The sequence below is a fragment of the Haemorhous mexicanus genome, chromosome 5, assembly GCF_027477595.1.
Source record: "Haemorhous mexicanus isolate bHaeMex1 chromosome 5, bHaeMex1.pri, whole genome shotgun sequence".
Lineage (NCBI taxonomy): Eukaryota > Metazoa > Chordata > Aves > Passeriformes > Fringillidae > Haemorhous > Haemorhous mexicanus.
The window spans coordinates 12008626-12121792 of record NC_082345.1 but is presented as its reverse complement, the minus strand read 5'-3'; the positions used below and the strand labels follow the sequence as shown (position 1 = coordinate 12121792).

General features: G+C 40.2%; 1 protein-coding gene across 3 annotated transcripts; it reads right to left on the bottom strand.

Annotated features, from left to right (window-relative positions):
* Positions 1-7003: 7003 nt before the first annotated feature.
* FGD4 (FYVE, RhoGEF and PH domain containing 4) lies at positions 7004-111825 on the bottom strand. 3 transcript variants are annotated; one of them, XM_059845912.1, is made up of 17 exons: positions 111572-111825; positions 48715-48879; positions 40402-40573; positions 36466-36958; positions 30956-31045; positions 28774-28919; positions 24919-25075; positions 23797-23935; positions 22799-22857; positions 22028-22174; positions 20616-20788; positions 19160-19190; positions 18892-18987; positions 18368-18493; positions 15090-15230; positions 13790-13930; positions 7004-13609 (listed from the first exon to the last, which is right to left on the bottom strand). In XM_059845912.1, the coding sequence occupies exons 1-17, from the start codon at positions 111798-111800 to the stop codon at positions 13352-13354; spliced, it is 2763 nt and encodes a 920-aa protein (XP_059701895.1). In that variant the 5' UTR covers positions 111801-111825; the 3' UTR covers positions 7004-13351. The 3 variants fall into 3 exon arrangements, with proteins under 3 accessions (XP_059701895.1, XP_059701897.1, XP_059701896.1); XM_059845914.1 differs by lacking the exon at positions 111572-111825 and adding an exon at positions 75320-75644; XM_059845913.1 differs by lacking the exon at positions 111572-111825 and adding an exon at positions 62805-63056.
* Positions 111826-113167: the final 1342 nt, after the last annotated feature.

Sequence of the window (113167 nt, the reverse complement as noted above, 5' to 3'; positions counted from 1 at the left end):
TATTTTGCCCAGAAAAAGGTACCCGGACCATTTGTAACTCTTTGTTTTTATTGTCTCATATTGTCCTAATCCAAATTGTTCAAATTATTATTATTATAGTTATATTGCTATTTTTATAACCATTTTATTACTATTAAACTTTTAAAATTTTAAAAACAAGTGATTGGCGTTTTTCACAAGGCAAAATGGAGTTCATTTCTGGGGAAGAACAGAACTGGAGGTCTGCTCCTACAAACTGCACAGTGAAAGGAACATTCTTCCATTTCTGTTCACATATTGAGGATTGCAATGGACACACGTTTAACAGCTATATTTATTTTGTTTGCTTTCTTGGGAATGTGTTTTGTTTTGCTGTGAGGCTCTTGGATAGTCATCTGAAATTCTGTAACTTAGATGTGTAATAATAATAGGTTAGGTTGAGGTGTCTTAGGAAGTGGGAAACTGTGAGATCTAATACTCAGCTGTGTTATAGAAAGAGATAGAATGAAACCAGAGGATGACTTGTGATGTGAGATCACAACAAATAAGCCATCTCGTCTTCAAATGTCTTTCCTTTGAGTGCATTTTCTGAAAGATAAATTATGAATATGCTGGCACTGAGTTAATTTGGACTTTGTTGTTTCTTGTAAGCAACAGAGTAAAAAGGCTTCTGAAAGTTTCAAGTTTTGGATGGCATTAGAATTCTTATTCTTGTTCTATACAAATTAGTCCTTTGCAGTCTTCACATCTTGAAACACTCAAACGTCAATGGAAAGAACAAGGACATGTGTTCTTATTTGTACATCTTTTCAACAAAGTTTCTCATTCTTGGTCGAGGAATTTCACACTGTCAGAGGGATAAAATTTTGTGATAAAAGCATAAAGATGGCTAAGCCAATTTAAACACTCCAAAATTCAGTGTATTCAGCACAGAGAGAAGCAGTTAATGCATGTAAAATTTTGGGAAGAAGATCCTGAATGACTGGTGAGGGCTTCCTGTCACACAAACATTATCCAGTGATTTCACTCATTAGCTCTCAGCATCCCACAGCCAATGGTTCCCAGAGATCATTAATACCAAAAAGTCATTTGGCATCCACCTCTCCAGCTTCCAGGACAAAAGGAAGTGTTTCTCTGACACAGCAAATAATCTTTTTAAAAGATTAGCTGTTCCCTGTCAAGGCTGATCTCCTCTCCTTCCTTGAGTCTCTGGAAGGAAAAGAAGGAAGGAAAGGAAGAGAAAAGAAAAGAAGAAAGGAAAGAAAAGTAAAAAAGCATCCCATTTGCATGGGACAAGAAGCTGCTGGCTCATAATGAAGTGGTTAACACCAGCTTATTTCTCCATGCAAATCACTTTTCTCCTGCCACTTTTATTTTGCCATATGACCTCATGGACACCCCTGTGAAATGGAGAAAGTGAAGCCTGGTTTATGTCTTAATTTAGACCAGAAGTGGGACATCTCAGCAAGAGTGTAAAACTGGAAGAGAGTCATAGGGAAACAACAAGGATGATGAAAGGTGTGGAACAGCTTCTATATCAAGACCAGCTAAGAAAGCCAGGAGCCTTCACTCTATGAAAAAATGGCACAAGGTAGCAAGGCCCAGAGGTCTGTGTAATCATTAGCAACCTGGAGAGGGTGAAAGAGAGTCAGATTTCTTTACTCTCCCTTCCAGCAGAGAGATTTTGGGAACATCTAATGAAAATAAGAGCCAGCTCAAAACAAAACACAGCAGCCCCATACAGGTGATTTGGAGACCTTTTGAGCCCCTTGCCAAAGGATGCTGTAGACAGTAAAACTTTAAATTGGTTCAGATGTTGCATGGATTAGTTTAAGAAGGAGAAATGCATTGCATGTATAAAAGTAGCCCTGTAGGGATCAGATCTAGCTGGGGCTGTTTCTGAGCTGGCAGTGTTTGGGAGCTGGGGGAGCAGCATGCAGAAGCAGTGTTTGCTCACCCATTGGCCTGTCCCACTATGGCTATTCTTAGAATTTTATCAGTGTAATATTTCAAGGAGCACACAAAGAAAATATCAGTTGCTGAACCAAGCTGAGACAAGCCAGCTTGCCCAGCAGAGATGTTGAAAGGCCTGTCAAGGGCTGGATGCACCAATGCAGAAGCACAGTGAAGATGGAGGAAGTGAATTAAGGAAGGAATGCAAGAAGAAAGTACTAAAGAAGATATAAAGCTAAGAATCATCAGAATGCTACATTTAACACATTGTACATTTCTGGATAAAAAGTGAGAGCCAGAAATACCTCTCCTGTGAACTTTCATGGCCTGCACCAACAATTACCTCAGCCCTGTTGAGGACTGTGTCAAAGCATAAATATTTTAACAAGCAATGGTCATGTGTTGCTGTAACTCTAAATTTCCATGGCTGACTTACTGAGCAAGAAACTCAGGGATTAGATAAAGAAAATAGTAGTCAGACTGGTTATTTAAGTTAATTGACATGAGGACACAGGAACTGCCACACCAAATGTGACCTGATATCAATCTACTTCAGGACCTCATCTAAGACCTTCCAGCATTAGCCGTCTGGGGAAAATATAAAAATGCAATAATAAGATCATTCCAAAACTGTATGTTAAATTATTTTGATATTGCTGTAAGATCTGAAGTAGACAATTCAATATTTCATCCTTGTTACTGCAAACTAGATTGTTTTATTTAACATATAATAAGGTTTGGTCCCATCACACTAAATTCTTGGCTCCAATGACAACCTCTGGTGGTAAATTTCATTATCTAATTATATATAATGCAAAAATTCAATTTTATATGAGTTTTGTATTTGTCATCTTCTAATTTCCATATAAGCCTCCTTGGTTTTATTTTTGACATTAGGAGACCATTTCCAGACTTTCTTCTCCATGATATGAATTTCTTTTTAGTTTTGCATCATCATTTGCTTCAGTTTTTCTTAGACAGCTGAGTCTTTTTTATTGGCATAGTGACAGTAATGGACAAGTCATTTGCCATTTAGTTCATTTTTGCCAGACAAGGAAACCACAAACTAGCACCTCAGCAAAGCATTTTTCCTGACATCCTCTTTTGTCTAGAGAATTATTACTGAAATATATCAAGTATGTAACATAGCATTTATGCCTCATACATTCATACTGCTTTATGCTGCAAAAACACCATGAACAAAATACTTCTATAAATTATTCCTTACTAATGTCACCTTTTGGAACCATGCAGTACAGCAATTATGTGGGTCTGGCAGAGATCAGATTTTATGTGAAGCCAAATTGAATGGTGTTTCTGTATTCTCCAGAGCAACCTTGTCACAGATGTAACTGTAACAGTTTCTTATAGCAGACACCATTAGAAGATGAGAAAAATAAATTCCTGAAATCCCTTGACAGAATGACCCTTTGTTTGGCTGCTCTACACAGATTTCTCAGGCTGGGAGATTCTAAATCTTGCTCTTTTATTTTTTTTTCCCCAAAGCAACAGAAGTCAGAGGTTTGAAATCCATATTTCAGGAATTCTGCTGAGTTGGCAAAGCAAGCTCTCCTACATGCTTTGGCTGGCTATAAGAAATCACAGTGCTGATAGGAATTCCTAAGTGTGAGGAACACATTTACCTGTGCTGACACCCAGTCTCTGGCAAAACAAAGTTATCCTGCGTCAGGGATGCCACTTTGCTGGACAATATGAACTAAAAAATTGACAGCTCCTTATCTTTTCTTAATCTGAACACTGGGAAGTTATTTATGAAAATTCACTGGCTATTTGGGGTGTCAGACAACTGCTGGTAAAACTGCTTGTGAAACTGAAAGCAGGTTACAAGTTAAGGGAGGGGAGAGCAGAGATCAAGAGCCACAAGGCAAGCACAGCAGTCAAACCTCATAAATCAGTAACAAAGCCCAAGCACTTTGGTGTTTGGAAGACATCAGCTTTTCTCATGGGGCCAATAGACATAAAAACTTAGGTTGGAGATGAAAGTAAAATCTGTATCCTTGTGGATTCCTGTACAGCAGTGCTCCCTCCTTGCTGCAACCGGGGTGGTCACATGAAATAACAAACACAATTCTGAAACAGTTGCTTCAGTAAAAGATTTTCACCATGCCAATGGTTTGCAGTTCAGTTTTCATGTGAAGACTCTTTATGTTAAGGACCAAGGTTTTGGGAAAAAAAGCAATAATCTCCTGTCTGCTATCAAGTGAGTAACTTTTATTGGTAAACAAAATGCACACTTAGCATTCAACTGAGGCAACATAAACAGAAAAGTAAAAATCTTATCCCGACCAAACCTTACCTCAACCAAAACTTGCTGGTATTCAGGAGGAATTGAGCTTTTATATTCTACTTCTGAATCTAGTAGTTTAAGAAGACATCTCCTGTAGTCTTTTTAAGATAAAATAGTATGCCAAGAGGAGCATTTTTTATTCCTGTGATACACATTTTCTTGTGTGCGCTGCTTATGATTGGGACAATTTTAAGTAGGCAAGGTATCAATGGAGCATATGGGATTTAAAACATCCCACCCTGCTTATAGCAGACACTTCATGTCTCACATGCCATGCTTTGCTTTGCACTGCAGATTCATCTTGAGGCAGAGGGATGCAGATCTTTCCATGTGAAACACAACTGCAGGATGCACTTCTGCAGCTAAAGGGCATCCAGTTCAAAGGACCAACTTAGTGCTAGTCTGAGATCAACTTCCAAAACACAACACAGATAAGGTGGCAGGCCTTTTGCAAATGCTGTGTCCCAGAACCTTGGGCTGTGATATTAGGATTTTCTTTGCAAGAAATATTCAAGACAAAAGAGGTAATGCAGGTGGTTCTCCATGCTAGGCAGTACATGGAGAGAGAACTACAATGAAATCCTGTCTTCTTCCATCACAGGGTCATTAATTTAATTTCACACTGAGAGAAGGCTCTCCTGTTCAGTAACAGTCAGAGCCTAAAACCCAATTCCCAAAGCAGGAATTTCCCCTTACCTAGAGTTTGGAAAAGTGAGTCGTGCATACAATGTTAAAAGGTCCAAAAGAGAGTACAAACCTCCAGCCTTGTTTCCAGAGACAAGCTCACAGAATCAGAGGTACAAGTTCATTGTCCAGTGAACCCAAGAAAAAGTTCATTTCCACACTCTCCACGCAGGAGTGCTGGGACTGCCTGGCTCCCAGACAGGAGTAGGAAGGGGCAGAAGAGAACAGGAGGCTACTAGAGGCCAAAAGAGAGTAATCCCAGATTCTGTTTCCAGAACAATCTCCATTTCTTCAGCCATGTGCTATTTTAATGTTACAAATGCATAAATCAAATCTAGAAACCTTTGGAATCTGTAAGTTAAATAAGGTAGTATTCAGTAAAATTAGTATGAAGATGTTTTGGGGTCCGGAAATTCATCTTACCCTAGATTCCCAGTTAAGGATCTATTGCATAAGGAAATGCTTCTGACAGTAGTAATTTCCTTCATTTAGCAAACAAAAAAAATTTCAAATTTGGCAGTTAAAAAGTATTAATGAATTTTCTTGGTAAGATCCTGATGGTTGGAGGCTATGTCAACTCTGACTAGGGCAGGCAGCCCATCCTGCTCATGACACCAGAGCTTTGTGCTTTTGAGACAGAAACAGCACAATATAACACAGATGTGGTGTTCCTCAAGGAACCAAACAGAAGAACTGGTTCTGGTGAGGATAAATATTGCCATGGCTGCCTGGTGCACAGGGCCAAGAAGGCAGGGGGTGAGCAGGTCCCAAGCAAAATGATCACAATCATAAGGCTCCCTCTGCTTGTCCATTAGAGACACCACAGGACCCTCCAGAGCAATTTATTTAGAGCAAACCAGCTCCAAATACTGTGTTTACCAAAGGCTGGTCTGCCACTTCTCTCGTGTCAGGAAGTTCATGCAATGCCAAGAACAATTCTGTGGTAATGAGGCAGTGTTAGTCAGGCTCTTCAGGAAAGCCAGAAGAGGCAACACCTACCACTTCCTCACCAACTTGATGGGCTCTGGACAATTTGCTGCCACATAGAAATATCAGTGCTTATTAACTCTGCTGATTTAAAGGAATTAAGTAGGAGCTGTGGTGCTCCATTTCCTGTAGTTTGAGTTCTATAATTGTGTTCTCTTATTAGAGTACATTTTTGGGGTAAATGCTATTATTTTTGTCTCCATGCAGAAGGCATTGCATTGTGCCTAAGGGGGAAAATGAGGTTTGGACCAGAGTACAGTACAAAAAAAATCAGAAAAATCAGTAAGTTAGATAAACAGAAAGTGAAGCATTAGTGTCTGTGGTTAATCAGTGCTTATTTCAAATACAGATTTGTTTATGGTGATGGAAAGAGAAGAAGATGTAGAAATGAAACAAAAATTCTTGTATGCAATTCTTTCCAATCAGGAACTACCAAGTACTACGGTAACTTTTCCTCTGTTTTGTGTTTCTGTGTTTTCTGCAACACTGTGCCCACCTGCAGAAGAATACCAAGAATAAGAATAAGAATAAATCAGATACAATCAAAAGACACTTAGTGTGTGCAGATGATGGAAATCAGAGGCAACTGCAACCAGTTTTGGACTGTTAAAGGGCACGTCCAGCTAATTACCTGATCTTTTTTTTTTTTGCTTTGCAGCACCACTTTAGTTCAGTGCATGAGATCATGCTGATCATTTAGTATTGAAGAGTACTGAGAAAGATCTGGGGCTCTGCTGAACAATTTCCTTTATTTTTGCACTTTTCTGTGGAGATGGTGGTACAGATACCTACAAAGCACTCATATAACATCCTGGTCACATGCCCATTACAGAAATCTGGACCAAACTGTGCAGATGTCGTTTATCTTTTCCACCTAGGATATCATAGCATTAAATACACCCTTTATAAACTCAGAATACATCTTTCACCAACTCAGCAGTACTTGTGAGTAACCAGCACTTCAGCAAATGAGATACCAGTGTTCCAAAACTGGTCCTCACCATCACACACAACAAGAAATACAGCTTAAAGATTTTATCAGCAAAATGGGTAGGTTGACAAAAAAAAAAAAAAAAAAGAGTCAACCAGCAATACTTATTTAATGATGCTTTTATTTTACAGGATACAAATTTCTGTTCTTTTTAAGTACTCAACATGAATTAAAGTGCTTAATTTTTACAATTCTCCACCCACCTTAGGATCAAATATACATATATTACAGAAAATATGTACAATATCTTCAACATTTTTACATTCATATATTTCTTAACCATAAAAATGACGACTTACATTTGCACAACTTACAATGGCATTTGTATTTCACCTTTTTAATATTATTCACTTTATTGCAAAACCAAAACAAATTTACAATTCTTCCAATTTATTTTTTTTAGAAAGCCTTTTTGCAATTAAAATCAGAAATGCTTCCATGATGAAGGGAAATGAACATGTATAACCTGTAATTCTGATGTCAAACATTACAGCTGATACAGCTCACACTAAAATTACTATATTAATCTGCCTTAACAGCTGCAGAATAGGAAAAACAATGATAGAAAAAATAATATTTCTATTGCAAACTGTTCTCTACATGCAACAAATTTGGCTTAAAAATACCAGGTCACAAAGATGCAAAAATGCTTTGATATAGTTCCCTCTTTTCTGAATGTTTTCACCATAAATACTTAATGAATCTACGAGGATGAACTATAAACAGAAGTAGGCTGGTGTTATGCAGTGGCTGGAAACATGTTTTATTCAAAGAAATCTGCTTGAGGATTTTGAGAAAAAAAACCATTCTACATTCACTTGTGTTAGGAAGAGGAAGGGGTGAAACAAAATGCCATAGTTCATTCTGGGAAGAAATTTAATCACGAGGTTTCAAAGGAAGCTGATTGAAATGCCTCACTGGAATTAGCATGTTTGTGAGGGCTTCTCTGTTTGTTTTTATAGGCTGAAATAGTAAACATGCCACAATAGCAGATCTACCTCCATCTTTTTCTGGAAAGCATACTCAACACAATCATTATACATTCTATTTTGAATGCAGCACAGTGTAATTTTTTTGATTGTAAAATACTGCTTGAAAACAAGTAATCTGAATAATAGTCTCAAATACATAAATACACATATATACATATACACACATATGCATATGTGTATATACACACACATATGTAATCATTAAATTAATGTTATCATCTGTTAAAGGAAAAGGATTTAGGAAACAATCTGACTAGCAGATTAAAACTCCTATCTGAGGAACATACTACAGTCCCATGGGTCAGAACCAGCTGGATAAATTCCTCACACCAACAGGGCCACAGACTAGAGCAAAAAGCATTAACCCCATGTATTTAATTTCAGATTTCAAACAACAGCACACCACAGAGACTAAGAATGATGCCCATTTCACCAATGGATTTACCTTAAGGGTAGTCAGTTCTGCCACAAAATTCCTTCTCTCCAGTCATTTATTTTGGATATATATTTCCAGTTGTTTACATTCACCCCTACATCCATTACCTCCATCTGAAGTTCACCTGAGCTCTGTGAGTCCAGGTGAGACGTGGTATCTCAGCAGCTCCCTAACTGGTGGAAGTGTCATCTTCCACAAGTGTCCTTATGTAATGTAAGGCAGATTCTATGTGAATTTCAATCACTGAAGGTATAATAGCTCCAGCAGGCCCATGCTAGTTTATACCAGCTATATGGAGAAAGAGCTTTTGTTATTGCTTAGGATTATTTCCACATGGAATGTTTATTTCTTTCCAGAAAGTCTTTCCTTCAGTATAAGAAACAACTACCCTCTCTTAATTTTATTTAATCTTTCCTTGACATGAAAAGCTGATGATTTTTTATACTAGCTATGTGGTGAGGAATCCAAACAACCTGTCAAGTGTTTCCACATCTTTCCCACTTGTTTTAATATACGTATTCTTTTTCCTTCTGACTCCACTTGGAAGTCTGTGGAGCATACTTCTATAACCTCACCCAAATTTTACTTAGGTGGTAGTGTATTTACTCTATATTTAATCAGTGCCTTGCCTTCATCCATAACTTAAAAACATGAGCAATAAAAATCTTCTTTTCTATGAAAAAGAGTTAGAATCTTTGAGGAGATTTATAAAGCACTTTGAGATGGTTTTGCATAAAAAGGTGCGACTATATATACATGCAATTAAAGTGGTTTAATGTTCTATTCCAAATAGAAGAGAATGTTTTGTACTCTCAATATCTATTTTGCACATATAAGTTAAATACACTTAGAAATAAACAGAACTACTTGGCATAAAGGGATTTGAAAGTACTACATAATACAGGTTTTATAGCAGCTCTTCAACCAAGCAGGAGTACCTGATACCAAAAAAGAATTTTTAGAGTGTCTGGAAGAATGGTGCAGACATGCAGATATCGTGATACACTATTTTTCTATGGTAGGGGGAAAAATAAGTAATTTCAAAAAATATATTGCTATGATTCAAAAATATGAATGATAAATTTAAGTCTTGTTCTGGTTGAACACAGATAAAACCACCAAAATAACTTTTGATCTGCTTTAAAACGCACAGAAGAGTGATCACTTTTAAACTGAGAAACAAGCATTACTTGAACACAAGAGTCACAAAACTTAAATAATTCAGCAGAGCCATTCACATGCATGCATGTATTATGAATGAATGCTTAGTTACAGTTTATTCCTTACACACAGAGCTTTATGCTCCCAAATGTAATGCCTTTTTTCTTTTCCTTGAAGAATTTAAGAATTTATTTCAAATGGGAACAGCTTCTACCTTGTTAGAATGATGGTTTTAATTTCACTGTTTTTCTCATAATTCTTAAGTCACAGCAGCTACAACTTTGTGTTTGCTCCTCTGCAGTCATAATTTACAATTTAAAGCAAAAGTTTGGGATGCTGTTAGGAGGGTTTGTCTGTGGAGAATGAAGACAGCAGGGTGGTTAACCTTAGAATTTCTCCATTTTTTGATGTCCTTTAATATTGGTAATACATACTTTTCCCACAAAACACACACAGAACCATGTATTTGAGTGCCAAGGCATTCTGACTCAAGAGAACAATTCTGACCAACTGATTATGAGAACATGAAATGGGTTTCACTAGGGTAAATAAAATATCCTCTGCTGTATAAAATTTAATGGCTGAGAGCAAACGTGAGGCTAACATCCAAACAAACTACTCCCATTTCAAACTGCTTGTGCCCAAATGCTGGGCTTCATCTGGGAGATGCTGCCATTCAAGGAGCTTCAACTGCTCAGTGCCACTATAACAATAAGGCAGCACAGCAACTGCTACTTCTAATCACTTCACTGGAATGGGGCTTCCTGCCTGGCTTAGAAGGAGATTTGCAGGAGGAAACAGAATGTACTACACAGCACCAAGCTGGGTAAAATGCTGACCTGCTGGAGGGCAGGAAGGCTCTGCAGTGAGATCTAGGCAGGCTGGATCAATGGGACAAGCCAGCTCCAAGAGGTTCAACAAGGCCCAGAGCCAGGTCCTGCACCTGGGTCACAACAGCCCCTGCAGCACTAGAGGCTTGGGGAAGAAAGGCTGGAAAGCTGCCTGGTGGAAAAGGACCTGGGAGTGCTGGTTTGAGAGCAGCTGAACAAGAGCCAGCAGTGTGCCCATGTGGGCAAGAAGGCCAAGGGTGTCCTGGCCTGTACCACCAACAGTGTGGCCAGCAGGACCAGGGCAGTGGTTGTCCCCTGTACTTGGCACGGGCAAGGCTGTGTCTCACATGCTATGTCCAGTTGTGGGACATGAAAGAGAGGATAAGAAGGACATGGAAGTGCTGCAGTGGGCCCAGAGAAAGGCAACAGAGCTGGTGAAGGGTCTGGAGCACAAATCCTGTGGGAGCTGGCTGAGTGGCACTTAGGGACATGGTTTAGTGGTGGACTTGGCAGTCCTGGCAATGGTTGGCTCAGTGATCTTAGAGGGCTTTTCCAACCAAATTGACTCTACAGTCATATCATCATATTTTCACTGTAGCTCAGTCCTTCCTATCTGAGAACTCCTTTAAAGCAACTTCTTCCTTTACACGCCACACCTTGACCATGGGAAACTGTTTTCATACACTGGGATGTGGGAAGACAAGTCCCCATGTCCCACAATTGCACTTGAGGCACTTGTCGAAGATACCCACTCTTGGGAGACAGCCATGAAGGAAAGATAGCCACCAAGAGTTCTGCTTGCTTACCTGAATGTTCCCCCATCCCTTGGCAAGGCATATGTAAGATTACATATATTAGCTAGGGAGATCTTATATTACCTTGGCAAAAATCTGATGGTATTCACCAACATGAATCAAACCAGGCTTGAGCTGCCCATTGCTAAAGGTAAACACAGCTGCCAGTAGAAGTAACTTAAAATCTCAAAGAGAATTACAGAAGAGCTTGCACATCAGATAAAGGCAATACTAGGGTTATATCCAGAACAATCTGGACCCAGGGAGCACCCAAGGAAAAGAATTCAGAATGGACATGCACCAAGCCAGCTGGAGAGTTAGTACCATACTGTGTCCTGATCATTATTAACACTGGTGTAAAGCTGTGGAATCTAAAGGATATGGTAGATCCTGGATCTTTGCAGGTGAGAGCAAAATCCATCCAACTAACATTAACTCACATGACATTCTTATGAAGGAATGATGACACTGCATGCTCATGTGTGCTTAACACTACAAACAGATATGAATCCCTTGCTAAATGCAAAATGAGTTGGGGTTTTTTTTCCCCTATAATGTTGCAGAAAGAGTAAAGCAGGAGTAGGGGTTCAGTGGATAGTTTGCTTGGCAAACTCATTATAAAAACCCAACAATTTAAATCTGTCATGTAACTAAAAAAATTGAACCTGAGCTCTTCAGCTTGACATGATTTAAAATACAGATTGCAGATTTATTGAAAAGTAAGACTTCTGAATATTCACACGACAAGCTGATTGTAGAAGTTACGTATTTTCCTTCCTTAAAGGGCTTCAAAAAGAAAAGACAGCAATGATTTTAATTGATAGTCAATCACTACCTCTGAGTTGTCCATATTTCACTCAAGGATATTACAGTAAAAATTTTATGGAAGTCATTTGTCTCTATGTATAAAAACTCTAACAGGAATGGAAGTTCATAAGGAACTTAATAAGGAACTTAAAGCCAGAGAGTCCTTGTACCCAGGAACAAAAACCAAATAATGTTAGTTCATAAAATTTCAGATTTGCAAGCTCAGATTTCATACTAAAGTTTTATAAATGATGCTCCACTTTAAAACAAGAATCCTTGAAGATTGTTGCCATAAATAAGCATTAAAATACCTAATCTTCTACAAAAATTAAAAAACTTAAGTTCAAATTGTTCTTTTGCTCCAATAACCATTATAGCAAAAATACACATTCCCAGAAGATTACTACAATCTGTTGCTTTTCTCAAACCACATACTGCATTGAGCAACAAACTACTGCACTCTTAGAAGCTAACAGTGATAGGACACTGAAGAAAAGAGACTACTTGTTTAAACACAACTGGAACTCATTTGTCCATTGCATGCCACTTACATTACTGCTAATTTTTTGATGCATAAAAATATCAAGATCATTAGGTGTCAGCTATTAAAACAAATCACTGAACAGTATTTTTCAATTTAGGACTGTGTTTAATTTCAAATAGAAAACATGCTTTTTTAAAAATAAATTATTCACTAATAAGAACCCAGTATCATGAAATCAAAGCAATAATCAAGTATTGTACATTTTTAATACTGTACATATATTATATATAGTTGTCTCATATTTTAGGTATTTATTTCTACACTGAAAATCATTAGATTATTTCCTTGATAAATTGAAACCTTGAAAGCCAATATACCTGTGAAAGCAATTTGCATTACTTTAATTAAAAAGATACAAGTGAATACAACATATGTACAGAACTGTGGAAATCAATCTATAAACTACATACATTGAACCAAACTGTCCCTGCATATTTAAGTACAGATCTATTTTGGCAATGTGGAGGTATATCTTTTATCCTGTTGCAAGTCCTAACATGTAAGTAGGAAGCTTCAAATATTTGCATTCTTAATGAAAGTAGCAAATGTTAACTGAAGAGCAACTGGATTTAAAAAAATTGCATTACAACGAACAAGTAGTACAGTAAAGTTAGTAAGTATTTTTAATAGCATTCACATTTTTTAAAAAAGTCTCTGAAATGGACCTGTACATCACTTTTATTGACAGAACATAAATATAAGAAAAAGATCCCTAAAAAGACCAGAATTTTTCCCAAACATAAAGTGCCAAGATGTGTATGGTAGTAAGAAGTTTCTTTTTTTTTTTTTCTTTTTTTTTTCCTTGATTGAGCAAAGAAAGGTTAACACAAAGGTTAACCACAAATTCAACTAAAATTTTTTTAAAATGCCATGTGTTCCTGTGCTTCAGCATTCAGACTTTTTAGAAGATTCAGGCTGCTCTTCTAAATTCACTTGCAGCTCATTTTGACATTCTGGTGTCTCACCTTTGACAGCGAAATGGATAACTTTTAGCCACTTCTGTTTCAGTTCCTCATTGTCTGCAGCAAAGCTGTGCACAGACTTGGACTGGGTCAGTTTGAAGCTGTGGGGGAGGTCAGCACTTTTTGGAGTGTCATCCACTGTGTAGCCCAGAAGAGGAATTGTAGCCAGAGCTTTCACATCCTAAGAAGAAAAAGTTCTTTATTAAAAACAGACAACTAATCTACCCTTTACTTCTCATTTGCTGTACAGTTCGGTGAAAAAACTTAGATCTTTCCTCCATTTCCAAGCTATTTGCCGTCTCTTCCTCAAATACCAGCGCCAATAATTATCTAAAATCTTTCCCATTTTCCCTGTACATACCTGTGGAGCACCATACATGTAGAGCACAAGAGCCTCCTGTTTGGGTATGACACACCATGCCTTCTGCCAGGGCTTGGACTTCTCCATGTACTGAAGAAAGCTACATATGACACTGTTTCCAGAGACTTCTGCAGATTCAATCTAGAAGACAGTAGAAAGCATAAAAAGGAAACTAAACTTTCCTTCAATAAAGACGAAAAACGGAATGAACAGAAAAGCAGGAAATATATCGCCATTCACATCAGCTCTTGGATAGTAGCTGCAAAAAGGCTTCAGGAAATACCCAAGAAAGATCATGAAGGACTGGATTTATGGGAAAAAAAAAAAAAAAATATATTAAACATCAATCACATTAAACAGCAATCACAACACACATTCCCTCAACATGTGTAACCCGTTCCTTTTTCCATTAGTAACTTTGGATTATAGACTCCTATGCCACTCCAATTTTCATTTTACCACCACAGCCAGCCTTTCTCTGTATCTGAGCATCTACAACAATGTCTGATTTCCAAAACAGCACCATGTTAGGCACCAAAGTTCCACTAACTATCCCACATGACAACTTATCTACTCTGGCAGTCAAAATATTACGACAGAATCAACTTCAAACACACTTTTAAGAATAACATAAGCATTCAAGCACTAATCCTAGAGAAAAGATTAGACTAATTGCTTAAAATCTGTAGACGGAGTAAAATGCTACTCAAATTAAATAGTGAACTTGAGATGATAAGAAAGAACACAAAATGATTATGTGTTAAAATTTCCACTGACCTTGGCTTTTCAGATGCCGAAAGCCGAGGACAAGCTGACAACTTAAAGGCCCATTTTATACACTGATCAAAACAGTATCTCACTACTCAGACTCTGAAGGAAGAGCAAAATTCTCCCCCATTCTCCTAATTTCCACCCCCAGTTCTTTCAGTCTGGGTATATATTTTTAAAAACCAACTGGTGGCAATGGCGTTTGGTGCAATGAAAGCTTAAGTGCAGCAGAAGAAAACTGAAAATTTATAAGGGAAGGCTATATTTTGTCACAGGAGCTGATGTAACTGAGAGAAGCAAACAAGTTCTAAGGTTTATAATTCCCTTAAAAAAATGTAAAGTTGCAAGAAACAAAAAAATTTTGCAAAGGTGAGTACTGGAAACCAAAATCTATGGAATGATATTAAATTGATCCACATACTTTTTATTTCTCAAAGAGAAAATAAACTCTGCAATAATGCTACCAATTTTCACCTACTGATGAACCAAAAGGATTGCAGCTACACATATACAGTATTTTGGAATGACATACCTCCAAGATGCCTTTCCTCTTCTTTTCTTCACTGTCTGTACAACCAATTATAACATGATAGCAATCCTTACAGACTTTGTTCAACTTGTTGCCATCATATTCGAGATGCGCTTTGTAATCAGAACATTTCCAGCAAACCACCTTAGAAAAAAAACAACATATAATATTTAAGTACTTATAGAAGTTTATTAAAATATAAATAAAAATTAGTATTAAGCTTTTTGTAGTATATTTTTAATTATACAGAACAAGAAAGATGTCTTTATAATATGTCAGCAATAACTTATTTGAAATTAATGATTTCCCAAATTTGTGCCACTACTTCTTAACTAGAAGTGCTTTTTCCTATTTACCTTGCAGAAATTTTGTACTTTGCATAAAATCACATTCAGCTTTTAATTATATCTGTAGTTTCAAGTTAAAAAAAGAATCAGACTGTAGTCCAAGCCATGCTGGCAGTTTCTTTATATGCCAATCTGAAAAGGTACATTTACCACCTGCTTTTGTATGCGACCAGAATGAGGTTATGAGATGAAAAAACAATACAATTGAGATGACCTTTTAATGATATAAGTTTGATAAAAATGGCTACTTTTTTAACTTGTCAAGAAATATTAGCTGTTTTAAATTTATATATATATATATATATATATATATATATATATATACACCCATACACATAAAATTTACAATTTTAAAATCAAATAATAAATACATAGAATAAATAAGTCAATATCCACTGATTTTTCTTTTCAGTATATATGTAAGTGAAATGCAAGAGAGATATCAAGGTTGTTTCATTAGAAGTGTTTTTCCATAGAATTTTTCTCTCATGTGAAAAAAAGGTGCCCTGAATGAAAAATATGCCTTTTTCAAGAAAGAAAGGTAGATAAATGGACTTGAACCATTAACACATCTGAACAAAACCTTACTGTGGACCAAGGCTTTGCAGTGCTAATCTAGATCACCACCTCCATCTTGTAGCCCTAGACAATCCTAGTTAAGTATTCCAAATTAGTCACTTCTGGAAAGCCATCATTGCTAGCCCAAATTAACTCCCATGAAAAAAGTCTTTTGAAATTAAAGCACAAGGAGATGTGCTAGAACTATAATAGAGGGAAGTAGTTAGGAGTCAAAACAAAAAGGGAAATAAAAAGGGAAGGTGTGTTTTTAACATTACCAGAATTGTAAGACAAAAAGATCTGGGGGAAAAACCCTCTATGGCCACTATAAAACCAATAATTTAGAGCTTCTGAAAAAGTCTCTAGTGTCCTGCAAAGCACAAAAGCAGCGTTATTAATGCAGCAAACCCTCATACCACATTAGAAAGGAATCAGACAAGACACCCTGTAGCACAAATATTAATCCTGAGCTTGTACTACCATCTGGTGGAGACAGGCAGAGCTGCTAGGTGGCAAGAGAAGAAAGCACAGTCTGTTTCCTGTTCTTGTGTTACCTTCTGAAAGCTCACAAGTCATACTGCCGTGGCCTGATGGTTGCTTTCAAGCTGGATATGTTACTGTAGCATCCCACACGGAAAACAGCAGCAATACTCTCTCCCCACCCTCACATTCCTTCCTTCCCTGATGCTTTGCACATATTCACACTTACACACTGAACCCAGCTGGGAGCAGCTCCAAGTTAACCTAAGGAAAAACTGCAGGGTTTTATGGTCTTTTGGTGGAGCCAGCCAGTGCTGCCTGAAATAATGCTGGGTTATGCCATCTTAATATGGTCTTGAGATTATTCATGTTAGTAGAGGTCTCTCAAAACTAACAATGTACTGAAATACTGCTGCATTATGCAGCATTATATAAGAAACTCTTCATATTAGTAGAGTTCTCTCAAAAGCAACAATATACTGTGTGCAGGGCCTTGGGACATTATACACAAGTGTACGTGCTTCTAGTGACTAGAGCAGGCAGAGGGTCCTTGGTAGTGTACAGTGCTGCTTCTTTCGGCTACCAGCGCAGCAGCAGACTCCACAGCACTGGCACAGGCTGCCCAGGGAAGCTGTGGATGGATGCCCTATCCCTGGAGGGGTTCAAAGCCAGGCTGGATGTGACTCTGAGCAGCCTGGTCTGCTGGAAGGCATCCCTGCCCACAGCAGTGGGGTTGGGACTTGTCACTGTGGTATTTTATGAAAAATCTCTTTGCCAAGATTTCTTCTCCTGGCAAGATAAGAAGCCTCAGCTTCTCCATGTTTTGCTCCTTTGGAATGTGATTTGGAGAATTGTTCACCCAGCATGTGAACTTAATGGCCAATCCCAGTCCAGCTGTGTCAGGACTCTGGTCAGTCAGGAGTTTTTATTATTCATTCTTGTCTAGCCTTCTGATGTCTCCTTTCTCTTTCTTTAGTATAGTTTTAGTATATAATTTTCATATCATATCATATCATAATATAATAAATCAGCCTTCTGAGAACATGGAGTCAATTCTCATCTCTCACCTCGTCCTGGGGACCCCCACAACACCGCAACAATTGGTGACCACAGGGACTGGGTGATGTTTAAAGTCCTTTCCTGTTGTAGTGCATTTTCTTTATTTGGCATGTTCACTGATCTGTGGTTTTGCAACCCCTCTGTATTGTCCTCCCCCTGTTATTCCGTTTAGTTAAGGTTATTTTGTTTGTTACCTAGCTACTCCCTGCCAAGTTTTAAACCCACCCCTTCTCAGCTGGTAACCCCTCCTGTCCCTACCCCTTTCCCCAGAACCTTCCTTACTCCTCCTTCCATTAAATGTCTATCCCTCCCTGAACCCGCCCTTCCCTTTAAAAACTTCCCTGTCAGCTTTGTATCCTTTGAAACCCCATCATGTAGTTAAGCTGTTCTCCTCCCTTGAAAGCCTTCACTGGTTTTCACACTGCATTCCCTGCCTTGTGTTCCACCCCCAGCTCTCCCGATCAGCTAAAGATTGTACCCTCCCCTGAGACCTCCCCCATTTATAAGCTATTGTCTGCCCTCAGTTCAGAGTCCTGGACTAGGGGAGTTTTACCACCAAATAAAGTTACCCCAGTACCACCCCAGGCCCCAGCCTTTTGTTTCTGCTCTGAACCTCCACTGGTAGCTGGGATTCTGCGGCGCTCCAAAGGGGGAATCTGTCGCGCCCGTTATCACCCAGCCGGGACTTGGCGCGCACCGCAACAGACTCGCGGCACCTTCCAACCCCAGGCATTCTAAGATTCTGTGATGACAATAAGGAGCCATGAGAAGCCAGGCAGGTGCCTGGAGACCCTGGCAGGCCTGCTGAGCAGCTGCAGCAGGGGGGTGTGCACTCACGTGTCCGCACGCTCGGCAGTGGTGCCTCCTCCTCGTCAGCGCGTTGAAGGGCTCCTTGCATTTCATGCACATGGTGACCTCGTTGTCCCGGATCCACCTTGGCGCTCTCTTCCCAAGCTCAGCATTCTAAAGGAGGGCCAGGAGGAGGAGAAAAGAATTTAAAAAGCCAGTAAAAAACTAGTACTTGAAATAGGGAAAAGAGTTATTCTCATCCTCTGGAAAGGAAATTACAAAACATAGCTCAAGATGCTTTTTGAAATCTATAAAGGAAATAACAAAGAACCCAGTCAAAAATCATGATGCATCACTGGAAGGGTGCTCTGTTACGAGTCTCGAGAAAGGAAAAGGCTTGTTTACAAGATTTGGCATTTTGAAGAAAAACAATTACCAACAAGATGACTGCTTTGTGATTACTCTGCCTTAACAATGATGAGCTTGAAAACAAAGTTTCTGCCAAACTTTCTCCACTTATTGAAGAACACAATGGGTGTTAAGAAGGTTACAAAGGAGTAAGAGCAGCTTACAGAGACTTCAACAGGCATGTCTTCATATTCTTTAGCAATAGCATTTCTGAAAGTTTCATTCCTCTGCTGAAAAGCTTCAATAGTACTCTGAAGTGCCTAAGGAAACAGCAGAGAAATTCCTCAGACATGGTAAAATTTAAAACAGACTCTGCATTCTGACCAGTTATTGATCAGCAGAGAGAAGGCAGAGACAGAAAACATGAATATTACTTTTCTGATTGCTTCAGTGACAAAATGTTTAGAAAATAAAGAATGTAGATGAATTTACCTTTATCCATTCTTCTTTATCCTGTTCAGAACTAAAAGAAATATTTGACACATTAGTTTGAGACTAGTTTAGGAGACATTATCCCACTATAAACAACTTCTTGCAAAAGCCAAGTAACTCTTCAGTAATTCTCAAGAATTTAAACAATACTAATTGTTAACTGTCCAACTGAAAAAAAATAAACTAATGCAATAAACTTTCTCCTACAGGTAATGTAGAAAAGCTAACAATAAACTTACTTTGCTGTATCAATTTTCTTCCAATGAAAACATGCTTCAGAAATGGTATAGCAAGATGTCATGCTTCACCATTGAAATAGGTGTATGGCATAACAATTTACAAAATATTTAGCAAGATATCAGACAGCAATTTAGAGCAGATATGACTGATGGCTAAAAATCTGTCCCAGAAATCTTGCACACCTTAGTGGAAAGGGTTTTTTTTGTGTCATTTTTTGAAGTATATATTTAATTTGAAATTGAATGAAAGTGTAGGTAAATACCTATATGCTGTTATCTTTGCACATTCTCTGCTGTAAATCTCATTAAATATTACAGGTTTTCCATAAAGGAAAGTAGCTTGCAAGTCCATTGGCTAGCAAGCTGTGGTTTGTCCACAAATACACGGTGCCAACACAGAACTATACCCATCATGGACATTTTCCTGCTTATTTAATCCTTGCCTCTCTGCAATGAAACCCTGACTGCTAAGAACAGGATTTTTAAGCAGGCCCAAAAGGAGGGAAGGAGCACCTCACTTTATTTGAGTCTAGACAGAGGCAATTTAGCCTAGGCAATGCAGAAAGGTGAGGGGAAGGTAACTCAGCAAAAGGAGGATACAAGGACTAATAAATGGGAGAGCAGAAAAAGTGCCAGTCAGAAGAGTGCACCTGGAGGGAAAGAACTCAAGAACTAAGAGGAGAGCTCACCTTCCAGGAGGAGGCTAATATTTGGGACTGGAAGAAAACAAGTAGATGGGAAATGGGCCTGAGGAACAGAGGAAAGCAGACGCTCAACTACTGCTGCAGAAAACTCTGTTCTGTGGAGGTAAACTCACTGGGAGGGAGAGCTCTGTTTGTTGGACCTGCTCTGAGGCGAACAGACTCGTTGGTACCAAGGCAGCTCAGATCCCAGAGGCACCAGTGATTAGCACACCCAGTGTCCTAAAACACCTCAGTCAGACAGGATGCCTTGGCACTGCTCTCAAATTCCCAGCCAGCCCATTCACGGCTGTCCTGGGCATTTCTGCAAAGTTAGCCAATGTGCTATGCATCCTAGATGCATCTTCTGCTCAGAGAGATTCTTGGACTGACAATTCATGCTTTTTTGGCAGCCTAGGCTATTTTCAAAACACCAATATTAAGATGAAATCCGCTGCCTCGTTCTTCAAATCTGTTAATCCACTCTTCTGTGTGTATATATTTGATCTCAAAGAACTGGCTAAAAACACTGCTTACCTGGCCTGCAACTCCAGTGTCCTCTCTTTTCCAGACACTTGGAAAGTGTGTGGGTATTCTTCATTATGGGTTTCTATAATCTTCATGCCATCTATGCCAACTCTGGTTCGAACCGAGAACTTGGATCCTACCAGGCTGAATTTGGGGACGCAGTAGAGCAACATATTGTTAAACTGGGGGAAAAAATAAACACGTGGTTTTGCACTAAGAAAAACACAGATAAAACCACAGTTTGTCCACTGAGAGCTGGACAACATCACAAAGCTAGACTTGGTGGGTGAGAAAGCAGGTTCTTTCCTGATCAGCCGGCACATGAGAAGACCAAAGCTCTAAAGCAAGACAACTTCTCTTTCTTATTTCTTTAGGAATAGGATTCAAGGACAGCTTCAGGGAATGTAAGAAGAATTGTTCTGCACATGCAGCAGTCTTCACAGTATTTATTATCAAACTATACTCAGACCAGATATTCTATACCAATGCAAAGCTTTTCTAACCAAACCTGTTCTTATGCCCCAGTTCTGCAAAGCCTACTGTAAACTGTAGAATAAGGACTTTTCCCTTCAGTGTTTACATTTATATTTATCCTGTACCAAAATAATTTTGTTTTGCACAAGTTGTAACTAATGTTATTCGAAGACATTATTTGTCTTTTCTCCAAGACAAAAGAACATTTCCTAAAGTTTTTATTCCCTTAAACCCTCCATATCAAGGGGGAAAAAATAGTACAGAGAGCAGGACAAAGATATATTCCTTTATTAAAATAGAACTTTAAATAACGTTTAAATGTCTAAAGCTGCAGCCTAGAAGCACAGTTATTAAATCAGATATAAAGTGTTTAATTTTCTAACTTTTTTCCCCCTCTCATTTTTCTCAAAATTAATTATTAAAAAGAAAAACTCACTTCAGTTGAATCCTATTTCATGGAAATCCTGACTAGACTATTGCCTGGTCTGCATCACAGACACAGCACATTTGAGCTTGTCACCTCTCATATGAAGAGAACACCATTTAAGTCAGCTGTCTGGCCCCAGCTGAAGCCTTTCTATTCTATGATTTCTCCTTTTGCTTGAAGCACAGATAAGGAGGAGCTGTGCCTCAACGTCCTTTATTGACCAGAAGAGGGGCCATGCCAGAGACCCCTGAGCAAAAATATACCAGCAATTCTCACTGCATGGGAAGCAACAAACTCCACCAAACCTCTTCCATGGGAGTTGTAAGGGAGCATGGCTGTATTTTTCAAACTCCAGCTGAGAAGATGACCTGCCAGGATAAAAAGCTCCCACAGAACCACGAGACTGACTTACTGGGACCTCAACACACAATTCACCAGGGCAAAGATCCTAAGGTTTTACACTTCAGTTTAATGATGTTTCAAAGTTCTCAGCAGCAGCAGCAGCAGCCACCATACTCACCAGGAAAAGGTAGCGCTCTTGGGCAGACGTGTTGCGAGCAGCCAGTTTAAGGATCTGCCCTTCTTTGATCAGCTCATTGGAAGGGTTCACAATGTCTTCCTCTTCTCCCAGCATCTCATAGATCTCCAACAACTTCTTTAGATTCTCCTTTATGGTGAAAATACAGTTATAAAACTTATTAATTGAAAGCACAGGTCTTGATGCAGTTTAAATTAAATGATGGGAGCTGGCATCAATCTGGAGACTGTTAAGCTTTGGAAAACACATTTATACCCAGCATGTGTGGTCTGACTGATTAATTTAGTTGGTAAAGCTAGAAGTACTTTTAGAAATGTTATATCCTTGGTAATTTTTAAAGTGCAGTTGTTTTACAGTCTGCATTATTTCTTGCCCAAAACATCTCACATTTCAATTAAGATCCTGTCATCCCAGCCCAGTCAGGCAGAGAAACAGTAACTGCTCTCTACAAACACTGTCCTGCCCTCACAGAAACAGATGAAACATGGTTAAGAGTTCAGTGCAGTATTAGTGACTTGAGCCAGGAGAAGAACTAAGTATGTCCCATTTTCCACTTGAGAGAATTTGGTGCAATGACAGATTTTGTCTATCATTTCCAGGAGCTGTATAAATACATTAAGTAGGAACAATCACTTTGACCCAAGAAACCAATTCTTGCCATTTTAGGAAAGATTTGCAATTCAGTCTCCTAGCTTGACCAAATATTGAAATATAATATATTGAAAAGTGATCAGGAAAACAAGGATCATTTACCATCTTTCTTATTGCACTATTTGAGTGACTTGCTGCAGTGGATATAATTTCCAGGGATTCTAGACAGAAGAAAAAGAAAATAAGTAAACCCAAAAAGCTGTACTTTTACTTATTTATGTACTACGGGGGGGGGGGGTGGGGGGGGGGAAGGGGGGGCACTGTGGTAATTCTACAAAAATAATGTTTTTATGTCAATTACAAAGTACAATAAATTTCTTCAGTTAGCAATAAAAAGAAAACAAGGTAAAGTGGAAGGCATAAAAAAATCAGGTACCAAATAGAAACAATAATGTGGAAAGAAGAAGAGAATTATTGCAGTTTACTGTAGCACTTCAGCACTTAGAATAACATTTTTTTAGACCATTACAGCCATGGTTCTCTCCCTCCTTTTTCTCAAAGTAGTTCAGAAAGTCAAACTATATTTTTTCAGTTGCAACAACTCATCTTACAAGTGCTTACTGTAATGGTACTAAAAATGAAATATTTAAAAGAATTATCTGGCAAGTGAATTTGAACACTCCATGCAAATACCTTGAACTGTTTTCATGTAAATACAGAGAGGAAGAAATTTAAAAGTGGGCTGTGCTTTTTCCCTGCAGAAGCTTAAAAATACAATGAGCCTAACTTCACTTTTTTACAAATAGCAGTCAAACATTCCAAATGTGCATAAAGCAAACCAAAATGCCAACGAAAATAAATTAAAAAGCCACCACAAGCCCCGATCATCTGCAAAGCAAACAAATCAAAACCTGTGCGCTATTCCAAAACCAAAGTAAAACTTCTGTGCTCCAGGAGAATAGTAAAGGCTTTATGGCCTTAAAATTAACTACAATTCAAACAGATTTTTTTTCAAGGAATGCTATGATTGCACTGAAGAAATTCTATCATTCTTTTCATGGGTAAGTCTTCCCTTGATCTTTCCTGAAAATATCTTTAATTTACAGTATCCTCTTACTAATATCTTATCATAGCTCCTTTAATGGCCTGAAGATATTTACTTTCAGCATCTTTCCAGTCTAGGGAATCCTGAGGCAATTTCCTTAGGTAGTCCTTTAGAAGCATCTCGTAGCGTGGAATGCGTTGGACTGGTTCTAGCATGTGATGTTGCAATGTCAAATTTCCACACACTTTTTCCTTCTAAAAAATTGTAAACATATTTCAATGAAGCAGGCAAAAATGTCATTACAATACCGTAAAATAAAAGTTATGGTTGATGAAACGTAAACAATGTATTTTGAGACATGCATGATAGATCTTCTGAAAGAATACAGAACTATTTTACCAAACCAGATAATCAGAAAATCTTCACAAAAAAATAACTGTAAAATCTTTTCTAAGTATTTGATAGTCTTACCAAAAGAATCTTTTAAACTCCGGTGTATTTTAAAATAGGTTTCTAATAACACACAAGAGAGATACTTCTAAATTAATAAGAACAGTTCATGACCATATATATAAACAATCACTCTAATGGGCTACAAAGGTATGTTTTACCTGAGGAGAGAAAGCTTTCTTTGAGTTTCATTTACAATGTCAACTCCCTCAGCAGTATCCCTCCCTCATATCTTAAGGTGTATATTAGATTAGAAAAACAAAAATTACATTAAAACCTACATTGTTTTCTTTCCTGGCTTACAACCAAAAAACCCCACAAAACAATAAAATTTAAGTAGAAATATTCCATTCTATTTTTAAGTGCTCAGACTGCAGGACAATTCCCAGAGACACCCCCAGGGAGCACCAGAGGGTGTGAAAAGAGCCCTTGGAAAAGACTGGCATCCCTGGGCTCTTCAGGATCTAGGGTTGCACTGCCTTTTCACTTTATCCTAAAATGGTATTTACTTTGGTATTTACAAAAAAAATGCACTATTTTTATAGTCTTCAGATGTTTCAGCCTTTACAATTTGCTCCTCTATTTAGCAGGAGAAAAATCTGAATTTTTGTGGGTGGGTTGTGTATGCATGCAGGAAGGAGTAGGAAAAAACGCAGTGTGAAGTGGACAAAAACAACTACCTTAATTCTAAGGGATTTGGAATTTAATTTCCTCTTTAATCCATTTTTCATCCACAAACGTGTATTTTTATATATTACTTGAGGATCCCCATTGCTCTCCCCATTACCTGAATGTCTTGGATAATGAATTTGAACTGAGGTGACCGTTCAGTCCACGTTTTCACCAGTTCCATTGCGTTGTCGAAATTCTTCACGTACTCGCCGTACATCTTGAGGAAAGGAGCCAACTTCTGCAGAATATCACCAATCCTAGGGGTGGTGGTCCTGCAAAGTAAGAGGGTGGAATCTCAGAGCAAAATGGAAAGAAAAAAAGTCACTCAAGGTTATAAAAGGTTTCAAGCGTTTAAGAGAGAATCCTTCTGTATGGGATCGCCTCATATGGAGTTAAATCTGAATTCACAAGGAGAGTGTTTGTATCCCCCTTTAATGATGTGTAAGCACCACAGGTCATACAGAGGACTAAAATAAGAAAATCTAGAAGGAGTCTTTGTATCCCCTTTGATGATGTATAAGCACCACAGGTCCTGAAGAGGATTAAATAAGAAAATCTAGAGTGTTTGTATCCCCTTTAACGATGTATAAGGACCACATGTCATGTAGGGGACTAAAATAAGAAAATCTAGAAGGTGTTTGCATCCCCCTTTAATGAAGTATAAGCACCACAGGTCATGCAGAGGACTAAAATAAGAAAATCTAGAAAGAGTGTTTGTATCCCCCATAATGATGTATAAGCACCACAGGTCATGCAGAGGACTAAAATAAGAAAATCTAGAAAGAGTGTTTGTATCCCCCATAATGATGTATAGGCACCACAGGTCATGTAGAGGATTAAATAAGAAAATCTAGAAAGAGAGTTTGTATCACCCTTTGATGATGTATAAGCACCACAGGTCATGTAGAGGACTAAACTAAGTAAAGCTAGAAATTGAAGACATGAAAGATTTTATTTACAAAACATGGCCTAATTTATTTTATCTGCAGTTCCTCAAAATTACATTATCTTCTTCTGACCATAATTTAATCCTTAAAATATCTAACCTGTGGTTTGGTTTAAGGGCTAAGCCCATTCTGTACAGCTTCCACTCTGTGCCTTGTATAAATATACGTATTAACATTTGGGTTTTAATTACTAATTATCTAAGGAAACATATGAAGAAAAGATAATCCCTTGGATTCCAGTCTTTTGTGAGAACTTTCCCACGTTTTTCCCAACTCCTGATGGCGTCTTCAGATAAAACAGAAGAGTAAAGTAGCAGATGGAGAGGCTGAGAGAAGCAGCGCTCCCAGGGCACACAAAAAATGTAGAGCAGCACACAGGCACCTCCAAGAACTACAAAACGAAGCACATTTCATGTCTCATTTTCAGGGACAGACTCAGAAACTCAGTATCCCAGTATGGATTTCTAAAAGTCTGAAATCAATGTTCTCATAGCTGTCTCAAGTGAAAAATTCTACAGCCCACTCCAACATACCACTTCTCTGAGAGAAAAGCTGTGCAGAACAGAAAAGTTATACTTGAACAGTGAATATTGCAGGACTGTCAAAAACTGGTCCAGCTCCAGCTGCCTCTGCAGGACAGAGAGTTCCTGTGTGACACCTGGCAGAGGCTGGGCTGCTGCTGGGCTGGCAATGAGGGGACAAGACAGGGGGGGAAGTTGGTCTCTGAAGTCATGCAGGGTTCTTATGCTATTCCCAAGTATCTGGTCATCCTTGGGTGCAGAAGACTCAGGGTATTGTATCTAATTATCTCTTTTGATAGTCTAGTGAAAGGTCTCCCTGCCCATGGAAGGGGAGCTGGAATTAGATGATCTTTAAGGTCTGTTCCAAGACAAACCATTTGATGACTCTATGGCATGGGATCACTGTTTGCTCTGTTCCACACTTTTCATGAGGAATATATTGCAACAATGCTGGTGTTTTCAAGCCATATGTTGTAAGAGATTCAGCCCCAGCTGTTGCTCAACTCATTCAAAATGCAGCTACCAGACAATTTCACTTTCACTTGGTAAGTTTAGATTCACACTGCCTTTTCTTCCAAAAAAGAATTTGGTTTTGATCTGCTTTACATATTTTTACATATTTTTACTCTAAGTTTGCAATTTAAACCACAGCTCAAGAAAAGGTCAGAAATTTTTATCCAGCTTTTTTTGCTGGAAGATAAAGAATAATAGAAGCACATAAAGCTACCCATAGAACATACTTAATTTCTTGTGTCTAATGAGAGAAACTTCTGAGAAGACTGTACCTGGCAGGAGCTATTATTCCAGACAATTTCAGAGACCAGTGATGGAGAGAGAAAATTACCCCAGATTTTACTTTCAGCAATGATCAGAAAAAGCTGTCTTCAGGTGCACCCTTAATTCCAACTCCTCCCAAAAGCACAGTGTTTCAAGGACATTTGAACAGGCTGTCTCAGGTACAGCACAAAGGTTGTTTTCACACAATTTGGAAAAGATAATGTCCTTGTGATGCAATTTATTAGCTCTGCACCAAGAGTCAAAGCTTATCTGCAAAAGCACTTTTCAGCCTTTGGAGCTATATAATTACACACACAAGAGTAGTGAGCAGTTTAGCATGTTTCAAATATGTAAAGTAAGGCAACCCATATTCTGTGCTCCATAAAGTGTCTAGAGCAGAATTTTAAGCTTACACCGTGAATCTCATTTCAAATTACACAGCACTGCCACGACATGGTGTGAGCTGTTTTTTAAACATCTAAATTCCACTTGTCATGAACATGCACTCTTAGTGTAATCCAGGCATTCCTATTTCCTATCAGATTTTTTCAACTTCTGTTAAAAGAAATGGGTAGTTTTTACTTACTCAAGTCATTCTGAGGGGAACTTCTTATATTGCACAATGCTTACATTTTATTACTTCCTTGCATTATAGACTACACAGAGGTACCATGTGTTTGTGCATGTGAAGTATTCTATTTTAAGGAATCATCATTTAAAGGGGAATCATCTTACAGAGTCAGAAGATGTACAGCTGCTGTCTAAAGCACCACTGTATGGCCCAAGATTTTCATATATATCACAAAAGAGGTTTTTTTTTCCCTCATTTTTGGTGTGGTTTCTGACAATAAAGGAGCTATATGATAGTGTAGCTGGAAATTATGTATGGACAAACACTTGAATTCCTCATAATAAATTCTAGGTAATATAGAATATAGAAGCCAAACAAGTGCTGAGGTGAAATGACTGGATGAAACTGTATTTACAATTTCTTTTTAAATGAGGTTATCCTTTTTCCTGAAGAATGTAGGGAAGCAGCAATGGTTTGAGACCTTTTCTTTTTTTTTTTTTTTCAATTACATAGAAGAGACCAAGAATGTATGGCTGTGTTTTAATATGTCCAGAATCACACACACACACCCCAAGGCAGGATAAAGATACTACATCTGTACAAGAGTATTACACAGTAGATTTACACCTGTTCTATCCTTGCTGGCTATAAATAGAGATCAAGAATAACTGAGGGGAAAATGGCCCTGAAATATACCTGGCATGGATTTTAATTTCAAACAGAAAACTAAAACATAGAGGAAGAAGAAGATTCTGTCCCACGTTATTACAAAAGGCAGTAACAACAGAGGTTACTATACTTCAGCATTGTCATAAACCATATATGTGTGATTTACCTCACTTTGTACTCTGCACAACAAACTCACCAGGTAGCACATAATTTGAGTCTTAACCCCCAATTTAGCAAGATCATGAGGAATCTCACTGGCTTCAGTGAGATTACTCATGATCCCTGTCCTTTATTTTGAGCAAATGATGCCAGAACTCTGCTGAGTCAGATCCTGAGGAAGAGTGGAAGAGCAGATGTTCTCCTACTCACAGTGGTTCCTGGGCCTGGAGAGCTTAATTTGAAGATACTTTCCCTACCTCAACCCTGCAAGAGAGTTTCTACAGACACAGTTTTAGAAGTGTATTAACCAGGGAATTGCCTCTTACCATTCTTGCATTCTTTTTTCAAGTTCTGGAAGTAAGAATTTACTGTGGAAGGCATTTATTGATGAAATGTTGGAAAAGATTTTATTAATCACTTCAGGTGGAAATGAACCTCTGTTGGCTTCCTCAAGGAGTCTGGAATAGAATACCTGCAATACAGAAAAAGAGCCACAAACCTATCATCAGCCTATTATATTTAACCAATGGAAGACCACCTATCCACCCCTCCTGGCAAGATTAATATTTCACTAATACAGACGGGTAGTGATGAACTCATTCATTGCCTTACCCTCACTGGAAGTGAAAAGCTTCTCCTCCCCTTACACCCCACTTTTGTTCTTGTAAGCCAGGAGAGCACTGCAGGCAAGGCTGACACCAGGGGAGCCAAGCTGAAGCAGTGCCATTTGGGAGCAGCTCCAGACATTTCATCCTGTCTGTTTTAACAGCTAGATCATCTCAGCTTTCCCAGTCTTCCAGCAGTATTTTCCACTCTTCTGTCCTTTGCAATTAGCATGATGTCTGATCACCATTAGCCCCAGAACCTTCCTTGAATGTTGTATCCCCTTATCCTTTTGAAATCAAAGTAGCTGGCAGACTAAGAGTGGTCCCCATGTATCATTTAAAGTACAGAAGGGACCCAGTTCTGGGTGGACTCTTTTAAAAATAAATATATTATAGTCTCTTTTAAAAATAAATATATTCTTTCTCCTTCAGTAGGCTCAACCTGACTAGGTGCACTACAAATGCATCAGTTAATATGCACATCACAAAAAACCCCCGTGCTTTTGGAGAGTTGTTGTCCCACTGCCACCCTCTCCCATGCTTGAACAGATTGTATATCCCCAGAAAAGGCTTCAAAAGTCTGGGTAAGGACTTGCAAAAGAAGAAAAGAGTTGGAAGATAGGAACTTTGATCCCCCAACTGAGACAGCCAGAGTGTCTTAAAAGGAAAAAAGCCATTTTTCTGCCATATACACCCTAAACCATGCCCAGTTTGCTGCATTGCCAACAGGACAGATAGTTACTTTGAAGACCATAAAGATTACACAACTTTTTAACCAAGCTCAGAAATATAACAGTCCCTTCCTAGTCTTCTGCTTTTCTCTCATGAGCAGCAGCTGAGCAGCTGTGTTTGAAACTCGTTTTTCAGAATTCTCTCCAGTTAATATTTAGGAAACAGACATAGAAGTGATGCACTTATAAAGCCACCAAGGAAAATAAATGTACATTACCCATCAGAAAAATCTATGCAGGAAGTAAACATATTTTTTTACTTTTAAATTTCTCTAAATCACTTTTTTTTCCTGCAATATTTTGGCTTTTAACAGTTACCATACTTCCATCATAATGTGGGTCTGCTGTGTAAATCCACTTTCTTGAGGACAATTACATAGATCCCCAAGCAGCCTGAACAATTATTGTAGTAGTTGAGACTTTTTACAAAAGTCAACTTATCAAACTTATCAACTTATACAAAAAGTGTTTGTACAAAACTTCTGCACTGGACCTGAGAAACTTAAACTGTAGAGTCTGAGAAAAATATCCTGTAGTAAGGCAACACAAAGCTAGAGGCATCCAAGTAAAGTGTATATGTGTTATGTGGAAAGTAAACAAGACTTAGGAAGGAAAAATTCTCAAGTGCAGACTTTTAGGTTTAAGAAATATCAGCTAGATTGTGCAAAACATGAGAGTCCAGCCCTTTCCTTGCAGGAGCAGTAATTTCTGTTTCTAAATATAGAATGGGAAAATAGAGGATATTCTTTTTGGAATGGGCAATTTCTAGGTCTTTTGGGACTAAAGAAGAATTCTGATGGGGTGGCTCAAATTAGAAGGATTTAGTAATTTTCTAATGAGTGGGTGATTGCAATATTCACTCCAATTCACTGGAAGCCAAAACATGGTTATCCATCCTCTTTGTTGGCTACCAGCATGATTGCTTGCAGTGACATCCCCACACAGAGAAGATATTGCTTTAATAGCCACAAAATTCTAATACTTATTAAAAATACAGCACTCTTAAAACAGAAGCAAAGGCAAAACCATGAGGCAACAGAAAATGACTGACTGGGAAATCAGCAAATTGTGAAAAACATTCCACATCTCATGTAATTTATACCCACACTTATACATAGCCATTTGAGTGAATTTATGGCAACACAAGAAAAGCAAACTTGAGAAAAATGTACCCCATCGAGGAGGTCCAGCCGGCTAACGTAGGCCTTTTCTGTTTGCAGAAGTTCATTGGCAATTTTGTGACGTTTCTGCTCATCTGTCTCCTGGAGGAAAAGAAGAGCAACTATTAGGATACTGAAGAAAACATAATTTAATAATCATAAAAAATTTTAAAAATACTTATGACTACCTTATTGTTCAAAAACTGAAATACAAGTTTAACATTTAGTAATAAACACCAACCTTGAAAAATGCATAATTTCCCACAGTTTAACCAACACATACAACAAAAGCCAGAGAATGTTAAAAATCAGTCAAATTGTGAAGCAAAATCCAAAGCCTAAAAGGTGTAGTATTTTCCAGTTTGCATAGGGATCTTTGCCAAAGCACCACCTCCCTAGTCAACAGATCAGCTCACATCCTGGTAACTGAGTACCACTGACCTTTCAGAGCTGGAGGAGCTGATTTACAGAGTAAGAGGGAACAGATGGGAGCACTCCGTGTTCACCCCCGCCCCATTTCAGGAGTTATTTGAACTGCGTGTTCTCTGCACAGCAAAATTATTGAAAAATGTGGTACAAAATGTTTTATGTTCACCAATACACTCATTGCTGAATAATTACTGACTGCAATTACAGGACTCCTTCATTAAGTCTTTATGGAAGTAATTTTTGCATTTTAAGGGAAGTTTTCCTTTTAAAATATTTTATTCCGCAAAATATATTTCTGATTCTTCTGCTGAACAGCAACTTAAAACATTCACTCAATGTTCAATATTAAACTAAATATGTTAGAATATGCAATTGTAAGTTGCTGGGCAAAATTACTCCAAAACAAACAATGAAAGGACAGCCTTCTACAATGTCAAAACATAAGGGAAATGCCTCAGGCTTGCAAGTGTCAGGCTCAACAAACTGACACTTCCATTACAAGATTCTTTCTCCAGATCTAGTGATAGCCTGCTCACATCTAACAACATCAGAGTCTTCCTGAAATAAATGGCAGTATTATCACAGTGCTTATGGGAAACTGGTAATTTGCCAGACAAACCATAAAAATTCTTCATTAAAAAAAATAAAGAGGAGAGCTTGAGAGAGTGGTTTCTGATTTCAAGATGCACACTGCTTCCCACAAGGCTATGATAAACATTTGCAAGTACCTTTACAAAAATTGTGTGAAGAATATTGAAGTGCAGTCTTATATTTAAAGCAGTTCAGTGCGTTTTTCCCCATTTTGGTACTCAATAAGTATTCCAAATTTCAACGTATTTCAGTTCTAATCTGCAGTGTTCACAGTTGCACTGCTACATGGCAAACCTCCTCCCTAAAAACAGGCTTTCAATAGCGACTTCAAAGCTGTTCATTAAATCTGTTTAAATCAGCATAGCAACCACAGTAACCTGCAGAATAGTGTTTTAAGTGCTGTCAAGAGACATTGCAGGGAGTGGAGGATTAGCTATTACAGACACAGCTTGCTGCTTAGTGCAGCCATTTACAAAAGATCTCACATGTGGACTTGAGGCACAAAACCATGGAGGTTACTGTTTCCTCAGGAATTTTTTTTTTCTCACCCCAGAACCCCACTTTCTCCCCGAAGCAGTGCTATAGAAGCAATCCATAGTGCTTAGAAGATTACTTGAACTAATTAAGAGAGGGAAAATCATGCATAACAAACGCAAAAAAAAGTCACATAAAATGAGCTGAGCCCAGATTTCCAATCCTCTCAGTATCAACCTTAGACATCATCTTAATTCTTGAACCTGCACCTCCTTTCTACATCAATTGCACGACCTGACAGAGGGATCCTCGAAATGCATATCACAGATGAGTTATACTTTAATCACTGCAGAGTGTTCCTATTCCAGCACAAGAACACCCACCCACAGGATCAGAGCAGTGCAAAATAACAGAAAACTCTTCTACTGCTTTTCTTTCAGCACGTCCTCAGTGGGGAAGCAGGGGGTGCTGTTGAGGGGAACTTGAGGCAACAATTATTTCAAGGAACAATTTTAAACTTCTGTGACAATCCATAATACATGGCAACCCAACATATAAACTGAGTAGAAATGTGCTATATAGAGAACATTTACACTACACAGGTACGTTATTTCATCCCTGGAGCAAAATATCAGTAGTGTGAGAGACCAAGAGTTGCATCAGCAGGAACTGCAAACTTGAATCTCTACTCCAATGCTTACAGTAAATTTGTCAGCTGGATCTAGTTCTTTAGTGCAAAGCTGCTCATCATTAGAATAATTATATTACTACGCACGCTTAAGAAATTAAAATAAGTGATTTTGAACTCTGAAATTAGTAAGAGGTGTGAAAAATGCTGGTGAAAGTATGAACTTTCTTATTCTCCAAACCAAACAGGAGCCATCTCCTGTCAAGAAAACTGTACCTGCAACATGAAGTAATGTATATGATTCACTCTTACTCATGCATAGTCCTTGCCCCAGGGGCTTTGAAGGAATCTATTAAACAACACAGACAGGGTGAGAGAAGTAGAGTATGAACAAATAAAATTTAAATTACACTGTGCTCGTTTCTTGCACAGCAGCCAAGAAAGCAGGAAGATTCTGATACCCCTAAAGTAGTGACTGTTCACAAGAAGATTCATGCATTTATGTTGGCTGCTTAAGATACACAGCTTTGTTCCCTGTACTATTTCTAAAGAAGACCAAAAACTATAGAATCAAGAAGCTGGTAGAACCTCTCAAGTTCTTTCAACAGAAAAATATTTCTTGGCAGGGAATTAACTTTCCAAGACCCAAAATTTTACCCTGGTTAAACTGAAACATCACCCCACATTTAGAAATCCAGTATCTACACTGGGTTTTTGCATCTGAACCATCAGAGCCCCCAACACCATCATTAAAAGAAGACATCATATAAGGACTTGATTAAAAGATGTTCAGTGGATTCTCCCCATCTGTGGCATGCAGGCAGTCTATATCCCTGTTTCCTACCAGTCTCACAGCAAACACTGACACGTTTGTCCTCTTGTCCTCAGTTAGCTGTAGCAGCAGATTCCCCACAAGATGTTATTCAGGAAGTTAATAAATTGAGATGTTCCTGTACTATTCAGCCTCCGCAGTTTAGACAGACCAATTTTTTAACAGGAGGTGCTTCTGCTGCAAGGCAGCAAAGTTTTAACTTTTAATTCTCTTTTTGCTTGTTATGATTGTGTTTCATTACCTTCAAACTAATTCAGTAAATAAGAGAAATAAAGGATACTCTGGTTGTTTTGGGAATTTTTTTTCAGATCACTGCCAAATTTAATAAGTTTTGCTCAACTTTTTCCAGAACCTTCAATAATCTGTCTTTATTCAGATCTACAGTGACTGAGGGGAGAGGGAGGGGAATAATTGTAAGAGCAACACTATTTCAAAACAAGCCTTCTTTTCTAAGTCCAAAAAATAATTTCAGCACTGGTTTTGCACCAGCCGCCAATTTAATTCACCCCTTCCAGCTGTGGATTTAGGATTACTTGCACTGTACATGTACACATTTACAAAGAGAGAGGGCACCACTTTCTGCTCTTTCCTGAACCAAGAAACATGACATGCAAGAGACAATATACTTTGCATCAGCATCAAAATACATATATCAGACTCAAAGTTTGGCTATGACTCACATGCATCTGCTCCTTTTGCTTTTATTCAACTGTACTCACATTTCTAATCAAAAGGGCAGGAGAGTGCTGTTATCCAAGTTGTGTTTAGCAACTTCAGCTGGACTGCATCCCAGTTTTAACATTCTATAATGACTCAGTAGGCATTTAACAAAATCACAGATTGTCTAATGCTCTTACTTCTTACCAGTGTGTGCTTGAACATAGAAACAGCTTAAAGCTCCACCAGAACTCTCCTGTTGATCATCATCCTTCTCCTAATCCAGACAGCATGGCAGCAGCTACTTAGACCACCAGAGAGCTAATTGCCATCTCCAGGCTGTATTAATCCAAACTAAATCAGTGTTTGATTCTGTAAAGGGTGGCAGACACACTTCTTATCCCCACCAGACTAAACGGGAAGTCCTTGCTGCACAAGGTATCTCAGGAAGGGTTGCTGTGACCCAGCTCAGTTTTACAGATTCAGTTCTGCACCAGAGCAAGCTTAAAAGTCATCCTGCATGGCTATGTCTTGGTTTTGTACCCTTCAAGCACCAATGAACAATATACATCTAGTTACAGTCACATTACACCTCACAAGCTGACTCAGTGTCAATATAAGACAGATCACATGTGCTGGTCCCAGCAGCTCAAAGACAGATTTTAATGAGATTGCTGCCATTAGCATTTGCCCAGCTCCTTCCTGAACTTTAAAACAGAGCTGCTTCCCTTTTCAGCTTTTTTCTTGAAAATGCTCCCAGCCCCTTACTGCGTGACTTGGATTCAAGCTTAACATTGTTGCCCACTGAGAATTCAGCACTTTATAGGCACAGAGAGGGGAAACAGGCATTACCCAACAGGAGACAGAAACATTATGACAGGTGTGGCAGGCCAAAAGTGCCTTGGACTGTACCCAGGCTTATGCTTAGCTGGGGATCATAACATTTGTTCATTACTGGGGAAAAAAAAAAAACCTAAAAGAAAGAAGAAAACCACACAACCCATCACTTTCTTATCATTACCCAAGATATTTCATCCACCTTTCCCACTCACAGAGTTTACCTCCAAGCATGTATGTATGTGACCCTCAGCTAAACAAACTCAAGGGCTGCAGTGACCTGCTGCAGGTGCACACCTGACCAGCAGTGAGGAGTTTTTCCAGCATCAGCTGTTTGGCTCTGTGGTGAAGAGGAGAAGCTCCCCTTGCCAAACAGGGGATGGCTGGACCAGAACTGTTAATCACATTTACTGCTTTGGTAGAAAGAGGCAAACTCACAAGTAAACTTTCACAAGTGAAAAATATGCACCATTTTTCAGCAATTAATTCCCCAAGACAGATTTCCTTCCACCCACTTACTTCGCTTAAGCATTTAAAATCTTCCTCACAAGGGAACTCAAATTCATCATAAGTTCTCCTTGCTAAAAAGTCATGTATTTAGTGTGCCCTGAACACTACATATCTATCTGATCACTAGCAGACTGCCACTGCCTTTCCAGCTTTGACTTGACAATTACATCCAAGCTAGGGATTCACACAAATCTTCTGCCTGAAGCTCTGTCATGACAGTTTACTGCACATGGCATTTTATTTCACATACACCAGTAACATGTGTCCCTTGTAGGCTAGCACAGCTGAAGCATGGTGCTAAACAGGCACACGTTTGAGTTTCACTTTTTTTTAAACCTCAGATAACTAATGGGGAAAGAGCCAAGGGGATGAGGAGAAGAGCAAAGGAGGGGAGAGTGTGGGAAAAGGCAAGCAAAATTTTTTTCTCATCTTTTTTCAGAGGGAAAATAACCAAAATATTTTCAATTTCTAACCTGTTCCTGGAAGTCTATTTTTGTAAATAAAAACCTAGAGAAAATACAAAATGTAGTGCTATATCAGGAATGAAACCATTTCTCTCTTTACCTTTATTTCTACAGGTTGATCTTGTTTACTGCTTTCCTCAGCTGGCTCTTCCTTGACATCAGTATCAATTCCTAGAGTTTCGTTTTCGGGTGGGAGCAGCGTGTCACTGCTGGGAGTCCTGTGGCAGCTGTTGAGCATCTGCTCCTCACAGGCAGCCTCACTTGGCAGGGACTCTCTGCGAGGGCATTCTCCTTCCCCGTTTGTCAAGCTGCTGTCCACGGCACCGTCCGGGAGCGGGAGCGGGGTGGACGCGGCCGAGCCGCGCTCCGGCGACCGCCGCTCCTCTTCCTCCGGCCGGTCCTGCGCCACCACGCCGTTGGCCGTGGGCAGCTGTGCAACCTGAGTTCTGTCAGTGTGACTGTTTCCCTGTGTCTGTAGTGAGGGCTGGGAGGGGAGTTTTGGTTGAGGTGATGGTGTGGACCCATATCTTCCTTGAGATTTAGTGATGTGGAGAACGGAGGAATCTTTCTTGAAATCAGTAGGATTCAGTGAGCTAAAAACACCAAGCAAACAAAGCATTGATGAGAGAAGAGTTAAGTATGGACTTGTAAAACATAAGGGAAATAGGAGAGTTGCACTACATAACCAATTTCTCCCCCAAAAATCTTCTTTTTGCTGTGTTAATATTAGGAAGTTCTTAGACCTGAAATGCAATAAAACACTTAACAAACAAGCTTCTCTTACCTGAAACCCAGACCTCTGCCCATTGTGAGCCATTGCATCCCTATGCATCTTGGACCCCATGTGTAGGGGATATTATTTATTTATAGATATTATTTATACTGGATATTAGGAATAAACTCTCCACTGAAAGGGTCAATGAAAGGGTTGGAGGGAACCCTACAATGAAAGGGTCATCAGGCACTGGAACAGGGTGCCCAGGGAAGATTTGAGCCACCATCCCTGGAGGTATTTAAAAGATGCGAAGATGTGGCACTTGAGGAGGTGGTTTAGTGGTTTGGCAGTGCTGGGTTAACAGTTGGATTCAGTCATCTTTTGCAACCTAAATTTTTCTATTCTTAGCTCCATGAAACAGAGCAGGAAACCAAGAAACTGACAGATGAAGCAACTTGCCCAAAGTGTCCCAGAAGGTTATTGGCAGAAATGGAGCAAGGCTTGTGGTTTCCCAAGTCTAGTCCCCTGCATAAGCTAACAAGTAGCCCATCACCTAACAGCTCTTTTATTACAAAAATTAATCAAACAAAATCAATCAAGAACATATAGCATCCATTTCCTTAGTTCAGAATATTACATGAGGATCTTTACATTTTTATCTCATTTCTTTTCCAGTTTCCTTAGTTTGAAATGTCCTTTTCTCATGCTACATCTTTTCTAAAAATCTTTTTCCTCCAAAATTTGTCTCTGCTTTAAAGATATTATCTCATGTTCCTGACTGTCCTCTAACTATTCCTAGTATGGACTTCCATCTTCTGGAAGGATGAAAATTTCTTACAAACTGTACTTTTATTCCTTATTTATAGGATACTTCACACAAATGTGTAAAGTACAAACTGCTGCAAACATATCCTGCAATTTTGTGCACACAGACCAAAAAGAACTTACACTAGCTTTATCTTCTTCCGTCATCTAACAAAAAAAAGTTTGAATCACTTTTTCTTTAGTCATGTAAAGACTATACATTTTTTTATTAAATGAACTTAACTCTAGGACAAAATTAATATACATTTTTCAATTGCCTGCACAAAGAGGTTTAATTAACTTTCTGACACGCCTACATGTTTGTAGGCTGTACAGACTAATGAAAATAAGTTATTAGAGTTGACAATCACAGTTTGCAGCTCATGAACATGCTACCTAGCCATTTCAAGATCCTTAATTAAATTGAAGTTCAGCTTCACAGAAGACATATTCTGTGGGTTGAGCTCATTCAAAAAACCAGGAATTATTTCCACTGCCAAAGCAGGATAATCCAGAACCCAGCATGCTAATCATGAAAGTTTCTCATAAGCAGAGATCACAGACTTGAGTAGAATTTAGTCACTAGACAGATATTACTGGTGCACCTAATAAATGATGCTGCCCAAAAACATCTCCGCTTCCCATAGTCCACAAAATGTCCCTACTTGTAAAGGTCTATCAACATGAAAGTTTTATTTCTTTGTTTATAGTTTCCTTTGATTGCACAATATGGAAGAAGTTCCTGCACAGCACAGCAGGCAGGTCTAGGAGGAAGAAATGCTGGGCTCAGTGCTGCAGGGCACAACAAACCTGAAGTTTTCTTTCAGAAAAGATTATCTATTTATTTATTTTTTTAGGATACTGCACTGTTTAAAAGCTGGGTGATGCTTTGGAGAAAGACTGAAAAACAGAGTGATAGCAGGATTAGAGACTGGTGTTAAAAGAATTCACAAGACCTCCAGTGCTGCAGTAATCTTTTTCCCATTTCTGAGAATCTGTCATCACCAAGTGCAATTAAGTCTCTGCCTAATGACAGAAGTTTCTTGCAGACAAAGCTCTGAAATTATTTCTATTCCAATGGACAAACATACTTTTGCAATGCTCAGCTGCTTCCATAAAAAGGATTAAATTTCACCCATCTTGAGGGGAAATTCTTTCAATGAAAGCCCTTTTTCTCTGGCTCCACAGCAGGTCATGCATTCATGTACTCTGTTGTACATCATTCATTCACTCCCACAGGGGGCATCCCTTCTGAGATCCAAGGGATTTCATGTCCCAAGGGAACATGGAAAAACCACATCCAAACCCTGCAATGCACAACTGTCACTGGACAGTTTCTTGAGCTGTTCCTCTGTCATGGGCTTTCTGGAAAGTCACTCTCTTTGTACAGAGCAGATATATTTGAAACTTCTGTTTCAGAGCTTATAATGCCTCTACTTAGGGATGCATCATGTGCATCTCATTAAAGTCACCAAAGAAATTATGAAAGCAATGTTGATCATGGTTCTTTTTTTCCCATAAACCACAGAATTGAAACTCAAGAACAATGGGCTTTTCCACCAAAATCACGAAGTACTGCAAAGCAAGCCATTTAGGGAATGTATGTCATACCCCTACAAAAAATTTGTAGAGTTCACTCTCTTCACATGAACGACTGAAGAAGTTAAGTCAATATGAAATTAAAACCAGTATTTCAGGTTTTTCTATTTGCTCATAAAAGTATTTTTTCTTCAAGAAAAAAAGTATTTAATATTAGCTTCAATATTAAACTTATTTCAAATTGCTGACATTTTCCAGGTTGTTTTTAAAATGCTGCAAGTTTCTTTCTTTTAAAGGAAAATTAGGACTAATACCTTATGAAAAAGCACACCTTTTTAAGCCAAATATACAACTGGCTCCCACTATTTCAAAACACATGCAGTTTTGCCATCAAGTCCTTTAGCAGGGATAGGAGTGAGCCCTACCACAGTACCAACGTTTCTGCTCACAGTGATGCCTCAGGTTTTAGCTTTTGCATTTTTCAGATTCTGTGCTGCTTTAGTCTGTAGTTCTGAGCTTCATGTTGGGGGATGGTGAGCTCTCTTCACAGAGTAGGGAGACAAAGCAATTCCTTCTCTAGCTGGGGACCAAGGACAAATGATCCAAATCTCACGCCCAAGAGCAGAAACAACGTGGACTGAAGAGAGGAAAACAAGAGGGATGGGACTTCATAAGCTGAAGCTCTAACTGGACAATTAACTCCAATATGCAAATGGACCAGAGCTGATAAAAGTGTGAGACCCCGTGACCGGTCATCCATTTTTGGTGACCATTTTGGTTCATCTTGGGTGTAGCCCTGGCTGGGCTCTTGTGCTGCCCAAGGTGTATCAATTGAGCCTTCTAATAAATACCTGCTGTATTCTTTAGCTCTGCCTAGCCTCTGTTCCAGGTCAGCCTTCTCAAGGCATCAACAGCTTCAAGTTCCAACAATCCCCACACAACAAAGAGTTACAAAGCAATTCAAAGTCTGTCACATACCTGCCTCCCTCAAAACGGTTGATGAGATCTGACACTTTACTGGACTTTTCCTTTGTGACACTAGAAACAGCAGCAGGTGTCTCTTCCTCCATTCTTGGTTTCTGATTTGTTAAAGCTTTATGCCTAGGGGTTTGGTATGTTGCCTTCTGCAGATGAATTGGCTTTGGAGGCACTGCAAAGAACAACAACAACAACAATCAATCACTCGTATTTCTTTGAGTTTCTAGAATACAGAATCATAGAATGGTTTATGTTGTAAGGGACCTTAAAGATCATCTAGTTCCAAACCCCCTGCCATGGGCAGGGACACTTTCTGCAATACCAGGTTACTCTCAAAAATGAGATTTTTGCATTAAGAACTCATTGCAGCAATGAAAAGGAGATACTCTTGGCTTTATTTAACCTTAAATCTGCTTTAAAAATACAGGGACTTCATATAATTCTTCATGCACTGTTTGGTATTAGGGATCTTGTTATATTTTTGACAAAAAGCTGAACCATAAGCTACTTTAACAAGCTAGAAAATTAGGGAGTTTTCTTGTTTTCTTTCTGTGTTTGTTTTCATAGGGAACTGTAGGAAATACGTAGGAGAAGTTGATGGTTGCAGGTTTTGTAATAAAAAAGAATTAAGCACAAAGGAAAGAGAAAGGAAATTGCTGCCCCAAAACTCTGGTGCTCTCATTCTTTACCTTATCCCTTGTGACCTCAATAATAATTATCAGTAAAAAAGGTATTTGCCTTCAGCTTTAAAATTCCCTTACTCTCTGAACCTTTGTCTAATTATACTGCTGAAAACCCTCCCCCTGAAAACATTTTTTTTCTTTTTGCTTTTTCCCCATCCTCACCATAAGTCCTTCTAATTAGATTGTTGATGATCAGCCACTGCTTAATACAGCAGTGACTAGAACACAAAAGACAAGGTGACACATAAAGCAGCTGAAGTCACAGCACTAAAATCTTTAAGCAACCATGCAGCATTTGTGGGCAACAAAAGCACATCACAGTCTGGGCCCAAATGCATTCCACATTGGAGCAATGAATGTCCAGCTTCATCAAAAGGAGAGACTTGATGCAAAAGAACCTTAATTCATTCCCAAGAACACCTGTTCATTCCCACACACATCCCCAAAACATAACTGTGGGAGCAGTGAAAACATTTGATATTAAATTGGAAAAAAAAAATATTGAAAGGCATAAACTGGCAGGAGTAGGCAATATCCTGCCAGTGGAACCAGTGGCCCAGGGGCTCAGGCACTCCTCCACAGGCACCACATCCCAGTGGGGCACAGGTACTGGCCCCACAGCAACTATAAAACCTGCCCATGAGCAAGGGAAGGGAAGGAGGACTTGAACTGGCATTTTTTACCACTCTTGTGGTAGGGACAAAAGCTCTAGAACAGGATACACAATAGATGGATGTGGAAAAGCCATGTTCCTTGCATTGCTGAGTCTAGAATATCTTCCTAACTTACCCTGGAAAACCCATGCACCACAGGAATGATCTTAAATCCCATCAACCGACATTTGAAAGGGATGTTAAAAAATCCTTTCAAATATACTAATCATAGATGGTGATAAACTTGAAGCAATTAAGGGCAATTTTTCATTTCTTCCCTTCATTTAATTCATAGGTAATACAGGAGGTAATATTTGCCTGTGTTTCCAACAACCTAATTGCAGTTTAATGGGATTGCAGTGATCGCTACAGTCTGAAAAGTACCATGAGAGATTCTATGCAGAAATGAATTCGCCATAAAAAGCTTTAGACTTCAATCACATCAACTGCAAAGGCTGACAGATGAACTAATCAAAGGGAGAAGGAAGACAGTTACTGTAGGTCAGATGATTTACTGTGCATATGTGCACCCTCAGTCCTCAGAAGCTTTACATTTATGAACACGTACAAAAAAAGCAAGTTTGGGGAAGGATGCAGTATAGAAGATGACTCAGAATGCTGCTCTTTTGAGATCGTTATTTGCAGCCCTGAAACAAGTAGATTATTAAACTGTGCAACTGCTGCAGTGACTGCAGTCCCCCCTGAGAAGCCCCACGCAGCTGCTGGGCTGCAGCTGCAGTGCAGTGGAACAGCTTTCCCCAAATTCCCTCTTCCCAGGGAGCTCGGGCAAGGCCTGGCAGAATGAGGCCAGCGAGCATCCCATAATTGTCCGAGCACTGAATAGCTCCCTGTGCTGACAAAGCCATGGGACAGCTGAGGAAAGGAGACACAAGCAGGACACATCATTGATCATAGGCACTGCCATCCCCTCGGGGAGGAGGTGGACAGCAAAGGGGACATGGAGTGGATTTGCTGACGAGCACCACAGCAATTTGTAGGAATTTCTTGCTCTTGCAATGGACTCTGTATAACCCCCAGTCCTGGGAGTTCTCTTATGCAATGGACTCATACAGCTCTTCAATTCTTCTGTACATCTCATGAAATGTTAATATCCTCACAGGGATATATTAAAACTACTAAACTTGAGGGAATTAATGTCTACTGATAAAGCAGAAGGAATTAGTTGCTAGCTATTTTTATACCGGATCCACAGGGATAAAAATCAAATTCTAGGGCATTTTGTGGAAGTGTCACAAACTTTTGCAGCTGAAAAACCACAGCTAAGCAGCATTTACATATGGCAAGCAATGAGGAACCTCTTGTCAAACTGGACAATCCCCCTATACTGAAAATCACTTTAATGTCTTCAGAAGACAACCACAAACCAAGCGGCCAATTCACTTAGGCAAAATATTTTATTCCTTACTCCTATCAGCACCTAGCAGACAGCATTTCCCCTACCAGTTCTTGCTGTAGCTACTGCATGGTTCAGAAATAGTGCTGTGAAGAAACAGTCACAAGATCAATGGAAAGAAAAGAATCAGTAGTGTAAAAAAAAAAAAGCAATCCACAACCCTCAAACCTTCCTGTAAGGTCAGCCTTGTTAACAGGGATTATGGAAAGCAAATTCTATTAATTCTCTCCTCAATGTACTTCTGTAGTGTTTTGTTTTAATCAGATTATTTTTCAGTATGTGCAGAGCAAGGATCTTAAGGGAAAAAAAAGAGAAAAGACTGCCCTATTGTAGTAACCTGCATAATACACAGCTCTGTTTGAGTCTATAAATACTCTTGCCTCTGTACTGCAGAATTCTGAGCTCATTAGGAGATATGAGCTGCTTATTCTGCCCAAAGAAAACCCTTCCATATACTGAAGGAGCAGATACTGTACACTGCCAGCCAAAATCAAGATTTATGCTGCAGCGCCTAGCTGTGCATTTAACTTTGCATATATTCATAAGGAAATGTCAGTTACTGCTATATAAATGGCTCAAAAAGTACAACCACCTTTGCAGACTCCAAAGCATATCAGCAAAGGTAATTAATCTCTTGTCTTTGAAAGAATAATGTGTTCAATGGTTAAAAATGCTGCTATGCCTTGGCTCAATGAAAATTGTGTTAAAAGTTCCTGTGGTAAGCAACTACAGCTCTCCTGGCTGAGTCATCCATCATCATCTCCCTGCATGCTCCATCACCTTCAGGAATATCAAATGAGCACTGCTGAAGAGATGCCAAAAACTTATACTTTTAAGAACAATATGAAACAACCAGTAACCTAAACACAGCAGAAAGAGAGAAGAAATTAATTTTCTCCTTGAGATGTGCGTTTCCATATTTTTTTAGTCCACGCCACAAGAAGAATCTTTCAATAGTATATCAAGAAAGAAGACCAATAATAATCAGATGTCTTTTGTTCTCTCATTTGTCTTCTTCACAGAGATATGTGGGGATTTGTTAGTTTTGTTGATAAAAGAGACATTGTAGCAGGTTTCTTGAAGGACCACCAAGACTGGAGAAGCCTACCTGGGAACAGCAGTCAGTTTCAGTTCAATTCACCTTTCACTGTACAAGTTTCATTTGCCAGGGAAGTCCAGTCTATATGTCAGACCTTTAAGAGGTCTCTCAGCTTTTTTAAGCCCAGGCCACTGTCAACTTTTAACCACAGGCTATATAACAACTGAGAAAGGAAGGCAGGATTCCTGCTACACAGCAGATAGGCAGCTAAAATTGACTGCCGAAGTTTAAATGTTGAATCTGTTTCATCCTTATCATTTCACAGTAGCACAAACCAGGCCAACTTTTGGAGTGGAAATTTACCTCCAACCCAAACAAAAATGCCTCTTCAGCCTCAGCAGGAGATTCATAAGTACTCCTAGGCTCTCATTAGAAAAATTTAAATGAGCAACTGATGCAGTCTTGAACTGACAAGGCACTTCACTGCTTTGAAGAAGTGTTGGCATTTCCACATATTTTGCATCCTACAATAAAACTGCCTGACACAGACAGCAGTTTCAGTGCCCAGTATTTAGCAATTTGACATCATAAAAGAACTGATGCAAGAGGACCAAAGAGCAAGGAATAGAAGAAACTAGGGGAAAAAAAAATCAATTTTTACATATCACTCTACATGAACTCTGCTATTGCAAGGTTCAGATCTACTACCCAAATATTTGTAGGTAAGGGCAAATTTCAAATTATTTAACAATTTGCTTCCTCTCTTGTGGATTCATATCCACAAGAGGTGGTAGCACATTCTGCTATTTCCACTGACTGCCTCCAGTCTGGATTAGCCCACTTTATCAGGGAATGCACGGCACTGGTGCAAAGGCAGCACAGCACATCTCACAGCTGGTACAGACACACTGACTCTGCAGCCCTAACTCCTTTGCTCAATTCCCTCACTGGCTTTTCAGCCAGTTTCAGGCTTTGCTCCAAATTTGTTCCAAAGATTTTCCTGAATCCAACTCTGCTCCAGACAGAAATCTGACACATGAATTGCTGACTTGCTGATGGAAGGAATTACTGGGGAACAAAAACTGATGGAAGGAATTATTGGAGAACAAAAATTCTGCTATTACTGACAGTGTATCAGACAGGTTTTTTACTCCTTGAAATGCCAGGGGGAAAAATTAAAATGAAAATAAAGACTTTTATATTGGATTGCATGCAGAAATTTATTCACTTGACCTAGCTACCCTGAGTGAACTGTTTCTAAATACTTAAACTACTTCTCAGAGACCAAGTACAGACAGAAGTACAGGGTTCACTTGAAGTGCAAGATTTTGAACATTTTTCCTCAATAGTAAAGCTCTATTTCCCTTAATAAAGCAAATTTTACAGAAAATAGCTGTACCACACTTGCAACACAACCTCAAAGTCATGTTTATATCTCTCATTTTAATTATTTTGGTAGGTTAGATGAAGGTCATTTTGCAGTTAGTTCCTCCACAACCAAATATATTGGCATTACAATTCAGGTCTGTCATCTTGTTTCCTTTCACTATTAAAGGCCACTTAGTATTTGCACGACTAAAACAATCATATGGAAAAATGTTTCCTGCTGCTAGAAACCAAAAACATTTTTGTATTTCTGCATGAAAGCTCTTCAAAAAAATAGTGGCCCCTTTCAAACCAATAAACCAGAGCAGCCTAGTTTGCTTACAACATTTAGTCTCCCAAATGCATCTCTCATTAATTCTGGTTTCTTTTGCTTCAATTCAATAAAAGGCCAAACAAAAGATATAGTACAAAACTTCCATCTGATGCACATATTTACTATTAATAAATGGAGAGCGAGCCATGAACAAAGGAGACACAAAATACTATTTACAACAGTATTATTGAATTTCATCTGCACAGCTGCATTTCTTAGACTACAACACTATTCCTGGCTGTGGCACATTTTGGAGTACAAAATATTGACAAATAAAAGGAAACATGGCTAGGAAAGAGCAACAACAGCTGTGTAACTTGAATGACTGGGGTCCAATAATATACAACTCCTAATTTATCTAATAGCTAAAATTTTATAATAGAGTGTTGGCTTTGTTTTTGAAAGACTTTAAATCTTTTTATTGATAGCACATTCCTATTTATCCATTTATGACTTCTAAAATATTTTTCTTAGGAAGAACACATGTTCCCTTTGCTGTAGAGAATTAATTCCAGCGACCTAGGAAATGGTGCAGAAAGGCTCCCCAGATAAGTAATGACTGGCAAAAACATCTTAGTTTAGTTAACAATGCTGGCAAATGTTCTGTAAAAACAAATTACACACAAAAAAAAGGCCAGTTTTTGCTCTCATTCTCCTGAAGTAAACAAAACTTTCTTGACACCTCAAAAAATTTCTTCCTGCCCTTGAGTCTAAGACAAACTCAGGACTGATGCAAAATTCTTCAAGGTGCATTTCCCCATTGAGTGATATGGATATTTTTGACTCTACTACACGATGACTCTGTGTGATTCTGGTTTCTGTACTTGATTAAATGTGCTCTCCTACTGGGTTTGTGTGACCAGCTTTTGGTAGCTGGGGGGGGAACTACAGGAGTGGCTTGTGTGAGAAGCTGCCAGAAGCTTCCTCCGTGACCAACAGAGCCAATGGCAGCCAGCTCCAGGATGGACCCACCACTGGCCAAGGCTGAGCCATCAGAGAAGGGAGTAATATCTGTGTGATAACACATTTGAGAGGGGAAAAAAAGTTATTGTACAGACATGATTGTGCTCAGAGAAGAGAGGAATGACAATATGTGAGAGGAACAACTTTGCAAACACCAAGGTCAGTGAAGAAAGGGGGCAGGAGGTGCTCCAGGTGCTGGAGCACCTCACAGCCCATGGTGAGACAGCTGTGTCCCTGCAGCCCATGGAGGTCCATGGGCTTGCAGAGATCCACCTGCAGCCCATGGAGGAGTGTGTGGATGCCTGAGAGGAGGCTGTGAGCCCATGGGAAGCCCACACTGGAGCATGCTCCAGGCAGGGACCTGCAGACTCAGAGAGAGAGAAGCTCACTCTGGAGCAGGTTTTCTGCCTGGGTTTGTGACCCTGTGGGGTACCTGTGCTGGAGCAGGCTGTGCTCCAGCACCCTCCACTCATGCTGGAGCAGCTCTTGAAAAACTGTAGTGCACAGAAGGACACACACTGGAGAAGCTCATGGAGAACTGTCTCCCATGGGGGGCTCCCTGGCTGGAGCAGGGGAACATCCCCTCTGCCTGAGCAGTGGCAGAAACAACCTGTGCTGAGCTGACCATAACCCCCATTCCCATCTCCCTCTGCCACTGGGGAAAGGACACAGAGCCTGGGGATGAGGTTGGGATGGGGGCGAAGATGTTTTAAAGATTTGTTTTACTTACCATTCTCCTGTTCTGATTTTGTTTAATAATAAATTCAAGGCTTTTCCTATGACAGTAATCAGCTTGGGATCTCCCCCTGTCCTTACCTCAACTCAGGAGCATGTTGTTATATTTTCTCTCCCCTGTCCATTTGAAGAGGGGAGTGATAGAACAGCTTTGGTGGGTACCTGGCATTCAGCCAGGGTCAGCCCTCCACATCTAGTTTTCTGTAAGTAATTCTCATTTCTGCCTTATCAGCACTATGTCTCAAAATCCAATGCACTGAGCAGCATTGTGATTGATGTCTTCAAAACTCACTTTTTTCTTAAACTTTTAAAATAATCAAAGTTCCTGTTGCATGCCACCTATAAAAGATATCAGTCCAGGTTTGATTTCAATTCAAGAGCTCTGGAATGTAGTGACTCTTAGCTGTGGTCAGCCACAGCAGAATCAACAATATTACTGAGAAGACCACATAAAAAGATGGTTTGAGTCAATATAAATAGTGATTTTATATATGTATGGTTATACATAGATATTTATACATATATGCATATAAAGTGTGTATATATAAAGTATGTGTGTATATATATATATACACACACACACACATATATATAGGTATATATATATATATACACACTATTATACCATATATATATATATATACACACATACATACACACTATTTACTCTATACTATTTATTATTTACTATTTCACTTTTAAAAGTAAAGATTTTTATGGACAGAAACAGAGACAGAGGAGATCTAATTCTAGTCAGTGTACATTACTGTTAGCTTTTTGTGCACAAACATGAAGTTCCCATCTTTCCACGTACTCCGGCAGGAAGGCTCCTCTCAATCTCTGCTAGAACTACAAAGACCCTGAATATCTTCCCACCACCCGTGCCTTGAAGCCAGACTGTCAAACACTCCAGTTTAAAAAGAGTGTCCAAACCTCCCAGCTCAAATACAGAAGGACTTTTGAAAAATAAGCCAGAAATTAACAGAATCACAAGGCATTTACAGAACACTCGCAAGCTTATGCCCCATGGTTTTCTCTCTTTCAAATACAATTCTCTCAAGGTGCTTTGCTGCTCGCAGAAGTCTGAGAGAACAACTTCCCTAACAAAAATATTGGAGAGCACTTACCTTGTGGCTTTGGGCTTGCAGCTGGGCGTGGGGACTGTTTGAGTGGCACACTTCCATTTATTCCCTGAGCCGCTTCGTAGCGTACATTCTGCTCCACAAGCCTGGCTGGGGCACCCGCTGCACAAGCTCTAGACAGTATCAAGGGCTTGGGACAGATGCTGCTGCCTGGAAAACAAACACACACAAGTATTTATATAGGAAATAAGTACAAATGAATAAAAGTATAAATACACACAAAAGTAAGAAAGGGGATTGTGTATAGGCTAGAATGACTACAAGAATGTTTATTAGAGTGCTAACTCCCTACAGAGAATATTAAAATATTTAGGAGTGTCTCATCCTAAAAACACTCTTTGCCTTTCACTGAAATTTGTTGTGTGGTTTAAACCTTGAAGGGCTGGATATGAAGAATATACTTCAACCATGACTGGCCTAAGCTCTTCTATAGGAACGTGACAATATCCAACAGACATTTTTCCCATTTGAATTGTTGCTTGTTCAACAGAACTGGACCAGCTGCTTCAACAGAACCAGCATTTTTGTTCATCTATTCTATTTCTGTATTCAAAATGTGTACAAAATGCTATATATTCAGAACACTTATTTCATTACTTGATGGAAGGATCCAAAAGTCAGCTGAACTAATTGTGTCTTTTTTGGTAAGAAAGGACCCTATTATAAGTATTTAAAAAATAAAAAAAGAGCACAGCACAAAGCCAGAAAGAAATTCTTTCTTAGCAGAATGGAATTTATTCTCATTCACAGGTTCAATATGCTGTTATTGATAAGAAATGTGGAAGAAAATATAAGTAAAACATATTCAAACACTGGAAACTGTAATAAAAGCATTTATTAGAATGTGATTACAGAAGCCAAAACCATGCACTCTAGTTTTGGGACTTAAAAGCAATTGGTTCTCTGAACACAATGAAAAATATGAAAGAAAAGTATGAAGGACTTTGAGATGTCACTTCGGTCAATATTAATTTACCTCTGAATCAAAAAAACTCTGGAACATTTTTGTGGGAGGAGCAAGGAAAAAGAGGAAAGTTCATTTGTCATTTATTGTGGTGTTGTCATAATTATTTTCATTAAAAAAATATTAGGGTAGAGTTTCTGTGCCTCTATTTACCATTGTTGTTTACCACTCTTTCCATTTCCTTGCCTTTGCTGGGTTTTTCTTTGCATGTTCCCATAAAAAGCAAATCCAAAACCCACTCAACCATTTCATAAGGTGATCTTCCTCTATTTTCTGAACAACAACTGGTCTGCAGAGTTTGGACTGTCTGGTCCCATCCAACTTCCTCTCCCACTGCAAAGTCCACCCACCCCTAGCTACAGGCAGGCCTGCTCTTACAGCTGCAATGGAAAGGGATGCTACAACTACTGCTCTATGGTCAACCTGCTTAGTGGTTCTTTAGCATTTTCTGGATTCCAACAACACTTTCAAGTATTTATTCTTTATTTCCTGGAAGCCTATTTTTCCTGTTGAACACTGAGCCTTACACCCAGAGGCTGCCTCTACCAACACAGATCCCTGCAGAGGTCCATGGTGAGATCAACAATCCGTGCTACCCAAGCCCCAGGTGACAAGGCATGCACAACACCCACAGCAGCAGCACAGCATCTTCCCCTCTCCTAGTTCATCCAAGCAGCAAGGGATCTCCCCAGAACATAAGGGTAGCTGTTCCAGAGTGATGAGAATCATCTAACAGGGCCTCTGCTCTGCAGAAACAAGGTGTCAGATGCCTGCAATTGCAGGCAGAGATTCCCCAACTCTGTTTCCTTTGGTGTCACTCCCATCCACAAAAAGTTGTGTTGTACTACAGCAGTGAGAGCTCTGTCCCACAGCATTCCTCCAAGCCCAACAAGGCACTTCAAGTGCCATATCAGGCTCTCCTGGGGGTGGGAGATCTGGAAGCTCTTAGAAAGACCAAGCTGATGGTACAGGGAGTTGGACCAGCAAGTTTTCCTTGTCTCCACCTAAGAGCTGACAGGCTGGATTTCCTTTTCCTACAGAATCCCGTACAAATACTGCTACAAATGAAGCAGTTTGCACTCTAAATGGACAATTCTAAATTCAGAAACCAATTTAAGAAGAGTAACTCATGTGGGATCAGTAGGTTGTATAAATTGGGTAGGCAATTGCACACAATTTATGAATCTATATTCAGATCACTTATAAGTTTGCAATGAGGGTCAAAGTGTGAAGGCTTAGACTTTACTGAAAACTAATTGGTTTGCAGATTTGTCAGCCAGTATGCTGCAAATCCCACAGCTCCCAGAGTACAGCTCAGTAAGGGCCATTGCTGTGTCAACTGCTCAGGCCAAGGCTAAAAATCCCCATCAAAATATTACCTTATTTATTATAAGGATTTCCTAGGAAAATGAGGTACTGTGTGGCCAGAACAGGAACTTATTTTGCAGGCACAGCTTTATCAAGGCATTGACACCTGCTGAAGGTTATCACTCACAATCATGTAACGCCCAGCCAAATAGAGCTGCTGCTGAGAACAGAGCTGCTCTGTGGTCAGCCACGGTCCCCCCTCCTTGTCACCTTCTGCTCCAGCTTCTGCTTCTGGCTACTCCTTCCCCTGGGCCAGCACCAGCCCTTGTTGCACAGCACTGTGAGATGAGCAGCAGAAAGGGGGCAGGTGGAAGCTGGAGTGGATTTTGGGTGGGTTTGACCCCACAGCTGCCCCAGCACTGCTGCTTGCACAAGGGAACAGCTGGGAATATGGCTGGAAGGAGACAGGACAGCTCCTCTCAGCAGCAGCAGCCCTTCCTTAGACCTGCCTGATAAGATCATTTCAGCACAACCCCAGTTCCTCAGGCAGCTGTTCAGACTTTCATTCTACTTCGTTCACACATGCACACACACAGCCTTAATACAAAGTCCAGCAAAACCAACAACAGCTGAAAACAAATCTTTAATGCAAAAATATCCAGTGGCCTTAAGAATCAATTTTGTTGCCAGCATCACATGGTTCCCACTAGACTGGCAAATATCAGTTGCATTCAGTGGGCAAAAGGCATTTTGTAAAGCTCGTCCACTGTAAGACAGAACGGTAACACAAGCTAGAGAAAAGAGGGCTTCTCCAGAATGGGATTTTTGCAACTGCTTACAGGAAACAAAAGCTACAAGAAGTGTTCTCATTCACTATGTGCTCTGGCTTCACACCAACAGCTCAGCACATGGGGCTGTGGGGAAAGAGCAACTTCAAATTTGTCATTGTTGTCCAAGCAATTAAACAAATCCTCCTTCCTCCCTGGGATCCATGTTTGCTCGAGAAGAACATGCTGCAGACATTTAACCCATATTTCAAACCAGTGATTTTGTTAATTGTGTTACATCCTCAAGCCTTGTAGATCTAGAATGGTAAAAGGTAACAAATCTAGCCACAGCATATTTCTGTACAAAACTGAAAATTCTCTGGGCAAAGTCCATTCTTTAACACCCATGGAAATTTGAGCCCTAGTTTCTAGGCAATGAACAATATCACCTTCCAGGTGATGCAGACAGTAAAATTGTGGCAGAAACACAAACTCAAGGTGGAAATTTCTGTATCTAATGTATTGTATTCAAGTGTATTGTAATATAATAATACATTTTGTTATAGCAAAACCCCAAAACATGCAATATTCAGCCCAAATACTTGCTCCACAACCAGCAGCATGCATTTCAGTAGGGCTGCTAAGTTCTTGAGGCTTAAGTAAGAAGTAACACAGTTTGCCTTTTCAAGATACAGTTGTTGCCCTGTAAATACAAGGTAAAATCCCATTAGATATGGGATTTCTGCAAAAATTTCTGCAGACATGCTGCAAAAACCTGCACCTTTTACTGGGCTGAAGTAGAACCCCATCATGATTATTTCTGATCTGATTAAAGAAACATTTGTGCAATTCTGCTACTCTCATGAATTATAAAAACTGATAAATTTTACCTGAAGTCAGAAATGCCATGCACAACAAAATACTACCAGCCACTTGCTGTGTTGACTGGTACATGATTAAAACCCCCTCCTCTTATAATCAGGAATAATTAAATACACTGAAGAGGAGAGGAAGGTGGGAAAAGATTTAAGAAGTGTAAGGGAGAAAGAGGTAATAATAGCTAATAGAAAAGAGAAATAAACAGTGTGAATTTGATAAGCACTTAATTACTTTGCTTATCATCTGCAAGGAAATGAGAAGCTAGAATGCTTGCAAACACGCTTGCATCTGCAAGTATGTTTGAAGCTAGGTGATGTACTATATATTTTTTTCAGGGCATTTTAATTAGAAATAACTTGGATCCATGAACATTTAGACAAACAATCAGCCAGCCTGAAGTGCCAGTAAGATTAAAAAATGGCCTATTTATATTCAGGAAGATTACACTAATGTCTTAGTATTTGATGGGTCCTCCATCAGCAGTTCCACAAGCCAATCTCAACACCATTAACTCTTCTGTTGTATTTATTTTCATTCCCACCTACAAGCACATAGTGCTTCTCTGCTGCTGCAGCACTGTCTAATTTTTACTGCCACTGTGATCTCACTCTTGTTCATGCATTCTGAATGAAAGAAATGCAGTGGATCTGGATGTAAAAACAAAATCAATGGGGGAAATATTAATCTCTTATGACAGGAGGGAAAATTAAAAGATCAAAATTACTTCTCTTAAATTATATAGTTATGCATGCCCCATGTGTTAAGTCCCAAGAGCACCTACCCCAGTGGCTGTGGCTGTTCTACTGCTGGATCAACGCAAAGCCTCACGCTTCTGGCCAGCCCAGGACAGAAATGGGTGTTCAGCAAGTAGACCCTGCCAAGGCACTGGCTCAGGCACAGCAACCAAACCAGGCATTCTCATGACCACCTCAGAGGAGTGCTAAGTGACACTGACACTACCAGAGACTACTCCAACCCACCCACCTACTCACCAATCCCTACAGGAGCTGGCAAGAGCAGAGCAAGAGTCAGCAGCAGCAGCAGCAGCTCCCTGGTCATGAACAAGGAGGCACAAAGCAGCTTCTTGCTTACAACACCACATGCTGAGGCTGAGCCAGACATCCAGTACATGAGGTCACAGATTTTGCACACAGTTGTGTCCAACCCTGCCCTCAAATCTAAGTCTCAAGTAACCTGCTACTTCCCCTTCACAGATTTATCCTTTCTGTGAGGGGAGCTGACACGCTCCTGAGAGGCTCGTACTGCTGAGGCATACCCCATGTCAATAACAACTGGACTAAGCTCAAATTATCTGAGAATTAGGAGTGTGAAGGAGGAGAGTAGGAAGTATGGAAGTCAACATTTCTCTCATGAAAAAAATCTTCCTTCCTCCAATTCCTATTAAAAGCTATCAATCTGAGTTAATGACACAGTTGTGCTTTGATGCATCCTCACCTCTCCCACTGCAGTGGTGATAGAACTGTGAATGTTTGGTGATAGAATTGTGAATCTTTTCAGCTGCAGAATAGTGCAGAAACTCCACACTGATATTCTGTTCTGTGCAGATGAGCTATAAAGGCTAAACATCAGGCCAGCCTTTACTGTGGTGAGCCACTGCTGAAATACTGTAAATAGCTGACAACAAACACTGCAAAAAGAGAAAAAAAATAGCTTTTGCTGAAGTCAGGAGGGCTGTCTCACCAAATAAATTAGTTTTCTTCCTGCAAGAAGGTGCCGGCCAGAAAAAATAAATAGCAAATAACAGAGGGTTTAGAATTATCTTTGGAAAATGGAATCTTGGCAAAGTATAGGGGGCAGATCAGGTTCTTTTAAAGGATTAGTTCAGATACCTATGCTGACAAACTGCAAAAATGTAGGGTTTTTTCCTTGCAGAGCTATTCCCCAGACACAGGCAAAAATATTCTAAGTTCAACAGAAGAAGGCAGACCATTTCCTGGGAGTAAAAAAGATTTAAGCCATATAAAACTATTACTTCTCGCTGCATACAAACATTAATAGAACTACCAAACCAATATTACCTGCCTTTCTTAGCATTTTCTGGATGGAGTAAATAAATCTTCAAGGGAATATGGTAGATATAAATTGTAGATTGCAAAAAGTATATAAATACTGCTCTTTTGGTTTAATGACCCCTGTGAATGCACTCATAACATGTGACAGTGACGTTAAACAGGAAACCTTACTGAATTTCAAACTGTCAGACCAAATACTTGCTATGTGATACTTGCCAAGAACCAGAAAATATTTAACTTCTTGGTAGATATGCTACCTTACTTAGCAACAGAGAGCAAAGGTTTCCAGACTATGGTATGCACAACAGTGTGTGAACCACTGGCAACAAATACACAGAGCAGCAATACAGAAGGAAAAGTGAAAGAAACTTCAGCAAGTTTAACTGTGCACAACACCCAAATTATTTTAAAAGAAGAAATTACTTCTGAAATAGTAATGAAACTTTTTTTAAAAGTTTCATTTTTAATGAACTGAGGAGGGTTATGCAGAGCATCAGTGACAGAACCCAATACCAAATGTTCCCATATCTGCTTGGTCTGAGATGAGACATTACTGCATTAGTTTGATTTGCAGGTATTTAGGAGACTTGCTCATTCCATGCTGCTTTTCCCATGTTTTGCCAAGCATTACAGTTGTTTTGGTTGGAAGAAATCGTGCATCTTTCTGATGGTAACCTTTACTTTCAGACTGAAATAGAACTTTCAGTAATTTCTACCAAAAAGATGGAGTTGCTATGGATGCCACTACTTTAGGCAGGATACATATTTAAGGTAACAAATTCAAGATTATAAAGTCCAAGCTTTAAGATGAAGTACCAAAATATTAACTAAATCAGATTTATCAGTAATCCCCTGATCTCAGTCTCAGCATACAGTGAATCATACAAGGCAAGGAACTGAATGGTGAATTCCACAGTCACTACAAATGTCCTGCCAATGCTGGCTACAGGAGGCAGACTCAGTGTGCCTCACTCTGTTGTCCTGCCTGGCTGCAATCTTTGTTTTTTTGGCTCTGATAATCATTTCCTTGCAGGCAAACCTGCACATCTGCTGGGAGTCTTATTAAAATGAGTCAGCAATTAATGGGATTATCTTTCAACATTTGTTTCAATTTCTGATTAGCACAATAAAAATATAACATGCACTGCTGATGCTGTCCCAATAAAACAAAAAGCACTGTACAGAACTTCAAATGATTGTAGTTTGAAAGTAGAAGCTTATGTGACTGAGGTCCTCTGCCAAACCACACCATTTCTTCATTGAGGTTTTTATTATTCACCTACACTTGTACACACTGTGAGGATGGTTTTGCTGCTGGTGGAATAGTTCATCAGCTATTTAATGAATAATGGGGGTTTCTTAAGTACACAGAGAAAAGAAATGTTCAAACCACATCTCCAGAAACATGTGACTGAAGGGAGAGCTCCGAGTGCAAGGAGTTCTGTTCAGAGGAATAAATTACTCCTCTTCCACATACTTAATTCCTGTATTAAAATATGTTCCCTCAAAGCCTGGTTTTCACTTTAGCCTTTGAACACATATTATCAAGCACAAAGTCTAGAGAGAAAATATGCAATAGTATTCTTTCACTTGTAGAGACTTCATGGTTTGTGTTTCATGAAATAATGTCAAAATCTTTCAGCAGCTTTGGACAACATTTTTTCTTTGCTTTTATTACGACTACAAGACTTACAAGTGAATACAGCTTCTGACCCTACAGACATGTACCATGAACTTCATGTAGCTAAGAATCACAGGATCCAAAGCCACAGGAAAGAAAACGGGGGCAATGAGAAGCATCAGCTCCATGGCTCCAGGAACAGGCAGGGCAAGTTGACCCTGTAGCCCAAGTCAGCTGCCCTGCTGTTACTGCCTCATTTCTGCACCAGAAAAATTCAGGTAGTTCCTCCCTCCTTGCCAGCACTGCCTTTTCCCAGAGCCATAACTCATGATGGCAACTTTCAGCTGGAGAGCTGCTTCTCACATGACTGCATTTCACAAAGTTGCAGCAGCATCCTGACTACATCTGTCAACCTCTTCCCCCATCATAGCAATGGGAACCCTGGTGAGTTCTGTATCTGGGGGGCACCTCCTCCCCTCCCTATCCCGTGCTCTCTTTACAGCTTCCTTCATGTTTGATGAGGAAGGGCTTGAGCCAGTTTTGTGTGGCTTTCTGGAGTTTCTACTGCATTAATAGTCATTTTGATTGTGAACCCTACCACAAGGAAAGATTGACAGGATACGCCTCCTCCACGTTTTCCCAGACTTATTTTTTAATTTTTGTTTTCTCCACAGAGCTGCATGAAGTGAGCAATGTCCCCTCAATTATTATTTTATGCAACAATGAAAATTTTCACTAAGTTTTTGCCACTAGCATATTCTGCACAGATGGCAATCATTGTTTACAAAGTGCCCCAAGCTCCTATTTACTACACAAGACACCCCATTTGTAAAAACAGATTTACTGATCACAGAAGAATCACTTGTCTGGGCAAGGGTTGTCACACTGAGCCTGGTGGTTTTTTCACTTTATTTGTCGAGTTTTAGGATGATTTATTTTCTTCTTTTTTTTATTACATATCAGATAAACAGTCTGACACCATGTTGGGCAGCCTAATTTAAGTTTGTATTAAGGAAGGCACCTGCAATACTGGAGTCAGCTGAAAGGAAAATGCATCTGACTATCTCATACAAATCACTGGAATAACTCAGGAGGATTCATTAGCATATACTTATCAGGCAAGTGCAGGGATTACTCAGACAATGACAGAAAGACCTCCCCTTCTATAATTCATAAGCCATTATAAAATATCAGTGTGCTTAGAGAAATTTGAGCTCACTACAAATTTCATAATTTTGCACAGTATTCATTGCTTCTGAACTTCTCTAACAAGTCACTGACACTTCAATCTTGTTCTCTGCCCAGTTATCTGAGAAGTTATTTCATCTCGACTCAGAGCTGTTTTGGAAACTATCCATATGCTTTGAGACATGAAATCAGCTATTTCTGTAGATAAAAGGACTAAAAGAAAGCATTTTTAGAAACAGGATGCTAAACAACCCAAAGCAAAAAGTCCCCACAGACCCAAAGGGGAAAAAAATAAAGTATCTCATTACAGAAGGTTGAAACTGTAACTGATGCATTATTGCAGAAGATCTGGGCAGAAGTTGTAGAATACAGGCACGTTCAAATAATTTATAGAAATAAATACATAATATAGTACATCCAAAATGCAGAACAGCCAAAGATCCAGAAAGAAGTCAATTACTCAATACAAGTCAATAAAATTATCACTGAGAGATGGAAGCTGTTTCCCAGATCCAGCTGCTGAGGCAGTCCATGTGTCCTGGCAGCATCTGACAACCCAGGGCTCATCCAGCAGCCAGCTGTCACGGACACAAGTTGTTCCACCCACTCCCCTCCCTCCTCCTGGCTGCCCGCTCCCACCACTCCGTGTGCACCACTGCTGGCACCCATCTAGCCTCAGGATGTGGTCTGGGAAAGTTAAGCCATCAGAAATGTAACCCTGCCCAAAAAATAAAGCAGCCAGTTCCATGCATTCATTCACCTTAGATGCACTGGAGCTTGGGCAAAGATGCAAATTTATTGATAGGGAAAGGAATGTAAGATTCTCTTTCCAGAAGCAAGTAGCCAATAGGTAATGTTGATTTTATTGACTCATATCTCACTGTGGTTGGAGAAAACATTAGGGACAGAAAGGAAAAAAAAACCAAACCCAAACATTATCTAAAAACAGATGGCTTGAAATACGCTCTAATTATAGAACAGGCAGCAGGGTATTAACTGCACAATAGCACTACAACAGGCTACCAGGCCCTGCTTCCTGTTACATGAAAGGTTACAAGTAAATGCAAACTCGTGACCTCTATGAGGAAGAGGAAGGTGGGGATGCAGAGGAGCCCTGAGGCCCCAGCAGTGCAGCTCCAGGGCCGCTGCCTTCCTGCCCAAGCCCGGCTCTCCCAGGCTCCCCAGGAGCTCCAGCCTCCCTGCCAAGTCATTAGCAACCATCAGCTTCCAAACAAGCAGCTCCCAGGGAATGCTCACTGCACCAAACCAGAAATATAAAGAACCCCAAGCTGGACACGTCACAAGAATTCAAGTGCTTCCTGCTTTTGACCTGGTTGAGGGGAAAAAAGTGAAGAATAGCCACAAAAAGCCTCGTTTAAGTGCATTTAGAGCCTTCCTGTGCAATCATTCAGGAAGGACCTTCCTTGTCCAGTCTCTTTAAAGCCTTCCACAATTATGCCAGCTTTTACATCACCTCCTTTCCGTAAGGAACAAGAAACCAATCACCATTTCACATTAACCCACTGGCTCATGTTCATCCTTGTGTAAGGAAGCCAAATACAAGTTGTCTGAAATCCAAATGGGGAAAAAAAACCCTTAGCCCTTAACTGCCAGAGATGACCACTCTTAGTACAGAATTCACTCCAGGTTAACAGACCTGCACTTGAATGCATTTGTCTCTTGAACATTATACAGATTGAAACAGCTTTATACTTCATGCTCTGAGCAGGCTGAGAGATTAAAATTCAAGAGTATTCTGTTGTTCAGTTCTCTCTTCTCTCTTTTCCAGGCCTCCATTTAAAATCTTAAATGTTAAAAAAAATAAGAAAAACAGCAACTCTATGATGAATTTTGAATGTCATTTCTTAAAACTTATAAAAAGCTGGAGAATTCAAATATCTTGTTTCTATGCAAACTTGAAGATTTATCATACTGCTCCAAAAAGCTTAATATTCCTATGAATATTTATCTTTGAGTGTGCAAATGGATAGAAAACACTACTTAAAAAAAAAGTAATGTAATGTAAAAAATACATTAAACCCAACTAGACTTCAAGAAGAGAAATAATTTTGAAAAGGCTGAAGTTTTGTCCAAAACACCTCAAGGATGTGCAACTTTTCACTTGGCAAATGTTTCAAAACGCAAATGTTTGAAGACCACGGGACAGACCAGAAAAAGGCCGTTCCCACCCAAACTGCAGCTAGCCCAGAGTGAGCAACCCCCACCAAGATGAGAAGTTCCATCCTTTACCATCCCTCCACACCCCTGTAATTCCCACTGCTCCCTTCTTACCCACCCCAGGGCTCGTTGGGTTTCTCTCCAGGTCAGGGTAAGCCCACACAGCTCCCGGGCTTTGTACACCAGGGCTTTGTACAGTGGGAGAGAGCTGAGCTGGCTGGGCTGGCTCTTGGGTGAGCCCAAGAGCTCCAGGAAGGGACCTGGCAGCCTCCTGGCAGCCTCCTGCCCACTGGATCACTTGAGCTGCTCGCTTGCAAAACTGCAGCCCAACAGAATGTTGCTGACTCCTGTGTAATATTTCGGGCTCTCCTTAGAGCCTCAGCTCTTGGCATCAGTAGAAAGAGCATTCTAATAGTCACTAAATAAAGTGGATGGCTTGCGTGATGGGGAATAAAGTTTTCCAAAACAGAGCAAATAAACTCTACGAAATTACTCGTAAAAATAACATTTGTTTAAGGTTAAGCATTTAATTTCTTTTCTAATACAAGGTTTGGCCACACTCCAATCCCTCTCCACCTCACATGACGTAAACCAGCTGCTGCCTCCCCTTCTTTTTGTTTCCTTTTTCATAGTGGTGGGTCACGACTACAGGGATTTTTCACAGGCAAACAAGAGTGATCATAATGCACTAAATATCTTATAGCAATGTAAAGGAAAGGTTGTTTTTCCTAACCACCTGTCCTTTTCAAGGCCAAGCATTGCCTGTCAAACTGTAAGAAATTCACAGGCACTAAAGTTCCTAACTCTTAACACTGAAGAAACTTACTCCTTTGTTTTATAATAATTATAAACTCAGGGCAGAAGGGGAGAGATAGAGGAGAATTACATAAATATTTTGAATTTTTAGTAAAGATTCAACAAATACACTGGGTTTACAAGCATTGGTGTAAACCAACAGACATTTTCTGTTTATACAGCACATATCACGTAAAAGACTAACATAAGACTCAGTGCTGCAGGCACAAAGAAAAGCATAAAGGTGGCACTAATGAAAAAACTGGAGTCTCTGTTGACTTCTGAGTCATGGTATCAATGACCCTTTGAAAAGGCACTGCTTGAAATCAGTTTTTTTCCCTTATAGTGAGTGCTACTACTAAAAGAACATAAATCTCTAAAGTTCAAGTCTTCAAAAACATCAACTCTCCAGGAAAGGTGCATTCTACATCTGTGTTGTGGCCTTTAGTGCTTGGAAAACCTGCCTTACTCAGGCACCTGCAGACACTCAACTGCCCAAACTGCCCGTGGTGATAGCAATGAATGAACTGCTGTGTGAATTTGTACTTCTGTAGGTACTGTTCCTCCTTTTGCCCTCTCTGCCAGTCCCAGCAGTCAGCACTGGAAGGATTTCTTTGTGTTTCAGACTGGAGGCAGCCAACGCTTCAGCAAGAGACTCACTGCTTCTCTGACACTGTTTAGGGGGATCCAGGGATATCTGTCCACTTTAAAACCCACAAAGACTGGAATTATTTCCTGTCACCTTTTCTCTGTGCACTGTCTATACCCACAGGTCTCCTACACCTGATAGTATAATTTATGTCACCTTAAAGCTTGTAAAAATTTATTTGTCCATCACATAGTTAATCTCAAAAAAACCCCAAATGTCACAGCTTCACCACTCTATTTGACCTTCAGACTGGCACTGTTACATGTAAGAATTCTGTAGGCCTAGGCCTTTGCAGACTGAAAGCAAGCCAAAGGGAAAGAGGAAATTGTGGTTGTAACACCACATTATCCTTCCTGAAAGATCCATAAGAGTTCCCCTCACATTTACAGGAAAAGAAAACAGTTTACATTTACATTTACATTAGAAAACAGTTCTTAAGAGACAGATCAGAGGAAAAGGGAAAAGAAAGGGGAAGATCAGAGAAAGATCAGAGAAAGAAAGTTTCCTACCTCCATATGTAAATTCTTCTCAGGATACAGCAAAACGGTATTTAAGGAGTGGGAGGAAAGGTGTGATTCCCATCCTTTTCCTTGATTATTAAATGCTAGAGGGGAAAGGGCAGTTTTAAACTTGCTCATAAAACAGATAAGGAGCCAATACAATTTTTTAAAACAAGTGTTCTTTGTATCCCCCTAAAAAGCAGATGCCCACAAGTACTGAAATCAGGAGAAATGGGTAGAATTATTTGCATACATCTACTCTGAGCTTCTCTAGCAAACCTCAAACTCACTCTGCCGATAACTCCCTTCCCTCTCTTTAGCCTCAGAGGGTTTTCCAGAGAGGGACACTGGCATGCTAAACCCAAATCTTCCACAGATCAGCTTCACTCATCTCTCTGTGAAAAACCTAATTCAGAATATTTGTTGTTTGATATTAAATGTTAGGGTTGGGTATGCCTTTTGACTGAACTTACCCCAAGCCGAATTTTTCTCAGAACTGAAAAATGCACTCAGAAGTAAAGCAGTATTTTAAATAGTATTCTTTAAAACTCATTTACAAGCATACAATGGAAAAAATCCAAACCTTTTACTGGATGGTGCAATAAAAGGTGGGTTTCTTTTTTTAAATTCTGGAAGCAAATTCTGTACATTAAGTGTAGCATAAGCATCAGTTAAATGGATTATTGCAAGATTATAGGTGAAAAGCTAGATACAAGTCATGAGGGTACACCTACTTCCTAAAACAAGGATATAAATATTATGCAGGATATAAATCTTAAAGGTAATGCTTTCTTATAGATATGTCCTATAGAAACCTCATAGCTGTGAACATAGCTCAGTGAATCTGGCAGATGAGCCCGGAACTGAAACCACTTACAAACATCAAAAAATGGACTGGCTTTTAAGAGAGTCCCGTGCTGGTGAAAGCTGCAGCAAAACAAGCCCAAAGCAGCTGGGGTTATTGGTGTGGCAGATGTACAGGCAGTCAGCTTAGGAGACTTCAAGCTCATTTACTGCGAATAGGAGGAAAAATCCACCAGAGCATTCCAGCTGTATTGCATCACAAGGCAGCTGATATTCACCGATTTATTTGCCTCAGACCAGAAAGTTTAACTCTTGGTGTCTCTGGACACAGACACACCCCAAGCCTTGGAGAGATTAAAGTTTGCCAGAAGCATCCCGGACAGCCTTACCTGGTTCAGAAGACATTGTTTGCAAACGTAATCCAGTACCAGTGCACGAGGAACTGGTTTTGCAATGGCAATGACCCTACCAGAGGCTCACATTTATCCCATTCACAAGCCCTACAAGTTGCCAGAAAGGACTTTTCCCCAGATGCTCGGTTTGCGCTCACAGTTCACATGCTGGGGCTCGGTCACACGATGCTCCTCCTCTCGGAGGGCCAGCCTGTGCTGGGAGGAGAGGCGTACGCAAACCAGTCTGCTTAGAGAGAAGAGTGAAGTCTGTTCACGAGGAAAGAGGAAAAACAAAGAAATCTGCTTATGTAACGTGCAAACTGCTGGAGAAAGGAGGAGGAGGAGGAGAAGGAGGGACTACTGTAAGTTGTTTTGTCTAATACCCCGGCCACTATGGAAGTTTTGTTACCATTCATTGTGTTGCTGTTTGAAACTAAAGCAGCATCAAGGTTAAAGGACAAGTTAGTACATTTTTCTGTTTGGTGCTTTGTTCTCCCTTTATAGGAGAGCCATCTCCTGCATTTCCTAATCTCTCTTTAAACTGATGCCGAGAATTAATTATATAGGGCACGCAGGATACCAGAGCACTGACCAAAAGAATCGACATTAAAGAATTGCTATGAAAACATTAGTTTATTTTGCATTGGTTGAAATTGATTAGAATAATTTAAAATATATTTTTAAATTACATAAACTACATATCATGCTCCAGGGCACAATACAAAGATATTAAAGTGAATTATTAATCAAGAAAATGCACAGTTTCAAAAAGCAAAAGGATAAACTGGAAAGGGAAATTACCCCGAGTAACTTTCTTTTATTGTTCAGAGCTCCCACACCACGTGATCCCCAGCTGGCACACATTCATCTCAGCAGGAGAAAAAACGTGGGATTTAAATCCAGCCCTGCCACTTCTGAGAACATGAATCAGAATATAGCAGCCAGCTGAGATCATTTCCAACCTCTGCTCTGGTCCAAACCACAGCTCCCTGCAGCCCCTTCCATCTCCGGCCGCTCGCAGTCCCCACCTCACAGCACTGCAGAGCTGCTTGCAGGGGTGAGCACCGAGGGTTACAGGGAACACACTTGCAAAACAATCCCTGAGAATCTGCTTGTCACTGAGGGGACATCCCTCTGGGCAGCTAATTGTTTCCTTTCTATTACAGATGTTGTATGGCAGAGGGATATTGCCAAAACCAGCAAAAAAACAACTCTCCTCCAGTCATTTCAACATTTTGGTGCCTTATTCGTCTTGAGATGAGCAAGGCACATTTTTAGGACCTTGGCCAAGATTGACCAGTTTTCTTTCTGTTTTGAGTATTTCAACTGCTGAGCTAGGAAGTTGCATTTCCTCATCCCTGATACTCCTAGCAAGTAATCCCAAGCTCCTTAAAGACACATACAAATTTTATTCACCTGGGTCGTCAATGCACCATTAAAATAAAAAATAGCATTAGCTGAGTTCCATAATCAGACCAAGAAAACTCCAGTGCATAGGTCATATTTGTATTTTGAAAGTTCACCTGCAGGAGTTCAAAGCTTGCCCCTGTTGCTTGGGCTGGCAGATGAAGTGCCTTTATAACAGAACACCTTATTGCTCCAGGAAAGCCTTTGTTGAGAAGATAAATTTTCTGCTCAGTTTCCCACATTTGGAATAAACCACTTTCCCCAGGAGTCTGGGTTGTCCATCTGCCAGTGAGTGAGGGCTTTGCCAGCCTTTCTTCAGCCAGGTCTACCCTCCCCAACCCAGGAAAACCACTGATAATGCCTGTCATACAAGTACCTGCCAGATTTTAAATTCAGATTGGATCAGCAATATAGGTTTCAATATTGACACAAACGATATAGTAGGTTGGAAAACTACAAGACAAATGGCTACAGAAGAATTTAAGAAGCAATTATTTTAGATAAGTAGCTACATAAATTGTTACTGACCACTGCAAGCGAAGAGAAGAGAAGGGGTCACAAAAGGAAAAGCAGGAGCCAGACAAGGGGAGTTACTGCAGCTCTGCTACCACTCAGAAAGAAGGAATTCTACACACATGAAGGAAACTGGGGATCCTATTTCACTTCCAGAAGTAGCAACATTTGAACAGATATAAAGAAGTCACCACTGCCCATTTTTTAAATACGTATTTAATTCATCCTTCTTAAAAAAAAAAAAAAGTAATATATTAATTGTTCCATATCTATTTGATTAGCTGGCAGATAAGGGGATTTGGAAGAGATTAAACTGCTAGAAGGGGAATATCTCATTAACCTATTACCCTGGTTTCACAAGTGTTCTATGCCCAACTTTGCTTTCTCTAAAAGCAGAAACATGCAAATTGCACAATGCAAGTATTAGCTGCAAATTCATCAACAAGAGGTGCAGCTGTGTCTTCCCTGTCACCACAACATGCCTAGGAACTTTAAAGAAAAGTTAATTTAAAAATAAGGTTAGCTTTATTAATTTTCTCTAAAAGGCAGATAAAGAGGCACGGAGAACAGCAAGTTAAATAAAATAAACATTGTCATTAATGTGTCATAAAAGTCATACTACTAAGATAAGAAGTTGCCATCATTTAGTATAATCAGAATAACTACACAGACTAAACACAGTATGCCCTTTAGTCCTTGCACAGCAGACTAGTTCTATCAAACTATGTTACCCCAAATCAAAATTATTGGCTCATATGGGACTGCCTCACTCCAATAATTGAAAGTTTTCACAAACATCTCACAATAAATAGATGGCACTTACTTTTTTTCCACCTCCAAGCACTTGGAATACAAACAAAGGAATACCAGCTTTTGTCAGTACTTTCCCCATTTTGAAGACAAGGGGACTCAAACTGTGTCCATAAGTCATTTGAATATTCTTAATGTGATGAAGTTGAGAAAGAAGTCACATGAGTACTGTTAGGAAACCTGGAAAGCTGAACTAAGTATTAAAGGGCTACGTGAGCAGGGTGTCACTGTGACACACAACCCCCAAAACCAAACTGGCTCATGTGACAGTGAATCACAGCCCAGCCCTCCGTGTGGCTGTCTTCTGCCTCTCCCCTCCTTCCTGCAGACTCACTTCAGGCAGCAAAGCTTGGAAAGCTTTGCTGTGGATCACACACCAGAATGTGATGTATAGTTTGTGTAAGCCAGTGATGGAGAGGGATTTTTGTCCCAGCCAAGGGATCAGAAACCTACCTGCACCCTGACACAAAATTCAAAAGGAGAACTTCTGAATTTCAATATGGAAACAGCTCCCGACTTTCTTTTTCCATGTGAGAGATCTATAGACATCTCTTGAGTCCAAGAGAGGAAGGCCCCTTTCACAGGGCTCCCAGAGAGCAGTTGTGGTTGACCCACACTGATCCCCCCTTTCTCTTCTCCATTACACCCCAGAACTTGAAAATCACAGGATTTGGGGCAAGGGCAGAAATAAAAGCATGCTTTTTCCTCATCCCCAGAGAGTTCCTGAGATGCTGTTAGAAGCCCCACTCATGAGCTGGGCAGTATTCTGCAGAGGGTTGGACTTAGCTCCCTGCTATTCTTAGGGAAATGGGATCAGCTACAGGACACCACACAGCCATGTCCCAAAGTGACCCTCACTTCTGTCAGACCTTCCACGTGCTCTCCTTTTCATCACTCGTGGTATAGCCTAAAATCAGTAACAAGTGACTTTGTGCAGAAGCCTGAATGGCTTAAACAAATACATTTAAAAAAAAACCCAAAGCACACAACTTATTTAAAACTGCTGTCTTGTTAAAGTGCATCCTTCAAGCTTTGCCCAGTGACATGTAAGGAAGGAAGAAACAGCCACACCACAACTTGGGATTTGCAGGCATATAATAAATAAAAGGATGGGGGACATTTTATATTAAGGAAGTGAGCTCCAGAGATTAGTGATCACCTGAAAAAGGAGGATGTAAAGTCCACACAGAAGTGGGCTGGGCATGGAGGATGTTTAGGAATGGGTATTCAGGACTGCTGCAACAAGGAAAAGAAACAATATCTTTAAAAAGATGGGCACCTAACCCAAAACAAGGTGAGAAACAGTAGGGGACACTGGATCTGCAGTCCAACAGAAACACATTTGTTGAAAGGACATTTTCCCCTCCAAATTCTGAAAATCAGGAACATCTATCACTCTCCTCCCTAGCTCTCCTGGTTCACATGCAAGGAGACCGTGACTTCATTATATTGCAAGAAAAGCAATCTCAAGGTATGGGGTGATGAACAATTACCATGCCATAATTAGAAAGTCAATAACACTATTTTTCCATCCTTTTTTTCTTTCCTTCAGCTCAGCTGTATTATGTGTCCCAAAGGGAAAGCCTGTGGTTGTGCTGAAATAACACACAACAGAAGTTCTTAGAGGAAAATAACTTTTTGTCCTTTTTGTTTGCACAGCATTTGTCACTGTAGCATCTTGTTGTCTGCAATTCAGTCCAAGAATAAGAGTAATACAAGCAACCACAAAACTCTCCAAATAGATAATGAAATGGTTGCAATTCAATGAAATCAGAGAACTCTATCAAAGATCATTGAATGCCTTCCATTCTATTAGCGTTTACAAAAGGACCTATGGTAACTGTGTTTTACACTAACCATATAAAGCTGGGTTTCTGTAGTTTAGAGTGCCTTCCATACCTGAAAACAAACAAACAAACAAACAAAAAAACCTAAAATCCAGGAATCTGTGGTTTACCTGTCAATTAATCTTGTTTAGTAAAGATCAGCAATTGTTAAAGGATTTCTGGTTTTGGACACGAAAAGTGGTCAAAGGGTGTGTCTCCATCAACTGGGTGCAATTTGCCAATTCTTCTGTTAAAAAAAAATACTTTAACAATTTTTATTTCTGAAACCTTCTTTATACATGTACAAATGATAAATATATATCCTGCAAAATCATGTTATTAGTTAGGGAAGCAGATTCATTTTCCAGTTAATGCAGCTTTTGGTCATACACAAACACACAAAGCACGTGCATCCCACAGAAAAAAAAAGCCAGGACCCAATCCAGGAAGACCACCACACAGAACTGCCATTAGATTCACCAGTACAGTGAAAGGCTGAATTCCTAACTTTAAAATTACCTCTTCCACATTAAAAATCCAAACAACAGACTCACAAAATAAGCAGATCAGATGGCAGGGACTATGATTTCACTTCCACATAAAAATCAAACCAGGGTAGTGCTAGATGCTAAAAATAAAGTACCAATTATTCTTGGTTTGAGTTAATAAAACCTTCATGGAGGGTTCACAACAAACAGCAGAGTAGAATGCATTAATACTCTTCTGGGCTAGATAAGACTACACAAAATATGATCGGGGAAAAAAGTGATTGAAAAACCAGTAAAATATTCTTTATCTGACAAGAAGCAGCAGGAAATGTTTGGGTAATCCACTGCAGAAGGCAACATACACACAAGCCCCATGGCTTACAGCATCACTTTATGCATCACCCATGTCATTTGTGCAACTCTATTTTAGCAGATGCTGAAAGCCATATTCACCATGAATTTGTTTAGTTTTTCCCTGAATCCTATTTACATTTCTTTAAGAGAATATGTGACAGTGCAGGCATTTTTAACCTATTCCACCTCAGCTCTGACTCCATGCTTTCTGAGAAGGAGAAACTTGAAAGCACAAGACATTTTCCCTTTCACCTTCCTCCATCCTCCCCATCACACTACAAAAAGTATCAGATGAGCTTTATCCAGAACACATCAATTCCTAAAAATCACAGAAGCATAGAATGATTTGGATGGAGACCATTCAGTCCAGCCCTCCTGCATGGGCAAGGACATCTTTCACCAGACCAGGACAAAAAATTTCACTATCTGTTCACAATTCTTTCCTTCAGCCTCAAATATATCTACAGCTGAAATCTCCTTACTTTGTCCTGTTAGGGCCAATATAATCTAGTATTTACAGGACAGTCAGCAAACAGGGCCCTTCTTTGCAGGGTTTTTTCTGCCCTGCCATTAATACATGGAGCTGATTTTTCTCCAGTCCATCCAGCCTTGTGTACCCCAACTGTCCAGAGAAAAGTGATCACAAGGAATTCAACAAACCAATTTGATTCAAAAAGGGGAGGTAAAAATACAGACAGTGGCGACAAAGAAGAGAATGTAGAAGTGTATTTCAGCTTTTGGAGCAGCAAGGGTCAAAGATCAGAGAGAGCTGTGACTGTTTTTATAGAGTGAAGTTGTGCTGATAGTTAAACATAGCCTTTGAGACCACATCCTCACTAATGAAACTGTAATTTCCTTTAAATTATTGCCATCCACACACCAGACCTCATCAGCCAGACAGTAATGACTTTTCATCATTTATTTCAACACAAAAACAATCAATAAGCTTTCCCCCCTGTTCCTTTACTGCTATCTCTGGACTCTAAAAACCTGGAATCAGAGAAGATGCCAGCTATAAAACAGGCACAGCCAGGTTTCATTGCTGTCTTTCTTATGGAAGGAAATTCTAAAGCACCACCCGATTTTGTGATAAACGGGATTAAAGCAATGCAAAGAAAATCTTAATCCATTAAAACATGATGAACAGACTAGAGTATCAAAGAGCAGTAAGTAGATCACATTGGATTCAGAGGCTTTTCCCTCTCATCATGACTGTGTCCTGGGCATTGTTTTGCACTGAAAATGTTCAGTATCAGATTGAGGGAATATCACACTTTTACTCATACGAGATGCATGGAAGACCACCTGAGCTGCCAATTGAAGTTTTGGCCCTGTGTTAAGCAGCAACTAACTAAACAGAATTTTCAGAATTTTTTAACAGTGGGAAACTTTTGGAATATTTGGAATATTTTCAGGTAAACCAGAGAAACACCAGGAATAAAACCAGTAAAATCAGTGACAAACTTGGAAAATTTAATTTAGAAAGACTGTATTTTAAAATCAATCAAATCAGCTTTATACACACACACACACACAAATGTTCAGTTTCTTATGACATAACCAGGCCACAGCTTGCAGAGCAAGTGGGCAAAATTCGTGGGCAAGGCTCTTCATCTACAGTATTCCAGACTAAGCTTTTAAAATGAGCATTCCCCCAAAATAACAGGATGCTATCAGACAACAGAGGGGTGCAGCATTGCTGACTTCACTGGGGGCAAACAGTGCTCACCCTGCTAACTGGGAGTATTTCATCGTATTGGATTTTAACTGTTGTCTTTCAGTTCTCAGGCAAAGCTCTAATTCCATCACTGAGCCTTTGAAGTTATTTTGACTTACAGCAGCTATCTTTGAGAGTGTTTGTAGCAGCTTCCACAGCTGAAACTGACTTACACACAGAAATCTTGACAAGCCAAGGGACTAAAACACTTGCCAGTTACATTCTAGTGGGTGGCCAAGTCATAACAGCAACATAAGGCTCCAAGCAATGGCGTGAACAAGAGCTACTGAAGAGAACAGACATCAAAATTAGTCTTGGGAACTGCTGTGACACATAGAGCTGCCAGAGAACTATTTCAGCTGTAGAGAAAAGTGGCACAGGATCTTTAAAGAGAGGCAACAGGTAATCTTACATAACCTGTGAAGCCTTATGATGTTTTAGAGATCTGAACAATACTCAGCCACGCCAAATGAGCATAAATTATTTATCCTCTGTCTCAATCTCAATGTAACTGCTACAAGCATGGTACGGGAAGTGAAAAAACTATTTTGAATCATAAAAAGCCATGTCATTCTTTCACTCATCTTCCTGAGCATCAGTGACCTCCTTAGGAAATGGAGGAGAATAAAAAAATAAAATAAATATTGGCTTATGTAGAAAATAGGACAGCAGTGTAGGAGAACACAAAGGACACCGATACTGAGGAGGAGATAAGATGAAGAAAAATTCCAGGTGAGAAGTTCAGGCCCTGCCCTGCAGGAATGACTCATTAAAGAATCAAGATGTTCTTTAAAGTATTATTACAATCTCTTGAGTTAATTTTCCCTCTACTACTCAAACATCAGCTACTGTTCAACACCTCTCCAGGAAATATACCACACCACCCATGGCACTACTTCATGCCTTCAAAACAAATCCCTTGGCTGTAGAAAAGTCTGCAATTCAGGTCTTCTGCAGCCTCCATCCCCAGGTCATGAGCCTTTGCTGAAAAGGTTTGCATAGATATTTGTTTCAGTCTTAGCTAAAAAATTTTTAGAATATACTTAGAACTATAAATCACACCACCACCTAAGTGAGCAGGTGAACATGGATTTTGTTTTGGATTTTGATAAGTGTTACTACAAGTAGAAGTGGAACAGACAAGTTACAACACTGTTTAATATCAGGGTTAGCTGCACCTACACCCTTCCCATGAAGGTAAAGTGCATCTGTGGTAGTGAAAAAACCACAACAAAAAAGTACAATCTGAAGAAGGCATAAGCCAGAAAATGTCTACAGATAGGCAAGAAGAACTACACAAAAACTTGCCAAGAAGGTTCCTCCAAAGATCAGCAGCTGGAAAAGCACTTCTACTTGAAAAAGCACTTCTGCTAGCCATCTGTCAGGACTAGAGGGCTATTCTCCCCTCAATTCAAAATCTGGCTGCCCTGGGTTACCATTCATCTGAGGCACTGAAGACTGGCTTGAGCCCAGAAGGCATCATGCTGAGAGCAGAATTCATGTCTCAAAGTGCCTGCCCGAGTGTTCTGCTGACAGGGATCTCATGACACTGGCAATGAGTTCAACCTTTCTTGTTCAGTTTCTGAAGCATAGTAACACTGACTTTTCATCATTTAGCAGAGTTTAAAGTTCTCTTTAAAGTTTGTTTCCCACAGCCGTAAGAGTCTGTGATTTGCAGTATGCCAGAAGAAAAGCCTCTGATCATCTAAATGGCAGGGAAGTTATAAGGCTACCTGTGACTGAGGGTGGCAGTGGGGAAATCCTACACAAAAACCCCTCAGTGACCAAATGGCTCCTTCCAGTCCTGAGCTCCACATTCCCAAATGTACTCAAGGACTTACTTTCCTGAGATACTCATCAAAAAGTAAACAATTCCCATGGTTCTTGTAAGTCCAAGTAGTATTTTTATACTTAAAATGAACAGCTAATTATATAGTAAGAGCAATTGGATGAACTAGGGGGAAAAAAAAAATTCCCCTTCAAGATATTCTGTTGCTGGCAGTCATTTCTTCCCATCCTGTTCTTCTTCCAACTTTGAATTACAATTACTTGGGAAGAATATTTTCTGAAACTATTTGCAGAACACTTATGAGTCTTCAGGTTCTTCAATTAGACACCTTAATGAGGTGGAAGCACAAGGAAGGACAGAAGTACTTCTGTACTAAATGCAAGCTCCACTGGAAAAGACTAAAAAACTACCACCATTCACAAAAATAATTCAGCTGCCAGTCTCTCCCATTTAGTTACTCACTGCAGAGGTTAGGGTGGGGATCAGCTTTAGAATAAATTCAACCAATTTGATGTTTTCTAAAATCTGGTACAGTGCTTTCCAGCATCGTGGGAAAAAGTGTTAATGCCTGAATTTTGACCCCACCCAGAGAAAGTATAAAAGGCAGCAGCAATTTTACATGACTAAGGCCCAGCAAACAGACCAACAGCAGCAGTGCCTGTGTCAGCAGGTCTATCCTCCCACATCCAGAGGCTGGAGAACTCCATTATTCCATGGAACTTGCAAAGAGAACAGTTTGTAAACAGGCACCAGGACTTTCCAAAACAGCTGGCCCTTCAGAAGGAGCTGTAACCTTGAAACAGCCACGCTGCTGTAAGGAGACAGTGAGGAGCCTGAGCTTTTTTGGTTTTTTTGTTTTAGTGTTCACTATACACGAGTAAACGGCAAAATAAAAGTGCATTGAAAATGAAGCAATGTTTAAAACCTCCACCAAGCAGCAGCCCAAACACAATGTATAAATAAACCCATGTCAAGCAGCATTCCACAGTCATGTGTCAAGTGAAAAGCAGAAAGACTTGTCTGTTTGAAGCAAACAATTGTGATCGTTTATGCACAAGCCACTTTCCTATAGATTGACTCAGGATTTTACCATTTAATTACAAGTTTCCTGAAAGCTTTGTGAGTACAGACACTATAAACAAGATTATTATGAGCTCATTATATACTAGGTTGCATTTCTAGACACTATTTAGTTGAGTGCTCATTCAAAATGCCCTTTTATTGTGAGATGATGTACCTAAGTTTAGCTTACCCACTTAAAATCACCCCAAGCAAATCACTACTCAGTATGACCCACCATCTCTGCTAGCCCCCAAAGCCTGTATTTTAAACTAAATCTCCTTCAAGAGATCATGCAGCAGATTACATTGACAATAATTTATTCGCATTAAGTATAAACATCACAGCCACTTGCAATAATCTACCTAAGACTAAAAACAAAAAAAAAGCCCTTTAAAAAAAACATCATTAGTTTCTATCAGACATTGAACAGTTCCTCTCTTACAAGGAAATGGGATGTCTACTATGAAAGGCCAGATGCTGAAATGGATTAAACAGTGTCTAGCCTTTAAATCCTCCATCCACAAATCAACACTGACCTAGTGACCTAAAGTAAAATTTAATAATAAAAAAGTATCCAACAGACACATATAGACCAATCAAGACAGAAATTTTTTAAAAAAATTGTTTGCCTAAGACTGTTTGGACATTTACATGGTGCTCATGAGGATACAGGAGCTGGAGTGCACAGAATGTGCAGTCCCCTATTTATCCTTGACACAGGTTTAGCAGAGGCAGTGGGAAAACAGGCTCCTCAGCACAGCCCCAGTTAGCAATCAGGAGAAATCACCTCTGGAAAGGGTACCCAAGCCATTACCTTCCTGCCCTCAGGATTGTTGCTGTCTCTGAAGACTTGCCAGCGAGACAGTAATTCACAGGCAGTGACAGTGAATCCAGTGGGCAGCAGCTGCCTTCCTGGAGACTGAGCAGGGAAGAGAAACACATCCCACAGCAGCATAACCTTGGGAGGGCTGCCCTTCACTCCAGGCAGGTCCAGGATAACACCTGAAGGGTGAAAGTCTGATCTCTTTCCAAGCACAAAAGCCAATCTGCCCCCTTCCTCCCGACAATGCGATTACAGACTCGGCACTTGCACGTGTGAACAAGTCCACTGCAGCCCATTAAGAGCAAGTTTTGCATAAATTATCAACTTCAAAGCAATGCAATATTTAAATTCTGTGGAAGGAAGGGAATTTTTAAAAAGGGGTTTTTTTTTAAATTACAAGTTGATACAGCTTTTATTAAGGGTGCTCACACATTTCCACCAACATGAGAGTATTACATGATGTCTGAAAGGACTCCAGGCACATACCCCAGCCTCCCACAAGCACAAGAAAAGCTCATTCACCACAAACAGTTAAAGTACTCAAAGAAATAAAAACCCTCTCAACCTCCCACACACACTTTTGTTAGGCACCAAGACTTGAAAAGCATCTTGTAGGTTAAAAATTTATCTTAGTCAAATATGTTGCAATCGTGACTTATTAACTCTATCAGTAACTTTCCATCCAGACTTCAATGCCCTGACATTTTCAGTGCTTAAAAGCAGAGGACAGAGAGGTTGAATTAGCACTGACACAGTTTTAATTAACAGCCTCTAGTAGTGTTCTCCCCTGCATCAAATAAAAATGGCAGTTCTGGCAAGAGGGATGCAGCATAAGACCTTTATTTGAAAAGGGAAAGCCCATGTGTGACTAAAAACATCTGCTGAAACAACATTTTGCATTTTTGGGGGAGCAAATTTTCACGCCCCTCATTTAAGTCAGCAATTTGAGTTGCAGTAAAATGTTCACCATGCAGATATTAGGAAAAAAAATAATACTCCTACCTCCTACAACACAGCAAAAAAAGTATTTTATAGGACAAGAAAACCTTACAAGGATATACCTTTAATTTTATTTTCCCCTTCATATTAAATCCTGCCATCAAAACAATCCCAATATTTGCAGAGAATCCCAAAAACTCATGTCAAGTCTTTATGCAACTAAGCTCTATAAGAGAAATAGCCCAAAATGTTTGGTCAGTTGGTGAGTTAGAAAGAGGGAGAGAGGGTGGGAACGAGGAGTGGAAAACCTGCTCCTGCATTCTGCCTCCCTTACGCTGCTTCCTCGGGCAAACTGCATAAAACACCCTGAACATCCATTGTATCACCAGCTCTGCTCGAGCATTTCCCCCTCTTCTCACCCTTCGTGCCGGTAGGAAAACCAAACACGTTATCACATCCAAAAAGAAATCACTCAGACAAAAAGCAACCGGCGTGAAAAGACGCGTAAATCAAACAGATCTGGCAGCAAACAGCGTTTCATAAAGACGAGAGGTATGGATTGCTCCACTGGTGCCAGTTCGGCCAGTTATTGTTCTGACTTACTACTTTAACTACCCCAGATTAAACTGCTTGAACTGCAACAGACAAACGAAGATCCTTAAAATACAATCCCCCCACACCCTCCTAACAATAAGCATTATTTCCTTGGCGCTGCCATCCTCAAATCTTAAAGCCACTACCTCAATTAAAAATTACCTACACACAAAATGAATTTAGCACCGACCTTGCAAAAAGCTCGCTCCTCTCGGCTAGAAATCATTAACAGTTTTGGTAAAAATCCTTTTATGTGCTCCTCCAGCTAGCTAATTCCAGCCTTCCATTAACGCACTCCATTGCAGATAATTGCCGGCAGCACACGCTCCCCTGCTTTTGCTGGTTCCCAACGCAGCGAGGATAATCACATTCCAGCAGGGAGCGAACAGATGGCAGCCTCCATGGTAACCAGTCCTTCCCAGCCAGTGCTAGCGCTGGGAGACTCCCGGGGACCGGGGCAACAAGCGCTCTTTGTGCTCCAGCCTCGCCAAGCCCGAGCGCAGCGGAGCCGGCGCCGGGGCTCACTGGGCATGCCTGGCAGGTGCCCGTCCTTCGCAGGCGGGCACCGCACCTGAACAAAGGCTGGCCAACAGCTTTAACCTTGACACTGCCTGTCCCCGCCGAGCCCAGCGGCTGAAACGCCCGCTGAGACGGAGGTGAAGCTGAGCGGGAGGTCTGTTTGCTATTAAAACGGGGAAATTAGATGGGAGCTGGGTTTCCCTTGGCAAAATGATTTTCTGAAGGCAGGCTTATTTCCCCTGAATGGGTTTGATTTCAGCACGATTGGAAACGTTTGCTCCTGATCTCTATCTCCCGGACTTTGAAATTGCTCCCCTCAAGATACCATAATCTATTGCTCAACAAGAATTGCCTAGACCCTCTGTTTTGGTCTCAGGGCTTCTGTCAGGGTTATCTGCTCTGCATCAGCCGGGATCGATGCTGATTCAGCACCAGGCAAAACTGCCCTGTCCCTGCTGCACTGCCAGGAGAGGCGTGTCTGGAAAAGCCTTTTTTTCCATATCAAAGGTGTGCCTGAAACCTCTGCTCTCACCGGGCCAGACGCTGCACAGCTCCACACCTACGGTGAAGGTGTGTGCACCAGCTCAGAGAATTCCCACTGGTGATGTCTGCAGGGAAAAGGGAAGTGGCTTTTCACATCCAACAGATAATGATCTTCTCTGCAAAATAAAAGGGCTTTGAAAGAACACATTAAGGCTTTAAATACTGATGAGTTGCAAAGTCTCAAAATATTTAAGGTTTGAAACACTGAATGTACAAGAGCCCTGACTCACACCAGCTTTCTCTGCCTCACTCCCAAAACCACTCAGTGCTTATGACTAAAGGCGTGTCAAAAAACTGGGTAATTTTACTTGAAGCTGCACCAAATTTGGACCTCAGGTTCCTCCATGCTAACTTAGGTCTAGCAAACTATTCTTTTGAGGAAGGGAAAATGGCTTCCTTTCTCCTTGTGTCTTCTGGCTGGTCCTGCAGAAGAGCCTTAATTCCTCTAAAAGATTGAAAAACCCTGAGCTGGATCCCACCATCACAAAAGCATGTCTTCTTCTGCAAGTGGTTTCAGGCACAGAGCTCTATGATTTTCTCTCTCCTCCACCCAAATCTTCAGTTTTCCTCATCCTCGCTGCACAAGGATGTTTATTTTGTTTCACAGCAAGCCCAGTGCAGTTTACATTGGTAAGAGACACCACTGTTGCACTGCTGGTGCATTACCATGGGAAGCCCTTCAGATCCCTGCTGACAGCACAAGAGTATCTGAAATCAACACAAAAATCCTCACCACAGAAAGCTGAAGAGGACCCAGATTTCAGAAGGAACTCACAGAACTCACAAGGTTATTGTGGATACTGGTGAAAGGTGTGGGACAAATCCCATGAAAGGCAGCAATACCATTTCCTTTTTGCCTCTTGCAAATAAAGACAGTGGCTCAGAAATTAGGTTTGATGTACTTAGAGATTTTTATCCATTTATGCATTTCTGGGGCTAAAAAATTGAGCTATTATAATTCTTAGCAAAATTACTTCAGAATTATAGGGATTCAAGTTCAGTTTCAGTCTTTTCTGCATCATGAAAGGGACACCTCCTACAAAACAGTTTTCTAGATTTATGTTAATTCCAACTTTGTATTTAAAAATTAAGTTGTTTACTGAAATATTATAAGCCATCTTGGTATTGGAAAACCTGTTCCATGCACCATAAAAACCCTTAGACCATCTGTTCTTGAACAAGAACTAGCTGTACTCATTATAGGAGGATTGCTAGCAGAATAAAGGGCAACAGCAGTCAGAATCCATTTCAGCTTCTTACTTGGAATTTCTTTAATTATTAGGTCTGATTTTACAAAGACACAATGGAAAAAAAATCAACTACGTGGAGCAGCCATCACACAAAGGAAGGGACAATGGGACACACTACAATCTTTGAGAGAAGCAATAGGTAACAGGCACGGACCAATGCTAAAAAAAGTATCTTCTGTTCATACGACAAAAGTTTTATTCAAGCTCCTTGAAAGGGACAGAGAAAAACAGTACATCCAAAATGATTCTGAGGAATGGTGGACAAAGAAAAGAAAATTTAGTCATCTCTCCTCTTGTTTGGCTCAGAGACAGAAGTGTATTCCTAAAGCAGTTTTAGCTGGAAGGCATGAATGGGAAATAAAGAACATATTGACATCCGGTGTCCTGAAGTAATTTCATGGTAAGGATTGTCTTTCACAACAATGGCCCCATGTGCTTCAGCTTTCCCAGTCCCAGCTGCTATCTGACAGACCAAGGTTTTGCCATTTTATTCAGGTTGATGAAGTCTGAAACTAAGCTTTACAAAAGTATGTTTTTCACATTGGATGGGGGGGGGGGGGGGGGTGCCTTTTTGGTAATGACCACTTAAAAATCTATTCACCCCAAACACGTTATGTGAGTTTAGAATGAGATACATAGACAGCAGTTAGTCACCATTGTCTGCATAAGATTTGAAAGCTTTAACTAAAGCCAACCACAGCAGCCAACTGACATGTCAGGCCCCCCACACACATGGGTTCAAGTTGTTGCCCATTTGTTATATCATTTTTAGAGTTCTACTGAAACAGGCTTGTAAATCCTGACAGTTGCAACATTTACTGCCAGACAAAGAAAAACAATACAACATTGGTCTGCTCTATTATAGTGTCACCTTTGTTTCCACAGAGAAATCAAATTGAATATAAATATAGACTCATAGAACTGTCTATGTTGGAAAAGATCTCCAAGATCATGGAGTTCAGCTGTTAACCCAGCATCACTGTATTCTCCACTAAACCATGTCCTCCAGCGTCACATCCACACATTTTTTTAACACTTCCAGGCATGGTGATTCCAGCACTTCCCTGAGCAGCCAAGTTCCAATGCTTGATAACCCTGTCAGTGAAGAATTTTTTCCTAAAATCCAATCTAAACCACCCCTGGTGCAAACTGAAGGACAGTCACTTGTTACCTGGGAGAAGAGTCTGACCCCCACCTTGCTATAACTTTTCAGGGAATTGTAAAGAGTGATAAGGTCCCCCCAGAACCGCCTCCTCAGTCCAAACACCCCCAGCTGCCTCAGCTGCTCCTCACAGGATCTGTGCTCCAGACCCTTCCCCAGCCCCACTGCCCTTCTCTGGACATGCTCCAGCACCTCCACGTATGACTCAAAGTGAGAGGCCCAGAACTGAACACAGCATTTGAGGTGCAGCCCCACCAGTGCCAAGTACAGGGGCACAAAATTGTCATGTGCTCCTTTTAGCTCCAAATGATCCAGGACTGAAGAAGTGCATCTCAAGGGAAACAGGATGTCTACATTTTTAGGAGCATAAAGAAATACATCTATTCTCATAAGCAAGCATAAAGGCTCTGAAGATGGAAAAGGAGACTTCAGGCTGCATCCCATTACTTCCCCAGCAATTTCAGGCTCCTCAGTGCCACAAGAAACAAGACTGTGGCATTTATTTTTCTTTCAGGGTGCCCTGTGAGGAGATGTGTGCTGGGCTTGGAAAAAGGGCAACTGTTTGGCTTTTGTTCTGACAGGCAGTGTTTGATTCACGTGATGTCAGTGTTCCAGGTGCTGAACCTTTCCCTTCCAAAGTGCTGCTGTTTACAGAAGGGGATTTGCAGCAGAGAGAGGAGCCATCTCCTCCTCTCCACCTCAGCGACACTGTCTCCATCCCCTGCAGCCATCCTTCCTCCAATGTTACAACAGCTGTTCCTGTGGATGTCTGTTTTTGGCAGCTGTCACTAAAGGACAACAAAGAAACAGGCACAGAAGTTTTACTAGGCCATCTTAGGGATCTGTTTGGTCCACAAGCCTGGAAGTTATCCTTCCCTCTTAGGCAGTTCTCCAGAATAACTTTCCAGTTGCAGAAATAAAAGAAACAAGACTTTTACTGTTACGTCTCCAAAGATGGTGCCCTGCCTGATTTTCAGATCAGGCAGGGCACCCGGCTGATACACTGGAACACATTCTGTAAACTGGAATTGCTTTCATTTCCAAGCACTTCATGGCACCTCTCCCACTGAGCTGTATCAGCAATGCCTGTAGCAAAGATATTGTTTCTTCCTAAAGCCAATACTAAAACATATCTGGAGTTATCCAGGCACATTGATAAATATAATTTTCAAGTATTATGGAAATAAATGATGTAAAATCTAATTTCAAGAAAATACAGCCATCGAAAGGCTCTAGGTTTCAGCCCCTTCCTCTAGTAATGAAAATCCTCTTGCTAACTGCTGATAATAAAGACACAGCTAATTAACAGAATTTTACATTGTAAACACTGAATTTTTTTTATGTCAACAGCAAAAGTGCACAGAAGAATTGTTAAGGAGAATGTATGATTGCACAGGCTCCCTCAGGAGCACACTGCAGTCAGGCCTTGCACATCCAAGGCATGGAAATGTGCTACCTACCCAGCAGCAAGAGGGCTGGATCTGGCTTTGCAAGAGGGGCACAAATGGAGAGAAATGGAAAGCCAACATCAAGAGGCTTGCCTCACAACAGCAGAATAAGCTGTCACACTAATGCATTCAGTCAAAAAAAAAAAAAAAGAAGAAGAAAGAAAAAAGCAAGAGGTATGACAAAAGTAGAGCAGATTTCAGCTAAAAACTCAGTTTTCTAGGTAGGACAATTCAGTTCACTGTCTGGAAGCACCCAACAATAGGGCACAGCAACCAGCAGACGTGCCTGATTATTTCTGCAATCTCACAGAGTGTTTCCATGGAAAAGCAGCAGCCTCCTAGGTTTGACATTCAGCGTCTGACAGCTGAGCCAGCCAAAGCTCAGACTCACAAGGCTCAAAGAGAGATCACAGACAGCTCTTTGGATGTGGTTCTGAGCAATGCAGGACTAAATCCAGCTCTGAGGAAGAGCCCAACCCCAGGGGTTCTGCTCTGTGCTTTTTATTTACCAGTTAAGTTCCAAATGAAAGCAGAACAGACATCAGAGCAGCACATGGGTGGGAGCTGTGGCCACAGGGCTTTCCTTTCTCCTTAGGCTCCACTAAGGAGTTTCTGAAAAGTCTGTACAGGAACTGAAAGACTGCTCCTGGACAGAACTGGCAAAACAAAGACAGAAATGCTGGGAGAAGAATAGCCTGTACATCCCCTCCTCTATAAATTACCCTACAGTAATGACCAAAACCAGTGGGAGAGTAAGGAAATGTAGAGAAACCGATGCAACCACAGTGAAGTAACTCACAACATTATGGGCATTCAGTGAGCTTGTCTCCTCCGTGCAGATCCAGGAAGCTCTCAAACTTCATCAGTCAAACTTGGAAAGAAAAAAGGTTGTCATAACTCCAGAACTTGAAGTTAGTCTTTGCAGAGGTAATCTGAGGTACAGCAGGAGCAGTGGGATTTGAGCAGTACTGAATATTGCATCATGCTAAAGCCCACTGCATGTGGGTAACTTATTAGTGGCAAACAATGCAGAAAAAATTCTTGAAATGCATTTAGCAGATCCACTCATATAATACACATTGATTTGATTTAAATTCCTTTCCAAACTCATCAGGCACCACTTTGCCAGAGGTTTCTAAGGTCTAGAGACACCAGTGCCACATCCAACCTTTTTCTGGGCAGTCTGTAACAGCTCCTAGAACAACACCACATTCATTTTACAATACACCTTGCCTTTCTCTACCCAGGAGCTCCTTCCACAGGTCAACTGAGCACAAAGCCATCTTAAAAAAACTCTTTTTAGAGGGTATTTGATCAGGCAAGCTTGGAGCATGCTCCTTCCATGCCCACAGCTGACAGCTCCACTGGCAAGAGGAAGGAAAAGCAGCATCACAAGATTTACTGATAGCTGACAAGACAACACCAACAAAACCTAAAAATTCTACCCACCTCCCATGCTAGCTCCCACAAGAGAGTTAGCTTTTTTACAACCCAAATTTACAGGGCCACTTAGGCCAACAGTAGCTCCGCGTTCCACTGGAGCCACTCAAAATATTCCTGGGTTTTATTTTGGTTTCTATTTCACTGGCTCAGAGATTTCTTTGCAGTCTACCTCCTCCCACAGGAATAAGCAACCAGTTTCACAGCTGTGGGGGGAAAAATAAAGGAAAAAGAGGTTTTGCCAGACACTGTTTAGAAAATTTTGATGAATACTGGGGACCTTGGTCACAGTTAGGGCTTCCAGGTGGACTCCTGACAAATATATGGTCCTAGAGGCATACAGCAGGTTGTCTCTATTTATTTCAGATCATTCTCCACAAAAGTAATCAGCCCAGTACAGCCTCTTGCTGTACAGTATTGCTGGCAGCAAGCACCTTGTGAAGGCTTGTATTATTATTGCTCCTAACATATAATGCAACAAAGAGGGATCTTGCAAGGATTGTATTATTTTGCTACAAGGAAACAGAAAAGAATATTAGCACATGAGTCACTGCAGCACCTTAAAAGGTCTAGAATTTTCATAGTTTTCCTTTAATTGCACTTACTGCACATGTGGATAAGGTAAAAAAACCAAACAGCATAAATCAAGACACACCTACAAAGAAAGACTCCACATTCTGAGAAATGAGCAAGACTGACATATTCACAAAACAGAACTAATAAGTTGATCTTGTTCACTGAAAAACATTTTGGAGACACTTTTTAAGTGTTGGTTGTCTTTGCACTGGTGAGAAAAATGAGTCCAAAGAACGCAGTTCCAGCAGGGGTGAATAATCAACTGCATTTCAAAGTTCCTTAATTAATATAATATAGTGCAAGTGTGTCTATATAGTGTATATATGCACTACAATAAAATATTTTCCATCCAGTCTGCCTGTACTTACATTTTAAACAGCCAGGGTGTATTTTATATGTTTATATCTAGAAATACATCTATAAATACATGTTGATATATTTAAACAGCACTCTAATAAATGTATTACCTAGACTTAGCTTCCAGGAAAATGCACAGCAAGGTCATGATGTGGGGGGCCATAGTGACACTCATCCCTTGTCTCTTATCCATAATTTTGAAGATCATCACTATTCTCAGACTGCATGTGACAGAAAAATAGGAAGGAAAGGTCAGGAAAATGTCAGAAACCAAGTTCAAATTTGAAGACAAGTCCATGGTGTGCAGTGAGGAAGGTCACAAGCCTCTATTTCTCTTTGTGGTGGCAACTGCCTTGGATCAACACATTCTTGCTCTGCTTCTGCTGCTGCTCACCCAAGCCATGAGAGCTCAGTTTAGTGCAACTGCCTTTGGATGTTGACAGATGACTTGGTCCTCAACAACAACAAGAAACAAGCTTTCTTTTTGATATCAGCAAAAAAAAACTAGATCTAGACCACAGATTTACTCCTGCACAGAAAAGTTTGCTCACAGGCTACTAGAGCAGTAACTGGCCTCCTGCAGATTTCTAAGTCAGATCTATACACATATCAGCTACAGACCAAGATGAGGAAAACTGGGTGTATCTTGATTTTCAAATATTTCTGAGACTCTCCCAGAGGACGTCTATTTGACATCAAAACCAGTAAACTGTTAAAGAAAAAAAACCACAAAAGCAAAAGACAGCTACTTACAGCTACCCATGCCTTATAAAGGAATGCCAGTGCCACAAGCAGAAATCCTCACATTCCAGTGATCCTGTGCAAGTTAACCTACTTATCTGGGAGGCAATCTTTAAAGTGGGCATAGAATGAGCATTATCAACTCACTCTATGAAAAAGGAAGTTCTGAATTTCATAACTTAGTGACATAGCTCAGGAAATAAGCAATGAGAAGTATTTCAACACACACTAACAGTAGATTGTGTGAGTGGGCATCTATGTCAAAGGAAATGTGTCTTTAAAATTTCTCTTAAAAAAGAAAAAAAAAATCCCCACACATTGGGAATTGTTTGTCTCAGTGCCATCAAGAATAGTTATTTTCTTTTCTACATTATGGAAGCTTTATTCTAATCTCACCTTTAAGGGCTTTTGGGAATCCTCACTTCTTAAGAAAAGAATGAGCAGCTCTGGCAATGCAGAATGTGTGTTGCTCTGTAGAAGAGCAGTCCTGTACTTTAGTTTGTTAAGAACAGGAAACACATGAATAAATTCAGAGAAAGGATTTCTATGAGTTACTTTCACTTGTAGTCTCACCATTCTTTTACAGTAATAAACTGTCTAGTAGTAAGTTATTATTCTCCTGTAGCAGGAAACTTGTAAACAAGATGGGTCTTGTAATCTGCTCCTCCATTTTTGCTTCTCATCCTTGTGGTCTTTATACCCAACTTCAGCAGGAGGCCTCCAGCCCTTCTACTGCCACACATTTGCACCATGCAAAATTCAGCAGAAACAGGCATGCCCTGACTGCAAAAAGCTCCTGACTCCTTTCTGCATTGACTGTTACATTATTGAGATGGCAAGAGAGAATTTTCAGGCAAATGAAAAAGACTTGACCATTTCCACCATGCCTCAATTAAAAAAAAAAAAAACCCAAACAAACAAAGACAACAACACCAGCAAAAAAAACCTTCCTAAAATAAAATCCCATAGCATCAGGCATGGATGATGCCAGCAGCTCTCTAGACAGCCAGACACTCACCTGCCACAGCACCCACTCCATGCAGCCTCTCTAGAAGTCCATTCCTCAGTTTGATTTTTTTAAAGCAGGAGGAGCTAAGAGTTCTAACAAAAAGGGGAGTCTGTGTCTATTGTACTATTGCTTCATGAAGTGTGAGAACTTGCACATCAGAAAAATTATTTTTAAGGATCAATAAGAGTTCTATAATTACACAAACTGAAGACATAACAGGAGACTACATGGTCCAACACCAAGCCCTGAAGCATAATTGGCATGTCTAACCCATCCTGGGAAGATAAATATGAGGAAACTACATCATCAGAAGTATGAACTATACCTCTCTCAGCTTAAAAGAAAAGAAGAATACAGTACTTTTTAATGGTTCTTCAGTTGAAAGCTGTCTGATGCTACCAGTATAAATCAACCACTCTCATTTTCTCCTAACTACCAGCAGGGCAAAGATCCTCAGAATTCTCATAAAAAAAATTGAGTTTAAACATCATCATCTCCCAATACTGTCCCTTATTTCACCCAGAAACCCTTCTGACCCTTTCATTCAAGCTCTGAATCTATAATTTGAAAGCTCAGTATGAATTATAATCATCTTTTTGGTCATATTACTTCTAGCAACCTCCTGCAACTGTAACAGCAAAAACATTAAATTTTCACACTCTTGCTTCTCGAAATTTCAGGTTATAGAAGGAAGAGATAGCTGAACAGAAATTAATGAAAGAAAAATTGTGGTTTTCAAAGTTTGTGGTTTGCAGAGTTACCTTTGGCTTCAGCTATAACCATTAGGGGTGATTGCTGTCATCAACAGGAAAACAGCTGCATCCCACAGTCTGCAAAGAGCACTTACTCACCTGCACTCCAGTCACTTAGAATTCAGTAGCATTATATCAGATATTACACTGCCATTTATTTAAAATTTGTTATTTTATTTAAGCTTCCATTAAGCTATTTATGACAAATAATTAAGGCTATATTGCAAGACTGGGAGGTGGGGTTTTTTTTGGGGGGGGGGGCTTGTTGACTTTTGAAATAGTCTATTTCCCTTGCTTCAGTAAATTGTAATCTAATATTTAATTTTAAACCAATCCCAGTTTCGTGGGACACAATACAGCAAAATCTGCAGTCTAAGAGGTTTCAGAGTCAGCTGTTAACCAGTCCCTCTCTTCCATAATAAGTAGAAACTTTAATAAGTTGTGGCATTCATACCTGAAAGCTACAAAAAGAAGACAAAGCACCCCAGAAATGATTTTCAATTCAGTCCTACATGATCCAAAACCACCAATCTCCGAAATGCACCCACTCCCCAACTCAGAAGAAATCACATTCCAATTTAAGACGTGTGTTTGTCACAGCTAAATCACATCTACATATGTGATTTATCAGAAGTGATGCTAAAAGTGGATATGAATACTCCAGCTGACCCAACACAGCACAGCAGCAGTGGAGGATTGCCAAGCTGACCTTGAGTGCATTCCTCTGAACACAGCATACATCCTGTACCTCTGCCACCTCCCTCTAAAGCAGCAGCTGGCTGCTAGAAACACCTATGTTTCCTATTCAGTGTTCAATATTTGATTCCAAAAGGGAAAATTCATCCATTCTGGTTTCACAAAGAGCTTGAAAAACAACAATGATATAGCTGAAAGAGATTCTAGTCACAATTATTTAGACTGTGAGGACACTGTGAGCCACAAGAAGCCTTACAGTCTCCCTCAGTCATCTCTCTGGAGAGCTGAGGGATTATGATGCTTGGATTTGGAAGCAGAAAGACTTGAGAAGTTCTTTTGGGATATACAGGAAGCCTATGTATTAAGGACAGTACATGATGATAAACATTTGCTTTTTAATCTCTCCTCTTTGACAGCAAGGATCTCTGCTGGATGCTGGTTTAGGAAGGCAACCAACCTCTGACCCAAAATAAGCAAAATTGTGTGTTCAAAGGAATGTTTCTGTGTTCACACTATGGTCTCTCCCGTTTCCAGGAATAGAACAGAACAATAGCTATGTTTGATTATATTAAAAAAACCTTTTATTTTTAAATAAACAACCAAAATCAATGAGTACTTTAGGGAATAGACTTTGTTGCTCATACACTACATCACAGCAAAAGGAGAAAGCTTCAGAAATTCTGGAAACAGTAGCTTAGCAGTATTTTACCCTCATCTACTCAGAATCCAGTTTCAGTAAAAAACTTTTTTTTCCCAGAGCCAACAGGAAAAAAAAGTGCTAACTCCTTGAAACAGGAAAATTAGATAACAAAACTGAAATTCCTCCAGTCCAATCCATAATTTGGCTCAGATTTGCAAGCTAGAAAGCAGAAGAGGAGCTGCTAGAGAACACTGACATGCACATAAGCACTGAAGTTTTTTAGCATCTGAGAATACTGGGGGGTGGGGTGCTGGTGGGGAGGCTGTTTGGCTGGTTGAAGTCTATCAACAAGCCAGGCCCTGCAGAGTTATTATTAATCATGATCAAATCACATCAGGTTGTCAACATCTGATTGCCCTCCCACTTGTACATTCTGTACGTGTCCCTCTGAATTAAAATGGTAAAATGTTAATCAGCAGTGGCAGCACACAAGATATTTTCATGCAGCAAAAGTCAAATAAAGTGGAAATTACTCACAGAGCTAAACAAGAACAAAAGCTCTGTAAGTTTGCTTTGTGCCAAAATCTTTGTGCTATCCATATTATTATTCTGCCAGGGCACACTGGAATTATTTTTTTTTTCTAAAATTTCTTTTAAATAAAAAGTGTTTAGATAAGCAATACCATAAAAGGGGAAAAAAAATGTAATGCACACCTACACACAAAAAAAAGATACGCACTTTAATTTGGGTCCCTTCCCTTTCCTGCAGATTCTCAGCAGCTGCCCAGCTTTTTGCCAAGTCCGTGGCCACATGCACCCATGACTCTGACTCACCATTCTAGACTGCACACACTGCTCCTTATTCTTTAGTTGCTTCCTAATCTTTTTATGGTTTAGGGCATCCTCATTATGGCTCTGAAATGAGAGTTGCACACAGAAAGACATGCTCTGTGCTATACACTTACACCTCTAAAAACTAAAAATAACAGAATGTTTACAAACCACAAACAAACAAACAAAAAACCCCACCAAACAACTGTTCACTTTTGCCTTCTCCAAGGATTTCTTTGACCTCTTCTGTACAGGGCTTGAACATCTTCATTGACTTGCAACATATCCAAGACATTAATCAGAATATTTTGTTAAGCCTTTCTATCAACCACCATGACTGACATGAGACAGTGGGGAGGGAGTGAAGGTGGGGGTGGAAGTTATGACTTTTCACCTCTTCCAGAACTGAAACTATTTATATGAATGATGACATTCTCATAAGAATTTCAAAGCAGATGCATGAAGCTGGGAAATCAATTCAAAATCAAGGAAATAAATACCCAGCTACAACAGGCATGTATTTGCTGTGCTACCTTGAGGAATACATTTTTGCAAGATTTGGATCCTAGAGCTCATTATCACCTCATCTGTTGTTTTTTTAATGGACCTGAACTCTTAGAAGGAAAAATGAAAAATGAGTATTCAAGAATAAATTCTATCTTAAGTCTATAGTTCCTTCAAGACAGAAGCTCACAGTAACTTAAAAAATGAGGAAAATTTTTCAAGATACAGTATCACATATTATATTATATATTTAATGAGAATATAACTTAAGTTCTTGTAGCTATGGAGCTGAACTAGAGGAAGCAGGAATCATGACCAAAATAGGATTTCTTTGGCTATCCAAGACAAAGCAGATTGTGCTTATTTTTCTCCTTCAGGAGGCAGAACACCTGCTTGATTTGCCTTACAAAGAACAGCAACCAACAAGAAAGGTTATTTCAGCAGGCCCATGCTTTGGGCCATTTATATTCCCAGTTAAACACCCAGGCATCCAAACTCTTAGAGGAACATTTGCAGACCACAACAGGCAAGCAAGTGTTGTCAGTCCCCCTCTGGATCAAGCTGCACTACCTGCTGCCTCAGCTCCTGCAGTAGTTCAGTTTTGAAGGAATCATAGAAAGGTTTGAGTTGAAGAAACCTTGAAAACCATTTAGTTCCTGCCACAGCAGGGACACCTTCCACCACACCAGACTGATCAGAGCCCCATCCAACTGGGCCTTGAAAGATTCCAGGGATGGGGCAGCCACAGCTTCTCTGTGCAGCCTGTTCCAGTGTCTCTCCACACTCACAGTAAAGCATCTCCTCTTAATATCCACCTAAACTCAAGGCAATACTCCAGATGTAGTCTGACCACTAACAGGCTCAGGTTTCCATGACCCAACACAGTTGCTGCACAAATTATTGTCTCATAAGCTCCCCATATCTGCATTGCTCTCTAAGCACCAGCTTCTGCTGTCACACAGAGATTTTTCCATCAGGGACTGTAAACCTTTTTTGTTTTTTGCCCATAATTAACTGCATGGAAGTTCAATCCATTCATCCACTTCCTCTCAATCCATTTTTCCAGTCTGAAAAAGTCCTTCTGAAAAGCATCCCTACCCTACCCATATCAGCTGCTCCATCTCCATGTAATGTCATCCCCAGCCTTGCTGCAGATGCTCTGCTTTCCCTTGTCCAGGTAGTTCACAGCAGTATCAATGTTCCAGGGTTAACCCAGGAAAAAGGAATTCCTTTTCTTTCCCTGTCTGCCATTTGGCTGGCCTGCCAATTGACCAGTGTCTCCTAAAGGACTTCTAAAAGTGCTTTGGGAGCCAAGGCCACCTCCAGAATCACTGCCTGACCATGTTGTCCATACCAAAAGGGCAACATTCCCTAAATGTAAGTACAACAGCATAAGGTGGCTCCTCCTCTAAGCTCAAATACCAGTTTACCTCCAGGCGAATTGCTTTGCTTAGAGCATAATTTAAAGTACAAGAATCTCATCAGTAACTGTTAGTCACTGTCTGTCTCCATCTGCTATGTTTCAAGTGTTTTAAGTTCCTCCCTGTCCTGAACTGTTTGTGTACATGACAGAAAGAAAGCATAAACAAAAAAAGAGACAAGAAGAACTTTGCAAAGCTGTTCTGGTGGGTTTCTTTCCCAAGGGTCCTTTGAAGAGCTTTTGAGTTCAGTAACTTCATAGAACAGAAAGAATGTTTACATTTTTGGTGTATGAAGGCATGGCACAACTATTTGTATAAAAATAAATTGATATAATAAATAATTAATGTCAGAGTAAGATGTTAGGTTTGGATTCTTTGGCTTTTATTCAGAGAGGGGCAGGGATTAGGAGAATATAATAGCAATATCAATTTACCATTATTCACAAAGAAAAAGTTTGCAGATAATTTCCATAGATGAAGTGTAGCACCACCTTGGAACTTAGCTAAGGTCATATGCAAACTGGTGACACATATGGTGCCCCAGGGAATTTAGAAACTAATAATAAGCACAGATGCTAAAATATCAAACAATGTAGTTCATACCATGGAAAAAAACAAATTTGGACTCTTTTTCACTCATCTAGAATTTTTACTTTTGGCTAATCATTAAATCTTGCACAGTTCATTTAGGATGGAGAAGAATAGCTTACAGGATTACTCTGGGGCAATAGAGAGATTTAGTTTAGATGAGATGCTAAATTTAGATGAGAGATCATAGATTATCAAGAAGACACCACAGAAAACATATAAAGTTAGTTTAAAAAGCCTTTCCATTCAGAAAGGTGGCTTCACCTTCTATGAGATAAATGAGCTCCATTAGAAACTATGATACCTTGCTCCTATTCAAAGAAGAAAATTCACTCTCACCACTGTGTCCTTCTCACGTTCAAGTGCAAAACCAATTTAGAGATATCTGCATTTGTCATAGAGATGCTCTGAAAGAAAAGAAAAAATGAAACAAAACCAAAACCAAACAAACAGAAAACTATTAGTGAAGAAATGTGGGAAATATGATAATCCAAACAACAATGGAATTACGATGATATCTTGCATGGAGAACTTGAAACATAAAAAAATTCTTATGGTAAACTACTGAATTGCTGCAAGAAATCCAAGTTCAAAATCTTTGTATCTACAATGAATTTTTTCTTCAACATATTCCTTCCTCAGTTCTCTGTGCAGACTTCTGTGTGCATAACCCCAGCAATAATAATCCCACTGACTATGAGCACAGGAGGAGGAAACAATCATTAATTACTTGAGGCTGTGCAGATATTTATAAGGCAAGAAAAATGAACGTGCAGTTCTTGACGGCACCCATGGTGTTTTTAGGCAGTTGCACGTGAGAGGAAAAAAATAAAGGGCCTCAGGAATCAAAATAAAAATCAGACTTTGTTCTAGTATGGGATAGAGGAAACTGCTTTCCCATTAGAGGACAAATAAATATCACCAACTGCCTGACACAAAAGGGAAGAGGAAAACAACAGGAAAACTTGCCAGCTGGGGAAAGCGGTAATCAACTGCCAGGGATCGTTTTAGGGAGGCAGCTGCTTGTCTTTGCCAAGTTTAAAGAGTTAGCTGTTCTAAAAGTATATTTGAAAAATGCCACTGGGGAGTTTAGATACTGACCTTGTATGGAAAAATTCCACTGAGAAAACAGCAAATTTCCAGGATCCCGGGAATTTTGTTAGAAGTCATCTCATGATTTCCCAGGTTCAGCATCAAAAGAGCTATTCCAAAAATGCAACCAATGTTGCTTTTTTCTGCTCACATCCCTACCCACAGGGCTGCCAGTCTCCCATGTGCCTGTCTGGATTTAGTTCTGCACATCCCACTCCAAAGGGAACGACTTCTAGACTGAGAATGTTGCTACTACTATATCATCACTAATCTATTTTTACTGGCTGATGCACGGGGCTTCTGGGAAGACAGCAGATATAACATTTCTCTCGGTATTTTGAGATTATTCATGTACAGGGCTCTCAGCAATACTACTTGTTGATATTTTAGAGAAGCACTGTTAATAAGCTCGCAAGTATTTTAGGACTTAAAAGGCCTAAATCTGGTAAAAAAACCCAACCAAACAAGAAAAATCCAAGAAGAAACCAGCAAGGTTTTCCTCATATAACAGCGTGCTTGAAACTAAACTACTTTTTTCAGATTAAGTATTTTTAAGAGAAAAGTCTGTCTATATGGCACAGCATTGATATCAAGAGACATGAAGGATGAGCAAACCACCACTGTGATATTTCTGAGAGTTTAACAGAAACCCCCTCAAACAGGTGATGAAGGAAGAAGTGAGGTAAAGGTGCACAAACCAACAAAAAAGTGACTCATTATATAACATCTGCACTTAGGCTTCAAATACATCACAGAGTATCAGCTGGAAAAAGCATAGAAAAGCCAGGTGCAGGAAGAAACCCAGATCCATAAGCACAGTGTCATGTCCTCTAACACCCCCACAATCAGCTGACATTCATTTTAACCTCTCAAGACAACCAGGAAACATTTATTCCAGATTACAAACTTTTATCCAGAAATCCTGCTAGCCTTTCTCTTGAGTCAGAAGCAACCAAATGACCTAAAATTCACCACTTTTGAGAGAAGAATCAAATGCAATTTTTTTCCTCTCTAGTAACGAGGGTGGGTATTACCCAATGTATGTGGGGAGCTACTCAGCACTGAAAGTGATAATTTGCCAAAATACAAGATGGCTATCATCAGGTACTGTTATAAAAGCTTAAACACCTATGTAGCAAGCATGACAAAAAGTAGAAGCCACTGGAAACCACAAACATTATACTAAACAAAGGGCAGAATTCTGCTGGAACCTGACAGTTCATTATTTTGTAGTGCTCCCCTCCACCATTATCCCAACAGCAGCAATTCAATCATGGTTATTGTATTTCACTGCTGCTTCAGAGCAATCAGCATGGATGTCACTTTCAGTGACAGATAAATCTCTAAGGCAGTATAAACTTCCAGATGAAAAAGTAGCCAGCCAACCATTTACTGACCTATTTACAGAACAAACTGGTCCATGAAACAGGAACCTCAGCATCCTGCTTCAGTCTCAAAAGTCTTATCAAGGGACACAGAAGGAGAGAGAAAAACTAAAGACAGGACACCAAAGAAGCTTTCCACAAGTACAGAGTGGCTTGACTACATTCAAGAGAAATGTAAATTAAAAAGAAATTAAATTAACATTCACACTGCAAGAGTCAGTTAAAAAGTGCCTTCTTAACAAAATATGTGTTTCTTAGCCCATCCTTTCTGCTGTAGTAATACATATACAACAATGATATTTAAAAGTTCAAGTGTCAAGATGTGTAAAAGTGTGAAGTTTATCAAGTTTACAATTATCTGTCAGATATTGTACCTTCCAGAGGTGTGAAGGTAAAAATACATATCTGGAATACATTCAAGAGAAGGACAAAAGTTTTAAAAATAAACCTAACAGCAGACACTGACACTGGCTCACCAGTTTCATTTTGACTATTTGACAGACATAAAATACTCATGAGGAACACTTACTTTTTCTTTTATATTTTTAATTTTTGTTTAAAAACGGACACAAGTTTCACAAAAAACCCAAGCTATTCTCTGAGGTATCTGGGTGATCACTGGGAACTACATAAGGACTGCATTTCATTAAATTTGATTCTCACTGCAGTTACAGTGCTGTGTATCACAGCCTTTCTGTTCCACAGACCTTAGAGTTATAGTGCAGTCTGATTTTAAAAAATAAAATAGAATTACCATGAGCTAGTTCTAGGCAATGTCAGGATCCTAAAGACAAAAATTCACAGGAAGATCACATATCAAGGCAGTAGAGAAAAGAGAACAGGGCTAGGACTTATTGAACTGTGGCAGATATCTCAAATAAAAGGACATCCGAGAGACCAGGAGAGAATAGAAACTTTTGAGCCAGAAAGTGCCCTGAACAAAGCTGTGTATGACCAGCTCAGATCATTGAGGAACTCAGATGGAAAAAAGAAATGACAGTAAAAAAGAGCTCATGACAGAACCAACTTAGCAAACAGCTTTCCAGATCATGTGTCTCTGGAAGAACCCAAGGCACATCAGCTGCACAGGAGCAGCCAGCTGCCCTCACTCCTTGCACATCAGCCTCCCCTGCTGAGGAAGGGCTCAGCCACACCTGAGGCTGAGCATAGAAACAGAGATGGCGAGTCTAAAACCCAGACAAACTTGTCATATATCCTCACCATGTGTAAATTACAGCTCTCTGACTGTAGGTGGCTTGGTTTGTCTTGGTTGCTTTAGACATACAAGAAGCAGCTTAGGAAGATGGGAAGGTTGATTTTTTTTCAAATGTGTGACAGACAACACTTCAGCTAGAAACAGTAAGTGCAGAAGTCACCTGTGCTTTTGGTTTTTTGGACTTACAAAACCAAAACTGGACCCTCCTACCCCAGCCTGGCTTCTGTAAAATTTACAGAACTGAAATGAACAATATTAATATACTTTCTTCTAAGCAAACATTTTCCATTGAAAATGCTATTTCATACACATAACATCAGCTCTTTATGCTGTGTTCCCAGAACTCCTACAATGATATAAATGCCTTGTTTAAAGAATCATTTTCTTTCCTCCTTGCTTCAAACCACACACAGCTCCATCGAAAAAGAACTTCGTTGTTCCAGCAAGACAGCAGAGAGGAAATATCTAAATAAGGCTTTTCATCTGTCAAAAAGTACAGGTAGACCAATGCAGCTCATGCTTTAGTCATATAAGATTTGTGCTTTGAGGTAATGCTTTCCCAAACAAAACCCCATCTGCACTTCAAGTACAGTGAGCAGATTTACCAAAAAGACAGCAAGTGGAAAAATAAGTCTGAACAGCAGCATTCAGTTTTGGTGGTGTTCAGTGTACTCAAAAGCTTGATTTCCTACCCTTTTTATTCTCCCCAGATGTACCAGAAAGTCCCTGCCTTTCCCATGGCTCTGGCCTGGCTGAAATCTTAACTCTCTATCTTTGAGCACACAAGTGGTGTTTGAAGTGGGCTCCACATTCAGGTCCCACCACACTGATATAGTGCAGAAAATGTCAAAGACTGAACACCAGTACATAAACCATCTACAAAGAAAACCATTCCTAATAGAGGTCAACGAGTGGTTTCAATATACCACCAGGCAAAAGCCACTCAGGTTTATGTGTCCATCTTGCAAACACCATGGCAAAGAAGTTTTAAATGTCCATTGGATTAGCATGGCAATCTAAAGCCCACCACCAGCACCAGTGGTCTGCCACTGACCATCCTGCAGCTCCCAAGTCAGAGCAGTACTGACAGAATCACTTCCAAAAAGACTTTTCCATTACAAGAGTAGTAGGATATTAAGTGCTCATTGTTCCCAATATTAATTGAGAAATAAAATATTTTCAATAACTGAAGCATTTTTAAAGAAGAAAAGAAGTCAATCCATATAGGTCAGTGCAGGCTTCCAAGTGATATATTCTGGAATGGTGAACATTGTGAGCCCAGGAGTCAGTGGAAGGAAGGAATGTTTTACTTTATGCAAAGCAGCTTTGAGTACTGTGAGATATCAGGACCTTACCCAGCATGTGGGTAGAGTGCTGTGAGAGCTTCTGAAAACAGCCTTGATCACTACCAAATCATGTTAATAACCATAAAAAGCATGATAAATTGAAGAAGCAGAATTTGGGGGGGTTGTACTTGTTTTTCCTGCACATGGCAACATACCGACACAGACCAAAACTGGTTAAAACAATGTACTAACACTTCATAGGAGAATTCCCAAAAGTTCTCCCTTTCATTTACCTTGCTCTAAAAGGAAATAAGTGGTAGCTTTCCCTTTTCATGGGAAAATGAGCAGCTCTCCATCTTTGGTACTTTCTTCCATAATTGTGGAACTAAATAGCATAGCAGAGACCTCAGTGACACGTTCTTCATCTTAAGCCAGATTTAGAACAGCCTTGAAAGGAATGCCATGCAAAGACTCATTTTCTAATAGAGCCCCCTTTCTCCATCTTTGATCCTCACAAACTGGCTCTGACAGCTACAATACAGAAGAGGTCACCACCACAAGCTGGCTATTCTGATCATCACCCCCGAGAAGCTGGCACCACAGGAAGGATGCAGGAAAGCAGTTCATGGGAACAGCACAAATAACAGAGTGAACAAAATGGAAATTCAAGGGCAGTGACACGCCTGGCTACTGCACAGCCATGTCATACAGTTAATGGAATTACGTGGCAGCAGTCTTTCCCAGAGAAGTAAATCACTGAGACATTGCTGAAGCTTGCCTGCCAAACACCTCATATTTCATTTATTATCCTTTCACAGCAGCAAGTTGTTCACAGACTCAATTTCCCTCATTTGAGCTATGCATAAACACTTTAGACTGATCTATTTAACAAAAATGAAAGTCACATTTAAAAAATAGGGAAATTGTTCTTAAAAGGCCTCTATGGAGCTTGTAAATCCCACCAACACCCCTTGTAAATGCACATACACATTATGTACCCACACACCTTGCAGACCCAAGCACCTTTCATTTTTCCTGAACTATTTCCAGGACTTTTTGGAAAAGAGGTTATTTATTCTTAAAGAAAGCACATGAATTATTCCATGGCTGAGCAGAGTGGCTGCTGCAGCAGGTCAATAAGGCACTGCAGGAAGGGCAGCACTGCTCTGCTCCCCCTTCAGAGACAGATCACAAGCACTGCCTTCATTAACAAGTATTGACTACCCTCTCTAATTACTGCATTCTAGACCTCGCATTTTCACTGCAGCACAAACCTCAGCTGTGCACAGAAGCCATTTGCTCAGCTCACATTTAGCTTTTACTGACAATTTCACATGCTGAAAAAGGGGCAGAAACCACTGTTTTGTACATAGGCACTTCTGGGTTGCTGGAAATAGTTAATATACCTAGAAATTCTCTTACTGATATTAATCCACCAAATTAGATACCTGAATCTACATGGATAGAAATAAAAATCCAATATTCAGACTTACAAATTAATGAAGCAGTTTTCAGAAGAGCTCAATCTCAATACCTCAGAAAAACAGGATATTTAGCTGTTTACATATGCATGTAAAATCCTGGCTGCAAAATAGAGAACTCCAAACTTGCTCTCACAACTCTCTGATTAACCCCACTGAGTAATACCTTTGCTTTTCCTATGCATAATTTAGAAACAGACAATCAATCCCAATTAACTGCAGGCAGGAATTTAATTCTGAATCACACTGTTGGCAGAATAGAATACTGCTTTTCTATTCCACCCCCCCCTTTCTTTTTGTCCTTCAGTGTTTCTCAGTAAACAAATCCCTGATTACTTTTTCACTTAAACATTTGCTGCATTAAATATTTGCCTTAAGGTAAGAAGGTCTATGGAAAACTACAACATCCACACCCTACCCTATTTTTCCGAAGGATTCTTGTCTACATACAGGAATTTTTTTACTTACCAGTGAAGACATCTAAGAGCATTTGGTAAGAAATTAGGGATTCACATTTTCTCCTTAGGTCAAAAGAGATTCTTTCTACACCAGGCTGACTTCGTGCTATATCCTCAGAGCCACCACCCAAGGTGGCTGCACAACCTATAGAAGGGCCCACTGTCTCTTTCACTTCCTTTTGTGGTTTTCAAGGCCAAAACGAGAGGGAGAGCTTTTTCCCCCCACAAGAATATTGCACTCTTCAGTTATTCTATAAATATGTGAAAATATTTTTAAAGAGAGAGCTTTATTCTTACATTTTGCTCTTATTTGTGGACACAGAGAAAAATGGCAGAACCCCACACAAGCTCAGAACACCTCCACTTCATGTTTGCTGTTCTCTCTGCATGCATAACCTCCTCCCCAAAGCAGAAACTTCAGTGAGTAGTAAAACTCCACCCAGAAAAATGGAAAGTACAGTAGTGTGGCTACCAGAGGAATATATTGTCAGACTGCAGTCATCATTCCCTGCAGAGCAGAATCATTGCCTGCTGAGCATTCCCCATCCTTCCCCAGCAATGAGTGAGCTGACATCAACAGGAAGTGGGATTTCTGTCACCCATACCTGATCCTTGCCAGGTTATCTGTAAAACAAGGCATCCACATTGAAAATACTTATATGAGATGGTCATGGACACACTTCACACCTCCAGCTGTTTGGTAGAAGGAAGAAGGAATTTTTTGTTTTGAGATCTGGGACACAAAGAATGCTCAGCTTCTAGCAATTGCTTCTCAGTTTTGCAAGTACAGTAATAAGCTCATATAAAACAGTTTTGGAATAGTCCTGCAGCTGAGACATTCTGTATTCATTTCACACTGGGTCAGTGTTCTGAAGGATGTCTCTTCACAGCACTGCTCTCAAAGCAATCTCAGTATCAGCAGAGCAGGCCAAAAGCAATAATCTGATAAGTCATTCCTGTTTCTCTAATGTCATAGTCTGTGGTGTAAAAACACCCTAAAATACAGAAACATCACCTGCAATCTTCTCATCCATAGTCCTTTCCATAGTCCTTTCCTTGCTGTTTATGCAGCAATATTAAGCTTTGATAATTATTAGTCCAATAAGAGGTATCAATCAAATAAAACAAAGTAGCTGCTTCCTCTTTTTGAAGGTAAATGGAGTTCTGATCCTTTAAAGTTTCTTTTGCAGAGAAGACAATTCTGAAGGTAAAACTATACTTATCACACAGACTAAGATAAATAGGTCAAAACTATTTTATCAAAGGAAATACTTTCAAAACCTTTGAAGGCTGATTATTTGCTCCTGAGATGAAAAATGCATATACAAATGAGAACATTACAAATGAAACCATTATTTGAATAAATAGGTTGTAAAGAGCCTCAATCCATTCAAAACTGTATTACTTGCTATACAGGGCCTCTTGAAAATAAAATAAAATAAAAATGTACAAAAATTTACTAAATTTGGGAAACAATATAGTACAGGATCCAGCATTTTGCTTGCAATTTGACAAAACAGTCCTAAAAATCATTTGTTCTTATTTAGATGGAAGCACACTTGACAAGTACCTCTGCCTCACATGTTCAAAAAACTCAGCAAATAACTTGTATATTATTTCTTATCATGCTGCTCAGTCACAAAGAGGAGGGACAGGAAAGAAAGTTGCTGAGACAAGTTTTGCCAAGCATCAGCAGAGTCACTAAGGGATTCAGAGAGGCATTCAACAAGCTCTTTGAGCAATTTCTGAAGGTGAAGTTGCATAGACACAGGGAAAATGAGAAGTACATTACTTTGGGGTTGGCTTTTTTCCTTGGTTTTTTGCCTTTTTTTTTTTTTTTTTTTTTTTTTAAGAGCATCTATTGCCATGGAAGCAGAAAGCAAAAGTGAGTTTTAGAAAGGTTTCACTACCCAGCATAAGTAACCACACTGCAGATATGAAAACCATAGTGCAGGAATTACAGCAAAACCACTAAAAGGTTATGGATATTTTAACTTTTATCCATTTCCATAGGCAATTTATCCTCAATTCCAGATTTTCATCATTGATCTCCAGTTCACAAGTAGCCACTCACAAGGAAAGAAATATGCAGGTAAATTTCTCTGTTTTCATACTACACTTTGAAATAAGGATAGAAAACTATCATGCTGAGCCATTGCTAATTGTAACCATTTTACAATTAATTACAGGTTAATCTGTGAAAGAGAAACCTTTTGAATTAAGTCTGTGGGAAACAAACCTATGTTCTACGTTTTCCTATTTCTTTCACCTGATCATAAAAAGACCAGGTCTGATTTTATGCAAACATGCAACAGAAAGGTCAGAAATCCCTTCATCTTTCATATGACGTGGAATTTACCCAGCACACCCATTTCTGTTGAATTAGAGCAGTATCAGGGACAGTATATTTGCAAACAATTCACAGTTAAACTAAACCTTAGAGAAATTAAACCTGATTTACTGGCTGTAGGTCAGATTTTCAAAGAGTTCCAAAGAGTTCAGTGTATGATCATCCATAAAATTATAGAATGGTTTGGGCTGGAAAGCCCTTAAAGATCATTTCCTTCCAGACCCTCACCATGGACAGGTACAATTTGCACCAGACCAGGTTGCTCAGAGCCCCAACCAAACTGGCCTTGAGCACAACTCCTCCAGGCAACCTGTGCCAGTGCCACACCACACTGTGAATAAAAAATGTTTTATTAGCTGTTAGCTAATAAAAATTAGCTAACAGCTAATCTAAATCTCTCCCCTTTTTAGTTCAAAACTGCTCCCCTTGTCTTATCACTATCAGTTTGTGTATTAAGTTCTGTTTCATATGTCAGCTTGCTGTTTTGTTAAAAACTATGCTGGAGTGAGGAGCTCCATCTGAAGATACATATAAATAAGATAGAGGAAACCATATATAACTAATGTTGTTATCAGTTTGCCTTTTTTCCCCTGAATATGAAAAGCTCAGAACCTCTAAGGAGTTTAATATCATACCCCTAAACACTGTTAAATCAAACACTGTCTGTAGCCCGAGCCCATCATTGCCAGTGCAGGAAGGAAAACCAGAGCAGCTTTGCTGAGCCACAGCCAGCTGGAAATGCAGCAGTAGCCCCTGCTGCCAGAGCCCAGCACTGCCACAGCCCCAGCTCAGCCCGAGGGATGGCAGCAGGATGGGGAGCTCTGCTAGCCCAGCCTCTAAATCCTGCCATCCCCACTGCTGCTGTGGTGGGCACGCTGCAGCCTTCCCTCCCTGGCTCCAGCACAGAGGCAATTCATTATGCTTCTCTTAGTAAAGGTTGGTGGAGAATTCACTGAGATGCCATGAGGGAAATAAGATTTTAAATTCCACTACAAAGAAAAAAAAATTTACTCAATTTACTTTGCCAGCCTGTTTTGAGCCTAATAAGTGCAGGATCTCTATTTAAGTCTGTGTGCAAACATGGAGTTAAATATTCATGTGTCAAGGCTGGCTTACATGTTGTTTTATTGATATTTGTCAATAAAGAGAAATATGCAGCTGCTCATATCTTAAGTTTACATAGGTATCATGTACTAAGACTGAATTTTCACATTTACAACACAGGGCACAATTCTGTGAATAAATGAACATGACTAATGCTTCGAAAGATACTGAAGTAGAATAAACTTATTAAATATAAATTACCTTATTAACTTTATATTAGAATTACCTTAACAGAAGTAAAATAAAAACCTGCATTAGATTTCAAAACTCTGATTCTTGTCATAGATATAATGTTGTTAAAGTTACCTTCCTTTTAATCTCTGAGGAGATGAAAAATACAGGTGTGCTTTTATCTTATTTTTTTAATTCAAACACCTGAATTAGAATTAATAGAAAGAATTCACACCTGCTTCCTTTTTAATATCAAATAAATCAGAATAAATAAATAAGAGAAGACATGCAGTCATTCCTCACAATCCACTAATCAGGAAAAAAACATTATGCATTTTTCAGAGTTATTTTGCCTGTATATTCCTAAATGTATCTGCTAAGTCCTAATTAGGGAACAGAATAGTATTTAAAAATAACAAACAAAACAAAAATCCACCCCACAAACCCAAAATCCCACACTGCCAAGTCAATAAGGAGAAAAGAGTAAGAGTTGATTTTCTACACTCACCGAATAATTAATTACACAATCATAATTTAAACTGCAGATTGTTCAAAGTTATAACATCCACATATAGAAAAAAAAAAGGATAGAGGGAGAAGCATACATTCCACACAAAATTCGGTTCTGTATTTGCACATTTGTCATTCAAAAACCTATGGTAAAAATGGAGGTTCTTCCTCATGATCAGAGTTTCATTATCTATATATTATTGTATATTGTCTTTATGTGGCTTGCTAGCAGACCCTGTAATGCAGTTCAGAAGTTTTCATTTAGAGTTTAACATGCTTACTAATTATCAGAATTCTCCTTCCTTCTTTCAATGCATGCTCATACAGAAAAGAAAGAAAAGAAAAGAAGAGAAAGAAAAGAAAAGAAGAGAAAGAAGAGAAAAGAAGAGAAAAGAAGAGAAAAGAAGAGAAAAGAAGAGAAAAGAAGAGAAAAGAAGAGAAAAGAAGAGAAAAGAAGAGAAAGAAGAGAAAGAAGAGAAAGAAGAGAAAGAAGAGAAAGAAGAGAAAGAAGAGAAAGAAGAGAAAGAAGAGAAAGAAGAGAAAGAAGAGAAAGAAAATCAGTCCTTAGGAATTGGGTCCTTTCAGCACCATGCAGTCCTCTCCATAGTTACTCCTGTTTTTCCAATCTCTTGTATTCTACACCTGAAAAAAACTCCTTATCAGAAACCTTATCCTGCTTTTATGTCCTGTGCCACAGAAAATATTGTATTTTAACTTCAAACAACCTGCTCCAGCTCTGCTAGCCTTACCCACATTTAGTGTTGCCTGTCAGCTCGCTGACTATAATAAGCATGTAGTCCTTGTCAGTCTCAGGAAGGATAATATATTCTCACTTCTCATATTTAAAAAGCATTTTTCCTTCCTGAAACTGAAGCTAACATTTGACAGCAAGCAGCTACTTTGTTTGACTTCCTGAAGGAGGAAAAGTACTTACATTTCCACCCCAAACTATAGATTCAGGGTGGTGCAGGGGCACAGAGAACCACCTGAGAATGAGTGCATGGGAAGCAGAGAGGGGCAGGAGTGGTTCTTTTCTTCCATAAGTACTTTTGTACAGGCAAACGGAGCTCAGCAGAGCACTGTGGAAAACGACAATTACTAAATAGATGCACTCTCGTGGTGTCCACAGAGAACAATTCGTCTACTTCTGCTCAGGTTTCTAATCTCCTTCCTTGCAGTGAGAGGAAGGAAAGCGTGAAAGATTTTTTTTTTTTCTGTTAAGCCAGCAACGGTGGGAGCAATAGCGCTGCACACCACAGGGCAGCAGACTGAACAGAATTCTTCTTCCTGCAGAAAACTCTCTCCAAAAACACACCCTAACACAGAATTCTGTAATTTTTTTTTCCCTGATCTATCAACTACCTCCACCTCTAGGCAAAAGGAAACAACTGGAAAGGCTGGTGCTGCAAAGGAACACTTGTGACACGTTATGGGTCCCAGCACAGTACCTGGAGTTTTCACTTGCATTGCTCTAGAGTCACCTCTCTGCAAGTGAGGGTTTGGATTCTGTAATGTCACCATATTTGAGTATTCCCAATATCACACCTAAACAAAGGAACTAAAAAATCCTTATAAACTGTTGTGCCCTGGAGCTGTTCCTCACTGCAGGTTCTTCAGCACCATTACCAGCCCACATTTATAGACAACCAGTCATTTTCTCTGTGTCCAACTTAAAACCTCCTTGTTATTTGAAAGGACTACATTAATATTTTCCCAGAAAGCCATAGAGAAAAGAATGAGTTTTAGAGAAGAAGAGTCAGAAATATCTGGATCAAACTAGTTTTAGAAGACTGTGAAGATTTTCTGATGTCTCCTATACCAGAATCCTGGTCCATTGTCATACACTGCAGGCTATTTCAGATAAATGCTGGTCACAGATGCCTTGACTCCAGCAGAACACAAGCAATCAGTAATGGCTTGGCACATGCCTTTAATCAACACTGTTTAACCCTGTGGGGGGAAAAAAAGTAATGTGACAGTTTGAGATGCACACAACACCCTTAACCTGTCCTGTTTTCTAAGCCTCATGTAAGGCTTTAAATCAACAAATCATAAGACATGCATGGTGAAACTACTTGATCCCTTTTTCATTTAGAACCCACCACTGTCCTATCTCAACATTTTCTGTAAGCTACAAGAGGCAAAAAACTCAATTAAGATTCATTTTAATCAGGATCCAGTCCCATACAAGACTTAAATGGCACTTGGGACCTTGCAAAGAGGGCACAATAGTCACAGTGATAAGGTACATGATATATACCACGTTACAACACCCTGATCTTTCTCAGGTTTTAAAATGGTAGGCCTTGCTTTTCTCCAGCAGCTCAACTGCATTTGGTGACAACAGCCCCAAAAAATCCCATGAAAAACTAGTGAACTTTACAGTTGGCATTGGCCACCTGGGAAAAGCAACCATAACAGTGTTAAAAGGCAACAGTTGTTAAAACCAGGAAGTAATAATTCTCCACAGTTATGATGAATAGACACTTGTTTGTTTAAGCTCCACAAAAATCCTTTGAAGAGGTAACTCACTTGGGATTTGAAGTTCCTTTAAATTCCATATTAACACACACAATGTTAATATTGTTCTCATTTCTATGAACTAAAAGCTTTTCATATATCCTTTGCACAAGCAGCCCTTATACAAAAAAACCCCAAAAAGAACAGTTAAAGGGGCAATTCTCCAAGTTGAAGACCAAGGTTAGCCCACACCAGCAAGAGCCAGGGCTCCTGCTGGCTATCCACAGTAGTTGGATATTTCTCTCAACCTTGACTGCAGGGCAGGAATGTTGTTCTAAGGACACCCTCTATGCTTGATCCAGGACAGGGAAAGGATGTGGGGGAGTTTAGAAGCATGTGCACAGCCCACCTCTTGGGCTGCTGTGTTTTGACCCCTCCACAAACACAAAAGCCAGGGCAACACTCCCTGCTGCCTCACCTGCCTTGGCAGGCTCAAACAGCACCCAAACAGCTCAGGCACCTGCCCGCCCTTGACTTGCAGGTCTGGTGAGCCTGTTTGCCCCCTGGATCAGTTAGAGATTAATAAATGACGAGGAACACTGTTTCCTGCATTATCATGCATAACTCAAGAGCACACAGAGGTAATTACAGAGCAACAGTCAGCTCAGATTACCAGCACATGGTCAGCTTAAGCTGCTGAACTCCAACCACTCTGCTTTCGAAAATGGACAATGATTTTTAGTAGTAGATTGATGCAACTTGCTCTCAAGTTTAAAGTACATCTTACTAAAATTCACATTGCTCTGTATTTAGAATTAAAATAAGCCAAAACACAAATGCTGAATAATTTTATGCACTGATAGCAATTCTGATTTTACTGTAAATACCACCAAAAAAACCCCAAAACAGGTGTTTTGCAAAGCCTTCCCTAGAACCACACTTTCACACAAAAATTTCCAAGCTTTCGTTATAAAGACATAAAAACCCTCTTTTAAAGCTTCAAGAATTAAAAATTTTCAGGCTTTTGAAAGCCATCCCCAGGTGTTTCATCTCACATTACTTTCTTGAATGCTCTAGTACCACTAATCCATAGGAGAATAATTGAAGTACAAAAGGATTCTACCCTCACAGATGAAATGCAACCACTTAATAAGGAGAGTTAGTGTCAGATTGAATAAAAAGGAATGGGCAGTATGTTTGTGTTAAGACAGGGACATTTTGCCCAGAGTCACTTGAAAAAAAGGCTGATAAGCAGTGTAATTGCATAAAACTCAGAAAAAATTCAATTCTATCAAAAACAATTGACTTTTTCTGTATCAGTGACTTTGCTTTGATTCTTAACTCACCAATTCTGAAGAGAGACCTAATTAGTCAGTAAGTTCAATTTCCTGACTCAGTTACTGATGTTAATATAAATAATGCAGATATACTAGTATTCAATTAAGGAAATGAAGTATCACAGACAAGATAGTAAATGATGGTAAGTGATGGCAAAGAGGAAAAACATTCTAATAACTCACTACATCAAGTTGTCATCAAGCTCTTGCGATACAAGACAAAATACTTAAAAAGCAACCTGCCTTCAAATATTGTTTGCTTTAAAAATTTTACAATTCAGGGAATTCATGGAGTTTGGAGGTTTTTTTAAGTCTGCTGTAGACACTAACTTTGATTTTTGATTTAGAATACTTGTTTCATGGTAGAAGAGAAATTAGGACCCTGCTCTCCTGTGAACATTCAAGATAGTCATGTGGCATATGACAGACTCCTGAGCTTCAGCAACCAAATGTCTCAGCCTAGTAGGAAGATGAAGCCTTAAGTAAATAAAAAAAAAGTTCCCCTACCCCAGCTTTCCAGCTGGAGCTTAAAGGCTGGACAGTCCCCAAAAGGAACAGCAGCTGGTCAGGTCAGGATGCTCAGCCAGCAGCAAAGGCAGTGCCAGGGAGCTCTGCACTCTTCCCCAGATCTTCTACCTTGAGAAGCCACCAGGAATGGGCAGGGGAATCTGCCCTCAAGTTTTCCATGCTGAGGCCTCTCGTGCTTCACAGAAACAGAAGACAGATCAAGGATGCAGTTAAAAACTTCTCTGCTGACTTCTCAAGTGCCACAAAGTCCCCAACAGCAACCAGCAGAGCCAAAAGCCTGGCACAGAAACATCAAATGCTCAGCTAATAAAAAGCCTGACCCTTAAAAGGGCCAGAAGAAATTCAGCCACTGAACCAGTGACTTTTAACCATTGTTCACCACTGTCCCTCTCCTAGCCTCATCCAGTTCTGGCCACACCAGCATCTATGTGGGAAGGAAAATGCCTGCAGTTACCCATGGGGGGAAGGCTGCACCTCTAGGCTACACTATCACCTGTGCTGCAAGACATTTGTTCAGAAATTATTAACAGATCACAGAATTTCCTATGCCACAGTACAGTTCCACCACATTTTTCCTTCTTTCCAGGCTATTTAACTTGTTTCACATGAACTTCTGACATACTTAGCATTAATACTTAGAATGAATGCTATTTCATTGCTCTGTCCTACATTCCACTCAGTGTCTTTTGCCTCTAATTTTAACACATTTTGTGCTCCATTTTACTGAGTTTCAGTGCAATCAGAGGTGTCAAATTGCTCTGAAACTCATTAGAAATACATTTCTTTACATGTCTAGTTTTGCAGACTACCATAGCAGCAATTTTCCTTCTCTCCTGTTTTTACTCAATTCTCCTCATATTCTGATATTACCTTACTGCTCTGTATCTGCACCCTGGGACCACATCTGATTCCTACATGGCTTGACAACATTTCAACAGAGCCCCATCCTCCCTTCCCTACATTTACTTCAAAAGTCTTTTCTTCTGCTAAAGGCTTATCTCTGTTAAAATGCTATTTGCAAGGCAGCTAGGTGAAGAAACCATTAAAAATTCCTCTTTCAGTTTCCTCCTTTATGCTCAGGTTATTTACACAACCTGGTGCTCTGGGGACACACTCCCTAAGCAGCATTCTCTCTCCCTTTGTCAGGAGTACAGGCGTTTGTTGACAATGGCATGAACCTATCAAGCTGTCCTCTGCTACACATTTGATTAAAATGTTTTGACCATCAATAGCTGGAGGCAAGGTTTATTCACAGATTTAACACAGATGAAAAGGATCATTCTGATTATCTGAGTGTAAACATTCGTCCTGGATCCCCTTATATTCAGGGCAGCTAATATCCACAGCATCTCATTCTGGAACAGAAAGCCATTTTTCCCTCTCATAGAAACAGAGTTTCAGCTACAAAATTCACAGTCAGTAATTTAATTAAAATATTGAATTGACAAAAAATCTACCCAATATTAAGAGAACTAGAGGAAAAGGCCCACAAGTGCCTCATTTTAAAATTTCCTTGCTTCATATTTTTCCTTTCCCTCTGACAAATCCTTCATCCTGGGAAGACAACTTATCTATCAAATGCATAACACTGCTTAAAGACACAACAGTGCAAAACATAGCAGTTGGAGGGCTTTATCACAGATCTCACTGTACCCAAGACATACTGCCAAACACTGCCCAGTTACGAGCAGGATTTTTACTGCAATGCTGGGAGATGAGATAGTCTCTCACTGGGACTTAAGAAGTGGGGGAAAAGCCTGATAGATGCAGTTTCAAGCAGCATGGGTGTTGACAGAAAAAGGAACAAAATAATAGCCAAGGGCAAACCACTGGGGGTTTTTTGTTATTAACAGCTTCTTTTGTCAATATTTGATTTTACTTGTTACCCAAAAGTAACACATTCCCTGAAGAAGCTCTCCTCTTGCAATCTAGAAATCTCCCAACCACATTTATTAATTTATCTACAAAAGAAATCAGCTTTATGATCCTGTACAACAAACTAATTTGTACTGGGTGTGCAAATTATTACTTTCTCAGTTTCAGCAATGCCTAGAAGCATTTCAGCAATGGTACTTACCAGAACCTTACCTGACTTTGGCCTCTCAGGCTCTATTGAAAAGAAGCTTCTAGAGAAAGGAGCAGGCAAGTTTCAGCAAACCCATGTCAATTGCAACTCTCCTTTGAAATCTTGTGTGTATTGTCACTTGAAAGTCAATCAGTGGATACAAACTTTAATTTATTTCAGGAAATCAACATCCAGGTCACCAGGAAGTCAATATTACAGGGCAAACAAGAATTATTGGGTAAAGTAGACGTTGTCAGAAAAGAGTTAAATAGAAGCATCAAACCAACCCAAAATACATATAGACATGACTGGATAGTGTATGAACTAAAGAGTACACTCTTACTGGCTTTAAGGGGATAATTTTGATCCTAAATGTGTGGAGGAGAAGTGAGAGAAGAAATGGTAAAAGCAAAGAAGTTCCATTTCTTGGCCCTTCCCCACCTTTGCTTCAATAAGAGGCAGAGGTGATTAATTTGGCTTAAAACAGGAAGCTTTCTAATGAGAGGAAAATGTATTTTCATGCAAGTTCTGCATAAAGCAATTTGTTATGCTTTACTTTCCCTCATTTTTGAAGGAAGAAGAATGTTTTGAAGCATTTTCCTCATATTCACCTTCCTCTCTCAACATTTTAAAGTACAACACTCCTTGATAAAGCTCAGTTTTAGAAAAATGTCAAAAAGCCTCTAATCCCCAGGAAGGCTTGTAAAGCAGCTATTTTTCTTTGTCAGTGGTCTCTAGTGCACCTAGAGATGCAAATCACTGCTAAGATTAGCTCTAATGATTGTATAGGTTTTCCCTGAACACACTGTATAGCAAATTTTCAGTCACTGTAGACCAGTCAACAAAATGCAGTGGGTTATACAAAGCCAGGAACAAGAGGAATCAAAATCCACTGTTCGTTGCTGTATTTTCAAAGGTAAAACAACAACAATGAGAAACTGTCAGGCAGGGCACAGTTATCCTTCTAGTATTTAAAAAATAAACAACAAAGACATTTTTCATAGACTAGAGCAGCATACTATTAGAGTCTCATTTATCTATCTCCTACTGCAAGGTGGAAACCCAAAATATTACTGAAGTTTTTTTAACATAATCCCGTCATTTCATACCCATTTACAGGCAGAGCTACAACAGCAGCAGCAGGGAACTATTTTTTTTTTCCTGTCAGTGTTAGAAGACACCTTGCTGCAGTGAATGCTGTCCTGAATGCAAATTACCTCAGCTCCCCATGAGGCACTCTGCAATTCTCAGACTGCCAACAGCACAGAGCCAGCAGATGTACAGTTAGAAGTCAGTGGTCAGAGGAAAACTTTCCAGAAAGGGTGAAAATTTGCAGTGCAGTGGGCAAAGCCACAGAAGCAGTGCAAGATCTGAATGCCACAAAAGTTAATCTAGTTTATGTGCAGCAAGGCCAGAGGTGAGTGTGCTGATGAGAGGAGTAAGCTGTTTCTTGCTATGAAAGTGAGTTACTGTGTCCCTGTATTCTGAGTGATGGCTTCACACCTTGATTAAGTCTGCTGGATGGAGACAGAACCTCCTAGGACAGCTCCATCCTCCGCAGAATCCGAGGGGTGCCACACTCACACCTTGCAGAGCTCCTGGCTTGTGAAAGTGCTGAACAAGCAAGCTGTGAAACACCTGTTTCCTGGTGGGAGGCTAATTTTGAGTTAACAGGCACACACACATTTGAAGTAAAGCTTCACTCAAGTCACACAAACTCTGAATTCTAAATCAGCAGGGGAAAATAAAAAGGCACCAAATCCACAACAGTGGGTTTTCCCTTCAAAAAGAGATTGTTAATCATGTTACTCCACACAACACCCTTTTCTAAACTGTTTCCAGATCCCTAGTTTGGCCTTTTCCATCAATTTCAAAATATCTCTGAAGATTAAAATCCTCTTTTGTCTAAACTTTTAAATGAATGTCAACTTCTACTGAGAGATAAATTTTGTTTTGTCCTGTAGGCAGTTAAACACACCAAGCTTTTTCAAGCTCACAGGTTAATAAAATATAATTGCCACTTTGCACACAACAATGAAGGTGAATTTGGGCTATAGCAAGTGGAAGAGCAGAAAGATTTTTCTGTTACATGTCAGACACTTGGATTGCAGTGCACAACAAAAGGCTAATGCTGTAACAGAAAACTTCAGTAGCTCACATCAGCATCAGAAATGTTTTCAAGCAACACCAAGAATGGAAACACTCCTTGTCTTCTGCCTCCCAGCACATAAAAGCTGCACATACCCTCCTTCATCAGTCCAATGTCAAAAGCTGTGAGGCAATATTGAGTGTACAGGAGTTACAATAGTCTTTATTATGTCACTGCACTAATTAACACACAATTTACTAGTTTGAGAAGTGCTCTGATACGCTTGCCATATGCATCATCCAGAATTGTTCCAAATGCATTTACAGCTCATAAAACAGATCTGCTTTCTCAGTTCCTTTCCAGATACAGATCTGAGGGAATTGCCTGAGAACTGTACCCCAGGCAGTAATGTCAGTAACTCTCATATTGCACAACATTTGGCAGAGAAAAGGACTGGAGATGGACTACACGAGGTCCTTTCCTGTAAGATTTTCAAGCAGGTCAAAGGCACAGCGAAAACCCTTTTCAGATTCAGTTAGTATTTTATAAGCCAGAAAAGCGTAAACACCTGCCTTTCTTTTTTTCAATAGAAGAAAGAACTCATCTAGCTTCATGCTGCAACTGTGAATTCATTTTATTGCAGAATTAAGGCAGTCTGGTGAGCTCTTGTCAGCCACAGAAGCAAGTGCAGTCACATTCTGATTACAGAGAGGAAAGCTACAAAACTATCCTGGGTCTATAGGATGCTGAAGCACTTGCTCCAGCAGCTTCTGCAACAGGAAGATGGGGGCCAAAGTTCTCCTCTGAGAATAGAAATCCTGTTCAGAAGGTTTCTTCATCTCATTTTCTGGGAGAAATGGATTATGAATGGGAAAAAAAGAGAGGCTTTATGCACTTACATGGAGAAACCATCACCAAATCTCCCTCCTATTTCCCACATTTTTGAAATTCATTTCCTTAATATCATTTATGAGGTTTTCGTACTTGGAAGTCACAGTACAGGAAACTACTGTGAGTTGGGTTATTGCAATGCAAGGACATTTGATTAACAGGATATTGCTCCCATCATGACCCTCACAACTTTCCTGCAACCCAACAGCTGACAAGAGCAGTCACACTGAAAGGCTACATCCTGCACAAATGTTTAGTACATAAGTCACCTGGTGGAGCTGTGTGAGCTCAGATGAAAAGAGCAACAATGAACAGATTGTAGATGAGTATAAATACACTACCCAGGGGTCTAAGGTAACAGAGAGCAACTGCAGAAGACAAAGGAAACTAAATTGCAAACTAACAGAAAACACAGAGCCCTGGTTATAACTACACCTCTATTTGAGGAGATTAAAAATCCAAGTCTACATGCTGCAAACACAATTACCAATTCCTCTTTCCCAATGTAAACGAACACATAAAGCCTTGAGAAAAAAAAAATGCCACCACCAATAAAAAACTGTGGTTTCATGCACAAATCCAAAGTCACTGAACATTAAAGCTAAAATAAAGGATCCTGTGAACAGCTTTGTGGTAGTCTGTTCTTCTCTGTGCATACTCATTGCTTAATTAAACAGGCCTCTTGCCCAGGAAGTCATGGAATGACTGTCCCCAAGCAAAATACCCCGTCCTAGTATTTGACATGTCATAATTCCCAACATGGTAACAACCATATGGCAGAGATTACAAGCTTTATTTGACCCACTTTGCCCTCACACACCCATAAAACCAAGGGGCCGTGACACCACAAGCATGAGGACAGCACATTGCACTTGCTGTCACATCACAGAGTTCAGACCTGGAAATGTGTGTGTGTGTGTGTGTGTGTATGTGTGTGTGTGTTAACCTGCTGATAAAGGACAGTTTTCTGAAGCTCAGATTTTACCACAGTACTTCTTCAGGGTGGCCAGGGAACACAGGTAACCAGCCTGTCTGTCCCTTTCCACATTATGCAGCTGCCTCCTGAAGTGTAACGTGTCAAACAAGTCTAGCACAGGTTATTGCACAGGTTATTGCTGAAGGGGGAAAAGAGGGAGGCACTGGGGAGGGGCAGGTGCAAGACATCGTCTGTGGCAGGGGGAACATTGCTTTCCTGCCATCCTAAGAACTGCCAGCACAAAACTCTGAGAGATAAAAATATAGCTTACAATATTCTAATACATAACAAAGTAAATGCACATGAATAAAAAGTACAACTTGAGTACATTTCGTGCTGAAGGCATGAGCTCCCAAGGCCCGGGGGCTTTCTCCTGACCAGTCCCCGAGTTCAGCCCTGCGAACAGCGGCCCCGCAGCCACAAGCCCCGCAGGCAGAGGTCGACAGGCGAAGCTCCCCGGCTCTGGCAGGTGAGCAGCACCCTCTGTCCGCACCCGGGAGGCGCAGGAAGCCAGGAGAGCCCACCCGGGGGCAGAGCGACGCTGCCCCGCGGCGCTGCGCTCTTACCTGCGGCCGTGCCCCGAGCTGCGGCTCCGCCGGGCGCTGCTCCGCCGGCTCCGGGAGCGGCGCTGCTTTTCCTGCGGATCGCCACCCTCCTGAAGCGCGCTCCCTCCGCTCCGCTCGTCCTCGGCGCGGCGGAGAAACGGAGAAAGGCGGATTGGGGCAGAGGCCGGGGGCTCCGCAGGGCCCCCCGCTCTGCCCCGAGGGCAGCACCTCCCTCCCCGCCCGCCTGCATCGCTCGGGCCTCACCTGCGGCCGCTCCCGCCCCGCCCTGCCCGGACCGGCACCTGGCCCGGCACCGCCTCCCGCAGCCCTGCCCTCGCTACCTGCCCAGCGGCCGCCGGCCCCGGGCTGGGTTCCCTGCCTGCATGGCGAATCGCGGCCACTCACAGCCCTGCACAGTCCCGGCCCGTCCCGGCCCGGGGATGCGCGGTGACTTTCTCCGAGCCGGGTGCCCAGGGCGCAAGTTCCCCCCGCGGGCACCGCACCCGCTCTGCTTCCTCTCGGAGCCTCGCCGGGAGACCCCGGCCCCGCTCCCCGTTCCTGTTCCTGTGGCCGGCCGCGCTCTCCCCTGCTCCCCTCCGCAATGCCTGCCCTGCCAGGGGAGGCCCAGCTTCTCCAGGGATGTCAGACGCTGCACCTGACATCACTGTGCATCAAAGGAGCTGCCCGTAACACAGTCCCCCGTGTCCGACGAGAACATTCTCAAAGGCATCTCTGAGTCCCAGCACTTAAAAGTGAGTTTTGATGCCAGGGATGGAGTTTTGATGCCAGGGATGGAGCTGCAATTCTTTCATCAATAATAATTCTATCCAGGCCAGAGCTCTTGCCTCTTTGCCAAAGTCTCTAAATTTTCTTCAATGGGAAAGGCAATCAGCAGGCTATGCTGCTTTGAGATTACAATCACTTCTACAGAAACAGCGACTGAAAGCACCTGTTTACCTGGTTAACCAAAACACGATGTTCAGAGGAAGAACATCACCTGTGCCACTGTGAGAGCAAGCCTGTTAAGAGCTTTGAAGTCTGTCAGGGAGCTTGATGTGGTGCAGTTTGGGGCAACCCAGTAGGGAAACAGTGCTCCCACTTCACAGGGATTTCCTCACCTTTGGAAACCCAGGGGTTTAGGGCTTCCCTAAAGGTGGCCTCCTGTTTTGGAGCATGCTGCCTCATTTGCCATCAGCTGTAGCTGGAGGATTTCCTCACAAAAGAGGAGTGCAGTCAGCTACACTCCAGGAATGGTATCCTTTTGGCGGCAGTCCAACCCAACCTTTAGTTACCAGGAAACCATGAATTGCTGGGGTTTGAGAGAATATTCTGGGGAAGTTCCTATCTGTACTTACCCTGCTTTTACATCTCTTTTTGACCACTGTCAGAGATGGGAAGTGGGCAGGCAAGACCTTTCATTTGACACATAGAGCCACTCTTAGGCTTTTACATATTCCAAAATGAGATTTTATGGACTGCTCAGGCAAGCTGCTGACTTCACAACTTCCCTGAGTCCCAAGGGACAAGGACACCTTTTGTCAGCACCTACAGAGCCATGTGTACAGTGCAGCCACATCTGCAGGGGGGAACCACAATATGGAGCATCAAGGTCCCGTG

Bases quoted from the DNA above. Each gene is read 5' to 3' on its own strand.
- FGD4 (XM_059845912.1), bottom strand. From the start codon at position 111,800: ATGCAGGCGGGCGGGGAGGGAGGTGCTGCCCTCGGGGCAGAGCGGGGG. The intron at 40,574-48,714 runs GTAAGTGCTCTC...TGTTCTTTGCAG, and splicing joins TGCAAGCCCAAAGCCACAAG to TGCCTCCAAAGCCAATTCAT. The intron at 20,789-22,027 runs GTGAGTATGGTG...TTTTTCCCCCAG, and splicing joins AAGAGCGCTACCTTTTCCTG to TTTAACAATATGTTGCTCTA.